The 142,810-nt window shown below is 34.8% G+C and overlaps 12 protein-coding genes and 4 long non-coding RNA genes across 32 annotated transcripts in view; 5 read left to right on the top strand and 11 right to left on the bottom strand.

The window, feature by feature from the left end:
• Positions 1-10,288: 10,288 nt before the first annotated feature.
• On the bottom strand, positions 10,289-12,354 carry LOC145898737 (uncharacterized). Its single transcript, XM_082987321.1, has 5 exons — positions 12,251-12,354; positions 12,037-12,141; positions 11,919-11,980; positions 11,550-11,721; positions 10,289-11,416 (listed from the first exon to the last, which is right to left on the bottom strand). The coding sequence occupies exons 1-5, from the start codon at positions 12,345-12,347 to the stop codon at positions 11,190-11,192; spliced, it is 663 nt and encodes a 220-aa protein (XP_082843447.1). The 5' UTR covers positions 12,348-12,354; the 3' UTR covers positions 10,289-11,189.
• A 2,674-nt stretch (positions 12,355-15,028) lies between these two features.
• LOC145899843 (uncharacterized) lies at positions 15,029-15,808 on the bottom strand. Its single transcript, XM_082988768.1, has 3 exons — positions 15,785-15,808; positions 15,541-15,712; positions 15,029-15,466 (listed from the first exon to the last, which is right to left on the bottom strand). The coding sequence occupies exons 1-3, from the start codon at positions 15,806-15,808 to the stop codon at positions 15,231-15,233; spliced, it is 432 nt and encodes a 143-aa protein (XP_082844894.1). The 3' UTR covers positions 15,029-15,230.
• Positions 15,809-15,900: 92 nt separating this feature from the next.
• LOC145898738 (uncharacterized) lies at positions 15,901-16,304 on the bottom strand. Its single transcript, XR_014402443.1, has 3 exons — positions 16,195-16,304; positions 16,026-16,130; positions 15,901-15,963 (listed from the first exon to the last, which is right to left on the bottom strand). It is a non-coding gene; the product is annotated as an uncharacterized LOC145898738 (long non-coding RNA).
• A 15-nt stretch (positions 16,305-16,319) lies between these two features.
• LOC145899844 (uncharacterized) lies at positions 16,320-17,788 on the bottom strand. The gene is made up of 4 exons (XM_082988769.1): positions 17,393-17,788; positions 17,048-17,248; positions 16,532-16,716; positions 16,320-16,364 (listed from the first exon to the last, which is right to left on the bottom strand). The coding sequence occupies exons 1-4, from the start codon at positions 17,607-17,609 to the stop codon at positions 16,320-16,322; spliced, it is 648 nt and encodes a 215-aa protein (XP_082844895.1). The 5' UTR covers positions 17,610-17,788.
• A 10,852-nt stretch (positions 17,789-28,640) lies between these two features.
• LOC145899639 (uncharacterized) lies at positions 28,641-29,439 on the bottom strand. The gene is made up of 3 exons (XR_014402496.1): positions 29,302-29,439; positions 28,978-29,107; positions 28,641-28,738 (listed from the first exon to the last, which is right to left on the bottom strand). It is a non-coding gene; the product is annotated as an uncharacterized LOC145899639 (long non-coding RNA).
• A 482-nt stretch (positions 29,440-29,921) lies between these two features.
• On the bottom strand, positions 29,922-33,019 carry LOC145899848 (uncharacterized). The gene is made up of 5 exons (XM_082988774.1): positions 32,924-33,019; positions 32,172-32,311; positions 31,895-31,953; positions 31,634-31,770; positions 29,922-30,169 (listed from the first exon to the last, which is right to left on the bottom strand). Exons 1-5 carry the CDS (start codon positions 32,979-32,981, stop codon positions 29,922-29,924), a joined length of 642 nt encoding a protein of 213 aa, XP_082844900.1. The 5' UTR covers positions 32,982-33,019.
• A 15,215-nt stretch (positions 33,020-48,234) lies between these two features.
• LOC145897616 (uncharacterized) lies at positions 48,235-54,857 on the top strand. 7 transcript variants are annotated; one of them, XM_082985981.1, is made up of 10 exons: positions 48,254-48,355; positions 48,414-48,495; positions 49,784-50,104; positions 50,548-50,712; positions 50,915-50,995; positions 51,317-51,385; positions 51,700-51,768; positions 52,290-52,496; positions 52,673-52,747; positions 52,866-54,852. In XM_082985981.1, the coding sequence occupies exons 2-10, from the start codon at positions 48,438-48,440 to the stop codon at positions 52,919-52,921; spliced, it is 1,101 nt and encodes a 366-aa protein (XP_082842107.1). In that variant the 5' UTR covers positions 48,254-48,355; positions 48,414-48,437; the 3' UTR covers positions 52,922-54,852. The 7 variants fall into 7 exon arrangements, with proteins under 7 accessions (XP_082842109.1, XP_082842110.1, XP_082842108.1 ...); XM_082985983.1 differs by having other exon boundaries at positions 48,235-48,534; positions 52,866-54,855; XM_082985984.1 differs by lacking the exon at positions 50,915-50,995 and having other exon boundaries at positions 48,235-48,495; positions 52,866-54,854.
• Positions 54,858-59,279: 4,422 nt separating this feature from the next.
• LOC145897765 (uncharacterized) lies at positions 59,280-65,808 on the bottom strand. 6 transcript variants are annotated; one of them, XM_082986197.1, is made up of 13 exons: positions 65,571-65,808; positions 64,554-64,874; positions 64,142-64,306; positions 63,599-63,793; positions 63,082-63,150; positions 62,700-62,768; positions 61,999-62,117; positions 61,706-61,782; positions 61,508-61,647; positions 60,874-61,035; positions 60,464-60,655; positions 60,210-60,288; positions 59,280-60,104 (listed from the first exon to the last, which is right to left on the bottom strand). In XM_082986197.1, the coding sequence occupies exons 1-13, from the start codon at positions 65,626-65,628 to the stop codon at positions 60,095-60,097; spliced, it is 1,656 nt and encodes a 551-aa protein (XP_082842323.1). In that variant the 5' UTR covers positions 65,629-65,808; the 3' UTR covers positions 59,280-60,094. The 6 variants fall into 6 exon arrangements, with proteins under 6 accessions (XP_082842323.1, XP_082842321.1, XP_082842320.1 ...); XM_082986195.1 differs by having other exon boundaries at positions 60,479-60,655; positions 63,560-63,793; XM_082986194.1 differs by having other exon boundaries at positions 63,560-63,793.
• A 4,075-nt stretch (positions 65,809-69,883) lies between these two features.
• LOC145898641 (uncharacterized) lies at positions 69,884-78,127 on the top strand. Of its 4 annotated transcripts, XM_082987175.1 has the most exons (19): positions 69,884-69,995; positions 70,067-70,207; positions 70,379-70,521; positions 71,154-71,215; positions 71,382-71,524; positions 73,683-73,877; positions 74,154-74,296; positions 74,561-74,690; positions 75,018-75,128; positions 75,182-75,249; positions 75,311-75,557; positions 75,959-76,141; positions 76,430-76,534; positions 76,589-76,717; positions 76,774-76,869; positions 76,939-77,040; positions 77,112-77,152; positions 77,276-77,296; positions 77,496-78,127. In XM_082987175.1, the coding sequence occupies exons 2-18, from the start codon at positions 70,147-70,149 to the stop codon at positions 77,285-77,287; spliced, it is 1,971 nt and encodes a 656-aa protein (XP_082843301.1). In that variant the 5' UTR covers positions 69,884-69,995; positions 70,067-70,146; the 3' UTR covers positions 77,288-77,296; positions 77,496-78,127. The 4 variants fall into 4 exon arrangements, with proteins under 4 accessions (XP_082843301.1, XP_082843302.1, XP_082843303.1 ...); XM_082987176.1 differs by having other exon boundaries at positions 69,888-70,207; positions 77,464-78,127; XM_082987177.1 differs by having other exon boundaries at positions 69,888-70,207; positions 76,592-76,717.
• A 9,421-nt stretch (positions 78,128-87,548) lies between these two features.
• On the top strand, positions 87,549-89,619 carry LOC145898832 (uncharacterized). Of its 2 annotated transcripts, XM_082987463.1 has the most exons (8): positions 87,549-87,823; positions 88,029-88,223; positions 88,296-88,423; positions 88,494-88,611; positions 88,769-88,873; positions 88,933-88,988; positions 89,092-89,323; positions 89,493-89,619. In XM_082987463.1, the coding sequence occupies exons 2-8, from the start codon at positions 88,070-88,072 to the stop codon at positions 89,498-89,500; spliced, it is 801 nt and encodes a 266-aa protein (XP_082843589.1). In that variant the 5' UTR covers positions 87,549-87,823; positions 88,029-88,069; the 3' UTR covers positions 89,501-89,619. The 2 variants fall into 2 exon arrangements, with proteins under 2 accessions (XP_082843589.1, XP_082843588.1); XM_082987462.1 differs by lacking the exon at positions 89,493-89,619 and having other exon boundaries at positions 89,092-89,381.
• LOC145899849 (uncharacterized) lies at positions 89,550-94,568 on the top strand. The gene is made up of 13 exons (XM_082988776.1): positions 89,550-89,657; positions 89,910-90,023; positions 90,429-90,504; positions 90,775-90,914; positions 91,280-91,344; positions 91,576-91,706; positions 92,013-92,207; positions 92,390-92,526; positions 93,021-93,150; positions 93,223-93,327; positions 93,390-93,457; positions 93,510-93,753; positions 93,889-94,568. Exons 1-13 carry the CDS (start codon positions 89,550-89,552, stop codon positions 94,023-94,025), a joined length of 1,650 nt encoding a protein of 549 aa, XP_082844902.1. The 3' UTR covers positions 94,026-94,568.
• A 3,830-nt stretch (positions 94,569-98,398) lies between these two features.
• Positions 98,399-103,261, top strand: LOC145899089 (uncharacterized). Its single transcript, XM_082987803.1, has 11 exons — positions 98,399-98,512; positions 98,631-98,767; positions 98,903-98,967; positions 99,943-100,073; positions 100,371-100,565; positions 100,988-101,130; positions 101,427-101,556; positions 101,635-101,736; positions 101,806-101,873; positions 101,930-102,185; positions 102,445-103,261. The coding sequence occupies exons 1-11, from the start codon at positions 98,458-98,460 to the stop codon at positions 102,570-102,572; spliced, it is 1,410 nt and encodes a 469-aa protein (XP_082843929.1). The 5' UTR covers positions 98,399-98,457; the 3' UTR covers positions 102,573-103,261.
• Positions 103,262-109,282: 6,021 nt separating this feature from the next.
• LOC145898525 (uncharacterized) lies at positions 109,283-116,371 on the bottom strand. 2 transcript variants are annotated; one of them, XM_082987017.1, is made up of 10 exons: positions 116,239-116,335; positions 116,037-116,127; positions 115,001-115,315; positions 114,505-114,672; positions 113,242-113,556; positions 112,760-112,927; positions 111,497-111,811; positions 110,968-111,132; positions 110,442-110,489; positions 109,283-110,213 (listed from the first exon to the last, which is right to left on the bottom strand). In XM_082987017.1, exons 3-10 carry the CDS (start codon positions 115,266-115,268, stop codon positions 110,143-110,145), a joined length of 1,518 nt encoding a protein of 505 aa, XP_082843143.1. In that variant the 5' UTR covers positions 115,269-115,315; positions 116,037-116,127; positions 116,239-116,335; the 3' UTR covers positions 109,283-110,142. The 2 variants fall into 2 exon arrangements, with proteins under 2 accessions (XP_082843143.1, XP_082843142.1); XM_082987016.1 differs by lacking the exon at positions 116,037-116,127 and having other exon boundaries at positions 116,239-116,371.
• Positions 116,372-121,163: 4,792 nt separating this feature from the next.
• Positions 121,164-126,244, bottom strand: LOC145899850 (uncharacterized). The gene is made up of 3 exons (XR_014402503.1): positions 126,083-126,244; positions 121,565-121,615; positions 121,164-121,234 (listed from the first exon to the last, which is right to left on the bottom strand). It is a non-coding gene; the product is annotated as an uncharacterized LOC145899850 (long non-coding RNA).
• Positions 126,245-132,474: 6,230 nt separating this feature from the next.
• On the bottom strand, positions 132,475-137,060 carry LOC145898568 (uncharacterized). Its single transcript, XM_082987072.1, has 5 exons — positions 136,972-137,060; positions 136,406-136,729; positions 136,159-136,326; positions 133,127-133,177; positions 132,475-132,792 (listed from the first exon to the last, which is right to left on the bottom strand). The coding sequence occupies exons 1-5, from the start codon at positions 137,042-137,044 to the stop codon at positions 132,722-132,724; spliced, it is 687 nt and encodes a 228-aa protein (XP_082843198.1). The 5' UTR covers positions 137,045-137,060; the 3' UTR covers positions 132,475-132,721.
• A 4,516-nt stretch (positions 137,061-141,576) lies between these two features.
• Positions 141,577-142,810, bottom strand: part of LOC145897452 (uncharacterized) — an 11,930-nt gene continuing 10,696 nt past the window's right edge. The window contains exons 3-4 of the long non-coding RNA XR_014402380.1: positions 142,623-142,673; positions 141,577-142,292 (exon numbers count right to left, since the gene is read on the bottom strand). This is a non-coding gene — a long non-coding RNA (uncharacterized LOC145897452). The remainder of the gene's footprint in view (positions 142,293-142,622; positions 142,674-142,810) is intronic.

Genomic DNA, 142,810 nt, shown 5'->3' on the forward strand with positions numbered 1-142,810 from the left:
GTTTCATCTAATTTTGCAAGTGTGTTAATATGCATATCCCCTCTGTCAGTTTGTGGTGTGTTTACATATTCAACTTCCCCTTCTTTTGCTTCTTTAATGTTTCCATCACCAATGCTTTGCTTCATTATTTCATTTCCATGGATGGCTTTCTCTTGTGTTGATTCTTTAGGTTTTCGTTTTTCTATCAAACAAGCATTATTTATGTAACCAATATATTAAACTAGATGAAAGTATCAAATTCTTTTCTTACAATCATAATCCCTTGTCTATGAGGGAAAGTGCTTACTTTTTACAGTTTTCTGGTGAAGCATTGCACACAAAACAACCAGAAGTATCAGTAAAACCACTCCAGCAATGGATACTCCAATTGTAACAGGAACATTTTCTTCATTGGTTACAATTATTGTAATAGTGGTTTGGTTTCTTTCAAAACCATTCAAAACTGAAAGATTATAAATCCCCCTTGGTTCCTGTGATATAAGAAATGTTTTTGTATCAAATCCTTCAAGTTACCCTAAAGAAATTAATTGTTTTTTATGTGTTTTATTGCTGTTAAATTCTACATTGTACATACATTAATTTGAAGTGTGTAATTTGGATGATGGGTTCCATTCCAATGCACTGTTTTGTTTATTCCTAAATGCAGTTAAAACAATTTTGGGAATATATACAAAAAGTCATAAATTATTTTGCATAACTAAAATGCCAACCTGATACATAGAGAACTGGGTTTAAGGGTGGTGGATTTGATGATATTTGAATTTCACAGGGTTTATCGGGTTGACAATTTGGATCACTTGTTAGGTAAGGTGCGTCTGTACAGTTATCAAATAAATATGATTTTAAGTTAAATAAACTTATAAACACTGCTTACAGAAAACATTTAGAATTTCCTTTTGGGACCATCCTTTATTTGGTCTCACTTCTGTGTATTTTGTAACAGCTTGACACTGAATTTCAAATCCGTCCATTTTCCGGCTAAGTTTAAGTGCAAAAGAATGATTCTGAAAAATTTTTAATGAAATTGATTTTAGTGAAAATTAAAATCAAAATGTTAATTGATTTATTAATGGATGAACTTGTATTATGTACCTGAAATTCGTATATTGAAACACAACATATTAATGACTTACATTAGAGGTTGTTTTCAATATCTTTCCATTTAATAACATTCTATACTGATTTGCAGTTGGATGCACTGTATGATCATAACGACAATTAATCAACAGAGTTGTTTCAACGTTTCCAGAAAAACTACCCAAAAGGACAACATTTGAAACTGAAATTTACACAATACATTAAAAAATACTTCATTTTTCAATAAATTTACATCAAAATAATCACCTCCCCAACATTCCAACCCATCTGCTCCAAACCATGTTGCATCATTTTGACAAGTTGTATCCCTGATACCAGGAGTTGAGTTGCTGTAAAACAACTCTTGTCCTGCTGGACATGTAAATTTACCTGTGACATTGTATGCGAATCCTAATGCATTAATACTTGGTCCAATGTCTGAATTGTATGCCGGACAATCTGTGTCAAATTTTTTTTGTAAAATACATCACAGGTGAACCCAGTCAAGTAGCATTACCTCGGACAGAAAAATTTCTGTACATAGATAAACCTGATGAAGCCCAAAAAAGAGTTGTAAAATTTTTTGTGATGTTGTGAAAAGTTATTTTGACAAATCTTATGTTGGTTTCATTGATATCCATATCCATGCAACTGTAATGTTTTCAAACAAATATTAATAAACACTTGTTTTCATACTAAAGGTACATGTAATTGTCATAGTCAGATATCTTTTAGAACAAACAGGCTTTAAACTGGTCAATGGTTTAACTTTCAAAACAATTAAACTTTTCTGGTGGTTAAATATTACCTTCGTGATATGCCGGGTAAATATTTATGACTATCCAAACACTCCAATGATAACTGAGAACTTAGAAATATACCCTAAGAAAACAAAATTACAAGTTCTTCCATTGTAGGTTGGTACAATACCACTGTAATCAATTTATATTTATAAAGTCACATTAGCATTTACTTTACTGCATCATACAGATGTTACATTAAATTTGTTTCAAAGTTTTATTTTATTTTTTCCACTTAAACAGCTGTATTTGGAATATCGAAAGTAGCATCCAATGCTAAAAAATATCAATATATATAAGGCTTGACTAGCATGATACCTGAATCAATAAGCAGGCAGATAGGGCCTACAAGCTATAGTGATTGACAACTCACCATATACTTACATGACTTTTTTTCAACTTATTCAGATATAGGATTGATATTTCTGATTTAGGTAAGAAAGCTGTAGTTTCAGCATAACCTCCAGTTACTTGGTTGGGTTGGGGAGATAATGTTATGTTAAATGGGAACCCTAAAAATTAAATTGCTTACAATGACAAATACAGCTTATAATTTTGACAGTACGGCAATTTTGCTTCTTAAAATGTAGTTCATATTCTATAAATGTTGTTATAATCTGCTTTAGCCAACATTTATAAATCACACAGTCAAATATCTAATTAAAATCTTAGATTCCCTGTAAGCATTTAAAGAGTAATCTTAAAAACTTACCTTCAGCTGCATACCATTTCACACAAAGCAAAGAAGCCAAAACTACGTTGCATTTAACTATCTTAAACATTTCCTAACTAAAAGTAAAGCACCTCAATGCAAAGCACAATCCCTTCCTAGTCTAAACTACGACGCAACTTAATCTGTGCACACAGCACATGTGCCTTTTCTTGGGAAGTTAGTCTGGCAACGACATGTTACGTCAAATACAAAAATTAGCAACATAGGATATAATTGTTTCGAATCAAAAACTTAGGTCTAACATCATTGTAATAAACCTAGATAAAATTTGGAAAAAAAACAAATTAAGTAACTCTAGGAATTATTGGTACTAGTTATCCAGGGTATCTACCTGTAGGGGAATTTATTTAGGTATTCCCAACAATTCCCACAGAAATATTTTCGGGTTGCACTACGATAAATCATGTTTATAAGAGCAAGCGAACAAAGTGCATTAAATATTAACTTTGGGTCGCTCTTGGAAGATTTTGATGTGTCAAAGCTTCATAAAACCAAATTATACAAAACCTCTCAAATAATAAAGGAATTTTGTGCTTAGGGTAAAATGATTGTGAGTGTTTGGTTGTAGATTTATATCATTATCCATGTTTTTTTGGTGGGTGCTCAAACATTTGTAAGATTGATTTGGAGGGTTCTACACGTGTAGTTATCGGGGCTTGTTTGCATGGATTTCGGACATCTTTCAACAGAATGTAATATATGCAAATAATTTGGTTTTAAATCACGGAAGATGTCTGATCCACTCATATCACGACCATAGGTTGGTGAAGGCCCAAAAAACTCGCCCATAAAGTCGTTAATATTAAACCTGTTCAGTATGTTCAACATACGGTCTTGTAACATACGTCACAGAAACCAGTGCTTGTATTGCGTAATGTTTTGCGCGCAGCTTTGCACATGTACTGCATAATCCCACAATGTGACCCAAATGATTGAGCCATTGAATATTCTCGAGTAAAGTGATTCATTCAACATCCTGTTTACCACATAAAATGTTCTCCTATGCTTATGTCACATCACACCTATGTTCTTGTAATATATTACTTCAAGCGCCTCATGATATCACGTGACATTATTGACCAATCAGCTCTCATGATGGAGAGCGTTAAAAAGCCCAGGTTAGACCGGTAAATTCATTCTAATTCATTCTATTTGATTCTATTTGCTGGCATCCTATCAACGTTGTATTGAAAGTTGTAATGTACCGTCGTAATGAAGAAGATAACAGAAATGAATACAATTATTCGGGAAGAGATCTTGGTTCTGGGTGCTTTATAGAACGGGGCAGAAGCAGGTTTAACCATCAAAGAGACTCAATAACCGCTCAGGCCATCGAGACCCTGTTAAATATCTCTGAGATCCTTAGAGTTATTTACAGTCTCGTGAGTGTTTTCCTTCGCATATAGAACTATGTTAAACATACCCAAAAAGGAAGTAATTGCAACGTATAGGTACTGCTCATAATATCAATTTACTTGCAAGGGTCAATGCTTACACTTTAAATTCTGCAAATACACGTTTGAAAACACAATCAGCAAATTATAGTCATTTTGCTTCAGTGCCGTCAAAATTGTTTGGTCTTTAACGAACACATTTACAAAGAATACAGTGGTTCTTTGGTAAAAACAAGTTGGGTTTCGGAAATCCAAACCTCTTGGCAATTTGATATCCTGACTACATGAAATCAGTTGCAATACAAATCTACATCAAAATATTGCTACAAACTAATTGCGAAACCAACGTAAGTCAGTTGGTGTTTTCAAAAACAGTCATCACCACAACTTTTGCGAACATATAAAAAATACACAGAGAAAATAAGAAGGTGTTAACAGATAGAAAACTTGTAATTCACAAAACAACAAAATGTTATCTTGACCAAAACAGTTAACATATTGGAAAGCTTTCACATTCTTGCTGAGCAAATTGGTATTTCATAAGTAGTTTCATCTAATTTTGCAAGTGTGTTAATATACATATCTCCATTGCCAGGTTGAGGTGTGTTTACATATTCAACTGCCCCTTCTTTTGCTTTTTTGATGTTTCCATCACCAATGCTTTGCTTCATTATTTCATTTCCATGGATTGCTTTTTCTTGTGTTGATTCTTTAAGTTTTTGCTTTTCTATCAAACAAGCATTATTTACGTAACCAATATATTAACCTAGATGAAAGTATTATAATTCATTTCTGATAATCATAATCCCTAGTGTATGAGGGAAAGTGCTCACTTTTTACAGTTTTCTGGTGAAGCATTGCACACAAAACAACCAAAAGTATCAGTAAAACCATTCCACCAATGGTTGCTCCAATTGTAACAGGAACATTTTCTTCATTGGTTACAATTATTGTAATAGTGGTTTGGTTTGTTTCAAAACCATTGGAAACAGAAAGTTTATAAACCCCTCTTGGTTCCTGTCATATAAACAATTTTTTTGTTGTTGTTTTAAAACTGTTAAATTCTACATTGTACATACATTAATTTGAACTGTGTAATTTGGATGATGGTTTCCATTCCAATGCAGTGTTTTGTTTATTCCTAAATGCAGTGAAAACAATTTTGGGAATATCAACAAAAAGTCATCAATTATTTTCTATCACTAAAATGCCAACCTGATACATAGAGAACTAGGTTTAAGGGTGGTGGATTTGATGATATTTGAATTTCACAGGGTTTATTGGGTTGACAAGTTGGATCACTTGTTAGGTAAGGTGCATCTGTGCAGTTACAAAATAAACATGTTTTGAGTTAAATGAACTTAAACTAATAAACACTGCTTACAGAAAACATTTAGAATTTCCTTTTGGGACCATCCTTTATTTGGTCTCACTTTTGTGTATTTTGTAACAGCTTGACACTGTATTTCGTATCCATTCATTTTCCGGCTAAGTTTCAGTGCAAAAGGCTGATTCTAAAATAATTTTCATAAAACTGTTGTTTAGAGACAATTAAAATTTAGTTTATTTAATGGGTGAACTTGTTTTAAATATCTTAATACTCATACATTAAGGCATAATGAAATGTTGACTCACTCCAGAAGTTGTATTCAATTTATTTCCATGTAACAAAATTCTATACTGATTTGCAATTGGATGTACTGTATGATCATAACGACAACCAATCATCACCGTTGTTCCAACTTTTCCAGAGAAAGTGCCCCAAAGTACAACATTTGAAACTGAAATTGACAAATTACAATAGAAAATTTTTAATTGTTCATTACCTTTGCTCAAAAAAATCACCTGACCAACATTCCAACCCATTAACTCCAAACCATGTTGCATCATTTTGACAAATTGTATGCCTGATACCAGTAGTTGAGTTGCTGTAAAACAACTCCTGTCCATCTGGACAAGCAAAAACCCCATGTGCTTTGTAGGTAAATTTACTTGCAAATATTACCAGACCGTTACTTGAAGTGTTTTGAGGGCAATCTGCGTCAAACATATTTTGTAACACACTTGTGGTTAACCCAGTTAAGAATAATGTTACCCCTGACAGTAAAATTTGTGTATATGGTTGAACCATGAGTAGACCAAACAATGAATGAAAAATTTTTTGTCATGTTGTAAAACGTTATCTTGACAAATCTTATGTTGGTTCCATTAATATCCATATGCAAGCATCTGTAATGTTTGAAAACAAATTAATAATGGTTTAATTTTTAGTACATTTAAACTTTTCTGGAAGTTAGGTATTACCTTCGTGACATGCTGGGTAAACTATCAACACTACTACCGCACAGTGATGTGTCCCATGAACTCAGAAATAATACCTAAAAACAAAATTAGAAATTCTTTTGTTTTAACCACGTTAAAAATCTCTGTATTCAGTTAATATTTTTATTGACACATTTGTGAAGGGTCGCAGTTGGTATGTCGAAAGATTTTGCAGGAATTGCATCACCGCGAACCCAACATCAAACCTGTCCAGAAAGTCCCAATGAGACAACATGCTGCCTGCAGGTCCTGTCAGAACAAAATGAGACCAAAAGCCATGATCTGAAAGACCGAAAACTATGATCTATTTGTTTGTGAAAAGAGTCGCAAATATATAGGGATACATCAAAGACGAGGCAGCAACAAAGATACAATTGTTGCGATTACGCGACAAAGGAGACTTAGAAGAAGTAACTCTAGTTGAAAGACGTAACGCTGTTGAAAGATAACTAGCGAAGGCGTCAGAAAGATGGGTGTAAATGTAAAAGAGTATAAAGCGGTTTCAAAAGACCAAGTTTAAAACAAAATATCAATAAACATTCAAAATTGCGAGAAGCCAAAATCCCTACATTTGCTTTACAACACCACAGAATTTCCAAAAATGTTTGTTCTAAAGTTTTGTTTTTTATTTCCAAGTAAACAGCAGCATTTTCACTAGCAAATGTAGTGTTTAAAGCTAGAATAAGTAAATATATATCTAACTTGCTAACATTACACATGAATCAGTAAGCAGGGGGATACAAGCAACAGTTATTGACAGCTCACCATATACTTACATGACTTGATAGCAACTTATTCAGATATAGTCCTGATGATTCTCGTTTAGGTAAGTAGGCTGTAGTTTCAGCATAACCTCCAGTTACTTGGATGGGTTGGGGAGATAATGTTATGTTAAATGGTAACCCTGAAAATTAAATGGCTTAAAATGACAAATTATTAGTCCATATTCTGTAGATGTTGTCATAATCTGCTTTTAGCAATATTTATAAAACACCCAATCAAAAATACAATGAAAATCTTAGATTCCCCGAAGGCATTTAAAGAGTAATCTCAAAAACTTACCTTCAACTGCATACCATTTCACACAAAGCAAAGAAGCCAAAACTACGTTACATTTAACGATGTGAAACATTTTCCTCAATGAAAGTAAAGCACCTCAATGCAAAGCACCTCAATGCAAAGCACAATCCCTTCCTAGTCTAAACTACGACGCAACTTAATCTGTGCACACAGCACATGTGCCTTTTCTTGGGAAGTTAGTCTGGCAACGACATGTTACGTCAATTACAAAAATTAGCAACATAGCATACAATTGTTTCGAATCAAAAACTTAGGTCTAACATCATTGTAATAAACCTTGATAAAATTTGGAAAAAAAAACAAATTAAGTAACTCTAGGAATTATTGGTACTACTTATCCAGGGTATCTACCTGTAGGGGAATTTATTTAGGTATTCCCAACAATTCCCACAGAAATATTTTCGGGTTGCACTACGATAAATCATGTTCACAAGAGCAAGCTAACAAAGTGCATTAAATATTAACTTTGGGTCGCTCTTGGAAGATTTTGATGTGTCAAAGCTACGCAAAACCAAATTATACAAAAACTCTTAAATATTAAAGGAATTTTGAGCTTAGGGTAAAATGATTGTGAGTGTTTGGTTGTAGTTTTATATCATTGTCCATGTTTTGTTGGTGGGTGCTCAAACATTTGTAAGATTGATTTGGAGGGTTCTACACGTGTAGTTAGCAGGGCTTGTTTGCATGGATTTCGGACATCTTTCAACAGAATGTAATATATGCAAATAATTTGGTTTTAAATCACGGAAGATGTCTGATCCACTCATATCACGACCTTAGGTTGGTGAAGGCCCAAAAAACTCGCCCATAAAGTCGTTAATATTACACCTGTTCAGTATGTTCAACATACGGTCTCGTGAGTGTTTTCCTTCGCATATAAAACTATGTTGAACATACCCAGAAAGGAAGTAATTGCAACGTATACTGCTCATAATATCAATTTACTTGCAAAGGTCAATGCGTACGCTTTAAATTCTGCAAATACACGTTTCAAAACATAATCAGCAAATTATAGTGATTTTGCTTCAGTGCCGTCAAATTTTTTCGTTTTTAACGAACACATTTACAAAGAATTGGTAAAAACAAGTTGGATTTCGGAAATCCAAATACTCTTGGCAATTTGATATCCTGACTACATGAAATCAGTTGCAATACAAAGCGCTGGCCTCTGTGACGTATGTTACACACGCAAAACATTACGCAATACAAGCACTGCTTTCTGTGACGTATGTTACACTACAAACTAATTGCGAAACCAACGTGAGTCAGTTGGTGTTTTCAAAAACAGTCATCACCACAACTTTGGTGAAGATATAAAAAAATACACAGAGAAAATAAAAAGATGTTAATAGAGAGAATAGTTGTAATTCACAAAACAACAAAATGTTATCTTGACCAAACTATAACAGTTAACATATTGAAAGGCTTTAACATTCTTCCTGAGCAAATTGGTATTTCATAAGTTGTTTCATCTACGTTTGCAAGTGTGTTAATATACATATGTCCATTGTCAGGTTGTGGCGTGTTTACATATTCAACTTCCCCTTCTTTTGCTTTTTTAATTTTTCCATCACCAATGCTTTGCTTCATTATTCCATTTCCATGGATGGCTTTTTCTTGTGTTGATTCTTTAGGTGTTTGCTTTTCTATCAAACAAGCATTGTTTACGTAACCAATATATTAACCTAGATGAATCCCTACTCTATGAGGGAAAGTGCTCACTTTTTGCAGTTTTCTGGTGAAGCATTGCACACAAAACAACCAGAAGTATCAGTAAGACCACTCCAGCAATGGATACTCCAATTGTAACAGTTTTAGCATAGCCTCCTCTCACTTGATAAGGGTGTGGCAATAATGTGATGTCAAATGTGAAGCCTTTATAATAATTTAATTTTGAACAATACAAGAAAAAAGCAAACATTTAACCAATTAATCCCAATTATGCAAGTTTGGTAAACAATTTATTGCCGTATTAATTGCTTAAACTTACTCACCTTCAACTTCGCACCACACAGTATATGCAAAAACAGACAAAACTACTCTACAATTAACATAGGAATACATTGCTCGTATATAAGACGGCCAATACAACTTGAGACTGAGGACGTGACCGGCCTAAACCCAACAAACCGTACACGCAACACATCCTACAACCACACGTTACGTCACCAAAACAGCAGCACAACATTCGACTGTTTAGAAAGAAGCATTTTGGTCTAACATCAACTAATCTATGTGAGTTCATATTTGTAAAAACGTACGTAATTTACTTTGCTTTGTTGCAACAAAACAAAGATATTTATTGGTAATGTACTTATCTCGGGTATCTACCTTTCGGGGCAGTCCCTTGTGTTTTCTCATGTTATCCTAGGGGGTGTGGGGATTTTTTATGTCCGGTTATATGCAGTGAAACACATTTTATTATATTGGAGGAAACGGGTTGGTGAATTCAAAGGGCCGTTGACAAGATTTTGTTCAAAGATGGGTTTTCGTTTATCACGCTCGCACACATATCTGTCCCTAACTTTAGCGGCTAAATTTGTTAATATTGCCTAGCATTGACTGATGGATTGTCATAGCCCCCCAGAAGAAAACTTTCGGTTCCACCCCAGGGCATCAATTAACCGAAAGTACTGTTTCGTTTTAATTTGCTATTAAAAATGAACTTCACTAAAACCCTTAAACACAGTTGTTTCACAACATCCAGGAAACATTTTTTATTTTCATAAGTTGTCGCAACTTACAAAAACCAGGGTATCAAAAACCAAACAAGTATTGACATCAGAACACGCGGACTGTTAACCGTTGGTTGTACTGTCAAAAGCTATGCGTACAAGATGCGAACTTAACGAAACAAATTTAATGGTTGCACTTGTCTCATTGATTTTATGTGTGGTTGAATGTTTGTTGCAATAGGCTACATAGCAAATCATGCAAAAACCTAATCAAACGAGATTACAGTACAGTATTAGGTAGGAGCCTTGCTGCTATACATTGCTATCAGTTAGTAACAGTTAGTATAGTTCATGCAAATTTACGAGTCTAACACAGGGAAGCGAAACGGTTGTCTATTTGCACTCATATCACGATCACAAATTGTGACGTCACAAGTAAAGATTACCGAACAAGGGTGTAAGTCCAGTATTATTTACATTTACAAAAAGTCCCCTCACAAAGCTCTGACAAGATTGCTATCACTTCCAGTTATTAAAAATAAAACTATAGGCCAACATAGCAATGATAAAACAATACACGTGCAGAAACTGACATGAAAATGTGTCAAAAACTTGCAAGAAACAGAAGCATCAAACTTCTAAACAGTGGTTGGTTATGTGACAAAAAGATATAAAAACAAAATGGAGTAACTATGGTATACAAATACAAGCATCGTTTAAACTAATTTTACAGTTGAAGTGTCTATTTCTATGTACAAGCCCAAGGTTGTCTTAACCCTTGTTTGAATAAAATAAAATTCTTTCCCCTACGTATTTCTTGCTAGGTGATTTGCTAAATACACGTAAGGTTTCAATGCAAAACACTTTCGATGTAGAAACTAGTATGCAAATAAGTACAACACACACTCGAAAGGCTTATTAAGGAATTCTATTAGAACTTGATATTACGACTATAATTCGTTTGTAGACATTGTAATAGATGATTCATAAGTGCAATTTATTTAAGCAAAAAGCAAGCAACAACTCAACAACAACATTTTCCAGAAAATTTTTGTACTTAACTAGAAGAGGTTACATAACCTTTATTATTGCAAATACAAATTAATATTTAATGAGTCACAGAGATTGGTATTTCATAAAATGTTTCCTCAGTTTTTGCATGCGTGTTCATATACATAGGAGCACTATCGGGTTTGGTTGTATCTGCATTTATGTTCATATATTCACTTGTATTGCATGGTTGATTCTTCATGAAGTTGGTGCCTGTGTCTTCATATTCTACTTTATCTCGTTGTAAATCGGATATTTTTATCGCTTGCTTTCCTTTGGTCTTGTCTGTGATAAAAGTTGGTGAGATAGATATTCTAACATCACAAATACATAACTGCTTTAGAATGTAAAACATTTAGATTTTTACATAATGCTGACAAAGTCACAAAAATTATTGAAACAAAACAGACTAGCTTACTTGTTTTTCGGGTAAAGACGAGAATAACCACAACTAACAGGGCAATCAAAAACATCCCTGCAGCAGGTATCCCAACTATCAATGGCAGATTAACTGTTTTGTTAACAGTTAATTGAAATACATTTATTCCAACTAAATTTGACACTTCAAGGTCATAAACTCCTGTAGGTTCCTAGAAGGTATAATTATTAAAGCGATTTTTTGCAATTAAACACATTATTATGTTACTAAACTTTTTTTCACCAGCATGGGAATAGATTGGGAAACATTAAAACCATTGATAATATGAGTGGGTAATATGGATTTCAAGTAACAGCAATAACTGTAGTGAAACCAAAGCAATAATTGTCATCAGTTTAGCCTACTTACATTCAATTGAATGCTGAGCATTTCATTATTTTGTTTTGTCCAAGTTAACTTCTTTTCCTTGTCTGCAACAATTATATTAAATTGACAAATTTTATAAAACAATATTAGAATAACAAACCTGGAAGTATTAATTTGACAAAGAGAGGAAGTGGATTTGCGGAAATGAGAATATTGCAAGGTTGGTTCATGTAACACTTAACATTGTTACTGAGATATGGAGCATCTGCAAAATTAGATCATTAACATAGGAACTACTTTCTAAAAGAATTATTAATCAAATATTTTAAACATTTGTTCAATTGGGATAAGAAAAGCAACAAATATATTCTTACATGTGACAATCAAGGTGTGATTTTGTGACCAACCCAAACTTGTATCTACTTGAGTATATTTGGAGTGAGCTCTGCAGGAAATTAATTGGTTGTTCATATCTGGTTGAAGGGTAAAGGTCACAGTTTGTTGTTGTTTCTGAAAATCAGAATTTTATTAATAAATTACTCAAAACATAAAATTACATGTATCAAAGCATTTGTTTGTTGATACATAAGTACCAAATCTTTGCTGTAATATAAAAAGGTGTTAAATTAGAAAAGTTGTTAACTTGCCTGATGCAAAATTAAGTTGTCTCCAATGAACAAGGTGTAATGTACAACAGGTGGGAAAACAGGTTCCACAGCTTTGCACTCAACAGTAACATTCGATGAAGAAGTTCCATAATATTCACCAGTCAAGGTAGTATTGAGGACTGAAAAAGTGTTAAAATGGCTGGGATTTTTTTTAAAAAGGTCACTTCCTAAAAGTGTTATAGATTAGTTTAAACAATATTAGTAGAGTATATACAGAATTGTTGGCAATTCTTTTCAGATAAACTGTGTCACGACTATACGAACTCATGTTAATCATAATTTTTTATTTTATTACAAACATAACTAAGTACAGAAAACTTTAAAACAAAAAAAATCATAAACTACCATTCCAACATTCAACACTAGATTCTCCACTCCATGTAGCATCATTAAGGCAAGTTGTAGTTTCATTAGCTTTCGTTCCATTGTTGTAATATAACTTTCCTCTGTCACATTTGTATACACCAGTTGCTCCGTAAGTAAAGTTTGTAGAAACAATTTGTGGTTTTTCAATTTGCGGCAAAAATTTCCTTGGACATTCTAATAAATCACATTTGTTTCAGGCAACTATATAAGTAGATTTATTTGCTCAAGATATTTTTCTTTTCTACTATAAATTTTGAATTATTTAAACTTTAAACCTACTTTTTCATTACTAGAAGAAGAATTGTAAGTACCTTTCACAACAAAGCTTGTTCTTAACAAGAATGGCTTATATGGAACACCTGGCTCATCATAGGCACAACCCAGTTCAAGACTCACATTAGACTTGAGTGGACTTAAAATGTTAAATACAGATTCCAAGGTTGTTTCATTAAATTTAAAACAGGTAAAAGAAAACTGAGTTGTGTTACGGGAATAACACTTTTTGTAAAATGAAGCATAGAAGGGGTGGACATCATTCCAGGTCCATGTACAAGTTGTACTTCCATTAAGAGATCTTGTAATTATTGCCTTCACTGGTGGTGGTAACCCACCGACAGCAACTAAGCTGTTGTTTTGTGGGTATGGAGAAATTATGTTGACAAAAGACTCTGGAATGTTGTTTGAAAATATCGAATGTCGTTACAATAAAAAATGAGAATGAAAGTTTTTATAGATCTTAATTATGATGTTCTTACCTGCAAAATAACGAAGGCATAATAAATAGAAAAACAACAGCCATGTAGCAACATGCCTTTCACTAAAGTCCCACGCAGAACTCATTGGATAAACTTTTTCACAACATTGAAAGTTTTTTCAATGGATTTTCAAAATTCCTCAAAAGTTAGGTCACAGTTTGTGCAGCAAAAGCCTCCTTGGTTTAACTTTAAAACTTTTACCCTGGTCTAGCGATTTGTGTACAGGAATGAAAAAGAAACAATTTAGAACTGAAATAAATGGTTGATCTTTTGCCAAAACTTTGCTGCTGAAAACTGGTTTAATCCCGAACATAGCACAAACTATGCGATTATGCTAAGAAGGTGTGACGCAACTCATGGACGCATGTTGCTGGGACGACTACACGTAAGTAAGCATTGCATGAATGATCTGTTTCTCCATTTGTCCGAAAACAAATTTAAACATTCAGAAACATGTTATGTTCTTAAACAACAATACATGCAAAATAGCCACAACTCTAGATTGCACGATGACAAGAATATTTATCATTTATTCAAAAACTATTTACTAAGCGAGTGCCGGGAATAAAATACATAACCAGGAAGGTAAGATTTGCTTGTTGGATGTGAAAGTATAAGGAATTTTACCTCATACAAATTCAAATTAACACAACAATCTACTGGAGACATATTATCAAGAAGTTAAAAACAAAACAGTATTCTCAAAATTTCATTATAACGTGACTAGAAACGTTGGACAAAAAAGGGTATCCACCTTTAGGGAAATTTCTCCTAGTTTCCGCATCAATTCTTGCATTAGAATTAATCACTTGCAAACACATGTTTTTGAGCGCAGACTTGCTCAGTTATGTGTAGCAAGTTTCATGGTGACACTTATTAAAATCTTATCAATGTTTTGTGTGAGTGGATATTTATACCAATGTAACATATTGTAAGCTTAAATACAAAATAATGGAAAAGGAAGCACAGTGTGATTACGTAAGTTCTTTGATAATATTTGGTTTCAGTTGCAACATTGGTAACAAGAGTGGAGGTTTAAAACGATCATAATGTGTTGTTATCACGGTTCATCTGCATCGCGACCAGACATCCCTCAACAGAAAGTAATATACGCAAATTTATGCGTTTAAAACAGGGGAAGTAGGCGGTTGTCCGTTTTAATCACATCACGATTACAAGTTGTGACGCCCCTAGATTTCCTACTTTGCATCCCCAAGTTGTGTCCTTCCTGAAAGTCCACAAACAAAGTTTTTCGACAAATTTTTTTTCTTGCAAAAACAAGCACATACATATGTGTCGCACAAATACAAAAAAAGGTTTTACGAAGAAATTCTTAAACTGCGAATGAGTTAAAAACGTGCAAAGAAACGAAGCATACGAGACAAACTTACAAAACAGTGGTTCAATGTTTAGGAATAGAATAGAGGAAGAAAGATAATGGAACGTAAAATCAAAATAACACTACAATAATACAAACATTCATGATATAAAGAGAATCAAAATTGCACTTCATGCAGAATATAATTTACAATGCAGTAGCTTTGTGCTTTCAATAAAATTAGGGTTCACGTTTTTTGTGTCATGCAAATTGGGGTTTCATAAACTGTGTCATCAGCGTTTCTGTGTGTGTTCATATACATAGGCGCATTACAAACTTTACTTGTATCTGCAAGTACGTTAACATATTCAGTTTTAATACAAGATTGATTCCTAGTGAAATCAACTGCATCTGTATCTTCATACACATTTTCATCTTGCTGCAAATCCTTAATTTCCATTATTTCTTTTTCTGTGGTGCTTCCTGAAGAACAATTTTTTTGTAAATTTATCTTTAAACACATTTGAACTTTTAAAACTGACCATAACAGTACTTACCACTTTTTCGGGTAAAGATGCCAATAAACACCACCAACAGAGCAGTCAAAACCATACCAGCAGCAGATAATCCAACTATAAATGGCAGATTGACTTTTTCATTTATCTTTAATTGAAATACATTTATTCCAACAGGATTTGCCACTTGAAGATCATAAACTCCTGCAGGTTCCTATACATTTTCAAAATATATTATACTTGGTTTGTAATCAGAACAAGTGAACACATTTCTACAACTTCATACTTTTACAATAGACAAACTGTCCATGAACATTCAATATAATATTACATTTGTCATACACAATCACATGACCTCAAAAGTCAATGATAAAAGGAGGACACAGTTCAATACCTTACTTACATTGATATGAATGCTGAATTTTTCACTATTTAATTTTGTCCAAGTTAGATTCTTTTTTTTCTCTGCAAAGTTGATCACACATTGGAAAGAATTTGACAAATTTTACTACACTGTTGCAACATACCTGAACGTATTAATTTGACAGCGCCAGGTAGTGGGTTTGCCGCAATGAGAAGAGTACAGGATTGTTTTGCGAAACACTTTACTTCACCGATAATATACGGAGCATCTAAATACTTGCCTTTATTATTTCTATTATCTTAAAAAACTAAGGTTTACAATTTTGTTCTTACATGTGACGATAAAGGTGTGGTTTTGGGACCAGCCCAAACTTGTATCTACTTGGGTATATTTTGAGTGAGCTCTGCAGGAAATTAATTGGTTGTTCATATCTGGTTGAAGGGTAAAGGTCACATGTTCATTTGGATTCTGACAATGCAAGTTGAAAGGTTAAGACAAAAACCTAAATGCAAAATTATTGGTGTTCATATAATAATTTTCTTTATGATATGTGTGGTAAATTCCCTTCACCCATTTGTCAAAAATGCTGTCATTTCCCCTTGAACCCTAAATCACTCTCAAGACATTGGAAAATTTTCTACTATTATTAAACATGATTGTATTATTTACATTGTCGACTTGTTTATCTCCAAGATGATACTTTTGCAAACTTGCCTGATGGATCACCAAGTGGTTTCCAATGAACAAAGTGTAGTTCACGACTGGTGGGAAAACAGGCTCCTCGACGTGACATTCAAATGTGATGTTCGCCGGTGCAATCCCATGATATTCACCAATTAGTACAGAATTTGAGCCTAAAATGAAGTAATTTGTATTCTTTTTGTAAACTGCTTCCGTATAAAATCCCAAATCTTAGCAAGAAGATCTTTGTTTTTACAGATATGTACATTTCCCCACTTAAATGTTTTGAAGATGTTTATCTATTCATAGAATATGTATTTATTACTACGTATATACCATTTACCAGGTTAACAGACATTGGGAAATCCACATCTGCAGGCTATTGTGGTTGTATTTAAAGATAAAATTATAAGTTAGTATTTTCTTTTAGTGAGCAATTTATGAATAATTTTCTTCAAATTGCATAAATCTGATTTTTATAAGGAATACAATTCCATGACATACCAATCCAACATTCAACACTACGTTCTCCACTCCATGTAGCATCATTGAGACAAGTTGTAGTTTCATTAGCTTTCGTTTCATTGTTGTAATATAACTGTCCTCTGTCACATTTATACACACCAGTTGCTTGGTAGGTAAAGTTTGTTGAAACAATTTTGGGTTTATCAATTTGTCTTGATTGTAAAAGTGTTCTTGGACATTCTGAAAAATGGGCATTTCAGCCAACAGTAGTTTTAAATATAAAGAGCTGCTGTAGGTAAAAAATTATTTTCACCACTGCCAGATTTAAAATGATTAAAACTTTGTACACATTTTTGTACATTTGTGAGGTGAAATTTTACTCACCTTTGACAAAAATATTTATATTAAACCTGAATGAATGAATGTAACGACTTGGCACCTCCATGTACGAACACAGCAGAAAGGGATTTGCAGTGGTGTTAAGTGGTGTTAGAATAGTAAATGTAGTTTCCAATGTAGTGTCGTTGATCTCATAGCATGTTGTAGTGAATTGAGTTATATTTTGAGAAATGCATTTGAAATCAATTGAATAATAAAACATAGCAGGGAAATTATTCCAATGCCATGCACAACTTGTAGTTCCATTTATTGGTTTGGTAATGATTGCTTTGATTGGAGGTGCATTTCCACCGATAGCAATCACGCTATTGTTCCTTGGAGATTTTACGTAGATGAAAGATTCTAAACAGTAGGTGGTTAATTTTAAGCAGAAATTATGGAAACTAATACATTAAAAATTAGGTCAACTGACTAAATTCACAAACAGTTGCATTAAGACAGGACAATAAGAAATTTATAGTGACTATCTTATGACTTTATGCTTTTAATAATGGCATACTGTGGTATCATAGCATGAGGTTGCCGTTTTACAAATGAATTTAAGCAAAAATATTGATGATTATTTCAACGTAAAATTTAGGTCCGCAAATTAGCCTGAGAGAACAAAGTTGGTTTAAAATATCCAAACAACAAAAAATATGTAAATAAATTAATATGTTAACATGTGGTAAAAAATTTATAGGTTTGCAGGCTTGGCAGCCCAGGCATCGCAGTCTAGCTGGACCAACCCTAATGATCGCGATACGATAGCTGTGATCACCAAGCAAGGTAAAAACAAATATTTAACTCACCTGCTGAATAACTAAAGATGAAAATACAGACAAATAACACCCAAGGATACCTTTGAACAAAGTACTGACCAGTATTCATTTAATTGTAAATAGTAATCACCCTAGTTGACAACAATGTGGTTGCACTGTAGAGTGCCAAATAAACTACTTCCTATGCAATGTTTCTCCGCAATTCAGGCCTTTAGACATATAAGTGTGTTAAGAGCAATAATGCAGAAGCCATGGGGATTTTAGCTAAAGTTACATCATCTAAAATCTGATATTAAAGACCACCATAAATGGTGTTTGCTGGAACAGGGCTTCTCAATTTTTTTTGTTCTGCCACCAAAGAAGTTGCTATTTAGTTTGGTGACTGGTTAATACCTAAAAAAAGAAAAGTTGTGTTTGCCTCTGCAAAAGCCAACATGTTGCATGACAATAAACTTTTATTTGGTAACCCCTAATTTAGATCCCACACAGCTAAAGACTACAAAGTTCAAAGCTTTGGCTTCTATACCCGGGATGTGCAATAGGATTTTTCTAACCAAGCAAATAACAGCTGACCAAGCAAATAACAGCTGAACGAATGCAAGAAAGAGGACCTAGCACAACTGAATTTGTTCTTTACTAGAGTGCCGGCACTATTTGCACTAAAGATTTCGACTGTTCGCTACATGTTGTGCATTGAGCTTGATGTGAATCAATCTAACATAATTATTTTGTTATTTTTTAGCATTGCTATAGCGCCCTCTAATCTCGCAAATGTCGAACACCACAGGGGAATTACCTAATTTGAATTCAATTTTGTGAACATTTAATTTTTTTATGATGGGGTGCGGCAACTGCTACATCAAAATCGTATTTCGGCTTAATTGTAATATTGTAAACTGTTGGTGTAGTAAGACTTCTACAATTTTAAATAGTTTTTATAGTGGCTTCAATTAAACACCAAACTAAAAAAAATGGTGACTTAAATAAGACCATGGGCTAGCCTACAGTATATTATTACGAACATCACGGCTGTTATTCAACACACATTCACCAGAACATAATTCGTGGAAGTTCATCATTGCAAATCGCAAAAGCACATTTAAACTCTTCTCCAAATAAGTCGATACTAAACGAAAAGCGCAAACGAAACAATTGTGAATAGCGTGCAACTGTGACAGCGAAGATGGTAAATACTTTTGCTCCCAGTGGAATACAAAGGAAGTATGCAGTGCCTGTTTTCCTTGCGCTGGTTCATTTCGTCTCGGTAGCATTTACTTTTGGAAACACCACCATTTCCATACAAACTTCACATATAAACCGTTAGACGACGCCCAGGAGACGTTTTTGATCTCTGTTGCCGACATCGAGTATTGCAGCACTGGAGTCCATCCTAGCTTATCCATGCTGCGTACATCAGACCGGAGTCATTAAATTTGATATATGGCATTTGATAATTGAACAGAAATTTTTATTTTTATTGCGCGTTAATTGTCTAAATTTAATTTTTCGCGGACTCAGTTCAACCAAAAGGAGTCTTTTTATATATTGGAATTTGTCATTAATATTTTTACACAGTAAAGCGTGACCAAAACACAACAGCTCTCGACCAAACCTATTTCAAGTTGTGGATCGTAGAATAAATTGGACTTCTAAAGCACTTTCAAAACGATTTCTCTATGGTTGAAATTATTTTAGTCTATGAATGAGAATTCAGCGAATTTCAATAGAAAAACACGTTCCTGTTCGGACTGGCTTGTGCTGATTCTTCCGTTGCGTCTACTTTCACCGGCACCAAAGATTGGAATCTATTAAAAGAATGTCGGACCAATATCGGATTTTGTTGGCGGTTGTAATACCTATTATTTAGCATTTCCTCAGCATTTTTAAACAAATATTTTACTTCCAACCTGCAATTTAAACATTGAATGGCGAAGCAAATGTAAAGGTACTGGTCAAATTACCGTTTTGACGCAGTAGAGCGATGCCATGTGTTAAGAATTCTTATATTAACGGAAAATTGTTTCAAGAAACAATCAAAGAAAAAATGTTTTGGTCTTGAAATAGATTGCAACTCGGCAGAAAGTCGTCACTGCGTATGACTCCGCACTGTGCGTAACTAAGTTTTTTTGGCTATAAATCTAGCCTTGTGGCTGGCAGGTATGAGGTAGCCTTGGGCACCTGCGTGTGTATAGACGTCTTAATGGAGGGTATATCACTGTGTTAGTTTGCATAATTTGGTTTATGCCAAATCCTTACTAATTAATTTCTTTTTGGATAGCGTAAACTGTTTACTTTTCTCTTGACTGCCTGTTGTTGCAGTCTGTCGTATGGTCATTCTAGTCTACTACTGCCCCTTGACAAATGTACTGCTTGCCTGCCTCGGCTGACATTAAGGCGAACTAAACAATTATAAATCAAGTCAACTGCTATTCACAGCTTGCTTGAGAAGTCGGCATTTGGATTACCTCGACTCCAAGTTCGGGGAGTTTCATACAGCCACGGTTGCCATTTGGGATCCCGATATATGTCACTGATACGTGATCGCAGCAAGGAATCGCTGCCTAAAAAAGGACTTTCTTAACTCGGTGTTAGTACCTATTTAGGAACCATGCAAAACAGAAAAAACAAATATTAAAGCAAAATTACAATATATACCAGGGAAACCCTTCCTATCCAGTTAATGTATGTCATGAGAAATGTAACAATAAAATATTTGATCTTTCATCCCTTAACACGGCCATCAAGCTCCAGGGAACATTAGCGCCAATGTGCATTTTCGAAACAACACATTGAAACTTTTTGCAGCATGACGGTTTAGACACCCTAAAGCTGAAATTCAATAATTAGTAAAAGCAAAAACGCAGTCCTAAATTAATTCAGTACCAACCGGTAGTTCAAAATTTTTTTTGTTGGCGAACATTTTTTATCCTCAACTTTAATGAAGGAAGAAGTTAATCTCAAAACCCTCTTTGTACCCTCAGTAAATGGTTATAACGCTATCACTAAGTTCTGCATCACTTAAGCTCGCACAATGTAAATCAAACTAATGTTATTTGACTTTCCACATTTCAAAGTTTGCGAAAAATTTTTCGAAGACTTGGCGATTCTTCTTGCGAACCGCTAACGTGAGTGGTTTTCAGTTAACTTCTGTTAAGTTGCACCCAACATTCTGGACGATCGAACAATTTGTAGAAATATTTATTTAAGCCGGAAAGCAGTTTCTTGTGGTAGATACATTTATAAACAGAAGACCAAATAATGTATTGCACCGCTGTAAACAAAATCTGATAAATTCGCACAGTGCTATCACCGCTCCACTCACGCAAAAGTACATAAAACTGTTCGAAAAGTGCTAGATTCGTATCGAAGCAAAAGTAAACTTAAGTCCTGTAAACCACATGAATGAATGTTTTCGTTTAAGTACATCATGTGTTCCTCAAGGTGTCGTTGTAGAGCATTTATGTTTCATGCCAGGATACAATTCAGAAGCTTTGTTCATTAAGCGTAAATATTAATTTCTCCAAACATAAAATAACCAGACACTATACTTTACCTACGATATGGCCACATTAAAATAGGAATTGCAATCCAATATACGATTTTTACAATGAGCATTGCTGACCAACAATAGTCCATTTAAAAAACTTCTCGGTTCAATACTGAAGTAAGTCTTAAAAAATGGCGGGAACTTAAGCAAAGAATTTTTTGAAATAAATAATGCAATTGGAGTATTGCTCTGCTTCTAAGATTGTGGATTTGTGTTTTCATACATTTATAATATACTTACAACGTATTGAGATGTGGTTAAGAATCACAGTAAACTTTATAACATTTCATCGGCACATTACTGTTTTGTGGAAATTAGCGTGTGGTCAATAGCTAATTGCACAGGGGAAACTTCAGACATATTTCTAATTTTATTGTGCAGCCACCAAAATGAACCATTAAAATAAGGCACTACCACCCACCTACCAACGAAAATTGCACACCATTACCTTGCAAATTCGCTGCAATATGTCAACCACCAGTCTATACAAAAAAAATGCGTAGCCCTGCAGACTTGTTGTATCTGGCAGCAAACACCAAGAAGGAACAAACACATAATATCTTTCTGTTTCACAACTCAAAATAAAAAACAAAGCAATATGGGGTTCATATTTTTCTGGCATACAGTAAGCAGCGTATATGTAACCTTGCTACGTGTAGGTACGAGAAATATGTTTACATGGGAAACGTTTAAATAGACTGAGTAGTGAAGCCTTATCCTCTTTTCCACTTGCCGTAAGCTCAAGCAAGTTTTGTGTTGGAATGCAGAGCGTTTGAATTGCAAATGAAGCGTTTTGATATTGGTTGATTTTAGTGTCTGAGCCAAACTATGTTTATTCGATAACTCAACCTTCCATTCCAACATGGCAAAGTTTATCATAACCACCCACTGTTCGAGAACAGACAAAACATACAGGTACAGACAACATGATCACGTGGGTTTGTTGTGCAAGCACAGATCCCGATCCGCAACCCGCCTTGAATAAAGATTACAGTGATATTTTTAAAAGTTCTAGTGTGGGCTTTATCCCACATTGATAAAATATATGGAGTCATATCCTTCGCGGAAGTTACTTCACCGAGCATCAATAGTTTATCTAAAGGCCTTTGTCACCAAATGGAATCCTTTGTTGTATGTTGTTTGAATGCTTGTTAAGTTTGAAGCTTGAACTTGTCCGATTTTTACTAAAAGAATTTAAATTAAGATCAAGAAAAAGCGTGATTGCTTGAGCCAAACATTTGTGAACATTTTAAATGCAGCTACGAGTAACATTAACCTTGTCTACGAGTGACATTGAAGTTCAAGTTAAACATACCAACTGTAAAAAAAATTTTCCCTGCGACAGTTACGAAAGCATGACGCCACGTGGTAATTAGTGGTAAAGTTTATAATAAAGATAAATTCAGGATTGTTTTACATATCGTTATAATGTTTTTTTACCTTGTTTGTTTTTTCTCTCTCTCAGTACCTGATCGCAGATCTTATCAAATTTCATGTGATTTGCTTTGTTGTGTCAACCGCAACAAAATCATTCGAGCGGCCCTACAGTTAAAACATTTACGTTGTAACACCGAAAAACGATTTCATGCAATGAGCGTCACTGACTAAAAATAATGCAATTTAAACCAAATACTTCAGACTACTAAAACATTGTTATTTAGTCATTTTAAAGTAACAGAAGATAACCAATCAAGATAATAGTTAATAGAGGCAATGGTAATGGTTGGAATTCACCACCATTTTGTCAATAGTCGTTAGATAGATTAAAGCGTGGAAACGTGCACATTGATCAAATGACGTGAATGTCTACAGTGATCCGTCTTAGGTTCATTACTCGAGATACTTCTCCTTTGAGAGATTTGACATGTGATACGTTCGGGTATTGGTTGATTTTACCGTCGAACCAAAACTCCAGTACCACCATAATCATCAAACCAACCGTGGCAAAGTTTATCATAGCCAACCATCAACAGATACAGACAAAACCTACAGGTTCAAACCACATGAACCCAAGTAAATTGTTTTGAGCTGATCAACAAAATGGAATTGAAGTATGGGAATATCCGATAGAACTATAAGCATTTGTAACTCAAATAAAGATTTATCTTAAATTATCTCCGCAAGATGTCATTGTGTCAACCCGTAAATCGATGAAATATGCGCATGGGCTGAACGACGTCACTACATCCTGTTTTCCGCATTAAGTAACGTGAACTCAAGTTACAGCTTGAAGGTTAGGCGTTGGAATAAATACATCAGCCTACACTCATTAATTTTTTGAGTATTTAAATTCAGTTAATTCTATGATTCCCAACCATGTACAGCAAGTATATCTTGTTTTTCCTTTTAACAATGACTATTTACTGACTAATGCAGTACCATTTAAGCAATGGGCGACATTTGCACATGTGGCATTCACCCGTTGATTTGTAATATTTTTTTTGAAACCTAAAGTTCTGAAACAGAGACAGCCTTTTTAGTGCCCCGTGACAGCCTACAAATTATTTAAAAATAGCTTATTCAATGTTAAATTAAATAAAACCTTTGTTGTTTGTGTGCGTCCTATACGATTTATGGTTTGGAAATGCCATTGAAGTTTTTATTTTTTTGACAAATTCCAACAAAAGTTTACATGTAAAGTTAAATGCTTGTATTGTAGCCAAGTGACAAACAAATGGTTTACGTTACCTGTGTTTATGCTAGTCGGGTAAACCGTTTGTACATAACGTTCACACCTTTCGCCGTATTGTCGGACGTATATGACAGGCGATTGTTACAGAAGGTCAAACTTTATGTGACGAAATTCCCCTTTCCAGCAAATTATTTGATTGATTTTGAGCTAATTGCATGTCCAATACAATGCTGTCGTCATTCATTTAAACATGGCAGAGTTTATCATAACCGACGTGTGTGGACAATCCATAGACACATAACCACCTGAGTTTGTTGAGCAAGCACAAACAACGTTGCAATTTATTCAATATTAATTTTGGATCAGGTGTTAAAATTCAGCACTATACGGAAATGGACAGCGCACGGCGAACTTCAAACCGCTTTAGCGCATGGTCGCCCCTGATAACACAAATATTGCTACACATGTTAAACACTTATCGATTTTGTTGCGTATCCTTTGGAAAACTTTGTATCTTTCGTATGGCTCTTTGGTCCTGTTATTTCTATTCAAAGCGGGCGGTTGGCAACATCGGTCAAGGCGCCCGACCCGTATCTAGGTAACACTTGTAGTGCTTTTACAAATACACACTATTGTAATCTTGATAACGATGGTTACATATTATCGTTTGACGCCTGTTTTGCGAAGATTTTATATAGGCTGCCATTTTTGATCGATCGCAACTAAATTCTATTCAGATCATTTCTTAAAAGTGAAATTTGTGATTTTTGTTGGCCACATTTTTTGTATCGCATTTAACTTTGCGTACGGTTTCCATATGCCAATATAAGTTTTTCGCTGGGCGGTAAATGAAGTTATCCTTGGTAGAGTTATTTCTGGAGCCACTGATAAGATGAACGGATGTGGGCACAGGACGTTGCCCACTATTTGTGAAGTTGTCACAATCGACATAAGATTGTCCTATTGTCGTTTCAGTAATGTGTCATTTATTTAAACGTCTGATACTAATATTGTCGCTCATCATTATTCATTTGTACTTCAAATAACAGCTACAATGAAGCTTGCCCTAAAAACTTTGCTGAAACAAAAACTGGTTGAATAATATTTTCTGATAGACATTGCTGCAGTTTTGCAACTCTTTCGCATTGTTGCTTTTTATTGATGAAAAATCATAGAATTCAAGTCTAGGATAACAACGGTTTCATACATTTAAACTTTGTAACCACAACATTAATCATAGCAGTTTAAAAGAAAACAAGATTTGAAGCATTATAGAAGGAAAACTGCACAACACTAACATGTTCTCTAGTTCAAACAAAATAGGCTATTTAAAAAACTGTATGACAAAGAATACATAAGTATGCAAAGCAATGCCATGATTCCGCTAAATTTATGTTTAGCTGACACAGTCTCCAGAATAAGTTTTCCCACAATAGAAAGCACAAACCACAGTAACTTTCAAGTGCATTAGCAAGGTAAACATGATTAAGTGCAAATGCAATCTGCATATATAGATACATGATTCTAACAAAAGGCAATCACATTCAGATACAAAGTAGGAGCTGTAACAATTTGCTAAAGAACTGGGACCATAAAACAAAGAAATATTAAAACAAGAACAGCTCATTTGCACAATCATTAACAAACATAGCACAACACATTGTTCTGAAAGAAGATTGTTGAAAAACTGATTTTGTTGGTTCCTGAAAACACCCACAAGTCAGTGAAGGTATTGCTAGCAAAGTAAGGTAACATAAATTGCACTGAAACAAAAGTTTAATAAAACAAATTTAGACATTTAACGCCTACACCACTTGTAAGAAAAACATGTTGTGGTAACAATTATGGCAGATTAAACAAAACAAAGAAACTTAAAATTGAAACATTGAGGTATTTTACTTACTAGATGTGTTTACTTGTCCTCCTACAAAACAGAACATGAAATTTACTTCAACTGAATGAATCACAATAATTCCATATGGATTTTGTGGCAAATTTATATCAGTACAAACAAAAAATTAATCCACATCTACCAAAAATAACTTACTTCCCTTCCATGAAGTTCAACTTCAGCATATGGATCATCATCTAAACAAAAAAAATACTTAAAAATGTTTACGACCTACAGGCATATTCAAATTTGTTAAACCTCCTAACCAGTGTCAGAGGTTGGATCTGGTGGTGGTTCTTTCTTTTTCTTTTTAGGTTTGCTCACAACAGCATAAGTTGCACCTCCACTTGATTCTCCATTCTTGTTGCCTGAGAATAATTTATTAAAGCGGACAGAAACACTCTTTCACATAAATAGGATAGATGGCACTGAACTAACCAGGATTTTTCACTTTCTTCACAACAACTGCATATTCATCACCCATGCTTGTGCTGGGTTGAGAAGCTGAATCCATTATGGAGTTGCTTTTCTTATTACTTGTTATTTTTGTTTTCTTGCCCTTGTTTTTCTTAGCTTTGTTCACTTCAGCATATGCTTCCTCAGGGGCATCGGGATTTTCAGGGGTATGAACATAAGCAACATTTACTTTCATTTCTTTGGTCTTGGCTTTGGCTACTGTTTGAATTTGAACATACATGAATTACTGAAATTAAACTAAAATGAGTTTACATTTTTTTGTTTTCTTAGTTTTGTCGACTTCAGCATATGTGACATCAGGTCGAGATGATGGACCGGCACCTTCATACAAAATGTTCACCTTTTCTTCTTTGAAACCTTTAAAAAAGCAAACAAAAACGACACTGCACACAGATGAGATTTTCCATGACATTTTTGGTGAAGCACCAAAAGGAAATTACAGCACTCAGTAGGACTGATAAACAAAATTTTAAATGCTTTAAACACATTTTTTACTAACCTTTTTTTACAGACCCATAAGCTTCTTCTATGGCATCAGGTGATGATGAAGATATGTAAGCAACATTCACTTTTACCTCCTTGGTAGTTGTTTTTTTATCATTTTTATCAACATTAACAGATTTGTTTCCATCAGTAACAGGTGAGGTTCCATACAATGGGTTCGCATGCTCTTCTTTCTCATCTGAAGAGAAAAAGTGTCAGACCGATGTTAAACCGGAAAATATGTATCAGATGGCATGCGGTGGATAAATAGCCATATGGCAAAAAAGATGGTTGCATATAAAAAATGGTTGACTGCATATCACTTTTATAATAAAGTTTTGTCAATGGGAATTGCCTTTTCTCTGTCGCAAACAGCAGTTAACAAAGAAAGCAGTGATGCATTGCGGTAGGGTTGAATGTGCAACTACCAGTTGTACATGTTTTGACCTTCTTAGTTATTTGGTGGTGATTATAATGAAAAGATATTATTGGAAAAACATTAAATTGTTCAAGAGAATGTTGCTAATCACAGAAGTATATCTTCATTTGTCATTTTATGTCAGGCCTGTCTCTTATTTATGCATTCAGTCAAAATAAGTTGCTTAATGCCCAGGGTGCAAAGTTTTAGCTAAGAAGGCTGTAAAAAAGGAATAGTATTAGCGAAAAGGCAATCACTTAGCTAAAAGGTTTGTGTAGTATGTGAAAAAGCAAAATAGTGAATGTATTAATGCTGATAACCTCCTAAACCTAAAGTTTGGAATTTATTAATAATAATGAGAGGACGCCAGTTTTTCCTATCTGGCATTAATAAAAAGGGACAGAAATAATTATCTTTTTAGTATGCCTGCATAATGTTAACCATAGGAGAATAATTTAAGTGTCATATACAATTTTACAGATTTTGAAAAAAAAAAACTAATACTAACTTCAAAACAAAACACCAAAATAATCTTACAAAATTGGATAAAGGAAACAATTTGAGCAACCTGTGTTGAAAATGTGATGCTTGAAAAAGCACACAACCAATACAGAGATTAGAACAATTAAAGTAGTTCCACCAATGGAGATCCCAATTAGAAAGGTTGTGTTGGATTTTAATGTTTCTTGGTTTGTGGTTGTTACAGGTTCTTGATTAAGAGTTGTTTGTGATTCAACAAACAAAAAAGTAAAATTTGATGTTCCAATGGAATTCTTTACAACAAGTGTGTACACATCACCTGGGGTAAGTGATACCTGCAAAATTATTTTTATGTAAGTGAGACCTTGACAAATATTCAAATGCTGTATTTAATTCACTTACCTGAGGGGTGAAAGTGTAGTTGCAGTTTTTGTCCTTGCTGCTTTCATGTACATTTATAGGTATATTTTCTGTAGTTTTAAGTTACAAAGATATAATGTTGCAAATTGTTAAAATATCATGAGAACATACCAGATGTATATAATGTAGCATTGGATGGGGCAGGGTTAGATGTTATGGTAATTCTACAATGATTAGAACATTTCCACATAGGTTTTCCATAACTACTCCAAAATGGTTTAACTAAAACATAACCAATGCATTAAACGTACAACACTTTGTGATATTACTCCTACACTAAAATATATCACAGAATTGAAAAACTAATAGATATCTTAAACAACAGAAAAATAAATCATATCCGTGGTTTGAAGATGTAATTTACAACTATTCTAACATCAGCTTTTCATTAGTATTTGTATAATTTAGTAGAAGCAAACCTACAAAAATTTACTTTTTAGTAACAAATAAATTATACTTACATGTTACATTAAGGGTTTTTAGTTTGGACCATCCACTTTTGGGTCTGATTTTAGTATAATTTGTGATTACTTGACATCGAATTTGTTTTCCATTCATTTCACGGTTTAGCTTCAGTTCATACGTTTGGTTCTAAAATTTAGGTACATTGCTTGCGAAATCACTTTTTGTTTGCCACAGTCTAATGCCAAGGTGACTTATAGACATTAAATAGTATTAGATTAATGCAGAAAAAATTGGATTCAATTATCAATGAGAAACAATCTTAATGTATTACCTATGAAGTAGAAATTTCAACACTGAACAAAGACAAATATTAAACTTACAGTTGAATGTGAAACATTATTGCCATTAAGTTGAAACTTGTAGCAGATTACTTCTGGGTATAATGATTCGTTATAGGAACAGAGGACAACCAAATTAGTTCCAACTTTACCTGATAAGTTACTTAGAATTGACACATTTGGTGCTGCAACAACAAAAAACACAACATTTTTGGCCAAAATTACACAATACATATTTAACATGTTTGCATTTGAAAAACGGATTTAGTTTTCTAAAAAAAATATTTCTGTAATAAAAGGTCATTTAGCCTAGTGCAAACCTCTCCTCAAATCTAGTGAGGTGAAAAAAAGCTGCTAACAAAGGTATTATTAGGAAACGCTGATGGAAACAAAGTATTTGTCAATCATTATAACAGATAAACACTTTCTTATTTATTGCTGTTAATATGATTACTTTCTACTCCAAACCAGGCTTCCTAAAATCAATTAGTAAGTCATAGTACAACATGTGCAAATCTTACCACAGATATGAACTATGTTTTTGTTCTAGCCAAAGTTCAACTGCCTTTTTTGTGAAAGGCGTAACAGTCATCTATCAATAGCAAACTGTAAATCAGGTGCATTCTTCACTGTTTTTATCATGCTAGAACACTGGTACAAGTTTATGTAAACATATTTTCAGTTCCCATTATGTAATCAATTCTGTCAATATCACCTCCCCAGCATTCCAACCCGTCTGCTCCAAACCATGTTGCATCATTTTGACAAATTGTTTCCCTGATACCAGGAGTTGAGTTGCTGTAAAACAACTCTTGTCCATTTGGACATTTAAACTGACCTTCTGTTCCAGAAGTATCGTTTTTTGCAACAACTTCAGGTAGATGTTCTCCATTTGCATTTAAAGAGCAGCCTGAAAAAGAATTTGTTTGTATTGTATATCCTAACCAATAGCAGTGAAAGAACAGAACATTAGAACATGTATGTTTTTGGCAATTATAAGACTAATTTTGAAGTTGGCCACATTGTTACTGTGTCCACATTATGTCAGATTTCAAAATAAATAAAAGAAAGATAAAGAAAGGGTCACAAGCTGTATTAAAATCATGAAAAGGGATCTATGAACCAAAAAAGTTGAGAAAACACTGCCTCCATTCCTGAATTCTCAAACAGCATCCCACCACACACATTCACTAATAAAAACTTACAAAAATGTTACTGTAAAATTGTAAATATGAGAATATAATACACAAGCTACTGCATGTTACAACTATGATTATCACTGTAATAGACTTGTTACTGTATACCTCTATTAATTTTTATCATAAAAAGTAAGTGGCTATACTTTTGTGATTTTATGTACTGCTAAAAATTCTTAAAACAATTTTTTTCTCTTGAATTAAATTTAAATATTAAGTTATACAGTATTTCTCAAGCTCTTTGTTAATCTAAAATGTTTCCAAACCAACAAAAAGTAATACCATGTTACTTGAATGTAAAAAGAACGCAGTAATGTTTTATGCAAAGTGGTTGATCCTCCCAGGCTGCAAAGCCTGTAAACCTAACGATCTCTATACAATAGCTGTGATTCCCTGATAAGGAACTGGAGAGTGGAGTGATCCTGCCAATCATGCGATTGCATGAAACAGTACTGTATAGTCTAATTATAGTGGTAGAGATCCCCTTTATTCGATGGTTGTCTGACAAGTTGTGCGCTTGCACACCAGTCTACCTTGGCCACAATGTACCCTGTGAAACCACTGAGCTCTGTATCTCTGCGCTGGGCCTGGTTCGCCCAGGGTCATAAGTTCCAACCTTCCAGGGAGCTTCATTTTTCAAAGATATGAATTGTCAGGAAAAAGTGGCTGATCCAGCTAGGCTGCAAAGCCTGTAAACCTAATATGTAGTGAAATGTTGTTTTTGAGCAAAAACTTATAATAAAATACTCTTCTATTTAAATCGTATTATTTCCGACCTGAAACCCAAACAAATTAGAAAATTGCTCACAGAAAATTTCTAAAAACTGGTTTACTTCCCATATATTTCATCCCTTTAATCAGGAAACCTTAATGTCTGAACTCCAACACATAAACTTTCAAATAAAGGTAATTAAAAAACATCTATTGAACCAACAATTGTTGACTATGTGCTTTGCAGCAGTAGCAATTACTACGTGACAACATGTGATCTTGCTAGTTCTCCAACATAAGTCTAAATATTTTGTTTCCCTTGAAGCCCAACTTTCTGCTGTGACCTACTGATATGTGCTAAAGAATTGGTCTTTTTTTATTTTGATAACCTGAATACTTCGCTAGACTGACATTTCAAGATATAATCAAATTAACGAGGTGGGGTTGTATATGTTTTTGGAGATTACCTGTAATGTTCAAGCAAGTTGTCAACAAAACAACGTCATGTACAAATAAAACACAGTGGTTTGAATGTACTTCGTAAAAAGTTATAGCAACAAATACTTGGCTGTTATTCTGTAATACAGGATCACTACAGTTAAACCTGTAAAACAAATTCAATTATTATTTGAAATATTAATTTACTTCATTTACCTAAAACCAACAAATAACATTACATCATACTTATTAACGAAAATTTACAGAACATAAATATTTAAAGATGTTACCTTGGTATATTTAATGAATCTGAGCATTCATTCAACGATGGACGATAATTCCAAAGCAACTAACAAATAAAAAAGTTTAAGCAAGTCCAGTGTATGCTCACAATTTTTTTGCAATGAAATAACAACAAATGTATGTCAAAGGGGGAAAAGGACTGCTCTTAATTCATGTCAAATCACCTCTTAGTTAGATCAAGTCATATAATAAATAGATTTAGAAGTTACTTTCTTGTAGATCAAGATGTCCAAAATGTTTATTACAAATTATGAAGGTACTTACATGGCTTCTCTCATATACATCCAAAAATAAAGACAAGGCTATTGTTTCGTTAGGTTTTGAAGCAGTAGCAGTGTAAACTATATCTGCCCCTCTTGCTTGCTTGGGTTGTGGTAACACAGTCACAATTGGTGATTGGGGTGCTAAACAAAAGCCACTGTATTTTTTTTGTCAAAATCATCGTGAAAAAAAAACAGAAATTTTTTTTAAAGTTGACCAAAAACCGCATCGTGCTTGCATTAGCCATTGTTTTCAAACAGGGAGAATTGTTACTGAACACTTGGCATTGTTACTAAACATGTTGCATTGTTACGAAACAAGTGTGATTTTTCGTCAGTCGAAGGACAAAATGTATTTTTTAGTGGTCATGTTGTTGTAATGACAAGCGGTTTCTTTGTGTGTAAAGTAAATTAGTTTAGTTGTTATACAAATTCACACAAAAAATTTGACACCCCCCTTTAAAATACCCTGGATACGCCTATGACTGTAACCATTTATTAACCACACCAATTTCGATTAATGTCTCATCTGCAAATAGTGTTAAGTGGAATAAGGAGGCGTAAGTCATTGACACGAAAAAAAGTGTTTCTTAAGGTGGTCCCTGGAATGCCTTACTTCATTGTAAGAATTGTAACCACAGTGTTTTATTAAACATTTCTTTCACTACATCTGTATAAACTAGTTTCTAGTTGATGTTAAACAAACATATAACTAACCTATGTTTTGTGCAGCCTACTTAAAATTTTACAAGTTACCTGTAGGATGATAAAAAACTGCTAACAGATTCCAAACCAGAAAAAACGTAAATCTCATGATATCATTGAAGGCAAATCAAACCTGAAAAGTTACAAATAACTAAAAATTATTTGACCCAAATATTTCTTTGTTTTTCTATGGCTACAATGCTAACTGGCATTTGATTCAACAAGAAAATCCACTAGACTACTTGAAAATTGCCTTACAGCTGCTTCCTGGCTAAAAACTACGACAATATGTTCGGACTGCGCACCTCTATCTTAATGTGCAGATACCTTGTCCAAACAGTGCAACAGCACAACCAGGGCGTCGATTTTTTTCTGCGTGTCGAACATCTTGAGAAAAATTGTCGTGCGTGTCGAATAGTAAAAATATCGTATCTGGTAACTAACGCATGAGAACGACCAGGCTTATTTCGATTACAGGATTCTTGTACTTACATAAGTTTAGAATACACGTTGAAATAACGACAAAACAATTGAAAACCTTGCATGTTGTAGAGGCTGCTATGTCTCTTTGAAGGTCCGATTAAACGAAAAATGGTACTTGTTTCGTCACAATGCTCCATGTTTGGTAACAATGGTTAGTTTTGGGTTTTAGGAGCTTATTCGCTGAACGTTAATGCAAGTGCTGGCCGTTTTTTGCATGGATTTTGTCCAAAAATTTATTGCGGTTGCGTTTATTTAGGCATCTAAAAAGACATATTTATTTGGGGTGGGGATCCCAAGCGATGATGCCATTGAGTTTTCAACACTCGTAACCGTTCAGTTAAAAGCTGTTGTTTGATAGAGACTCGTAATACAAATTTCTCAGCAAATATTTGTTTGCGGTTTAAACTTAAACGACTTATATTGGCACCAATGTAGAAGATAATGAGGAATTGTAATTTATTGCTTTTAATTGTTTAACCAACATTCGTTCATAACGCACGTCACTCTTTAAGTCACGATACTCGTGCGTTATTAATCTGATAAGCCCGCTCTCGCACCTAAGAGAAATTAATCTTGGTCAGCTTCGCAAACCGGAATTTTCCGCTGACCAAAGCCTCACGATTCTTTGTTATCTACGTTTGTTTTATGACATTTTTACTCGGTCAACACGTGGTACTGCATACCGGTAACTTAAAATTTATTCACTCTGCCCGTGCCGAATAAATCGACACCCTGAGCACAACCTTGCATCGTTGAAAGAATAAAGGTATGTGGCAAAATTAATGCAAGCATAAGTAGAGCCAAGGGAGGGGTGATTAAAGCACAGCAAGATCTAACAAAATTTGTGGTAGCTGTCGATTGGCCCTGTTTCTGTATTTTCCATGAGTATCATGGTTCCGATATCGCGTCATCAATGGGTCTGACGTCACAGTGCTACAGTTAAAGTTATTTACTAAAACGTGTGTAACGCTGCGGTAAATCATTTTGTGGTAAAACCTTTACGTTTAGGCAAAGCAGAAATTGTCAAAGAATAAAAATACCAAGCACCAAAAATTTACGCTCAGGTGAAGAAAAACATCTTTAATTAACGGCAAAGGAATAAAAGAACATTTCAGGCATTTATTTTATATGCTGCGATTTTCCCCACTAACAAGACAGTGAACGCGCACATCGATGCAAATTAGCTGTTAGACTCTCGTTGCCGTTAACTCCAGATGTTTTTCTTCTCCGAAACATTTTCTCCTAAACTTTATTTTTGGTGCTCGGCATTTTTATTCTTTGACAATTTCTGCTTTGCCTAAACGTAAAATGATTTGCAACAGCACAACACGCGTGTTTTTGGAGAACTCTTATCTAAACCAATGCATTTTCCGACGAACTTTACCAGGAAGATTGTGACGTCAGACCCAGTGATGACGCAAAGTCGGAACTTTGAATAGGAGTTTTGCCCCCTGTCCTGCGTTAAGGGATGCTGGTTAGGCGATATGAGCGTGCTTTGGGGAGTTACGCGGTTTTTAAGTAGAGCAGTTTATCGGCGGTGGACGATGTTGAAACTCTGATTGAAAAAATGAGGCAGTTGTCTGTAAAACGGATCATAAGAAATTTCTTCATATGTGATTTCATTTTAGTCTCCCACTTTTCGACACACACACACACACACACACACACACACACACACACACACACACACACACACGGCTAAAAATTATTTGCAAAGCAAATACCTTAGCTGCACCCTGACGGAAATCATTTTAACTTTTAAAATAATAATAATGTGGGTTAGCCGTGTGGTAAAAAGTACACTGTGGCAGATCAAGTTATGCACGCATGTTTCCCCGACATAATTCCTCACTCAACGGAACGAAGGATGCCAGAGGACTGTACAAGTTCTACCGGAAAGCCTAACTACATCTGCAGCTTTCGTTCCGTGTATTGAGGTTGTGTGTTGAATTAAGAAAAATGCGTACGCAATTTTTTTTTTATTTTAATAATCTGACCTTTCGGAACAATTAAAAGTAACTTTTATGGACCGACCCGTCCCCGTCCCTGTCCTGAATAAAAATTGAACGCCATACTCAATTGTCAATTAAAGGGCTCCTAAGTTATGACTTTAATCATAACTTTAAATCAAGTAAAGGCGGCGTTTCTACTTGAGAATAAAGAGTGGCGGGGTTCTCCATTCTATCCTCAGTATAATTTACCCCTGTAGAGAAGTATTTTTCAACCTTTTTGAGCCACGGAACACAATTTTTATCAAAATAATCTTGCGGAACGCCAAATTGTTGGAAGTGGTGCGGCATTGTACTTAACCAGCAACAGGCCCGCGCAATTACATTTTTATTGTTACAAAACGAATCTTATTGTTACACAACGAATCTTATTGTTACACAACATTGGAACATTGTTGATAGTGGATGATTACTTTCATAAAAAAGTGATTTTCGACCCGTGTTCCACGGAACATCAGTCAGACTATTAAATTTTTTGCGGAACACCTGATGATCTTTCACGGAGCACTTGTGTTCCGCGAAACACCGGTTGAAAATCACGGCTGTAGTGATCCGAAGTAAGTGTTAATGTTAGTTATTGTTCTAACTAAAAGGTCGCAAAGGCAGTCCGTGGCAAATGTGTTTTTGATAGTCATAGGAGTCGGAGTGTTTTCTTTTTGCAAACGTGACGTCCCTGCAAAAGTTGGTGACCCCGACGTGATGCACCCCATCCAAATGTTAAAAAACTTTTGCAGAAAACAGCGCTACATACTGGACACGATATCGTTACCGGTCTGTCATTATATGCACGTATATGAATGATCTGAGCTTGAGTGTTTGTTAACTGGCTTTGCTGTAAGTTCTCATTCATCCAGCTGACATCTCACCGGTTCTATAAGTATGCAATTGTGCAATAGACCAATAATGATGTTTGGCGCATTAGTTTATTTGAATATTGTGTTCTTGTCAAGCACAGTTACCAAGATTTGTGTGGGTAAGTTTATGTGTTTCATCGAAATTCTTTGATCGCTTTGCTTCTTTTGTGATTTTATTTTGGAAATGTAACGGTTAGTGATATGGTATGGCAGCTAGATTAGAAAAATTTTGCAATTAAAGCCAGGGATGGTGATTTGTCATATGTTGATTGTTAGAGCTACGCCTACAGTGCACTAAATCACTGCAAAAAAACTTTAGTATTTACTGAAAATGTGGAAAAACATGAAAAACTTTATTTTGTATTACTGTCGTATGTTCAATGCAAAAAATATGACAAAGTTTTTAACCTGACCCATCGAAATGTTTGAGCATGTTTTAAGTTATTGACTTGGATTCTACTATTTTTTCCATGTATTATCTATTTTGGTTTGTTGATGTTACTTGTCACTTCACAAAATACTAAAGCACATGAGTGTAGAATTTTTTGAGTAGAATAGCTCAGTTGTTTTTAATGGCACTTAAAAAAAGTGAGGTTTCAAAACAGCTATAATCATATTATAAACTCATAAAACACAATTTTCTATAAGGTTGTACATTTGGGGTTCACAAATCATAATTTTGTGGAGTAACAGCATATACATACTAACCATTTGCAAAGATATTGTGCTTTCATTCAACAACATGAATTGGCTACAAACATTTTGTGAAATTTGGTAAATATATGATGTAATGTTATTTGTTGGTTTTAAGTAAATGAAGTCTTTGGGTTTTTCAATTTGGCCTTTTAATTATTTTTGTCTCACACATTTAGTTGTTAGATGGCAGTCAATTTGGTATATACTTAACTTTTAGAATGTAGGACTTTCGAATAATAATTGAATTTGTTTTACAGGTTAACCTGTAGATCTGTATTGCGAAACAGCCAAGTATTTGTTGCTATAACTCTTTACGAAGTATATTCAAACCACTGTTTTTTATTTTTAAAAAAAGATGGTAATGTGTTGGAAACTTGCTTAAACGTTACAGGTAATATGCAAAATAATATATACAACCCCACCTCGTTAATTTGGTTGTATCTTTAAATGTCAGTGAACTAAAGTATTCAGGTTATCAAAATTAAAAAAAGGCCAATTCTTTAGTACATATCAGAAGGTTACAGCAGAAAGTTAGGCTTCAAGGGAAACAAAATATTTAGTACAAACATTGAAGAAATATCAAAACCACATGTTGTCATGTAATAATTGCTTCTGCTACAATTTGTGTACGTAGTCAACAGTTGTTGGTACAAATAGATGCTTTTTATTACCTCTGTTTAAAAGTTGTTGTGTTGGAAGTCAGACATTGAGGTTTCTTGAATAAAGGGATGAAAGGTATGGGAAGAAACCAGTTTTTAGAAGTGAGCAATTTGTCAGTTTGTTTGGGTTTACATCAACAAGGTCGGAAATCATACAATTTACATGGAAACGTACTTTGTTATCAATTTTTGCTCATAAACAACATTTCGTTGTTAAATAAGTTCACAGGCTTCAAAGCCCAGGCATGTCAGAGCGAGAAAAAATCAAGCTCCCAGTGAATTTTGAACTCATGGCGCTGGTGCTAACTAGCCTCAACGTTCTACCAACTGAACTACGGGAGCTCAGTGGTTTCAAATCCTAGTACCATCAAATAACAAATCTATCACAGTAGAAATAGTTGTAACAAGCAGTAGCTTGTGTATTATATTCTCATATTTTCAATTTTACAGTAACATTTTTGTAAGTTTTTATTAGTGAATGTTGTGTGGTGGGATGCTGTTTGAGAATCCATGATTTGGGGCGGTGTTTTCTTACCTTTTTTTATCATGGACTAGGTTCATGATTTAATAACTGTTGATATTGTTTTGTAGTATTTTCAATGCTGATTACGTGGAAAATATGATGTGACATAATATTGGGGGTCAGAGATAAAACAGGTTCACAAAATTTGGTCTGTAGCCAAAAACGTTTGAAAAACCTTGGATTAGGATATAGAATACAAACAAATTGTTTTTTAGACTGCTCCTTAAATGCAAATGGAAAACATCTACCTGAAGTTGTTGGAAAAAATGCTTCTTTTGGAGCAAAAAAACAATTTAAATGCCCAGCAGGACAGGAGTTGTTTTACAGCAACTCAACTCCTGGTATCAGGGATACAATTTGCCAAAATGATGCAACATGGTTTGGAGCAGACGGCTTGGATAACTGTAAGTTTAATTCTTGTCTGTGTTTAGTTTTGAAATTTCTACTTCGTAGGTAATAAATGTCTACATTAAGATTGTTTCTCATAGATAATTGAATCCAATTTGTTCTACATTAATCTAATACTATTTAATGTATATAAGTCACCTTGGCATTAGACTGTGACAAACAAAAAGTGATTTCGCAAGCAATGTACCTAAATTTTAGAACCAAACGTATGAACTGAAGCTAAACCGTGAAATGAATGGAAAACAAATTCGATGTCAAGTAATCACAAATTGTACTAAAATCAGACTAAAAACCCTTAATGTAACATGTAAGTATAATTTATTTGTTACTAAAAAGTAAATTTTTGTGTTATCTATGAGAAACAATCTTAATGTAGACATTTATTACCTACGAAGTAAAAATTTCAAAACTAAACACAGACAAGAATTAAACTTACAGTTGAATGTGAAACATTATTGCCATTGAGTTGAAACTTGTAGCCGATTGCTTCTGGGTATAATGGTTCTGTTGTATTCTTCAATCACAAACAGTTCAAGTGTATTGATACAAAACGGTGCGCAGGTTTTATAGGCAAAGCCAACACGCAAATAACGCCAGGAACGCAATTATTAGCCACTGAGGTGCGCAGTACATCCACAGGCGTGAGTCGCATTGCCAGACACGCTGATTACACGGCGAATCTAAAGCGCCGTTTTGTTGGGTCAACTTTAGGACACATAATGATGTAATTACACAACACCTCCCCGCCAATATTGGGTTATGGAACAACGCAAAATGACACTATTAACCATAAAATTTGGGAGGCTTCGGACGCCGTTTCGAGCGCCGGGGTAAACTCTCCCCGTGTGACAACTCCTGCGCCGCAGGTGAATGAGTATTGTCAGGACTAACGATAGTCTCAGGGGTGACCGTGTCGCGCGTATCGGCACGACCGGACTCTTCATCATCGGATGCATCGCGTGATGTTGGGTGATCTGCTGGTTCATCTCCTGGCTCGTCATCTTGTGATGATGCATATCTGGGTCGAAGTTGGTCAATATGTCGTCTCCATATCGGACCTCGGGGAATAACTTTAACCCGAACACTTCGACTTCCGCAACGTTTGATGACCAGTGCGGGAACCCATCGTGGGTCTTTGTCATGCCGTGGTCCGTAATACAGTGCATAGCAAGGATCACCGACGTTGTATGTCCTGTTAACGCGTGTAGTGGAAACACCGTGTTTAACTCCTTGCAACTGCTTTTTCTGGACATCATGTACTGGAGAAGGCATCATGGTGTCAATCTTTGTTCGTATTTGCCTTCCGTTTAAAAGTTCACTTGGGGAGTATCCGCTACTGTTTGGTATACGGCGGTATTGCATGAGAAAAGTTCTCAATGCGTTCATGGGCGGCTCAGAAGACTTTCGTAATGCCTTCTTGAAAGTTTGCACCAAGCGCTCCGCTGCCCCATTGGTCGCAGGATGATAAGGTGCGCCTGTAAGGTGAACAATCCCCCTTTCTCTGCAGTAGTTTCGGAACTCCTCCGATGTAAACGATGGTGCATTGTCGGACACTATTGAGTGTGGATATCCGAAATGCGCGAAATCTTGGTCGAGAAGATCCATTGTTAATTGCTTTAGCGGTGATTGCTTGAGTACGGTGAATGCATGGATACTTCGTATAAGCATCAATTACAACCAACCAGTTGTAACCCATAAAATTTATGGCATGGTCGACATGAATTCGACTCCATGGCTTCTCGGGTAGTATCCATGCATTGGCTGCTTCAATACTGGAAATGCAATTCAGTTTCTCAATTCTTTTAACGCCATGGGACGAGCGCTGTCGAATCTTTTTGCGGCAAACGGATTCCAAGTGTCCAGTTAGGTGACAAAAATGACAGGTTGCATTCTTGAAACGACATTCGGAAGCCTGACGCGAAGTCTTGCCACATCGATAACATTTCCTCCCTTCAGGTAATTGCACCGTCCTCGAATCCAATTTACGTTTCTCCCACGGCTTAGCTGTAGCACGTACCTTGAACACCGAAGTCGATGGCTGCGTCCCGTAAACAGTTTCTTTAGCCACTTTGGCAGCATCTTCGGTTTCAACCGCAATGTCAATCGCACGAGCAAAACTCAATTCGTCATCCTTTGTCCTAAACAGAGCTTTTAAAACCGCCTCGTTTTCAATTGAACAGATAAAACGAGTGCGTAAAGCTTCATCCAATGGATCTGTGATGGATGCAAAGTCGCAAGTTGCTGCGCTTTGTCGAATGCGAACAGCGAGCTCTTGAATGTTTCTCCCGGCTTGCGCTTCATGTCAGTCCAAAACTTGAACCTTTCGCGGACTATGAAACGTTTGGGGTCAAACTGAAACTTCATATGTTGGACGATTTCTTCTAACGTGAGCTCATTGATGTCTCTTGGTGGCGATTCCTGTGCAGCCAAATTGAAAAGCATCTTGTACACCGTTGAAGATTGATTCGTCAAAAATACCTTTGCCAGTCGATCGTCAGGTACCAAATGAGCTTTGGCAAACGTGCAAAACCGGGACCAGTAGTCAACCCACAGCTCTGAAGTCGAATCAAAAGGCAAAAAATTTGGCGTATTTAGGTGAGTTACCGTTGATGCCGTTCCTTCCGTCGATCCTTCACTCGAGCGAGGCTTCCCCAGAATTGCTATCATCGCCTCCATTTGTTCTTGGTGTCGACGTTCTTGTTCTTCAAGTTGACGTTCTTGAACTTCACGTTGACGCTCTTGGGCTTTAAGTTGACGTTGCATCATCTCCACAAGCTTCTCCATGACCAGAAATCCCATCCTCGTCGCCAAATAACTGTTGTATTCTTCAGTCACAAACAGTTCAAGTGTATTGATACAAAACGGTGCGCAGGTTTTATAGGCAAAGCCAACACGCAAATAACGCCAGGAACGCAATTATTAGCCACTGAGGTGCGCAGTACATCCACAGGCGTGAGTCGCATTGCCAGACACGCTGATTACACGGCGAATCTAAAGCGCCGTTTTGTTGGGTCAACTTTAGGACACATAATGATGTAATTACACAACAGGTTCTTCATAGGAACAGTTGACAACCAAATTAGTTCCAGCTTGACCTGGTAAGTTGCTTAGAAGTGATACATTTGGTGCTGCAACAACAAAAAACACCATGGGGATGTTTTGAATGGCCAAAACTACACAACATAAATTCATTAATTATACTTGCAAACAAAGCATTTCAAAAAAGGAGTTGGTTTTCTATTTAGAAATTATTGCTATGGAAGGTCATTTCGCCTGGTGCAAAAGTATTATTAGGAAATGCTCATGGAAACAAAATATTTGTCTATCATAACAACATATCAACACTTGCTTATTTATTGCTGTCGATATGATTTTTGCGTTTCCAAGCCAGATTTCCTAAAACCAATTAGTAAAGTGCTCAAGCACAAGCAACTTAATGTCATCATGGACTTGAATTATGTTATTAGTTGCACATCTGAACAAGTTCAACTGTCTAGTTTTATTAAGGTAAACAGTTATCTCATAACAATAAGCTCTATCTGATGAAATATTGATGCTTTCTAACCAAGATTGAGTATATTCTAAACCATTTTTATCAAGTTAAACCGAGTTACAGGTTTATAAAAACATTTATGTTGTAATAAATTACTATCTATGTCACCTGACCAACATTCCAAGCCGTCTGCTCCAAACCATGTTGCATCATTTTGGCAAATTGTATCCCTGATACCAGGAGTTGCGATGCTGTAAAACAACTCCTGTCCTGCTGGGCATTTAAATTGTTTTTTTGCTCCAAAAGAAGCATTTTTTCCAACAACTTCAGGTAGATGTTTTCCATTTGCATTTAAGGAGCAGTCTAAAAAACAATTTGTTTGTATTCTATATCCTAATCCAAGGTTTTTCAAACGTTTTTGGCTACAGACCAAATTTTGTGAACCTGTTTTATCTCTGACCCCCAATATTATGTCACATCATATTTTCCACGTAATCAGCATTGAAAATACTACAAAACAATATCAACAGTAACAAATCATTTTTATTAAACTAACGACAATAATGGGAAGAATGGGATTGCTTTTTTATATTTTGATAGCTTCTCAAAGCTATTTGCGACAGGCAAACACCTTAGTCCGAGTCCACAGATAGTCTGGACCTGTATTTAGTTTCCATGCAAGTATGAGCAAAAAATGCCTTTTCACAAATGCAGGTGGTGGAAAAAGGTTATAACATTTTGGCCATTTGTGCAAGCGATGGATATTAATTCGCAACGTTTGATTGATTGAAACTGATCAATGTTCGATCTAATGTGAGTTTTCCAAATTAATCGAATTATCGACTGGCTATTGCGTTTCAGAAATTTATCCATGATCTACTTAGTGCAAAGCTCAACAACTCGGCACTCAATTTAGTTTGGTTCAACCACAAATAACCAGCAAACAGCAAATGCAACCGTAACCTCATTAGAACTTCACCTTCGATAAGTGTGAATTCTTCCATCATAAACGCGTAGTATAAGAAACAATTCTAAACAACTTTGAAATGGTAAGATTACAAAGATAGTGAACCATTGTGAAGTAATTGTACAATGTACGTATTGTAAAGTTTACGAAACCACTCCAGTTATGATCACTGCAGACATTACTGCTTGTACCACTTGGTTACTTTTTATATATGTTTACGGACCCCTGCACAGTTGTTGCGGACTGCGTTTTAAGAACCCTTTTTCTAACCAATAGCAGTGAAGGAACAGAAGATGATTTTGGCAATTATAAGACTAATTTTGTTAAGAATACTACTAATATTAAAGTTGGCCACATTCTTACAGAGTTTACATTACAATAAATTTTCAAAATAAAGTTTTTAAAGAGACAAATAAGGGGGTCACAAGTTTTATTAAATCATGAACCTAGTCCATGATAAAAAAAGGTAAGAAAACACCGCCCCAAATCATGGATTCTCAAACAGCATCCCACCACACACATTCACTAATAAAAACATAAAAAAACGATACTGTAAAATTGAAAATATAGCACACAAGCCACTGCTTGTTACAACTATTTCTACTGTGATAGATTTGTTATTTGATGGTACTAGGATGTGAAACCACTGAGCTCCCAAAGCTCAGTTGGTAGAACGTTGAGGCTAGTTAGCACCAGCGCCATGAGTTCAAAATTCACTGGGAGCTTGATTTTTTCTCACTCTGACATGCCTGGGCTTTGAAGCCTGTGAACTTATTTAACAACGAAATGTTGTTTATTAGCAAAAATTGATAACAAAGTACGTTTCCATATAAATTGTATGATTTCCGACCTTGTTGATGTAAACCCAAACAAACTGACAAATTGCTCACTTCTAAAAACTGGTTTCTTCCCATACCTTTCATCCCTTTACTCAAGAAACCTCAATGTCTGACTTCCAACACAACAACTTTTAAACAGAGGTAATAAAAAGCATCTATTTGTACCAACAACTGTTGACTACGTACACAAATTGTAGCAGAAGCAATTATTACATGACAACATGTGGTTTTGATATTTCTTCAATGTTTGTACTAAATATTTTTTCTGATATGTACTAAAGAATTGGCCTTTTTTTAATTTTGATAACCTGAATACTTTAGTTCACTGACATTTAAAGATACAACCAAATTAACGAGGTGGGGTTGTATATATTATTTTGCAGATTACCTGTAACGTTTAAGCAAGTTTCCAACACATTACCATCTTTTTTTAAAAATAAAAAACAGTGGTTTGAATGTACTTCGTAAAGAGTTATAGCAACAAATACTTGGCTGTTATTCCGCAATACAGATCTACAGGTTAACCTGTAAAACAAATTCAATTATTATTCGAAAGTCCTACATTCTAAAAGTTAAGTATATACCAAATTGACTGCCATCTAACAACTAAATGTGTGAGACAAAAATAATTAAAAGGCCAAATTGAAAAACCCAAAGACTTCATTTACTTAAAACCAACAAATAACATTACATCATATATTTACCAAATTTCACAAAACATGAGTATTCAAATCAAAGATGTTACCTTGACATACTAAATAAATCAGAGCATCCCTTCTCATTTTGACCATGATTCCAAACCAACTAACAAATAAAAAAGTTTAAGCAAGTCCAGTGCATGCACACATTTTGCATTTTTGGGCACAGAAATAACAACAAATGTATTTCAAAAGGAGAAAATGACTGTACATAATTAATGTCAAATTACCTTCATGTTAGATCATATAATGAATATATTTCGAAGTTTAGAAGTTACTTTCTTTTAGATGAAGATGTCCAAAATATTAATCACAAATTACAAAGATACTTACATGCTTCCTTTTACGAAAATCCAAAAATAAAGACAAGGCTGTATTTGTCTGTAGGTTTGAAACATTAACAGTAGCAGTAAAATTTATATTTGACCCCTTTGCTTGCTTGGGTTGTGGAAGTATAGTAATATTTGGTGTTTGGGGTGCACTGTCACCTTTAACATAACTTTTATGTACAAATAATATTTACATGTTTGTAGCCAATTCATGTTGTTGAATGAAAGCACAATATCTTTGCAAATGGTTAGTATGTATATGCTGTTACTCCACAAAATTATGATTTGTGAACCCCAAATGTACAACCTTATAGAAAATTGTGTTTTATGAGTTTATAATATGATTATAGCTGTTTTGAAACTTCACTTTTTTTAAGTGCCATTAAAAACAACTGAGCTATTCTACTCAAAAAATTCTACACTCATGTGCTTTAGTATTTTGTGAAGTGACAAGTAACATCAACAAAACAAAAAAGATAATACATGGAAAAAATAGTAGAATCCAAGTCAATAACTTAAAACATGCTCAAACATTTCGATGGGTCAGGTTAAAAACTTTGTCACATTTTTTGCATCGAACATACAACAGTAATACAAAATAAAGTTTTTCATGTTTTTCCACATTTTCAGTAAATACTAAAGTTTTTTTGCAGTGATTTTGTGCACTGTAGGCGTAGCTCTAACAATCAACATATGACAAATCACCATCCCTGGCTTTAATTGTAAAATTTTTCTAATCTAGCTGCCATACCATATCACTAACCGTTACATTTCCAAAATAAAATCACAAAAGAAGCAAAGCGATCAAAGAATTTCGATGAAAAACATAAACTTACCCACACAAATCTTGGTAACTGTGCTTGACAAGAACACAATATTCAAATAAACTAATGCGCCAAACATCATTATTGGTCTATTGCACAATCGCATACTTATAGAACCGATGAGATGTCAGCTGGATGAATGAGAACTTACAGCAAAGCCAGTTAACAAACACTCAAGCTCAGATCATTCATATACGTGCATATAATGACAGACCGGTAACGATATCGTGTCCAGTATGTAGCGCTGTTTTCTGCAAAAGTTTTTTAACATTTGGTTGGGGTGCATCACGTCGGGGTCACCAACTTTTGCAGGGACGTCAGGGTGCAGCTAAGGTATTTGCTTTGCAAATAATTTTTAGCCGTGTGTATATGTCGAAAAGTGGGAGACTAAAATGAAATCACATATGAAGAAATTTCTTATGATCCGTTTTACAGACAACTGCCTCATTTTTTCAATCAGAGTTTCAATATCGTCCACCGCCGATAAACTGCTCTACTTAAAATCCGCGTAACTCTCCAAAGCACGCTCATATCGCCTAACCAGCATCCCTTTACGCAGGACAGAGTTTTGTGAGCAAAACTTCTATTCAAGGTTCCGACTTCGCGTCATTACTGGGTCTGACGTCCCAATCTTCCAGGTAATGTTCGGCGGAAAATGCATTGGTTTAGATAAGAGTTCTCCAAAAACACGCGTGTCGTGCTGTTGCAAATCATTTTGGGGGAAAATTTTACGTTTAGGCAAGGCAGAAATTGTCAAAGTATAAAAATACCAAGCACCAAAAATAAAGTTTAGTTGAAAATGTTTAGGAGAAGAAAATCATCTGGAGTTAACCGCAATGAGCGTCTAACAGCTGCATTGTATTGATGTGCGCTTTTATTGTCTTGTTAGTGGGGAAAATCGCAGCATATAAAATAAAAGACTGAAATGTTCTTTTATTCCTTTGCCGATAATTAAAGATGTTTTTCTTCGCCTTGGCGTATTTTTTTGTTTTGGTACTTGAATTCTTCGTCAATTCTGCTTTGCCTTGTAACATACGTCACAGAAACCAGTACTTGTATTGCGTTATGTTTTGCGCGCAGCTTTGTACAAGTATTGCATAATCCCATAATGTGACCCAAATGATTTAGCCATCAAACATTCTCGAGTAAAGTGATTCATTCAACATCCTGTTTGCCACATAAAATGTTCTCCTATGTCATATCACACATATGTTCTTGTATTATATTACTTCAAGCGCTTCAAGATATCACGTGACATTATTGACCAATCAGCTCTCAGTATGGAGAGCTTTAAAGCCCAGTTTAGACCGGTAAATTCATTCTATTTGATTCCATTCGATTCTACTTGTTTCATCGTATTACTGTTACACTGCTATTATTACTGAGACTCTACAAGCTATTCGCCGGCTTGGGATTTATTCCCACAGCCCGATAATAAACTGTTTATTTGGATACAACGGTTTGCTGGTGAGGTTCAAACCTTACAGCCTAAACGTAAAATTTTCACCACAAAATGATTTATCGCAGCATTACACACATTTTAGTAAATAACTTTACCTGCAGCATTGTGACGTTACACCCATCGATGACGCGATGTCGGAACCCATGGAAAATACCAATGGACAAAAAAAATACAGAATTTTTGATCTTGCCGTGCTTTAATCACCCCTCCCTTGGCTCTACTTGTGCTTTTAAGTTACCGGTATACAGTACCACGTGTTGACCGAGTAAAAATGTCATAAAACAAACGTAGATAACAAAGAATCGTGAGGCTTTGGTCAGCGGAAATTCCGGTTTGCGAAGCTGACCAAGATTAATTTCTCTTAGGTGCGAGAGCGGGCTTATCAGATTAACAACGCACGAGTATCGTGACTTAAAGAGTGACGTGCGTTATGAACGAATGTGGTTAAACAATTAAAAGCAATAAATTACAATTCTTCATTATCTTCTACATTGGTGCCAGTCGTTTAAGTCGTTTAATTTCAGAACGCAAACAATTTTTGGGGATAAATTTGTATTACTAGTCTCTATCAAACAACAGCTTTTAACTGAACGGTTACGAGTGTTGAAAACTCCATGGCATCATCGCTTGGGATCCCCACCCAAAATAAATATGTCTTTTTAGATGCCTAAATAAACGCAACCGCAATAAATTTTTGGACAAAATCCATGCAAAAAACGGCCAGCACTTGCATTAACGTTCAGCGAATAAGCTCGTTAAAACCAAAACTAACCATTGTTACCAAACATGGAGCATTGTTACGAAACAAGTACCATTTTTCGTTTAATCGGCCCTTAAAAGAGACATGGCAGCCTCTACAACATGCAAGGTTTTCAATTGTTTTGTCGTTATTTCAACGTGTATTCTAAACTTATGCAAGTACAAGAATCCTGTTATCGAAATAAGCCTGGCCGTTCTCATGCATTAGTTACCAGATACGACATTTTTACTATTCGACACGCACGACAATTTTTCTCAAGATGTTCGACACGCAGAAAAAAATCGACGCCCTGGTTGTGCTGTTGCACTGTTTGGACAAGGTATCTGCACATTAAGATAGAGGTGCTCAGTCCGAACATATTGTCGTAGTTTTTAGCCAGGAAGTAGCTGTAAGGCAATTTTCAAGTAGTCTAGTGGATTTTCTTGTTGAATCAAATGCCAGTTAGCATTGTAGCCATAGAAAAACAAAGAAATATTTGGGTTAAATAATTTTTAGTCATTTGTAACTTTTGGTTTCGATTAAAACGCAACTTTTCAGGTTTGATTTTCCTTCAATGATATCATGAGATTTACGTTTTTTCTGGTTTGGAATCTGTTTACAGTTATTTATCATCCCACAGGTAACATGTAAAACTTTAAGTAGGCTGCACAAAACATAGGTTAGTTATTTGTTTGTTTACCATCATCTAGAAACTAGTTTATACATACAGATGTAGTGAAAGAAATGTTTATTAAAACATTGTGGTTACAATTCTTACAATGAAATGAGGCATTCCAGGGACCGCCTTAAAAAACACTTTTTTCGTGTCAATGATTTACGCCTCCTTATTCCACGTAACACTATTTGGGACATTAATCGAAATTGGTGTGGTTAGTAAATGGTTACAGTCATAGGCGTATCCAGGGTATTTTAAAGGGGGGTGTCAAATTTTTTGTGTGAATTTCCCGATTTTATGGCGTAAACTCAGGTAAATTGTGGTCAGGAATCGAAAAAATACGAACCACAATGAAACACTCGATGCGAGTTTTTGCGGTAGTGCTTGTGCCGTAGTTTCATTATTACAACTTTCAAAGAAAGGTTCGAATATATTTGTAACCAAAAGGGATCAAATGTGCGCTACGTTATGAAGAAAGCATACAAATAAGCAGTAGCCTTGTATTCATCTTTGTACCTATGCGAGCGCTAACAGTTGTTTTCAACATGCGTAATATTGGCAACGTGTTTAACAACTAAACTAATTGTCTTTCACGCAAATAAACCGCTTGCCATTAAAACAAGGTGACCGATAAAAAAAGACGTTTCGTCCTTACACTAATGAATAAATGACACTTGTTTCGTAACAATGCAACATGTTTGGTAGCAATGGCGAATGCAAGCACAAAGCGCGGTTTTTAGGTCACTTTGAAGAACATTTATTTCTGGTTTTCACGAGGATTTTAACAAAAAAAACAGTGGCATTTGTTTAGCTGAGAAAACAAACGAAAATATTTCACACAAAGGTGGGTGTCCAGACCCGTCGGACCCCCCCCCCCCCCTCCCATAGATATGCCCATGGTCACAGTCAAATAACCTTGCAGTTAATTGCAAAACTTCATGCTCTTCCAAACATTAAAAGATACTTCCACACCCAAACCTGTCAGCTACAGGGCTGAAATTCTTAAGTCTATGAACAAAACAACTACTTGGAAAATTTGATTAAAAATATAGTTTTAAGGAAAGAACTTAATGCATATGAACAACAAATTTAAAAATAAAATGACATGGGCAACTATTAAACCTTAAGGATTGGCGTGAAAAACATAATTTGTTTTTGAAAAGATATTTGGGAAATATATTGTATTCACATTTTCGTAAGATTATGAAAAGTTTATATTACTTTCCAACTCCATTATATTTTGTTTTGCCAGATGCACAATTGATGATTAACATATCACATGGACTTGATGACAATCACACTGTTTCAATAAACTTTCATCCAGATTTCTTTTTAACTTTACCCCATGATTATGTCACATGTGGTTGGCGAAAAAATTCAGAACCCATAAACAACTTTTATAATTTGGGATGCTTTGCAAGTTCCACACTTTCACCCAATAATATAACTTGTAATGAAAATGCTTCAACAATAGAAACTAACTTTTCTCCATCTGTAACCACTACAAGGCATGACATTGATTTCATTTGTGATGGAACTCGAAGAGCCCCTACAAGACAACTCATTGGAATGTGTAAGCACTTTAAGTTGTTTTTCTATGCTAAACAGTAACATATTTATTAAGCAGAAAAACATGGGCACACAAAATGTTTTTGTTGCTCACGTACTTATGCCAAAAAATTACCCACCAGATTGCCTTTCTTCAACTGGTAGTATATCATAAAATATTATTCCTAAGTGCTGTTTTATGAGACATAAGAATACAACATTAACTTCTATGGCAATTAACATAAAATGTAGAATTTCTTTCCAAGAGTAAACGATCATCAGTATAGGATAATGCCAAACAGTCATGAGTTTGGAAAGCACAGTACCACTTTTGAGCTGAAAACAATGTATATACTGCATTTTTAATGCAGATTTTGGGCAAAACAATTTGAAATTAAGTTGGCAGTGTAAAAAATTAGATTGTATGCAACGACATTACATTTTGTGCATTTTACGTTTTTAACTCAGATTGCCAGAATGTTTCATTTGAGGGGGTAAAGCAAGATGTTCCACCGGGTATAGGCTACTTGGGTGGCCACACTTTCACATGCATGATAGGATATGTAGGAGAAGCTCAATATGCTGAATGTCAATTTAATGCACAATGGAACTTAACATCTTTTTGCAGTCGAGGTACGTTTATCTGTTCATTCAATTGATTTCATTGAAGAAGACATTCCACAGTGTGTCATGTGCACATAGACCACAATTAACATCCTTATGTTTCATCAACAGATTTTATACAGTTGGAAATAGGACACATGTATTTTTAAACCACTATCTATCCTATATGCATCACACTTCTTAAAGTAAATTACTACAAATATGTACATAGAAACAACATTGGTAACCAATGATGCCACCTTCACATCTATTTCCACCAACAGAATAGCCACAACTGTTGCTATAAATAACGGTACAAACTTATTATTAAGTGCAACAAAACCCATCTTATGTTTAAAACATGCTATGTTATGGCCAAAGGATTAATTTTTTCAAATATCTTTGTATTTGTTCTGTCCAATGCTTTTGCATGTTTTGTCCTTTACATTCTACATAAAGAAAAATTTGCATTTAACTATTGTACAAAAAAGCATGAAAAATAATTTCTTATAATTATCTTACTAAATAGAGTGTGCCTGTTTTTTTTGTTTTTTTTTACTTTCAATGCATGGCAATGCTGCTTAGCTTTTGTACATTGTGTTTATAATTTGATCATTGATAATTTTTGTTGTAGTGACAACGCCAAATCCAACCACTGCAAAAATAACTTCACTTCCAACCACTGACACAGCTACTACCAATGGTAAACAAAAGCATGCAACTATAGAATTAGTTGTTGTGAATAGTTAAAATTGATTTTGTTCTGTACTAACAGTGACATGGTTGCAAGGTTGTCTGAATTTCATAAAACCTTTCTATAGATTAAATGACAAAACTATTTAGTCAACGGAAACACTAAATTGTGGTTAACAACGCCACGCTTAAGTTTGAGTCTTTATTCAAAAATTTTTGGGGAGAGCAGTTTGCAATCTTTAAACACTGAACTAATTACAAATGTGTTTATTGTTTTTCCTGTCATGTATTGGCCAAGTACATTTTAGCACCCTTTTGTTTCAGTGGTCAATATGAATACAACTACCCCAAGTATAACAGCACAATCAAACACCAGCACAACTTACTCATACGGTAGAAGCATGTTGGCATGGATTTTGTCATTTTTTTATTCTTTGCATAAGAATATTTGACTCTAAGATTAGTTTCGTTGTGCAGCGCAAAAAAATAGTTAAAAAACTACATGCTATTTCGGCACTGAGAAACCACAGACTATTGCGACAATATACTGGAAATGATTTTTTTGTCCTTGTCTCGTGTTTGGTAACAATGGCAAACGTAAGCATGACAATCTAATGCACTTGACGACAGATTTCTTACAAAGCGAATTACTTTACCGACATTCCTGTTTTTATTTACAGCTTTAATTTCCACTCGTACCAAATGTGTATGAGCCTTTCTATATAAGACTTTAAAAAAGTAAATATAAGTGTTTTTAGCACCTTTTAATAATTTTTTCAACCATAGTTATATCTAGTAGAACACAATGCTGTAAAAATTGGTATAATCTTGATAATAATATGCAAATAAGAAATATCTACTGCTTTCAATGTTCATGAAGAAATGAAATGATGTATGTTGATTTTTGTTTTTAGACCCTGGTGGTAATTTTCATCCTGGAGGAGTTGCTGGTATTGTATTTGTTTGTGTGGCATTTATTGTCTTCATAATTATCCTAATTTGTGTTTGGATAAAACATCCTGATGAATCTTGTACCTGGAAACTACGTGGAGTGTTTTGTTGCATTCTGTGCTGTTCTGATAGAGAGTGCTGCTGCATTCTGTGCTGTTCTGGAAGAAAAAGTACTAAAAACTTTTTTGTTTACCTGTTTTCAAAACTTGCTTATTTCAAATAACAAACCTAATTTGGAAACTGAATCATTTGACTCCGATTTTCTGGCAAAGCTTTTCGACAAGTTTTGAATGTACATTTTTTACTTATTCAAGTGTAATTATTGTGTGAAACTCCTATCATGCAGGGCAAAAAAACAACAGAAACGTTTCACCAGAAAACAGTCAAAATGATGAAGATCACCAGCATGAAACATGCATGGGTAGGTGGGAGCAGTTTATGTTCACTGCTTAAATTTCTAAATCACAATGAATTTTAAGCTGTATAAAATGAATGATATTCGTTTATAGTGTGTATTATATTTGATGTTTTTGATGCAGAAAAGAGTAAGGAGAAGAAGGAATCTGGACCTGAGTCCAAACCTTTGGAGGGCTAACTCATAGGGCAGATATGTTTTAAAATATTTGTGTTTTTTGCTTATTATTGTTTGTAGGATACAAATGACTGTATTAAACCCACTTTAGTGCTTTTTATTGTAAATAGTGATTTGTGGACTTTCATTTTTACACTGTTATTTGTTTTACTCCTATGTAATAGGTTTTTGTATGTCATAATGTTTGCTTTTTATCTTCGACTCTTTTTATGTCCACTGAAACATTTAATGATTCAAAAATCTTTATTCTATTGTTTAGTATTTTACTTTATGATGAGGTAACATATATGCAAATGACTGAAACCAAACATAGTTTTGCAATCTCGTTGCACATTTATATTGCAGAAAAAAAACAATATCAAGTTTGTTTGTGAAGCAATGTATAAATGAATGTGATTCTGTTAAATTGTTTTACATTTTAGTGTGGTGTTGGTTCGTTTGCTTACCATGATAGCGCAAGTTATAACGTGTTGTTGGCTTGGCACGTAGGGTAACGCTTTCGACATGACTTGACGGTTGTGTTTGAAGGCGTCTACGCGAGACCTGGCAGTTAGCCGTCCTTTGTGCGATACTTTTCAGTTCTACGCGATAGTAATCATTCAAAAAGGGTTTCCTGTGACTAAACTAAGCGCCAAAATCTCATATTGCCGTTGAATTTTGTAGTAGGAGCTTGCTTTCGTGTTTGTAAATGCAAGTAACATATAATGATTTGGGGAAAACCACGTCGCATATGATGTATTTAGCGCACGATTAAATCTGGATAAATTTATCGCGGATAAAACGTTGCGCGTATGCAAAGCAAAGGTTTGCTTCCACATACGTCCAAATATATTTCAATGCTTCAGGATGCGCGTTTAGTAGACACCGACTGATACGCAGGTGTCCGCAGCCTCGTCATAGCCGCCAGCAGCCTCGCTTCCTAGCAAAAAAATAACTCACGGACACTGAGGCTTCAAGCGTAGCGGAAGTTGCTTGAACTAACGGCTAGGTGTTGTGCCGCGCTGGTACAAACACCTTTGTATTTCCATCTAAGCTTGGAGCCACGCAAACTGGATCTGACCCATAATCGCATTCACAGTTCATGTTTTTATAAGATTTTGTTCACTGGGTGTTTTGTCAAGCCCAACAGTAAATTCCGTTCCCCATCAAGTTGACGATGTCGTCACGCTTAATGCTTCATCATGGCCTGTTGAGTTCGGTGTTCGTTTCGTATTTGTAGCTCAACAAAAAATGTAACGAATACAAAAAGATTTACGCACGTTTTAATCTTACCATCCATAACCAGGACACCAATAACAAAAAGATAAACAAAGGGCCACTTTTAGGCGAATGAAAGGTTAATAATAGAGTCACACGACCATATTTGGATTTGGACATTCGATATGCTGTAGTTCAAAATGCAATTTCCAATAAAAATACTCAATGGAACATCCTAAATAAATATTGGCCTATACCATCGCTGGATAACGAAACCGTTAGTTATTTTGACGCCACTTGAATAGATTCCAATTTCAGTCGATGGATTGAATGTGATATCATAGACAAAACCCATAAACAGCTCAAGGTAACGGAGAATATACGTAAGACGTGTTCGCTGTTATATATTTCATATGCGTATGTGTATTGGAAGGCTCATACAATTTCAACACATTCACAAGACCTTAACATACAGAAAGCATCGGAAATTTTTGACTGGGACAAAGCAACCCTTTTTAAACAGCGGGAAACTTTACTTCGGTAGTATTCGTTTGGAAACTTATTTAAAATCCCTTTCATATTCAGACAATACTGGATAGGAACAAAAAACAGGTTTTCCCCTGGAATTGTTGTGGTGTGGTCACGGTTCATTGTTGAACGCGACTGCGCCTTTCAAATTTGTGGTACCACGACAATGGGTATTGGTTACATCTTTGGAAAAGCCCACCAAGCCAAGAATGGCGCAACGCTCAATGTTTTCGCTACGCTTTGTTTGTTTTGTTGCAATGATGCGTAACCGTTTCAAATACGCTGGAAACGCGAAGATCAGTGTTTCCAATACAAAACTGGAACGATGTTGTCCTTTCAAAGATGAAGAATGCAACTAGATCCCCCCCCCCCCCCCCCTTATTTTTTTTGAGTTTCTACTAAAAGGTCTCATTTCTTGCAGTTGTGAATTTGGCAGGAACCTGTTTTTAAACAACTAGTTCGGTGCCGGGTTAAACATAAGGCAAATAAGTCACCTGCCATAGGGCTTAGCCATCTAAACAACTCTATGACGTAAATTTTCCGTGTTCCTCATGGTTTTTACCCATGTATGTGCCAGCCGCAATTCATGTCTATTTTCAAGCCATTTTTGTTACAATTTGTTGAGGGCCAGCAAAGCTTTAATCCAGCACTGGACTGGTTTATGAGTTTATTGCTTGTGGACAAGTTATGATGCAGCAGTCACTTCTACGGTGGTGAATCTGACGTGAGGGTTATTTGCATAATTTGTAACTTATATGCATGATTGATGCGGCACCTTAAATTTCCGGCAAAACGGTCAACAGTTTGAAGTCCCGTGATTAATTCCACTGCCTTGAACCTGCGACGCCGTGATCATTTCACTGTGGAATGACTGGCAATATTAAGCAGGCAAATTTGAAATATTGTTGACAAATTTCCAGCATAGAAAAGGTTTTTCAGCTATGCTTTAATCGGACTAAAATTGCGTATAAAATTGGTATCAATGTCGAATCTTTGATTTGTCGGTGCCATCACAGTATACTAAGCTGGATAGGATAGACACCAATGCCGCAATGTTTCAAGTAGTTGTGGCGATGTCCAAATATGCGAAATGTGGTTTCTCGGGCGACGTCTAACGGCGCAAATACATTTATTTCATCGTCTGTCTTTAATTGGGCAATGCATAGCAACTTTACTTGCCTTTTGTTGAATTATTTGTTATTTGAATGACAAAATACTATTGAATGTACCAGAAACGTATTATATGCCCCATGAACAAATCCGATTGTCCCGTTATCCAGAGAAGTTTTTCAAATGTTAATTTCCACAAAAAAATAACGCGAAAATGCGATTGTGTTTTTGACAATAAGTTTCCGTACCATATTAAAAAACTTTAATACCCACAAAATTAAATTCCAATCGGGTAATTTCCTACACAAAAATCATGGAATATGCATATTCTCATGTTAGATTGAGTCAAATAATGCACAAATAACACTAACGATCGAACCCATTATAGTGGAAAAGTGTTTCCATGCCTCCAAATATATGCTGGTGAGTTTTCATTGAAAAACAAAACAACACAAACTCCAACACTGTAACGTATGCCTCAGTATAGGGTGTGTGTGGGTTAGGCATAGAGTTCCTAGAAAAACCTCACTCTGGAGATTAGGGTCCTTGACCTTCAAAGGCAGGAGCCTTGGGGCTGGAATTTGGCAATCTCCTTTCTTCTGGTTTCCAACTAATCATTCTTCCAATTTGTATATACAATTTTGTTCTTACCAAGTGCCAATATTAAGAAACAAGGCAGGGAATATTAACTTCAATCTTTTTCACATAAGAAGTTTACGTGGCAACCGATAAAAAAAAGAATGCCAGTCACAGCACCTGCAAAAGCGAACATTACCACTTAACAAATTATTGTCTTTTCACAAATTATCCCCTACCCCGGTTCTTGCGGTGGACCGAGGCAGGCAAGCCGTGCACTTGTCAAGCGATAGTAGTAGACTAGAATGACCAACTGCAACACAGGTATACGCTGGCACATGAGCTAGCATTTAACCGTTTACATGGGAAAAACAGGATTTATAATTCAGCTTGATAATTATAAGATCGTTGCATATTCTCCTCGCTGAGTATTAAACAGACACAATATAAGTGTTCGGCGAAGTCTGGGCCAAGAAAACACAACCAATCTCATGAAAACATGAACATACGTTTCAGGGAAGATTGATTGAAAAAAATACACTTTGATGTACATACGGAAATACAAACACAAGAAAAGACCAATTAAATCAAATCATGTTTAGGAACATAACTGACGGTTTTGTAAATCTTTAATATGAACAGAATAGCCCATACAATCGAAACGTTTACATGAAGTTTTCCAGGACTGTATGGGCTATTCTGTACATATTAAAAATCATGTTTATTTTGCGCAAAAAAGACAATTACGTAGATGAACGATACACAATAGAATTAAAATGCCATGGATACCGATAAAACCATCAGGAGTGTATGTGACTCGTTTTGTAGAAGGTTGTGTTAACTTATATTTCCATAACTTCTATGAAAAACGGGGCATTCAGATATGTTCACGGGATATATATTATGTTTCCAAAACATTCAACATTATTTGGGTTATCTAAATACCAAATAATTCTACAAAAGAGTAGTTTTGGGCTGTGTAGCATAACAACCAAACAAGAGGGTAAATGCTATTTTTTGATAATGGCAAGTAAAGTCAACTGTGGTAAAAGTTACGCAATGCTCAATTCAAGACAGACGACGGATTAAATGTATTTTAGCCGTTGGACGTCGCCCGAGAGTCTACATTTTACATATATGGACATCGCCACAAATGCATGAAACATTGCCGCATTAGTGTCTATCCGATTCAGCTCCATACACACAGACAAATCAAAAGTTCGATGTTGATTTGTTGACATTTTTTAATTCGATGTTGGCTGTTTTTTATACGCACTAGACAAGGCAGTGTATACATGTTTGGGGATTGCATTGCCGATTGTTTTGCAAACCGAGTTTCCACAGTGGCAAGTGTATTATATTTTCACATTGCGTAATACCTCAGACCGACAAGGTAATGTTTGTGCAGCGAAGCGTGGGTTGCTCTTTGCAGCCATGTTGCATTTATAGACACCCGCGCTTCGGTGGGTTGCATTCACCCACTCGACCCAAACCAAATTGCATAGGCTACAGTATGTAAGCACACTGCCAGAAAACGTCACATCAATTCCATAGTTTTTTTTTGCGGGATGAAGTTACGAACAAACATACTTTTACAGATTAGCAAAGTAATATGATTTGTTACTGAGATTTATGTTGAAATTTTATGTGCATTCCCATACACAAACGCATATGAAGTATGCAATAGCGAACACATCTTACATCCTTTTCCCGTTGCCTTGAGCTGTTTATGGGTTTTGTCTATGATATCACATTCAATCCATCGACTGAAATTGGAATTTATTCGTCGTCAAAATAACTAACGGTTTTGTTATCCAGCGATGTTGTAGGCCAATATTTATTTAGGATGTTCCATTGAGTATTTTTATTGGAAATTGCAATTTGAACTACAGCATATCGAATGTCCAAATCCAAATATGGTCGTGTGACTCTATTATTAACCTTTAATTAGCCCAAAAGTGGCCCCTATTTCTTTATTTATCTTTTTGTTATTGATTTGCTGGTTATGGATGGTAAGATTAAAACGTGCAATCAAAAAATCTTTCAAGGCAAATTTAAAGACAACTCAAACTTGAATCTTCAATTTGCAGCGTTTAATCAGCGAGAGTGTGTTTTGTTGTTGTTTTTTTTTAAAGATTTTTATTTGCTTTTTCATATTTTGCAAATAAAATTCCAGTCAATAGCTGCACAGCTTCATAGGTGCAGAGTTGGATAACTAACGGGAAATGCACTAATCATACCACTACAGTGACAATTCCACTGGTAGCTGTGGCATTTTTTGTATTCGTTACAGTTTTTGTTGAGCTACAAATACGAAACGAACACCGAACTCCACAAGCCATGATGAAGCATTAAGCGTGACGACATCGTCTACTTGATTGGAAACGGAATTTACTGTTGGGCTTGACAGAACATCTAGTGAAGTGTTATTTCAGCATTACAAAAAACATCGGCACAAAACAAAATTAAAACATGAACTGTGAATGCGATTATGGGCCAGATCCAGTTTGCGTGGCTCCAAGTTTAGATGGAAATACAAAGGTGTTTATACCAGCGCGGCACAACACCTAGCCGTTAGTTCAAGCAACTTCCGCTACGCTTGAAGCCTCAGTGCCTGTGAGTTATTTTTTGCAAGGAAACGAGGCTGCTGGCGGCTATGACGAGGCTGCGGACACCTGCGTATCAGTCGGTGTCTACTAAACGCGCATCCTGAAGCATTGAAATATATTTGGACGTATCTAGAAGCAAACCTTTGCTTTGCAAACGTACAACGTTTTATCCGCGATAAATTTATCCAGATTTTTGCACTATTATTTAATCCTTTAGTACTAAATACATCATATGCAATGTTGTTTTTCCCAATCATTATATGTTCAAAAGCAAAACATGGATCTATTGTCCTGAAGCAACGCAAAATAACAACTTTAGCCACCATGCTATTAAACATCAATGTTTTCTCAGGAAGTTTAATTTGCAACCGTGTCCGTTAATTTGCACATACATTCACAATAGCAAGCTCCAATTACAAAATTCAACAAAGTCATGTCAAAGCGTTAGCCTACGTGCCAATGCCAAGCCAACAACACGTTATAGCTTGCGCTATCATGGTAAGCAAACGAACCAACACCACACTAAAATGTAAAACAATTTAACAGAATCACATTCATTTATACATTGCTTCACAAACAAACTTGATATTGTTTTTTTTCTGCAATATAAATGTACAAGGGGATTGCAAAACTATGTTTGGTTTCAGTCATTTGCATATATGTTACCTCATCATAAAGTAAAATACTAAACAATAGAATAAAGATTTTTGAATCATTGAATGTTTCAGTGGACATAAAAACAAGTCGAAGATAAAAAGCAAACATTATGACATACAAAAACCTATTACATAGGAGTACAAATAACAGTGTAAAAATGAAAGTCCATAAATCACTATTTACAATAAAAAGCACTAAAGTGCTTGTGATACCAAGTTTGAAGTAAAGCAGATCAAAATAATAAAAACACATTTTTAAATGTGTAGATGCATATGAGGAGTGGTCAAAAAAGATAGAAGTGCATGGAATATAGTTTTTAAACTAGTTTTAATACAGAAACACCATTGTTTATCACAAGACGATACCAAATGGGTTTAATACAGTCATTTGTATCCTACAAACAATAATAAGCAAAAAATACACAAATATTTTAAAACATATCTGCCCTATGAGTTAGCCCTCCAAAGGGTTGGACTCAGGTCCAGATTCCTTCTTCTCCTTACTCTTTTCTGCATCAAATATAATAAACACTATAAACGAATATCATTCATTTTATACAGCTTAAAATTCATTGTGATTTAGGAATTTAAGCAGTGAACATAAACTGCTCCCACCTATCCATGCATGTTTCATACTGGTGATCTTTATCATTTTGACTGTTTTCTGGTGAAACTTTTCTGTTGTTTTTTTGCCCTGCATGATAGGAGTTTCACACATTAATTACACTTGAATAAGCAAAAAATGTACAATCAAAACTTGTCGAAAAGCTTTGCCAGAAAATCGGAGTCAAATGATTCAGTTTCCAAATTAGGTTTGGTATTTGAAATAAGCAAGTTTGAAAACAGGTAAGCAAAAAAGTTTTTAGTACTTTTTCTTTCAGAACAGCACTCTCTATCAGAACAGCACAGAATGCAACAAAACACTCCACGTAGTTTCCAGGTACAAGATTCATCAGGATGTTTTTTCCAAACACAAATTAGGATAATTATGAAGACAATAAATGCCACACAAACAAATACAATACCAGCAACTCCTCCAGGGTGAAGATTACCATCGGGATCTAAAACATTGAAAAAGCTGTAGATATTTCTAATTGCATAAGATATTTCTGATATGCAATAATATCAAGATTTATTTTCCATTAATTAGTATATAAATTATACCAATTTTACACCAATGTGTGTTAGTACGTTAGTACATGAAAGGAATTGGAAATAATTAACACCACAACTCGATCGTAAATTCTTATTTATAATTACACCGAAATGTAACTTTTACTTGGAATACAAGTGTTTAAGTTCCATGAAGCATCTTTCTGGCAAATTCCAATTTGATCTGTTCCATGATATCCTGACATACAACCAAAAATTTGTGCGGCATTGTATCCAAAATTAATCTGAAGTGGTTGTACTCCCACTGGAAGGTCCTCATCCCCACAATCTAAGAAAAAAAATTGTGTTCCTATTGGCAAACAATTAACGATAGCATATTTAAAAAAAAACAATATTAAGGTGCAAAAACTTTTAAGTTTAAGGAGCTTAATAATTCAAACAAGAAAGCCAGGTTGCAGCTCATTCTCAAAATGCACTGATGATGGTCGTAGTAGTGTTCGAAACGTTTGCACATAATTTATAGCAGCATATATTTAAAATGTTTTAAGAGTTCTTTGGGTTGCAAATAACCGGTGTGACTTGGTTACAATGTGGTAATGTTTGGAGCTGCCACATATACTAATTCAGTGCAATACCTGAATGATAATTTACTGTGTATTTCGATTCAGAAAACACTGATCTATTTACAATGAGTGGTCACTGATAAGGTTGCTTTGCATTTAGACAAAACGGTAAAACCACTTATTTGGACACGAAAAATGTACTTAACTACTAACCCTATCTGCAAGTTTGGTACTTACATTTGACAATAATTACAACAGAAGGACCTGGATCAGATACACATGAACCACTTATGTTTATGAATGTAAGGCCAATTGTACTCAGCACCGGAGTGGTTACATTGGTTGTCAAAACTCCATTTGTTACAAGGGATGGACAGCTGTAAATATTTAAGCAAAACGTGGCAAATAGCAACTGGGATGCAAATTATTATTGACCTGAAGTTTGTTGTAATTGTTGATGTACAAGTAACACTGCCTGTTGCATAATCATAACCGACATTCAACAAAAGCGTCTGAAAAGGCAGCATTTAGTTTTGGACTTTTGCATTGTATAATGTTATTACAAACACAATTAAACAACAAATCATGTTTGAATGTAAATGTCTCACCAAAACTTTTACACATATTTTGAACATATATAAAACGACAAGACTTTAAACGAAAAATATAAAAAGCTAGTGTATACCTTTCAAAAACAAAAACAATTGTTTATTTTTTATGAAACTTACACCATTGAAGAGCCAGGAAAAGAAACAATTTCCAGTGATGTTAACTGTTGCACATGCTTCTACAGTGGAATTGACTGACTGTGTTGATAGAGTATTTGGAAAAAAATTTAGAAAACGAGCTGCATGTAAAAAAACAAAACAAAAGGTTACAATTGTTTTAGGTGAAAAACTTTAAGGGTATTCAACACTTTTTTAATCATTTCCTGTTTGTTATTATTAAGAAAATATAGAAAAACTTGAATAAAATCAAGTACAGCTGTTTATGCAGGATTGTTTGTACCAAATTTTTAGCTCCGCAAATAACTGTTTGAATGTAGGATTACATCAGCTTTTGTACATGCAAACCATGCATCAATCTGGTTTTCAGCGCTACATCTGATGTAAAACCTATCTATCCTCACCATTTTTTGTACAATGCAAAAATGCCAAATCTACTGTTTTGCAAAAATTTAGCCTGTTCTCAACAAACAAAAAATAATTTGGCATAAGTTACAATTGTTGCACATGCTTGTTATAGGATGACAATACAAGATTATTCACTGACATGTTATCACTGTGTTCAATATATAAAAAAATACTGAAAAAATTGTCATTTTGGAAATAAAATATTATTTTGCATTTTTGACCGCCAGCTACAATGAGTTAAATATTCCCATGCAAAGAATATAAAAATGACAAAATCCATGCCGACATGCTTCTACCGTATGAGTAAGTTGTGCTGGTGTTTGACTGTGCTGTTATACTTGGGGTAGTTGTATTCATATTGTCCACTGAAACAAAAGGGTGCTAAAATGTACTTGGCCAATACATGACAAGAAAAACAATAAACACATTTGTAATTAGTTCAGTGTTTAAAGATTGCAAAGCGCTCTCCCCAAAAAATTTTGAATAAAGACTCAAACTTTAGTGTGGTGTTGTTAACCAGAATTTAGTATTTCAGTCAAATAAATAATTTTGTCATTTCATCTGTAGAAAGGTTTTATGAAATTCAGACAACCTTGCAACCATGTCACTGTTAGTACAGAACAACTTTATTTGAACTATTCACAACAACTAATTCTATAGTTGCATGCTTTTGTTTACCATTGGTAGTAGCTGTGTCAGTGGTTGGAGGTGAAGTTATTTTTGCAGTCGTTGGATTTGGCGTTGTCACTACAACAAAAATCACTAATGATCATTTGATCATTTATAATTTTATAAACACAATATACAAAAAAGCAGCATTGCCATGCATTGAAAGTAAAAAAAAACCAGGCACATCCTATTTAGTAAGATAATTTTCATTGTTTAAAGAACTTATTTTTGCATGCTTTTGTTTGCGACAGTAAAACACAAATTTTTCTTTACATGCAAGAAATGACAAAACATGTAAAAGCATTGGACAGAGCAAATGCAGATTTGGAAATTATTATTACTTGGCTATAGCAAAGCATGTTTCAAACTTAAGATGAGTCAAAGATTGCTTGTGTTATATTGTAGGGATGAATGACTATGGGTCAGAGCATTTGTATTTAAAGCTTTTCTGTGTACATTACACAGCCAGTTAATGCTTACAGAATACCTGTTGCCGAGATAACAGCAACCTCAGCTGATGTGATACCTAATGTAGTGGGTGAAGCTGTGTTTGGACTGATCATAGTGTTTGTGCCAACAGCCATATCTGTTGTACTTAATAATAAGCTTGTACCAGTAGTAGCTAATCTGTTGGTGGAAATAGATTTGAAGGTGGCATCAATGGTTACCAATGTTGTTCCCATGTACATATTTGTAGTAGTAAGTGGTAGGGCTGTTGTAACTGTAAATTGGGTGTTTTTATTTTTTGATAATTATTGGCATTTTCCCCCAGTTAAAAAAGCAAAACAATATTGTGGTATATGGGCTACTGCACCTAAGAAAGGAAACTTGTTACTTTATTACCAATATTACAACAGAAGCCAAACATTGCTGTCACCCACATTGCTGCTATGAAATGTGATGTATATAGGACAAATAGTGTTTTTTTCAAAATACACAATGTATATTTATGACTGTATAATGAAACATCTGTTGATTACATGTAAGTATTTCATTAGTAGTTTGTGCACATGACACACTGTAGAATGTCTTTTTCAGTGAAAAGAATTAAACGAATCGATAAACCTACCTCGACTGCAAAAAGATGTTAAGTTCCATTGTGCATCAAATTGACATTCAGCATATTGAGCTTCTCCTACATATCCTATCATGCATGTGAAAGTGTGGCCACCCAAGTAGTCTATACCCAGTGGAACATCTTGCTTTACCCCCTCAAATGAAACATTCTGGCAATCTGAGTTAAAAAAAATAAAATGTTTTATTAGCACAAAATGTAGTGTTGTTGCATAAAATATAGTGTAATTTGGCGCAGCAAATGAAGAACATGGATACTAAACTTACTGATTATGTTTCAGAAACCTGTTTTGAGGGCATTTTTTTGGAAAAAGCATGTGTGTCACATACACATTTTGTGTGCCTGTGGATTTCTTTCCACCTCATCTGTTACTGTTTAACGTAGAAAAACAACTTAAAGTACTTACACATTCCAATGAGTTGTCTTGTAGGGGCTCTTCGAGTTCCATCACAAATGAAATCAATGTCATGCCTTGCAGTGGTTACAGATGGAGAAAAGTTAGTTTCTATTGTTGAAGCATTTTCATTACAAGTTATATTATTGGGTGAAAGTGTGGAACTTGCAAAGCATCCCAAATTATAAAAGTTGTTTATGGGTTCTGAATTTTTTCGCCAACCACATGTGACATAATCATGGGGTAAAGTTAAAAAGAAATCTGGATAAAAGTTTATTGAAACAGTGTGATTGTCATCAAGTCCAAGTGATATGTTAATCATCAATTGTGCATCTGGCAAAACAAAATAATAAAGGTGTTGGAAAGTATAATAAACTTTTCATAATCTTACAAAAATGTGAATACAATGATCTGTATATTTCCCAAATATCTTTTCAAAAACAAATCATGTTTTTGGATAAAAATTTAATTGAAATAAAATTATTTTTATCAGTTTCAGAAATGTGCAAAATTAACAAAAGTAACAACCATGTTTGATTGTAAAAACTGATAGCAAGAATTTTTATTTTATAAATGCATTTGAAAAATAAATATAAAAAATAAACTGGCATTCACCCGATCCTTATGGTTTAATAGTTGCCCATGTCATTTTATTTTTTACATTTGTTGTTCATATGCATTAAGTTCTTTCCTTTAAAATTATATTTTAATCAAATTTAGTAGTTTTTTTTGTAGACTTAAGAATTTTGGCCCTGCAGCTGACAGGTTTGGGTGTGGAAGTGGCCTTTGCTGTTTAAAAGAGCATGAAAGGTGGAATAAGGAGGCTCAAGTTAAATCATTGGCACGAAAAAAAAGGTCCTAAAGGTGGTCCCTGGAATGCCTCATTTCATTGTAGGAATTGTAACCACAGTGCTGTAATCAACATTTCTTTCACTACATCTGTATGTATAAACTAGTTTATAGATAATGGTAAACAAACAAATAACTAACCTATGTTTTGTGCAGCCTACTTAAAGTTTTACATGTTACCTGTGGGATGATAAATAACTGTAAACAGATTCCAAACCAGAAAAAACGTAAATCTCATGATGTCATTGAAGGCAAATTAAACCTGAAAAGTTGCGTTTTAATCGAAACCAAAAGTTACAAATGACTAAAAATTATTTAACCCAAATATTTCTTTGTTTTTCTATGGCTACAATGCTAACTGGCATTTGATTCAACAAGAAAATCCACTAGACTACTTGAAAATTGCCTTGCAGCTGCTTCCTTGCTAAAAACTACGACAATATGTTCGGACTGCGCACCTCTGTCATTGTGTGGAAATACCATGACCAAACAGTGCAACAGCACAACCTTGCGTCGTTAAAAAGAATAAAGGTATGTGGCAAAATGTTGCAAACAAAGTAGGACCAAGTGAGGGGAAATTAAAGCACGACCTAAAAAAATTGGTAGCGGGATATTGAGCCTATTTCGGTATCAATGTCATGATTCCGTCGCAACGATGCAGATAAAGATTGGCTGAAAATGCACTGGTTTAGATAGAAGATACTTAAAAAACGCGTGTAGCGTTGCGGTGAAATCTTTTTTTGGAAAACTGTTGCGTTTAGTTAGGCAAAGCAGAAACTGTCGAAGAATACATTTATCAAGCACCAAAAAAGAAAATTTCCGATTGGGCAAAGAAAAACGTCTTGATTTAACGGCAACCAGCGCGCCTGGCAGCAACTTGGCTGTTGTGTGCATTTTTACTGCGGCGAATAAGTCTTGATCGCATGGAAACAGTAGACGGGCACTATAGCTGATATTTTATGCTTTGTGTTAGTGCGTACAACTAAGTATTTCGTAAATTTTGAAATCTTGCAGAACTTTTAAAAGTGACCTAGAGAAATAGAAGAACACGTTTGTAATTTGATTTTGAGCATTTTGTTTCATGTGCTTTTTTTCATGCGATTTTCCCCACTAACAAGACAGTAAACGCGCACATCAATGCAGAATAGCTGTCAGACGCACAAGTTGCGGTTAACTCCAAACTTATTTCTTCGCCTAAGCGTATATTTTCGTTTTGGGTGCTTGGTACTTATATTCTCAAACAGTTTCTGTCTCACCTAAACATAATTTTTTTCCCACGAAAGGATTTAGGGCTGCGTTACCAAGTGTAACTACGGTAACACATTCTGTGTACATCTTGATGCTTCCGTTTCAATACTCTTCAACATCGTTATTCCAAACAAAGGAGAAAAAAAGACGGACGAAAACCTGCAGGTTTATTAATTCCAGACAATGCACAAATAGCATTCCACACAAGTTGCCACAACGCTCTTAAAGGTACGATTAAATAGTAGGCCTACCAATATCACCAGAACGGAAATAAAATTTTCTTATACATGACTACAAAATGCAATTAAAAGATTTGAAATTAGGATGGCGGTAGACATCCAAATCATCCATTGAACTTGACCCAACTTACACAATTGACGACATGCAATTAAAATTGCCAACTTCAAATAACCTTGCAGAGCATTGTGAAAATAGGTTCCAATTTTCACCAATATCACGAAAACGGATATAAATGCTATAAAAAAAATGCAATTAAATGAGAATCAGATTAAAATAAAATGGTCAGGATGCATGTGCGCGAACACACGTCTCTGTAAGCACATATTCACGTGAAGGGTCGCGAAATGAAGGTTTTTAAGAAGCTTTTATCGCCGAAGACCCAACATGAACACCGATGGTCTAATTCTGTTGGATTAAAGTTCTGTCGGAGACCAAAACCAAAATCTGGACTGTTCTGCGAGACCACATAAAACCATGAAGCATGAATCCACATGTTAGGATCTAGGAGACAAAATGTTGTAACCAATGAGAAGGCATTGTAATTTAAGTTAGACCGAACGTTAGGATCTGTAAGACCATTTCAAAACTTATTACAGTGAAAAGAAATGTTTGCAAACTTAGAAGCCAAGTCAGATTTCTTATTTGATTTTAGTTTTGTTTATGGACAGTATGCGGGGCTATTTGCTGACTTTTGGCTCTCCTATTAATTGCATATTGAGAGTGTAGCATCTCGTATTGATCGTTAAAAATTCCTTGTAGTAACCGCATTTTGTTTAAAGTCACCGCCTATTTATTCAAACCGTCAGACTGTCGCCACATTGTCGCCAAACCCCGTTGCATGTATTGTGTATCGTTTTCTCGTCCCTTTTACTTCCCTTTTGTTTTATAATCAACGAACTCGTACCTGCACACTAGTGATGCGATGGAATTCCAAGTGGTACGCGAGAACCTTTTTGCAAATTTAAGAAATCGTAAGTGCCGATAAAAAAGTGTCAGTGCCTTGTCTGGACGCAGTAATAGTGCGCTGTGACATCATGACTTAATTTAGGGGCATTTTTAACTAAGAAGTAGAAGTTTATTGTGTGAAAGAGAGTGGCAAGTGGGTTTAAAAAGCAATGTAGTGCATTGTTTACCATTCATTTAAAAAGACCCAAGCGATTCTGTTTGACAACTCAACTGTTCAAGACCCAAGCGATTCTGTTTGACAACTCAACTGTTTTTTCTGCATGACGTCTGTTCAAGTTGTTGCCATCTTTAATAAAAAAATTGTTATTCTGAAATGGTGTCAGATATATAAGGAATTTTCAGAAAAAAAACGCATCTGTAAAGTGGTGACCCCGACTTGATTTTCTGCAAAGAACTGAAATCGTGAGTACTTTCTGTCTTGTCTATTGAAGAACTCTAAACTGAAGAAGCATTCTTACGATAAATCTACGCTAAAAGCTAATTCTTATCTTTGCACCTTCATGGTAAACTTAAGGATAATAATCTTGACTTCTTGAGACTTCTAGGACAATGAAAGATAACAAGAATCAGTATCAAAATAATCGAAATTCAATCCTTCTCGACGATAGAGCCTTTTTTCTTTGGCTTTTGTTTTTCTAACCGAATTTCGAGGTTGGATGAACACCGTTTGACATTTTCAATTCAATCAAGTCTTCATACATTTGATGGTGACATATTGTTTGGTTGACAACGATATTCTATATCCCTTGATGATTCTGCGAACACGAATTCTACGGACACTTTGTTTGCTGGTTCTCTTCTCTGGAGGAAATTCTTGGACTGCACCAACGTTGCTGTATTTGCCTTTAAAGTTCAAACCTTGTTAGTTTATTGAGAAACTTTTATCGTTTTTGCCTAAAATGAAACAAACAACTACTACCCCAGCTTATTTAGCGCCTGGTTTGCAAGTCAATAGGGACGATTTTCAGCCCACTATATATAATCAAGATGGGGAAACTTTTCTTAGGTCGCCGGGTTTGTCATCTTCTCACATGCTCCTAAACTGCGTTTGCCTGACAAAGACAAGTTGCCGCCGAACATTCGATTGATTCTTGCTACTGATTATGATTTGGATTTGAATACTCTTGCTGTTAAAGCTGATGCCATGTGGTCTGTAAGTTCTTCTAATCAGCTTGTTTCGCGTGCTGAAGAGGAAAAACAAAATTTATTTCTCAAATGCTTATTAATGACCATCGTCATCGAAAAATAGAAAAAAAGATTAGTGAATTGTTTTCTCAGCCGAAATCTTTTCCCACACATTCTTATAAACCGCAATATTCTGGTTATAAACCGCGATTTTTTTGCAATCAAATGTATCGCCCGAGGCGTGATCATGACCAATCTTGGGTTAACTCTGCTCGAAGAAATTGGAATGGCTATGATAATCGCTTTCGAAATCTTTTTCACCTGCAACCAGACATTTTTATGGTCATAATAGTGGAAGTCAAAACATCTGTTATTACCACTCGCATTATGGTTTTAATGCTCGGTCTTGTATTCAGCCTTGTTCCTTTCCAAATTCCTTTAATGGTCCAAAAAACTAAGGCCGGCCTCCTCAAGGTGGGGTTGGAGAGGCCATAGGTTTTCTCTTATGACCCACGTTTAAATTTATCTTTTTTGGTGGATTCTGGTTCGGATGTATCGTGTGGTTAAGCGTTGCTTTCAACACCTTATTTCGTGGCATTTCTGGCAGTCGTCTTAAAATTTTTGAATAACGCAATTGAAAGTAAATTTTGGTCAAAATCGTTATTATTCTTGGAAGTTTTATGTTGCTGATATTGACCAACACATAATTGGAAGTGATTTTCTGAAATATTTTGATTTTCTTGTTGATGTCAAAGGAAGACGCTTGATAAATAATTTTAGATGTTTTCGCGCAACAGATATAGACAGGAAGGCTTGCGTGATTACCATGATGTTCATTAAATGCGCAATTTTTATTCCAAATCAAGAGCAGGATTTGCTTTATAATTTTTTTCGTTTTTTTATAGGTCTGTGAAGAAATTTGTTTATTTTCTGCTGTGAACAGTTTGAACTGGTTTATGACAACCGTAATTCAATCTGATGCAAAAAAAATTTTTGATGAATGTTAGTTGTACCTTGTGAAATATGGTAATTAGCATAATTATTTTTCTGCCAGAATCAGAGTGGTCTCCGAGATCAGCTGCACTCGTGTCTCTTAGATTGGATTATTTATACAATCATTGTTGCTTTGGTCATTCCATGGTTTCTTTCATTGGTAACTTACACCAAACAGACGGAAATGTTAAGTTCGTTGAGGCTTATGATTTTTGTGTTTTTGTCGGATCTCAAGGTTTGCGCCGGTAAGTTTTGGCAAGATCATGTAGGCTAGCTATGTTGTGTTATTTTAAAGTGTTTGTGACTTGTGGAAAAGGGTAAATTTAACGTTTTTTTGCAAACAACTTGGACGTTAACAAAAATGCTTGTCAGCATGCAGATATTGTTTTAAGTACTTCTATGTTATCTGTTATGAGGTATGAGGAACGTGTCTCAAATACCTATTTTGACTCTGTTTCCACAATCCAAGCAAGCAAGTGGAGCAAGTGTAAATTTCAGTACTACCATTTTCAGTGAAGATATTGTGTCTGTATATCTAAATGAAATTAAAATAACCCATGTGAGTACCTTAAAGATGCAAAAAAACATAAGCCTTTTAGACAACTGCATATCAAACATTATACAAAGGTCTTTAATGTAGTATAAATGTCTTTATAATAAAATTTGTTGTTTTTGCCATTTACAGCAGAAAGTAAGATCTTTCAGGGTTCGAATTAGCGGTAAAAAAACGTATCGCAAAAACGTTACAACCTAAATTCCAATACTTCAATTTTACTTCGTACGCGATTGTGCACTGCGCTGAAAACCTGCTGTTTTAAACTCGTTAACCCAATATTTGTTTCGTTATACATCGCCATCTTTGCATTGACTTGCGCAATAGAGGCTTGACAAAATACGAGGATTGAAAGAAAATAGTCGGTAAAGTTGCCAAGAAACGTTAACAACGTTGTTTGCATCAGCGCTTGTTGCGTGTACGAATGAATAGATAAAGAAGGATGCGGCGCCTTATGATCTGCTGCGTGTTGCATCGCAATAATCTCAAAAACGTGTCGCAACAACTCCAAAAACGGTTCGCAATCTGTGAATTGCGAACTTCTAATTCGAACCCTGTCTTTTCCTGGCTTTTCTTTGCAAATAAACAAAATATATTTTTTTTAAAAAGTTTTGTTGCAAATTGTTTTCTTTGTCCAGTTGCTTTGGAACCATCAACCCAGGATGTCTTCTTGTTTGTCAGCATCAATGCATTTATCAAGGTAACATACTTTCGCTTGCATCTTAATTGTACTTTTTGTTTGCAGGAGATATTTTAAAAAAAAGAAGTAGGTATCAGCAGGCTTTTAAACATCATTTTTGTTGTAATGTGGTTTTTAGTTGTGGCTAATTGCGTTCAATTTTTTAAAATAAATGTATTTTTTGCAGTTTTTCTTGCATTCGTGGGAAAGTGGAAAATGGCAGCCAAATCCATATTACTTTGACTTTTCACAAAGTACTTTCAAACTATTCAATGGTTCTACTAGTATTCAATAATATTGAAAAAAAATCAATACACTTCAATGTTACAGGTGCTCAATTTGTAAACAAATTGTTGGGCAGTGGCGGATCTAGAAAAAATATGAGGGGGGTGTTCGGTTTCGGTACTTAATTAATGAAGCGTTAGATGCGGTTACAATTTTTTCGGACATTTACCACAAAAATTTAGCTTTAAGAAACAAGTAGCACATTACAATAATTAAGAGAAATATCGAACAACTTCTGCGAAACTAAAAACTTTTTATTTGTGCATGGGCGCTTGTCCAGTTTAACGAAAAACGCAAAAACAAACCCTATATTACGTAACAATGCGATTTCATCTGTATCCTCGACGAATATAATTGCGGTGGAATCGTTTTTAAACTGAGTTTATTAAAAACAAATCTGTGATGGTCTAGGTCGTGGCACCACCACATTGATTTTTCAGCGGTAGATAAATTTTTGCTAAATATAGTGAAAACAGACGAAATACAGAATACTCGTTTAGCTACATATATTTTGGTGCAATCTTGCCAAGCAATTATTACTGCTACAGCGTGCAGCTTCTGTATAGAAATAATAGCAGAAATGAATAAATTTATGAGCTCCCGCTTTCGAAAACGGTATTGTTAACGGGTTATTGACCACGGACTGACAAACAAAGAAACCAAGGAGACGATCACTTGACCCTATTGTTTGTTCCTGCGTAGCTGGAAATTAACCGTAGGCCTACTTTCACACCCCACAAAACAATGTGCCAAAATGATAAGGGTTTTGTTTTGACACCTTCCCCCCCACCTCCTTCATATCCGCCACTGAATAGGCTTAATTTAAAGTTACAGAAACTGACTATTACGGTCACTTTAGTAAGTAACTGACTAATTTTTAGGTACCACTAATCAAGAAAAACGCACTAATTAACCAAAAACCAAATGACATTGTTGGTACAGCTTTTCCAACCTTATTATGTATTCAAATTGCTAAAAAGTCTTGAGTTGACAACAGTTGAAACTAGCTATCCTTTTGATAGATTGGAGAAGCTTTACAAACATTGTTGAATTATAATAACCACCAAACAAACATATATTTTATTATATCACTAAAATTATTATGTTGTGCTTTGTTGCTGTATCATAAGTAGGGTTACCATTTAATCAAAAAAAAGTATATACAGTCATGGGCGTATCCATGGGGTAACAAACGCCACTGTATTTTTTTTGTCAAAATCCGCGTGTAAACCAAAAATTCTCTTTGACGTTGACCTAAAAACCGCATCAGGCTTGCATTCGCCATTGTTTCCAAACAGGGAGCATTGTTACCAAACATGTTGCATTGTTACGAAACAAGTGTTATTTTTCGTAAGTTTAAGGACGAAATGTCGTTTTTTAGTGGTCACGTTGTTGTAATAGCAAGTGGTTTTCTTGTGTGTAAAGTCATTTAGTTTAGTTGTCAAATACGCTGCCAATACTGCGCATGTTGAAAACAACTGTTAGCGCTCGCATAGGTGCAAAGACGAATATTAGGCCACTGCTATCAAGAGGTGGTTTATTAGAAAATGTCTTTCACTGCACCATACAACCAAGTACTTGTATTTTATAAATAAATAAGAAATGTGTTCTTTTAACAAGCAAGATTTTTAGAAATAAGCACATTTTCATTCATTAAGACACTACTTGTTAAAATAAGCACAAATTTTAGAAAGCATTGGTATGGCAAACTTCATTAAAAAAAGTGGTTAAAGATTTGCATATTTGACAATAAAAGACAGTTGGCCCTTTATCAAATAAACTCAAACCCCAATTAATTTGGAATGGACAAAAGTAAATTACATGTCTACTTAACAGGGCAAATGTGCTGTAAGTTTAAAAAGCAATGGCACAATTGAAATAAAATTAAAAGTATATTTAACCTTTCCTTTGCTTTTTGCAAATTTACCAAGTAAGGTCACTATGAGACAAGAATACTTCACGACGAGTTAAAGAGATTTTATGTCACCCACTGTGTTTCTTACTGAATTACATGCATACTATTTTTTGGTGGACTGAAGCAAAGTAATATAAATTGAAACCACATATTAAAGTCTTTCAAAAATGGTAGCAGTATTATTGCTAAACATTACATAAAAACAACTTGCTGAAAATTACATATATTTTGTATATTTGTGTAAATGTTTCTTATTTTCAAAACTCTAATTTATGCCTGTTATTGTAGAATGCCGCCTAAATCTAACTGGAATTTTTTTACCCACAATTGATGCAAATAGTACTTCATATGGAGCACCTGGTAAATTTAAATGTCCAGCAGGACAGAAGTTATTTTACAGCAACTCAACTCCTGGTATCAGTGATACAATTTGTCAAAATGATGCAACATGGTTTGGAACTGACTATATTCAGTGTTGGTCAGGTAGTATATGTACCACATAAAACAGTCTAGTGATACGCAGTTATCAAGAATAAACTTGCATTTGTCCTGTGGTGCAGTATACAAATAAATGGCCATTGCTTTACCAACTGACATTAAAAAGTCTGCCCTGGCATGGCAAAGTGTACATGACCACTGTTAACACAAAAATTAATATGTTGCATTACATGATTTTTTATTGTATGCTGCTAAATCTTTACATACAGTTTTTGTGACAAATTTAATCTTTTGGTTGTAAAAAATCTGTATTTTTTACAGCTCCTGATGCCATACTTAAGAGCAGTTTATCAGGACAAGTTGGAACTGATTTACTTGTTAACTGTTCATATAAGAAACCTTTTTATCCAAGACCAATTAGATACATGTTTAAAGTTGCTGGTATTACTGTTTCAAATACTGCTGTAGGTTAATGCTTGGCTATATTTTATTTGTATTATAAAATATATTCTCTCTATCTCAGAATGAGATACTTATTCTCAGAATTATTTGTATTTACATGGAAGTAAATGTATAAATGTTATTTTATAATTGCAATATTTTCTGGTTGCGTGAACTTTATTTTTAAAGTTTGTGCTATACATCAATGTAATCATCACATTATTGTTAATTATTATCTTTGCATGGAACATAATAAAATATTAAATAAAAAAAGGATTTTGTTTTAGAACCAAACATATAAACTGAAGCTAAACCGTGAAATGAATGGAAAACAAATTGAATGTCAAGTAATTACAAATTATACTAAATTCAGACCAAACAGTGGATGGTCCCAACTAGCAACCCTTAATGTAACATGTAAGTATAATTAGTGAGTTCTGAAACTATTGTTTTTGTTAACATATCCAATAAATGGTAGTAATATGCTTATCTCAGAATAGCAGTAACTTGTACCATTGAAATGTAGGTATTGTTTATCATGTCTGCTGTTTTTGAATATTGATAGTTAATTTGACAACACTTTTGGCTCAATCATTTGGCACAGTGTTTATTTTAGGCAAACAAGCACTTGGTGAATGATATTGAAACTAATCTAGTTCTAATATCAAATAAAATATTTGTGTTAGATTATTCAAATCTGTTGGAATAAATTAGAAATATTGCCTCAAACAAAAATTCTTTCAGTTGCACCAGTTTGGAATAATTTTGGATCATCTTTATGGAAATGTTATAAGCCTTGTAAAATTACCATACAATCTAATCCACCACTATCCAATGCTACCTTGTACACATCAGGTATTTTTCCTGTTTTTTCTTTGAAATATCCTATTTGTATTGTCAAACTACAGAAAGAAAACCTTTGAATGTATCAGCAAGTTCCAAGTACAACAACAACCACTATAACATTACCCCTCGGGCAAGTTATCTGATAATCCAATGTGATTTCTTGGTAATGATTATAAATTTTAAAAGTCTAGGTCCCATTAACTCCCAATGCTGAGTACACACTTGTGGTAAAGAATTCCATTGGAACATCAAATTTGACATTTATGTTTGTTGAATCACAAACAACTGCTGGTCAAAAACCACCAACAACCACAAACCTAGCATTACCGAAAGCAAACACAAACTTTTTAATTGGGATCTCTGTTGGTGGAACTACCATACTTCTTCTAGCTACAGCATTGGTCCTGCATCACTTAAAGCACCACTTTTCCAAATCAGGTCGCAGAGTTGATTTCAATTGGGAGTTTCACTAGGTTTACAACAGTGGTTCATAACCTTTTCTGTCCCCTTTTATGATTTTTTATAGTATTTAATTTGTCCATCCTGACAAACGTTTTGTAAATTTTAATAAGAAGGCTGTTCCTATCCATTTACGACCCTCCTAGCATCTTTCCTCCAGGAACTACTGATTTACAAGAAAGTCTAGTTTTACTCTTGAAAATCTTGCCTTTACCTTTTTGTTCTTTTTTCCAATGACAGGTGGGCAGAAGTTGCAGTAAATTAAAACAGTTGTGATCAACTCCTCAACAAATTTAAATGCCATGTGGCATTTTTTTGCCAGACCAGCTCAGATACGTGTCTTCCGGTTTGATGTCTCGTAGTTACTTTTTCTCTCTTAGATAAAAAAGAAGAGCATACAAACCAATTGTGTGGCACATCGCCTGTTATTGATGGACACAATGGTGTGAATGTTGATAAAAATGAGAAAAAAACAGCAACCAAGGAAGTGAAAGTAAATGTTGCTTACATATCTTCATCATCACCTGATGCTATTGAAGAAGCTTATGGGTCTGTAAAAAAAGGTTTGTAATGTTGGTGTAATTTGATGGTACAGCTATTCAGGTGGTACATTGAGGTTTGTACAAGTTGTTAGAAAATAAGAAACAGCACAGAGTTAGATAATGACAATTGATTATTTGATGTCCAATTGTCCAAAAATAATAGTATAATTGCAACATTTCAGATTGTTTTATATGAAAAATTAATTGACCGTAAGTTTCCAGTTTATCATTCCTGTTGTGAACAGTGATCCTTTTTCTGTTTTGCAAAACCAATCCATGTAGAAAAAATTTCATGTTTACTCTTCACAGGTTTCAAAGAAGAAAAGTTAAACATTTTGTATGAAGCTGCCGGTCCATCATCTCGACCTGATGTCACATATGCTGAAGTGGACAAAACTAAGAAAACAAAAAAATGTAAACTCATGTTAGTTTAATTTCAGTAATTCATGTAAGTTCAAATTCATACAGTAGCCAAGGCCAAAGAAATGAAAGTAAATGTTGCTTATGTTCCAACCCCTGAAAACCCTGATGCCCCTGAGGAAGCTTATGCTGAAGTGATCAAAGCCAAGAAAAACAAGGGCAAGAACACAAAAACAAGTAATATTAATGAAAAGTGGGAATATTTCCTGTTTACTGCACATTTTTTCATGTAGATAAGAAAAGCAACTCCATATTGGATCCAGCTTCTCAACCCGGCACAAGCAAGAGTGATGAATATGCAGTTGTTGTGAAGGAAGTAAAAAATCCTGGTTAGTTAAGTGCAATTTTTCCTGTTTATTTGAAAGAGTGTTTCTGTCCTCTTAGTAAATTATTCTCAGACAACAAGATTGGAGAATCAAGTGGAGGTGCAACTTATGCTGTCGTGAGCAAACCTAAAAAGAAAAAAAAAGAACCACCACCAGATCCAACCTCTGACACTGGTAGGAGGTTTAACAAATTTAAATATACCTGTAGATTGTAAACATTTTGAAGTATTTCTTTTTTTTATTAGATGATGATCCATATGCTGAAGTTGAACTTCATGGAAGGGAAGTAAGTTATTTTTGGTAGTTGTGGATTAATTTTTTGTTTGTACTGATATAAATTTGCCACAAAATTCATTTGGAATTATTGTGATTCATTCAGTTGAAGTAAATTTTATGTTCTGTTTTGTAGGAGGACAAGTAAACACATCTAGTAAGTAAAATACCTCAATGTTTTAATTTTAAGTTTCTTTGTTTTGTTTAATCTGCCATAATTGTTACCACAACATGTTTTTCTTACAAGTGGTGCATGTATTAATGTGTAAATTTGTTTTAATAAACTTTTGTTTCAGTGCAATTTATGTTACCTTACTTTGCTAGCAATACCTTCACTGACTTGTGGGTGTTTTCAGGAACCAACAAAATCAGTTTTTCAACAATCTTCTTTCAGAACAATGTGTTGTTCCAGTTGTTTAGACTTTCTGATTAGGCCAAGAATTGAGCTGCACAATGCTATGTTTGTTAATGATTGTGCAATTAACCTGTTCTTGTATTAATATTTCTTTGTTTTATGGACATAGTTCTGTGACAAATTGTTACAGCTCCTACTTTGTATCTGAGTGTGAAGAACTTCACTGTTGAGTTATTGCTTTTTGTTAGAATCGTGTATTTATATATGCAGATTGCATTTGCACTTAATCATGTTTACCTTGCTAATGCACTTGAAAGTTACTGTGGTTTGTGCTTTCTATTGTGGGAAAACTTTACACAATATTCTGGGGACTGTGCCTGCTAAACATAAATTTAGTGCAATCATGGCATTGCTTTGCATACTTATGTGTTATTTGTCATACAGTTTTTTAAATAGCCTATTTTGTTTGAACTAAAAAATCAGCTAGTGTTGTGCAGTTTTCCTTCTATAATGCTTCAAATCTTGTTTTCTTTTAAACTGCTATGATTAATGAAGTGCTTACAAAGTTTAAATGTATGGAACCGTTGTTATCCTAGGCTTGAATTCTATGATTTTTCATCAATAAAAAACAAACATGCGAAAGAGTTGCAAAACTGTAGCAATGTCTATCAGAAAATATTATTCAACCAGTTTTTGTTTCAGCAAAGTTTTTAGGGCAAGCTTCATTGTAACTGTTATTTGAAGTACAAATGAATAATGATGAGCGACAATATTCTAAAGTCACATTATTATCAGACGTTTAAATAAATGCCACATTACTGAAACGACAATAGGTCTTATGTCGATTGTGACAACTTCCCAAGTGGTGGGCAACGTCCTGTGCCCACATCCGTTCATTCTATCAATGGCTCCAGGAAACTCTACCAAGGATAACTTCATTTACCGCAGAGCGCAAAACTTATACTGACATATGGAAACCGTACGCAAAGATAGATGCGATACAAGAAATGTGGCCAATAAAATCACAAATTTCCCTTTTAACAAATGATCTGAATAGAATTTAGTTGCGATCGACAAAAAATTGCAGCCTACATAAAATCTCCGCAAAACAGGAGTCAAACGATAGTAGGCTACGTAACCATCGTTATTAAGATTAAAATAGTCAATTTTAAATAGGTGTATTTGCAAAAGCACTACAAGTGTTACCCAGATACGGGTCGATGTGTTCATAATGTGTAGCAAACATTTGTGTCATCAGGGGCGACCATGCGCTAAAACGGTTTGAATTTCGCCGTACGCTGTCCATTTCCGTATAATGCTGAATTTTAACACTAGATCCAAAATTATTATTGGATAAATTGTGGGTGCTTGCTCAACAAACCCACGTGGTTATGTGCCTATGGATGGTCCACACACGTCGGTTATGATAAACTCTGCCATGTTTAAATGACCGATGACGGCAGTGTATTGGACATGCATTTAGCTAAAAAACGAGACTTTTATCAGTTAAAGTTTGACTCTTTCAAACAATCCTGGCTCTTTACGACCGACAATACGGTACAAGATGCGAACGTTATTTACAAACGGTTTACCCCATGTCAGAATGTCGAATGTTTCCAAGAGGCATTAGGGCTCATTTTTCTCAGAACTAGTTTAAACACTGGTAAACTGTGACGTAAGCTCCACCATAGGCATTTAATATCTTATGCATACTTCTCTCGGCATTTGTCAATAAAACAAAAGTTTTCGCATTTCCAAAGCATGCACAATAAGTTTCAACTTTTGAAATCGTGTGGTTATAAATCAGCTTTATTGGATGCCATAGGTCGCACACAAAGGTTTCATTTAATTTAACAAAGAAGAATTTAACGATATCAACAGGAAGGAAAATGACGATTGATGTTGCGACACAACACGCTGTGCTAGGTCACAGACCCATATTCCGTCCAAACTATTTGTTGCGAAAAAGAAAAATTAACATAACCCACAGATGCCTTATTTATACAGATGCCACAAGCAATGAGCCAATAGTGATCAACGAGCTGAAGACAGTTGGGCACAATGTTAAGCCATCAGGTCTCAATAATGCAGAAATCTGGTCACAAATCACAAGATGTTGTGCGTTTTCGGTCTTGGCAAAAACTTACATACCCCGAAATTAATAACTGTTACGCATATCTTTAACAACCTGCAATTTTTTTTTACCATTGGAAACAATTATTTATGAGTTTTAACTTATATACGTTGTGTTTGTGATATTTGCCACGTTTAATTGGATGATAATAGCGGTTTTGGAAAACATAGTTTTCGCTTTAATGGTAAAATTAACCAGCGGCCAAACGCGTCACTCGTGACCCCTTTGTATTCCAACGCCAAACTTTCTTAAGAAGCTGTAACCTGAGTTCACGTACGCGGCGCAGAGCAGGATGCAGTGACGTCGTTAGGCCCATGTGCATATTTCAGTTATTAACTGGCTAATTGATCCCAGTGCTACGAAGGTTGCTTAGATTGTTTCGGTTTCAGATTTGTCAACAAAATCCTTTCCACAGTGTTTGGCATTGCTTGTTTCATGTCACCATCACTTTGGGTAATGTTGCCAACCGCCGGATGTTATGGCGTTGCAACATGGCAACTATTAAAACATATTGCGGAGACTATGCTGCAGTATATTTAACCTTAATCTTTATTTGAGTTAAAATGCTTCCTTAAGTCATTTTGTGGGACAGCTTACAACAACGCTAAAATACTACTCCAACGTGACATTATCTGGCATTTACCTTTAGAGCTCCAATTTTGGCAAGTTACGTTCACACATATTGCAGTAAACGTATGGAACGATTATCATTTGGAGGTAATTGCTTGAAAGAAAACCAGTTAACATGCGCGACATTCCTAGAAAACAAGCAGTCCAATACCAGAAAAAGCCGTGTTTGGTTTTCATTGTAGAGTAAAGCCAAAGGCGGAATGTGGGTATATTTGTGTCTACACAACAAACCTACGTTGTTACGGGATTTGCGCCTGAAGGTTTTGTCTGTAACTGTTGGTGGGTGGCTATGATAAACTTTGGCACGGTTGGATTGATAATTATGATAGTGTTAGAGTTTTGGTTCGACGGTAAAATCAACCAATACCACATGCCAAACCTCTCTAAGGAGAAGTATCTGGAGTATCTAACTTAGGACGGATCACCGGAGACAGTGACGTCATTTGATCTACGTGCACCTTTCCATGCTTTAATCTATCTAACGACTATATGACAAACTGGTGTTGAATTCAAACCATTAACATTGCCTATAGGAACTATTATCTTGCTTGGTTAAATTAACTTACTCTAAGATCGCTAAACAACAATATTTACGTGGTCTGAAATATTTTGGTTTAAATTGCGTTACTTTTGGTCAGTATAAACGCTCATTGCATGAAGTCGTTTTTCAGTGTTATAATGTAAATCTTCAAATATCCATATTAAATTCTTACATGCAAACAATAAGTTTAAACATAGTATTTGGTTATTATGTTTGGGGTAATTAGCTTTGGACACGTAAATTGATTTACGTAAATTGACAAAAGTCTGCTCGAAATGCAATTAATTAGGAAACCACGCACTCACATAGCTCCGCAACGACACCTTGCGTACGTATTGCATCAAAATGTTCAAAAATATTATGTACCTCTTGAAAGGGACATTTATTCGGAAGTAAAATTTATTTTTAAGCCATTTCGTGAAGTTCGATATTTACAAGAGACGATTCTAGGCTCTTGAAATATATTAAGAGTCGCATACAGCGAAATTCAATTGTGACCGTACATTGCAACGAGCTCCTTATCCAGACACAGTTAATTAGACGACATTGCATACAGAAGTTATTTGATCAGGGCCGTGAAATATTGACAACATGTAAAAGATTCCTGTATTTGCCTCGTTTCGTCACTGGTGTGGGAAAAAAATAAGTTTAAAAGTTGACCTGCTTTATTTTAAATGAGCAAAGTAATCATTGCCACTTGTAGCTAAATTTAAAATGTTTGGACTAAGTGATGTTTACAGTTTCGCCGACGAAACGGGCATAGAATAAGTTGGTTCCATGCAACAGAAACGCTTTTCCCAGATCCTTATGGCAATGCTTTGAGGTCAAAGTGGCCACATATAAGCCATAAACTTGACAAGAATTCCTACAACATGCAAGAAAGGATTCCATTTGGTTGAAATGGTCATAAGAAAACTATTGATGTCCGTTGAGGTAACTTCCGCGGAGGATATGACTCCATATATTTTATCAATGTGGAATAATACCCACCCTGGAACTTTTAAAAATATCACTGTAATCTTTATTTAGGGCTGGTTGCAGAGTGGGATCTGTGCTTGCACAACAAACCCACGTGATCATGTGGCCTGTAGCTGTAGGTTTTGTCTGTTCTCGAACTGTGGGTGGTTATGATAAACTCTGCCATGTTGGAATGGAAAGTTGAGTTATCGGATAAACGTATTTGGCTCAAACACTAAAATCAAAAATAAAAAAATAAAAAAGGCGACGTTCATTTTCGTTCTGTCTTTATACGTGCTGTTGCATGGTTGACTTATTACAACAAATCTGCAAGATGATGTGCAATTTTTGTCGGTATGTGGGTGATAGAGCCATGTTTTAATGGATAATGATGGTGGAGGCACAATAAAATTAATAGTATGCCCAAAGTTTTCGGCAGTGCTATTAGCAGTCAGCCACACGATAGCTTCCGCAAAATCATAATTTCCTGACCGAATATTGAAAAAGTTCACCATGATATTTCCTAATATTCCAATTCGTTGTAAAGTAGATAGCATTACAACCGTATGATAACACACGTACATCACGTTATAGACAGTAACCTTATCATGTGATACTTAAATCTTAGGGAGGTAATACTCCGATTTCAGCAATAAATAAAGTTAGAAGCTCCGCAAATATATTATTACAAACTGCTTGAAAATTTCTTTCTAATTAGACAGTAAATTTTGATCAATATTAGGATGAACAAGGTATTCATTTTGTATATGGTTGGGAGTCATTGCTGAAATTAACTGAATTTCGATATCCCGAAATTCATGAGTGGAACGCATTTGTTTAACCACCCACGATCGTTGTTTACCATTGCAACACTTATTTATGAATGGAAGTTCTAACTTAAATATACGTTGTGTTTGTGATATTTGCAAAGTTTAATTAGATGATAATGGCGGTATCGGAAAGCACAGTTTTCGCTTTGGTGGGAAAATCAACTAAGAACCAATCGCGTCACTCGCTATTCCTTTGCCTTCCAACGCCAAACCTTCTCAAGAAGCTGTAACCTGAGTTCAAGTAACTCGGAAAGCGCAGAGCAGGATGCTGTGACGTCGTTTAGCCCATGTGCATATTTCATCGATTAACTGGGTAAATTGATCACGGTGCTACGCAGATTGCTTAGATTGTTTCGGGTTCAGATTTGTCAACAAAATCCTTTTCCCAGTGTTTGGTATCTAACTAAAGACGGATCACAGGAGACAGTGATGTCGTTTAATCTATGTGCACGTTTCCACGCTTTAATCTATCTAACGACTATATGACAAAATGGTGTTGAATTCAAACCATTAACATTGCCTATAGGAACTATTATCTTGCTTAGTTTCTTCTGTTACTATAAGATTGCTAAACAACATTATTTTAGTACTATGAAATATTTTGGTTGAAATTGCGTTACTTTTGGTCAGTGACGCTTATTGCATCAAACCGTTTTTCAGTGTTACCATCTAAATCTTCAAATATCCATATTAAATTCTTACATGCAAACAATAAGTTTAGACATGGTATTTGGTTATTATGTTTAGGGTGATTAGCTTTGGACACGTAAATTAATTTACGTAAATTGACATGAGTCTGCTCCAATGATTTCGTCGCGTTTGAAACAACGAATTAGGAAACGACGCACACGCATAGCTCCGCAACGACACCTTGCGTATGTATTGTATCAAAACGTTCAAACAGCAAATTTCAATTGTGACCGTACATTGCAATCATGCTCTTCATCCAGACACAGTTAATTACATAATATCACATACAGACGTTATTTGATGAGGGACATGATGACATTGCGACAATATGTAAAAGATTCCTGTATTTGCCTCGTATCGAAACTGGCGTGAGGAAAAATAAGTTTAAAAGTTGACCTGCTTTATTTTAAATGAACAAAGTAATCATTGCCACTTGTAGCTAAATTTAAAATGTTTGGACTAAGTGATGTTTACAGTTTCGCCGACGAAACGGGCATAGAATAAGTTGGTGCCATGCAACAGAAACGCTTTTCCGAAGTCCTTATGGCAATGCTTTGAGGTCAAAGTGGCCACGTGTAAGCCATAAACTTGACAAGAATTCCTACAACATGCAAGAAAGGATTCCATTTGGTTGAAATGGTCATAAGAAAACTATTGATGTCCGTTGAGGTAACTTCCGCGGAGGATATGACTCCATATATTTTATTAGTGTGGGATAAAGCCTACACTGGAACTTTTAAAAATATCACTGTAATCTTTATTTAAGGCTGGTTGCAGAGTGGGATCTGTGCTTGCACAACAAACCCACGTGGTCATGTTGCCTGTACCTGTAGGTTTTGTCTGTTCTCGAACTGTGGGTGGTTATGATAAACTCTGCCATGTTGGAATGGAAGGTTGAGTTATCGGATAAACGGAGTTTGGCTCAGACACTAAAACCATCCAATATCCAAATGCTTTACTTGCAATTCAAACGCCCTGCATTTCAATACAAAACTTTCCCAAGGGTCAGTAACTGGGACTTACGGTAAATGGAAAACAGGATGCAGCTTTGTCATTCAGTCAAGATAATCGATTTACATGTGCCCAAATTTATCTCGAGTATGTCGAGACCCAACACCATGTTATAACATATAGGTTATGACAGAAAAACATGACCACCAGTCCGATTTCAAGTTCGTATAAAATAACACAACAAAATGTATGATATCATGTGTTTGTGTTTCGTCTGGGTAGGTTTATTAGCAGATTATGTTTTATTCCAACACACCTGCAAGATGGTCGGTAGGTGGATTTCCACAAATTAATTATTTTCTGATCAAATATTGTAAAGTTGACAATGACCCGTCTCCACATTCCAATCCGTTGCAAGTTTTTTAGACCCATGCGATAAACACAAATCTGTGATGTTAGAAGCAGTAATCTGATCACGTCACGCTTGGTTTATTACGGATTAAATAATAAATAAAGTTTAAAGCTCCGTAACGACACCTTGCGGACATTACGATGTTCCATTTGTTCAAGTAATTCTTTACGTAATTAGGATGTGAGCCCGCATATTATAAAGACTTACTTTAGTATTAAACAGGAAATTAGGCTGTTTAACAGGTCTATTATTAGATATGCTCGTTGTAAAAATCGTATTTCGGATTGCAATTTCTATTTTTATGTGGTCATACGCAAATATTAAGCAAAGTTAGGACATGGCAATTGGTTATTATGTGTTTGGGGGAAATTAATGCTTGAAAAAGACTCCTGAATCGTATCCTGGCATAAAACATTACGGCAAACTGGAAAGACTTCACAACGACACCTTGCGGGAACATACATGTTGTGATTGGAGGAAAACATTCACTCATGTCGTTCACACGAAATAAAAATTAAATTAATTTGTGCTTGATACGAATCAAACACTTTTCTAACAGTTTTTTGACGTTGGCGACATGCAAAACGAATCACCAGGCCTTCCAAGCCTTTTTGCAAACTCCCAAATGTGGCAAATAACATTTGATCTACCTTGTAAGAGCTCAAGTAATGCAGAACTAAGTGACAGCGTCATAACCATTTACTAAGGATACAAAGAGGGTTTTGCGATTAACTTTTTTCCATTGTTAAAGTTGAGGAAAATTAAATGATCGCTAATGTTTGTAATTATTGGTTGGTACGGAATTAATTAAAGATTGGTGATAAATGCCACTCTTGCGTAAAACTGAAATTAACTTTCTTTGGAAAATCACCTTAAGATTTGAGACACACTTTGACATGAACATATATGTTCATACACAAAAGGAAATATGGCATCAAGATTGTCCACGAAGAAAACCTGCAATTCTCTCAAACAAACTCTACATTAAACGGATTTTTATTGAGATTTTTCAATGAGGATTGCTTTTATTCTGCTTTTATTCTGTTTTTAGCACAGAAACTGACGATGCCTGTTATGGTGAAATTAATATTTCTCGTAAATTCAAATAGAATATCGACCTGACGCTGATCGTAAATCACTCTTTGTGAGTTATTTGGATACCTGACAAGATAGGACAGATCCAGGGCGTCGATTTTTTTATTGCGTGTCGAACATCTTGAGAAAAATTGCCGTGCGTGTCGAATAGCAAAAATGTTGTATCTGGTAACTAACGCAGGGGAACGACCAGGCTTATTTCGATTACAGGATTCTTGTACTTGCATAAGTTTGGAATACATGTTGAAATACCGACAAAACAATTAAAAACCTTGCATGTTGTAGGCTGCTATGTCACTTTTAAGGTCCGATTGAATGAAAAATGGTACTTGTTTCGTAACAATGCCACGTGTTTAGTAACAATGCTCCATGTTTGGTAACAATGGTTAGTTTTAGGTTTAACGCGCTTATTCACTGAACGTTAAAGCAAGTGTTGACTGGTTTTTGCATGGATTTTGTCCAAAAATTTATTGCGGTTGCGTTTATTTAGCAATCTAAACAGACAAATTTAATCATGCCGCCCGTGTCAAACAATGGCGTCGCGTGTCGAAAACTTAGAATGGCAAAAAAGGCATAAATCGACACCCTGGAGATCTGTCGGGACCACCTAGCAAACATGCTGTGGTCTTGTAGTACAAATGCACAACGCGAGTACATTTGCTTTAATCTTACAAGATAAACAACATTTTAATACCCTGCTTTTCTCAGATGCTTTAGTGTTGATTGGAACAACAAACCAAAACTTTGGTCTGGTCTGAATTCAGATACCGGACCTTTGTCCAGTTTGAACGTAAAAGTTTTTAACAAACGTACAATAAAAGGAACTTTTATGCAGGGGAAGTCGCGGGCATCGCACAAACTATTGTTGACAGGACATTGCGGGTCTGCACTTGCCACACAAAGATTTATTTTGTAGAGAGTTGTGACATGATATTTTGTATCAGGTAAAGTATTAAAACTAGTTATTAAAACCAGTAAATTGCACTAATTCGAACCATACATAAGTGAGATAGACTATAAGTTCATTTCCAAAAAGTAAGGAAAATTGAGAGAAATAAACTTGCGTTTTTTATTTTGTATGTGCTAATTAATTGATGTTGCCTTTCAACTTGGTTGTTGTGTCTAAGCGGTCATGTAAATATCGCAGTTAAAATATTTATGTAATGCTCTTATTTGTGTGGTGCTCAATGCAAACGGTTAAATAGAAACCAAATCCCAAGATCGTGCCCTGTATTTCTATTCAAGTAAGTTTTGCTGGCGGATAATGCCCTGTTTGTTCTTGCTATCATCTGTTACAACACTTTTAACAAGCTATAAATTAACCAGTGCTTAACGTCAATTTAACGGTTGTATGAGTACAGCTACTTCTCCTTTCGCTATGACGAGTTGAGGCATGTTTTGGCGTTTAATTTTTTTTAGATGACAACAGGAAGGTATAGCATGCCACCCCCACTCTACTGCACTTTTGCACAGAGAAGTATTTGTGCAACAACTACCGATGCACACTTGTCTATATTGTAATTTTCATTGAACAAATTGTGGTAGCTTCAAGCTTGTTACATCGCCTAAAATGAGCATATATTTTGTTTTAATGTTCATGATACCTAGCTTCAAAGTTACTCTTTCGAGTGGTAAGTTTGCGTTTAATTTTAATAAAATCTGTCGTTATGTCGCAGTGTAGTACATATTTCTGTGAATAATAAGGTGTAGCCTATTTTAAGTGTAAGACTTTGTAAGACTGTAGTTTGGAAGTAAATAGTACTTAATGTTGTTTTTCAGATGTCATTGGTCAAGTAGTTACACTGGGAAGCTCTACACAATCATATATTGTGGTGGCAGTGATTTCTATGTGAAGCTTGGATTACTTGAATTTGTGACCTATTTTAAAAATGGGCAGTGCGTTATATCAGCAGGAAGAAACTCTTCTGAAGCTTATTTTACATGTCAGTCAGAAAACTCAGAGAAATGTTTAGCTGTAACATTGTATGTTACCAAAAACCTTGACAAGGCAAATAATTATTCTTTAATTTATGGAAATATCTTAACGACTGATGACCCGACATTTTTATCAAAATTCTCAACATACAAGGTAGTGTATTAGATTGTTGTTATCTTGTATACCATTTACATTTATGTTATTTCAAGTCAAATAAATTACTGAAAAAGACAAGGTCTTCGCAATCATTTACTTTCCCCTTAGTTTAGTCTGAATGTTCAACAAGGCCCTTCACATTAAAAAAGTATTAAAAGTTAATCTAATTTCAGCTGATAAACATTGTTTTTTGTGCTTACAGGTTGTAATTTAACAGTGAATACAAATGTTCAAGTGAAAAGCATGAGTCAACCTATTTATAATGTGGAAGGCCAATTCTACTGCAATAATCATGGAATGTTGTTTTACTCTAATGGAACTGAGTTAAAAAATAACAACACCAAATGTATGAAACATTCTACTTGGCAAGGAGCATTTGGGCTATATTGTTGGTCAGGTAATTTTAAGTTGCTTCAAAATTTTTATTTACCGTCAATTTCAAGTCATTCCCCTATAATTCTTTTTCCAGTACAACTTCTTTTAAATATAAGTGCAACTATTTATGAAGGAAATTCAACCATGTTTATTTGCTCACTTATATCACTAATGAAACCCACAACAAATGTTTCAAAGTTGTACTACATAGGTGATAAACTTGTAAGCATGGTGTTATCAATTATTGATGAAACAATATTTTACATTTAACATGTTTCAACAATTTGTTAAGCTACCAAGTCCTTATGTAAAATTCAAGCACCATCAACACAATTTGAATGTTTACTGCATTATAAATTTGTCCACTGGATCAAAAATTCGCTCTGCAATGAAAACTCTCAACATTCTATGTAAGTTAACAAATTGCAGCAGCTACAAGTACTTGGAAAAACAGCTGTGGGGATCTGTAGTAAAGATTAATGTTGTTTATTTTCTAGACAATAACTTACACTTTCCAACAGCTGATATCTGTATCATTATTGTCTGTATTTATTTATATGTCTTCAGATCAACCAATTTTAAATGCAAGACTAAAGTGCTTTTGCAAAATGGTTTGTTCAATTTACTTTCAATCAAACCCTAAACCATTTCAAGTTCACCTTTTTAAACAAGGTTAATTACTGCATTTAATATTTCTTATCTTTTTTAAAGCTTTTATTATCATATTTCAGAAAGTGAACCAGTAGATGTAACCAACAACATAACAAGATCCAGTATTAAGTTACAGGTATTTGCCCTCTCTGTTTTTTTCCATAACAATTAGTCTTAGTCTTTTTACAAAAGCACAATTTTTATACATTACTAAAATTTTGTTTTAAATTTATATCAAGAACCTGAGTTGCAATGTTACATACACTTTGGAAGTAACAAATTCAGTAAAAGCAACCAATTTCACCTTTTTTGTCTATGGAACTCAAAATAAATCTGCTAGTGACTCTAATATGCAAAACGATGTTCACGAAAAACCCTATGTAATAATAATAACTGTCATCTTGGGAATTGCCATATTCCTTGTGGCATCAGTGGTTGGATATCATTTGAAATGCAGCCATAACAAAAAGGGTCAGTATAAATATATTTTTTTTCAAAACGTTTGTATAACAAAACATTGTCAATAAAATACAACCTCGTAGTGCTACATTGCATAAGTTGCAATGTAGCAGAACTTATTTTTTAATTGCACAATATATCAAATCATAAAGGTTTCATGAGAAACTTTCTTTTTTCACAGCACATTAATTCTTTCGAAAAAAGTTTTTGTAATGCAAAACTATTCTGTTTAGAAAGAATGAATGCTGAAAGAACTGTGCATGATGATGCAGTTGTTTATGTGAATACAACAGTGCATGAACATACACCAGTGTATGAAAATATGTCTGTGTATGAAAATTTCAATGTAAAATAGCTTTCTGTATTTTTTATATTGCACATGCCATTTGTCAAATTTAAAATGTAAAAAAGGATGGAAATGACAGAAATTTTTTTTATTGTATATGTGTATATTTTATTTGACAACCTGACTGACAATAACAGCTTTGCTATGTCTCTCATAATGTGGAAAAAATAAACATTAATGGCCAAATATATAACACACCATATTTGTTTACTTATAACAAGCAATACAACTGAACATTGTAAATTTTAATAGAAATATTATGCCATAAAAGAAAACATGTCACAGGAACAGCTACAAGAAATCAAACCAGTTATCTTCATGAAACACATTTGTTTCTCAGTTCTTATCTATGGATTGTATTTCCTGGTGCTGTTGTACCTTACACCTACGTATTGCAGTTTAGAGTACAGGTAGTAGCTGTTGTTATAGATGGTTTTGTGAAAAGATTATTGCTTTTAACTTATTATCAGGATGTAGTTTTATGTGTCTTTGCATAAACATGAAAGGATTATGATAGTTAGATCAGCTATCACTATGGTGACTTTCGTGAAATTTAAACACTAAACTTTGATTTCACAAAAGTCAACATTATGCTGTAACCACATATTTTTATTACACTCAACCTGAGGTTAAGCTCTCTGGAAGAAATATTTCTATCCTGGTATATACATTCGTAACTTAAAATATAAATTTTGTGTGCAAGTAATTTTGTGACATATCCTTTGTCGAAAATGCTATCCATGCATTTTCAAAAATGTCACTCAATTGTAGATGCTAAACAATCACAAAACCTTGATTTTACAAATAATTTTAAGTGTGGTTGTTTCCTTTTTTGGTGTATGTGCAGGTATGTACTAAATAAAAACATTGTATCATCTGTCTGTAAAAAAAACAGCCTTAAATGTCTTTTAAACTTCTATGTTTCCAGTAATTTTATAACTTTATTTGTCATAAAAAACGTTGTTTCTTAAAACTTCAGATAACATAAAACAGACCATAGAAGTAAATCTCGATGAAGTTTTTCTTGCAAAAAAATGCACCTTCTCCAAACTAATAAATCCCATTTGTATGATGGTGATGATAAATCCTATTTGTTTCACATTAAATATGTTTACAGACAAACTATTAAATGTTACCATCACTCCACAACCTAATCAAGTGAGAGGTGGAAATGCTACTGTTACAAGTCTTGTTTCTAAAGCACTGGTAGATGGAAATGGAGCTTTAATGTATTTCAACCAACAAAATAGAAATAATGTAAGTTTAAATGCTGTAAAAACAGACAGATATTTTATTATTCTCATTACATTTTTTGTACACTATCAACAGAAGTAATCTAGGTACACATAATCAATTGATAAATTCTCTTTTATTTTTAAGCTATTTAAATATATAGAGATACCGTAATATTACACGCATTTGACAATAGTTTCACCTTTTAAAGCTAAATGTTAGGTGTCTTTTTTGTACACTTAACTACTATGCACATAAACAATATGTTTACCAACTTAGGACAAAACGTTTTGAGATAAATGTGTGTTTGTATTTGTTGAAAATAAAATTAAAAAAACAGTTGTATCACTACTGACTTTAGGCAAATCTTTGTGGTTTTGTTTGTTTAGTTATTGGCCTATGTAGGATCAAAAATAGGATGTATGAACAGCAGATTGACATCTGTTTTGAGAAGGTAGGAATTGTTAATGTGATTATCTTCACAAGTTTACTTCATTATCCATGTATTGAGTGATAAAAAGTTAAAAATCTTTGTTACAAAAGTTGTACAGGTGGACTTTGCATCTATTTTTCCTAAAAATTTTATTATCTATTCATCTATACAATTACATTACTGATGGACCTTTAAGTCATATATCTCCATTTAAGGTGAGATGAATGTCCTTATTACTATTCTTTTCTCCAGGTGTCATTCACCAGTACTACAAGATGGCAAGTACGTTGTTGTTGTGGAGTTTTACAATATTTCATTAAACCACTCAATGGTTATTTGGAATGTTATTGGCAAACCAATAACAACAGTCTTTAGTGTCAAAGGTAAATACAATGGAGCTTTGGTAGGTGGTGAAATTTGTTGTTTGTACTGATGTTAAGTCTGTGGTGGATTCACATAGCTTTAAATTAAATGCAGCAGGCCTGTGACCATTGGCTGGTTAGCAAGTTTTTGCACATTATAATTTTTTGGGATACATAACATGTCTATTTGTGTGAATATTAACATACAGCATTTATCCAAACTAACTAACAAGCATTTCATTATTGAGTTGGGAAAATTAGGTTGTTGCTTCATACCAACAGAAAAAACTACTAAAATGTCATCATTTCCTGTTTGTTGCTTTCCAGATTGTCCGTTTGACTCCTACACAAATCATTCACCTATAGTAGTTGCTACTGATTATACATACAAGTCACCAGGTAAATTTACATGTCCAGCAGGCCAAGAGTTGTTTTACAGCAACTCAACCCCTGGTATCAGGGATACTACTTGTCAAAATGATGCAAAATGGTTTGGAGCAGAAGGACTTGAATGCTGGGGAGGTAACTAATAAAATATTCCATACAGATATTAACCTCTACTTTAATCTTCTACATTATATTAGTTTTGCAGCCATTGTAAAACTTCTTTAAACAATTTTTGATCGGTTTTATTACGGAAGTATCATGTGTAGCAAATTCTGAATGTTTCTATGTGTCAGTGACCAGCAATAATGTTTGTGCAGCTCCAAATACAACACTTACTGGAAACCTTTTGGGAGTAGTTGGAAACCATATCACTGTTACCTGTGGTTATGAACATCCATTATATCCAATTGTGCAAAGTTTTGTTTTTGAAATTAATGGAACTGCGATTCTCCATGTAACTATTGGTTTGGATGTTGCACCTATGTGCCAAATAATAACCTAACACTGGGTATTAACAATAGTAATTAACCATTGATAAGGAAATCCTATTTGACTGGCTCGTTTGACATAGGCCACACATGAGTTCTAACTGTTCCTGACCTGACTTCAATTGCAAACCTGATATAAAGTTACTTTGTATCAATGTCCATGTTACTTAAACATTTTACGGAAATGTAACATTAGGTTGTGTGTTATAATATTTTTTATGTGCAATGTACATCCGTTTACATCGCATCATTACTGCTTTATAACTTTGGTGCCAACCCAAAATCTTTTTAATACCTTTGCAAATATAAATACGTGTATTGTATTATTTGTGATCCATAATTCTAGTTTGCATATTTCTTTATTTTGCTCATACACGTTTCACTGTAAAATGATCTCTATTCCAATACCTTTGCAACCAAAATAGCCTTTTTTTCCAATTTTGTTATCAATGTTTTGCAGAGGAAAATGCTTGTGCTCAACCTAACTTATGAAAGGAACTTTAATACAATTCGATGTCAAGTGGTTACAAAGTACACAAAGTTACGAACAAACAAAGGATGGTCTCCAATCAAAATACTTAATGTAATGTGTAAGTATTTTTATTTATTTTTTGAAGCGTGGCAAAAGTTAAAAATACTTCTTGTTATAAATCCTCTAAAAGTTAAACCATTTTGGAACCACCAAAATCCATTCATGTGTAACCATCCCTGTTTATTGGAATTCCAATCCAATCCTTCTCCTTATGGTGCAAAGCTCTATACACCAGGTGTGTTTACTACAACTACACCTCTTATAAAAGTAGGCTTTAATGCATTTGTACATCCACAGGAAAAAAACACTTAAATGTAATAAATTATTTGAACCTCAACAATGGACAATTTAATTTTATCCCAAAGGTTAGTAGATGTAATGTTTTGTTGTGGACTTTAGTAACAATATAGTTTTCAGGATGCCCTTCTTAATGGCGTGTACACACTTGAAGTGAAGAATTCTGTTGGAACAACCAATTTTACATTTAAAATTGCCAAAGAGGAAACAATTACCAGTCCACTACCACCACCAGCAACTACACAAGCATCAACAACAAAATGTCTATCACTCGTAATAGGGATCGCACTTGGTGAAGCCACTCTACTCATTGTATTAAATGTGTTGCTTGTGATCTATTTCAAACGTCGTCTTGGCAATTCAGGTTGTGTTGTTTGTTCATATTTTGGGAATATGTTTGTACGAATATTTTTTCTTGGTACTTATTTTGGTCTTAGGCCTAATTTTTTTTATGGAAAACTCAAATACAAGAGAGCATCAAGTTTTTGTTTATATGCAGATATAAAAACAACAGAAGACAATCCAGTGTATGTTAATGTCCATGTTGAAAAAAAGGATGATTTTCAAGTAAATGCTCAAATATCTTCATCATCACCTGAAGCCATAAAGTCGGAATATGAAAATGTGTGTTGGTGAAAGAGATTAAGTAACAGACTGTATTTTGGCAACAATTCTTTATTTTATTGTTTGTTCCTTTTGCATGACTTTACCACTAAAATATAGTTGAACTACACGTTTTTCGAATTTGTAAAAGTTTTAAATTTCGACACTAGAAAATATTGAATAAATTCCTCAAACTTGCGCACTGCCACCTTATTTGGCCGAAATGCACTTTGTATTGAATTTAGTGGAACTCATTGTTTTTCATTTATACTTGTGCTGAATGTTAGATCTTATTTAATCCTTGCTGTGCTTTCTATGAGACTGAGTCTGTGGTTCAGTTATAACATTGCCTTCCTTTGTTTGTGTTTCGTATTTTTTCTTTCAGTTAACGTTTAAATTTAAGAGGAAATACCGTTCTTTCAGACTAACAACCGACCTATTGCTCTTGCAATATTATTACTGCTACTTTGATTTTTTAACAATTTTCAAAGAAAACTATGCATATTGGTATTGTTTTGAGAGTGGCTTGAAAGCATTGTCGTGTAAGGTTTGGACCTCCCCAGCAAACCGTTTTATCCGAATAAACAGTTTATTATCAGGCTATGGCAGTGTTTCTCAAACTTTTTCCGATCACGTACCGCTCATTTGTTTTTTAATACACTGGGTACCACCGTATTACTATACCATATCTGTTATGACATAACACCAATGAATAACAATTTAGCCAATATCACCAGTTGCTTGGTTTTCTTTATTGTGCATTTGTGACGCAATAGTATCAACGTGAATTGTTGCACAGTTGAATACACGATGTCAGAATTACTTCAACAGTGCAACAATTTCACGTTGATACTACAAATGCACAATAAAGAAAATCGACATCATGTATTTGCAGCGGTTTTGGCTTCTGCAAAGTCCGGCAAATTGTATAGAGTAGACTAAATCGCGTACCACTTGAAAAGCTCTCGCGTACCACAGTTTGAGAACCACTGGGCTATGGGAATAAATCCCAAGCCGGCGAATAGCTTGTAGAGTCTCAGTAATAATAGCAGTGTAACAGTAATACGAAAGAACAAGTAGAATCGAATGGAATCAAATAGAATGAATTTACCGGTCTAAACTGGGCTTTTTAATACTGTGATACTTTATCTCTATACTGAGAGCTGATTGGTCAATAATGTCACGTGATATCACGAACCGCTCGAAGTAATATAATACAAGAACATAGTTGTGATGTGACCTAAGCATAGGAGAACATTTTATGTGGCAAACAGGATGTTGAATGAATCACTTTACTCGAGAATATTCGATGGCTAAATCATTTGGGTCACATTATGGGATTATGCAGTGCACGTGCAAAGCTGCACGCAAAACATTACGCAATACAAGCACTGGTTTCTGTGACGTATGTTACAGTCGAATGGTCTTATGCATATTTAAAAGTTAATTGTTTGTGAATTTAATCACATCACATAGTTTGAGTAGTTTTTATACGTTGAACTTCTAAAATAATATCATATTTAACGTCGTTTCTTGGTGTTGGTTGTGTGCTATACCATTGCCCTGAGGAAGTCTTGTTTGATAGCAGGCGAAACGTCGGTAGAAACAAGTTATGTTTTATTGTGACAGAAGGACAGATTATTAAATTAAAATATTTAAAGTCATCTACTGGCCACCGCTTCCCAAGGTGTGGATTATCTATATTGTTGCAGGTGTCAGCGCTGTTTTGTGTGACTTATTATTGTTCTTATTACCAATCTATAACAGGAAATCTATAATAAGAAGTCACACGAAAAATATTTTTACAAAGTAATTAAAAAACATTGGGATCAGTATATTTGTAATCCGGTAGAAGTTTAAAGAAGTTGCAATGTTCATTATTATAAATTAATTAGCACAGATTTAGGAAATGTGTTATTATGTTGCCTTCCATCTTTGACGTTTTCGCTTGTTTAAATTCGACACTGTGTTTAATAAGTTTGAAGTAAAATTTAAGGTCAAATGTTAAAATGGAAGGAATGTTGAACTAGTTCTTTATTTGTATCAAACTTTTGAACAATATTGAAAAACTGACATTCGAAGTTTAGTCGAGATTTTACGTAAGTTTGTAGGCCTACAGCGCTTTGCATTAAAGATGCTTAAAAAATCAAAATGTTATTGATAAAGGTATGGTTAACAATTTCCAAAAACACGTACCGTGATGTTTAGTTGAAAGTGTAACATACGTCACAGAAATCAGTGCTTGTTTTTTGTAATGTTTGTGTGCAGCATTGCACAGGTATTTCATAATTCATTTCGTTGGCAGCATTGCACAAGCATTTGCAAGCCCGTAACCAAACGTATCAAATATTTCGCAAGCTTCAACTCAAATTCAACGATTTGCTGGTGAGAACGGGGCAGAATTAATCGAAGAGGCTCAATTCGCGCTCAGGCCATCGAGAAACTGTTAAATATCTCTGAGACCCTTGTAGTTATTTACAAAAGCGAGTTGTTCATAGCATTTTAAACTTATAGCTATTTAGCTCATGGCGACAAAGGGCGCCTTGACCATATGTTAAAAAATATAGCGTTGCATTTCCAATATAGAAGAAAGTGTAATGCAACTAATTTAGATGCTTTAAATACATATGGGACAAATTTAATAAAAAAGGTACTAATGTTTATAAAATTGTGGTTGATAAGGGTGTGGTGTCCGCGTCACATTTTAGAATAGTTACGCTCGTAGATTATGTGTTTACTGTTTTACCTAATTACTTTGACCTATCATCAACAGATTTTGCATTTAAAGCTTATTCTAAATAGAAAAAAATAAACAATAACAATTGGTGCACCAAAGCATACATCCAAACATTTTTCTTGTAATATTAATTTTGAAAAGAAGAAAGTAGGCAGACACTTATTTTCAAATTTCATTTTCGTCAATAAACAAGCCTAAAAATTTTTAATTTTTTATTTCTCCAAAACAAACGAAGAAACGGACATCTTAGTTTAGTTTCCTTTAGACGCCTCCATAGTATTTTTGGGTCTTTTACAGAGCATTCGAAATAGTCATTGTCAGTCATGGCGCCCTCATACCAAAAAGAAATCTTGATCGGGATTCGTGACAGGGATATTCTGTGTTTGAAAACCGATGTGGTCAAAAGTATGCTGGACAAGACATAATCGACAAGGTACTATTTAATGCATTGATTCAAAAAATTAAAAATACCAACGATGTTAGGACAAATATATCAATATTTGTCATAAATCGGCCATAACTATTTTTAGTCATTTTTATGTCGTTGATAAAAAAAACTTTCATAAAATTTCATAAAAAAAAACTTTCCAACCATACCAAACTTGCGTAATTTTCTCAGCGGACTGTATGCCTGCTAACCGAGTAATAATCATAACCGTAATAAAAAATACCTTTTTCGCTCATAACATTTTCCCAAACTTCGGGAAAAAACCTTTCTAACGACACCAAGCTTAAGGTTTATAAAGTTGAAACATAATTTCTGAAACTACATGCCATTCTATACAACTTGTGCAAATCGCAGAAATCCATTGAGAAACGGCAAAGTTATGGACGTCTGAAGTTTTCTAGACTGAAAAAAAAATTTTATCGACTAGCGTCTCTTTGGTCCCAAGGCCCACGTATCTCAAGTGGGCCAGAGCCAAAGCTGTGAACAGTTTAACGCTGTAGGGCGTTATACACAACGTTTGCAGAAAATATAACACTGCCGTATACCTGACTCTTCACAAAAAACTACTATCGAACCCAAAGTCAATCGATCAGTTAAATACATAATTGACTATCGACGAGGACTAATAATGAAACGCTACAAACCACGCGTACAAATGGTTCAATTCTTAAAGTCTTTTTCTCTCCCTCTAAAGTCTGTCTTTAGTCTTTTTAGTATTGTTACAGTATTTACTAAAAAACACAACTTAATAATTTGCAAACATGACGTCGACACTATAACGGCATGTTTTTTTTTAATTCTTGTTACTTATTCGTAAATGTCTAGCGTATAGTGCGGAATCGTATGTCTTAATGTTTTGGTTTTGTTGTAAACAGTAACTTATGTCACTTGGGAATCCTAGTTAACTAAAATCGCCAGCTAACAAAACTTTGAACGCAGATAACTCGACCATCTTATAGGCTGACTAAGTTCTTGATGTTCTGAAAACACTTTAAGTCACCACCGAAATAAGTTTCGTAATTTAAATATAATCCACATTCCACAGACATATATGACAGTGCATGGAACTTCACTTTGTTACATCAAAATGATGTAATGTTGTGTGTGATGTCACATATCGCCATCTATATGATTATGTAATTTGGGGATTCCCTGATATTTAAGCAGGTACTTACGATTGTGCACTGGACCCAAATCATCACATTTATTACTAGCTTTTATGATGGATTAACTTTCTGTTTCGTAACTGTATTGAATGAATACACGTATTAAACAAAACTATGCTTGGAATAATTGTGCACTGTATTATTATTTCCTTCTTAGGTTCATGTGCAGGTAATCTTTTTTAAAAGAAATATTTTGTATATGTTGCTGCTTAATGCACTTTTTTGCAGATTAAATGTTTAGTGATAACTTTAAAATACTTGTATACCTAAAAGCTTTATGTTTGCAGGCCAGATTGTAAATGTTACCATCACTCCTCGACCCAATCAAGTAAGAGGTGGAAATGCTACTGTTACAAGTCTTGTTTTAAAGAATGTGACTAGGCCTGGACCTGCCATGTTTTTTAATGAATTTAGTAAGACTCACGTAAGTTAATGGCGAAACAAAAATAATCTAATGAGTTCAACATAACAATGTGGTTGTCACTTTGCATTGCAAACAGATTTTTACACTAAAATATTCAGACAGGTCTTTCTTTACTTGTTTTAATTTTTTGTGTAGTTATTGGCTTATGAACATTTAAGACTACAATGTCGGAACAACACATTGATGTCTATTTCATGGAGGTAAGGGCTTTGTTTTGCTTAAAAAATAGCGAGACACGAACAAATTCATACTGTAGAAAAACCATACAAGTGTAATATATGTGATAAAGCTTTTGGCCAAAAAGACATTTTAGAATCTGCAGTAGTGTGTATCTTTTTGAGTGCAACATATGTGATAAAACTTTCACCTTCTTAAGTGCTTAAACTGTAAAAAACAAAGGCTTGCCGCCAAACTGCAAGTCCTAGGGGTGGTACAAACAGCCCTGGGGGACCTCAATAAACAGTCATGAGACATCTAATTCTGAATGCATTTTGTAGAGGAGGGTTAGTGACTTTACTTTGTTGCAAATGGAGGATACCTTCTGTGATTTTTTTTTTCACAAAACAAACCTACATTTTTTGGGTCGGGACTAACAGAAAATCACAAATTGACCATGCTGTGATTCATCTTTCCACAAAATCCACCTCAATATGTTGGTAGTTTTACAGTTACATGTTCAACAGCACCCTCTGCCAATTTACTGCCTGACTAATGACCCTGAAAACCATAGTAAAACTACCCAAAACAAGCTGAAAATCGCCCCGGCAACAGCCTGTTCATCTGCCTCCATTTATCTAAAACACTGGCATCCATACATGACCCATTCCATTGTTACACACAATGAAATTCTTTTCCATAGAACTACAGAGATGCAGCCTTTAAACTAGATTCTGTACACATTTTTAATCTATATTTACATAACTTAGGCAATAAAACCTGGAAGTTTATACCACAGGAAAAGCACAATAAGACAAAATTTCACCATGCAAAACCTAAAACAAAAAGTTTTGTATGTACCAACAAGTACATTTTACAGTTGTTTTGTATTAGCACCATCGGTAAACATAAATACTTGCTTAATGTTATTAATTTTTTATTGAAACTTATATTTTAACTCTCACTATTTGATACAATATGTAAACCAGACTTAAAAAAACGTTTTCCTGTATTTTCAGTTGCCATTTACTTCTACTCCAAGATGGGAAGTATGTTGTTATTGTGGAATTTTACAATATTTCATTTGACCACTCAATGATTATTTGGTATGTTGATGGAGAGCTAATCCGAACAAACTTCAGTATTAAAGGTAAATTACTTAGTTATATTGGTATTTTTGCAGCTTTCGTAGGGTTGTGACAATATTCCTTATCTGGACCATTGTTTGTATGTTGTATGTCGGTAATAATTTTTTAAGGATCATATATTAAAAAGGGTGCAGAAAACATGCATGAAACTAGGTATAAGGTAGCTGAATATTCAAAGCGAATTTAAGTGTGCTTTGTTAAAATGCTACCCACATTTTTAATGCAAGAGGGGCACCTAATTAATTCTGTGCCATTTAAAGGGGTACTGAATGACATTATTTGTTTAATGATTTTGGTAGACTGCCCATCAGACTCAAAAACAAAGATTGTACCTGTAGTGAATGCGATTGATTACACATACAAGTCACAAGGTCAGTTTCAATGTCCAGCAGGACAAGAGTTGTTTTACAGCAACTCAACTCCTGGTATCAAGGATACAATTTGTCAAAATGATGCAACATGGTTTGGAGCTGATGGGTTGGAATGTTGGGCAGGTAATAGCATCTAATAATAAACAATTTCATAAACCAACTAAAATACTGCTCTTCTAGCAAACTTTGTTATATTGACCTTCATCAGGAGGTATGAAGTGTAAATCAAGCAATTTCCTTATCATCTTTTCACAACTTTGTTAATGTGCCACAACATTGTCCACATTGCTTGTTTTACATTCCATACCTCCTGATGAAGGCTGCTGAATAACAGCCGAAACGTCAATAAAATAAAGTTTGCCAGAAGAGCAGTACTCAGCAAAAAAAACATGCCTTCCAGCTTCAGTAACAATTTATTCAATTAAAATAATATTTGAATTTTTATGTGGCAGTCATAAACATTTCTTGATACCTTCTTCCACTTATTGTGAGAAACAAATTATGTGCGTTTATTGTGTTTGTATTCAGCGCTTATGTTTATGCAGCTCCAAACACAACGCTTATGGGAAACTTTGCTGGAACTGATGGAAGTATTGCAACTTTCAACTGTGCATATGAACAACCAATATATCCAACAGTGCAAAGTTTTCTTTTTGAAATTAATGGAACCAGGATTTACATTGCAACTGTATGTGATTTAGGATATTTGTTTGTTATTAGTTTTATTCATCTTGATTGTGTAGTTAACATACTCTTTTGATTTTGGTACACCATGTCATTTACAAAATGGAATATTTAACATTTTCAAAACTCCTCATATGGACAAAATTTTATTTTTATATGTGAAAACCTAATCAAACTTGTTGCAGACAATAAAAGTCATACGATAGTCTTATTACTTTAATGAACTTTTGCAGCTTAAATGATTATTTTGAAACCTAGATTTTGTTGCAATTAATAATTTATTTGCCAATGTTGTTGCAGACATCAATTATCCAGCTTACTCTTTATCATGAAATGAACCAAAATACAATTCGATGCCAAGTAGCTACAAATTACACTAAGTTACGACCAAACAAAGGATGGTCTCCATTTAAAACACTTAATGTTATATGTAAGTTTAATTTTTGTTTGGTGTGTTAAGAAAAATCATAAATTGCGTTTAATCACCTTTTATAAACCTTTTATTAAGATAAACCATTTTGGAAACAATTTCCTTTTAAGTGTAATCTTCCATGTTCACTGACATTCAAATCCAATCCTGCTCCAAATATTGCAAAGCTCTACACACCAGGTATATTCGGTACTTTCACTTCTAATTTTTGTTTAAAGTTCCCCTTATTCTTTTTTTTTATATCCACAGATGGCAAAGACTTCAATGTAACAGAGAGTTTAAAATCAAAAATTGGACAATACAGCTTCATCCTAAACGTACATGAATGAGATGTTTAATGTTACAAAATATAGTCAAAACATCTTGTTTTCAGGAAAGTCTTTTTAACACTGTTTACACACTTGAAGTGGTGAATTCTGTTGGAGCAACTAATTTCACATTCATAGTTGTGGAGCAAACTACACAACCTATTGCTACCACAGATGCAAAATCACCAGCAACTATTTTACCAACACCAACAACAGATAGTCTATCACTTATAATAGGGATCGCAGTTGGTGAAGCCGCTCTGTTTATTGTATTAACTGTGTTGCTTGTCCAATACTTCAGACGTCGACTTGTCAATTTAGGTTTGTTATATTTATGTGTAAGTTGTTTCTGTTCAGTAAAATCACAAGCACTTTGGGTTTTAAGATCTGGGAATACATGTACACAAATACCTTTTAATTTCATCAGCCATTAGTAATTTTTTGTTTGTATTGTTTCAATGAAAATAACTGACAACATGTTTCAATGTTTACACTGTGTAATTTTTTATTTTTATAGCCAACGTATTCTTTATTGTCAAGCAACTAATATGCATTTTTTCTGCCTTTCTTTTATCTGTAGATAAGAAAGAAACAGAAAACAATCCAGTGTATGAAAATATCCAGGATGAAAACCAGGATAGAAATAAAAGTCACATACCTCCATCAACACCTCAACCAATCAAGTCAGAATATGAAAATGTGACTTAAATTTGTTGCAGTGAAATTGTAAACCAGTATTTTAATGCTTTCTTTATCCAGTTCCAATGCACTTAAATTTTTGTAAAACTTAGTAAAACTCAATGCTTATTGCATATTTTCAAAAATATTTTAAACTGTTACTGCATGTAGGCCTGCTACGATCATACCAACAGTTTTAAAGTTCAAGAGACAATCTATTAAGTGACCTCTTCTTTTTTACTGTCTAGTTGGATGCTTTATTCTGAATGTGGAAATCATTTTTTCTTTAAATATAAACACACAACATAAGTATTGTTGAACTTGTAATTTAAACAGATGTTTGAATTTATGTTTTTTGGGGAGTGAGAGTTTATGACATCACAATTGGCAATTGTAAGTCTGGTGAATTGATAACCTTTATGGTTTTATCGCTGCCCATGCCATTTTATTTCTTTTGTGTATTGTTCAACTGCATAGTTGTTGTTTTTTTTGTGCAAAAATGCACAAGGTTTGATGAATTCAAACTCACAGTTGATAAGTGATTTCAACACGTTGAACTGCTGAAATAATAACACATTTTACGCCTTCTGCAATGACTTCCCATGGCGTGGGTTTCTTCCCATATCTGCCCACATCCGTTTATGTTGGTTGCGGGCGCCTGTGGCTTTTCCTTTGTGTGATTCTTAACCTTTTGCGTAGTATGAACACTTCTTAAAATCACCAACCACTTTGTCACAGGTTTAATAAATTGTTTTTTAAACCACATCCAAATGATTTAGCAAACGCCCGTAGAAACATATATCAATATGCTGAGTAAGAATCACTGGTTAATGGTATTGTTTTTTTTATTGCATAAAGCATCTCATTCGTGGCTGGGTATTGAATGCGTTTAATAGTATGTTTCCAACAATATACAACAAATACAAGCATGCAGCGTACAAATAGGATTCCTCAATCGCTGCTTTGCTGAAGCTAAAGTCTGTTTGCGTGTTCTTGCTGATATAGACTACTGAGTTAAAAGCTCCGTGAACAGACTTCTTTATTAATGGAAACACACGATTGCAATTACCAGGTGGCTTAAGTTTAACTTGTTTCAAGCGCGTTTAACACGTGACTGAATTGCAGCGAATTTAACTATATAAAGAACATGCGAACGTTTACAGCGCGATGGCAAGAATAACGACAGGGCCGAGAGAATACGAGCGACTGAGAGTAGGCAAGACAAGCCTAGACTGGGCTGTTGAAGCATTACGAAAATGGGCGTTTTATAACAAAGTGTCAGAAAAAATGTGTTGTCCAGCAGGATGCCAGAAAGCCTGTGGGAGCTCCGGCAGGAAAGCTTAACACCGTCTGCAGTCTTCGGTCCGTATGTGTTCCAAATGTGTAAAGAATTAAGTAGGGAAACATGCGTGTTGCTACACATGTCCCTTCCTTGTGAAGATTGATAGTTTCTATCCGATATCCAATATCGTCTTGACCTTTGGCTGTTGCGAAGTGGGTTGCATTGAATTCGGTGATTTGTGGTGGTTATCGGCCGCATTATCGTCTTGGTTTTGCTGTCACGGTGATTCTTTTTTTTTTTCTGTGTACAAAAGAAAATCAGCAGTAAAATGCTCAAACAATTTAAAATATCAAGCGTTTATGGAAATTGCGTGCTGCATGACAAATAAAACGGTTATTAAAAACTAAAGTGAACCACAAATTCCATCGCATTGGAGCGTGCGCAACCAATGCTTACATTTTCTCTTGGGCCGTCAAAAAGCATAGGCAACGACCCGCATGCGACTTAATATGCGCGTACAAAAAAAATAAAAGGGCTCAGCTGGATGGCCGTCAAAAAGTAAATTGGCTCATCTCGTGTAAAGAAATCATCTGTACTCATTCAGGTACATGTATGAAAAAAGAGCCGGCCTTGCGATAGCAATATGCAACAACAAAAACTAGGAATAACCAATTATCCTCAAAGCCACTTTTTGGAATAATGCCAAGTTTTAAGACACGTCACACTTAATACTTCCAAACTGGAGGTGATCTTCCTAAAGATAATGGACTTACAAGAGTTAGGCGTCCTCTCGTCAAATTTACGCTACAAGAAATATCAAAAGTAGACGAGGACTAAGTTTGTGGCACTAATAGTTAAAAAGAAACATGTTTTGGGATATGACAGCAACAAAGACCATAAAACGTTAAAAGTGGTAGTTTAGTTTAGGATAAATTCATGTCACAAAAATATGGGCCAAAACTTAAAATCATACGTGAGTTAGGTTAATCAGCAGTTTCATGCTTCAACCAGCCATAACAACCCTAGCTAAAATAGTGCAAGGATTTCTCGTAATTGAACGTCAGTCGTGCTTGACTAAATGCCATTGGCATAGAAGTCATGTCGTCAAGACCAGGGAAGGTCTAAGGTATTCCGACATAATGACTGTAAATTGTAAATCTGTGACCTTGCTACACGAAAGACGTCAGGTCCCTTAACTGCGCCGCGCCTCTGCTGCTGTGCATATAGAGGACTTTCTAAGCAGACAAAATGTTTAGGCTAGGGTCCACAATTCACCATTAAGTAACGTCAAACACGTATGCCAATAAAACTAACGTTTTAGTTACATGAGTTACTTCAACTAAAGAACCCCTTTCTTGAAACAAAAAGAATATAACACACACATACATACATACTGACATAACCATATAGGATAGGCGTTTTACTTGCATATAGTATACTTAGCATAGTATAGTTTCACAGACAAAACATGCTTTAAGAGCAGTTTGGCTTTAAACGTAGTGACTTGTTAAAATTGCGTTAAAACTTATATATTAAAATTACAGTACCGGGTTATAATTGATGCTAGTTATTGCGTCCACATCTTTTCTCGCGTCCGTCATGGTAATGGAGAACCATCATCTACCATTCGCCACGAAATTCACACCTAAACAAGTAAAATTTCGTGAGAATCACAAAGTACAATGCAATAGAATATTACCAAAACTAAACGGAACAAACCAACCTGGTAAGAGCAATTGTGATCACGTCGGGCAAGGTCACCAGTGCAGCGTACAAGTAGGATTCCCAGTCGCTGCTTTGCTGAAGCTAAAGTCTGTTTGCGTGTTCTTGCTGATATAGACTACTGAATTAAAAGCTCCGTGAACAGACTTCTTTATTAATGGAAACACACGATTGCAATTACCAGGTGGCTTAAGTTTAACTTGTTTCAAGCGCGTTTAACACGTGACTGAATTGCAGCGAATTTAACTATATAAAGAACATGAGAGTAGGCAAGACAAGCCTAGACTGGGCTGTTGAAGCATTACGAAAATGGGCGTTTTATAACAAAGTGTCAGAAAAAATGTGTTGTCCAGCAGGATGCCAGAAAGCCTGTGGGAGCTCCGGCAGGAAAGCTTAACACCGTCTGCAGTCTTCGGTCCGTATGTGTTCCAAATGTGTAAAGAATTAAGTAGGGAAACATGCGTGTTGCTACAAGCATCAGTTGGTGTGAAGCACTTTTCCTCTACAACTTCCAGTCAACTTGACCCATTCACAAAGGATTCAGTTTAAGTTCACTTTCATGTGTTTGTCCGTCGCATTGGGCATTGGGTTGTAAAAGCGAAAATTTAATAATAATGTAGTCGGTGGTAAGAACTAATGTACTAACTCCAACAAAAAAATGTTCAACTAATTTTTTTCATTGTGAAATGGCAGTATGCGTTAGGAATAGTAAATGAAATGAAAAATGTCTGATGGAGCATAACAAACTAGTGCACTAAAGCGGTAATTTGCAAGTGTTGTTGTTTTTTCTGGTAAGTTGTTGCATCCCTTCACAAAAAAACTAGACGTTTGCATTATAAAATCAATTTTGGGAATTTACCCAACATATTCTGGCGGTGGAGGGCGCACGAACGATACAAAAAATTACAAACTGGCACCAGATTTAAAAAAAACGGGTTTGAACGGGTTTGTGACGAATCCGGGAGCATTAAAAATGATAAATAAATCCCAGGCGTAAAACCTTATAATTTAATTGCCGTTTTTAACAACCATGTTACAAGTTTGGGTATAAGCTGCAGACAGATGGCCACCGTTTCGACCTGAAAGGTCTCATCAGTGCAGCTGGTGTGACTATAAGACGACTTTGCTGACCAAACGGCCAAGCAAAGACTTCCACTTTGTGGTGACTATACAATCACCGTCATCTGTTGGGCACCGAACTAGGTGCAACCTTACGAAGAAAACAAGATGGAAACACTGCGGCCAAGCGAAGTTCAACCAATAGTGCCGTCATGTTACAAGTTTGTTGAAACAAGACAATGAACTGTACGAAATAATTTTCCAACACAGGGATTCATGAGAGGTTTCTCGTTCGTTAAACCTCCGAGCTCACAAAACGAGGCGTTTACGTACGGGAATGCGTCACTTTTGAGGAAAAAAACCTTTGCGTCGCCTGTAGTAGGCTACTATGTTTCTGATTACGAGTTGCGTGTTTTGCCATAACTTGCACATATAAGGTCTTGAATTTAACCAACTCTTTGATACATTTCTTGTTTGTATTTCATAATTTAGGTAAGTTTACGATAACACGAGTCCGAAAACACAAACAAAATTATTGCTTCGGTTTTAAGCTAAGTTGTTACGGAAATGTCGAACACTTCACTGATCAATCTCATCTTGATTGTTTTAAAATTTTAAATAAATTACAATGCGAGTTATTGGAATTATTCTCATACCGGACTTTGGGTGACAAAATATCGATTGTTTCCCTTGCAAGTTAGAACTTTCGTGTTCGTTCGGACGAAAAACATGCGAGTTATGAAATGGTCACTGGAAAGTGCACAAGTAAGCGTCTGAAAGAACACAGTTGGTATATTTACTTGAACGTTGTAAGAAACAACAAATATTGCAAAATGGACACCAATATTTTCGCGGTAGTTTTGGTGTAAGTTACATAGATCGGTTTTACTATGCTGAGAAATCAATGCAACCGCAAAAAAGCTGTTCGACGACAGCAACCGCCTCGATTGTGTTGGACATTTTGATAAATTTCATCGTTTCAAAATTTAAATGATTGGAAACATACCAACGATTAAATGCGGAGGAATAATTACAGAATATGCTGCCATATTGCAATTTTAGACAAAAATGAGTTTAGCGAATGGTCTGAGATCCTCGTTAGTTAGCGAGAATTGTTCAGCGAGAACGCGGATTGTGTTACCAAAAGTTGCGTTAGCGAGGTTTTGCGTCAAAAGCGACCTCGCTAAAGTGGTGAGGTGTGCTCATTATGCCGCCTCGGATAGGCGTCTTGATGGAGTTGGCGACAAAATATTAGACGCATTAGAAATTATAAAAATTTTAGCTGTCAAAAAATAGTTATGGCGGTAATAGGTTTGGAAGCAATCTTGTGAATGAACATTTTTGTCGTCTAAACGTAACTTCCCTCTTCCCTCTTGTGTTATTGTAATGTACAAAGAGCTTGTAATGTGAATAAGGCAAGTACATAATTGGCTTCTATTTCCATATTGGGTTGCCGACTTCTTGTTTGCTTTTGTTACGGCCTATATACAAAATAAACCGCAAGCACTTCATACGCAACTTTTAAGTGTATCTGTTATTTTATTTTTAATGAAAAAGAGTGAAAAATATGCATTCATTAATTAGATGCATAAATGACAGAAGTTACTCTCAACTGTAAGTTCGGTCACCAATGTTTCAGAAACTAACCTGTTCAGCAAACTTGTAAAGTTCATCTGGAGAAAAAATTTGTGTCCCCCAGCAAACTTAGCGTGAGACATAAAAAATATTTCCTGTGGATGCAAAAATATCTCGCATAAATTTAGGTTATTCACGAAAAAATTACTTGCAAATGGTTGGAAGTTGGTTGATATAATTTATAACATGTAGGATTGGTTGACGTATGTGGATGTGAATTGGAAATAAGGCAGGATATAAAAATCACGCACCGCCCTGATCATGTTGCAAGTAGTCGGTAGGTTTCCTATCATTTTCCATGGCGCAATATCAGATTGCACCTACAGGTAAAAATCCGTGGCAAGAATTGACGTGTTACGAGAAGTGCTATTTTGGTCACAGAAACTGCAAAAATAATTTAAGAAACGATACGCTGTATCTTTTCTTGTCCGTTGCACACATAAACGTAACTTTATATTTAAATATTCGCGTTTTTTCACATACTTTGGTGCCAACAACCAATATCGAAACAACAGCTGAGCAACCGCCTGAATAGTTTGTTAAAGGTTTGTGACAATTATTTCTACTTGCACAGTAGTAAACTGATAATTTACATGAAAAATACTGACCACTGCAGCAACACGCATCATCGTATTAAATAGGTAGTAACACTGCTAAATAACAAAACGTAATATGATCAAAAACCGCCCTCGTGATTGTGCACGGGTTACAATCAAATGACGAAAAATCACAGCAGAACCGTCCGGCAATGAAACCGAAATCTGCAAAGAGCACCGTGCAAACGATTTGGTTAAAAAATTCACGAACAACAAGAAAAACGCTACCCTCGTTGTTGGAAGAATAATGATCAATGGCATTAGCTCTTAGGTAATGTTGATGGTGCGCACACGTAGGAGCATGGTGAAGTACAAGCTTTTCACTGCATGAAATTATACTAATATTGATATTTATTGCACAGCATTATGCTGAAGTCTGAACAACACAATCTTCCTTTGTCAAGAACCACAAGTTTATTGATATGATTTTATTTTAATATCTCCACAAAAATCAATCAAGGCACAAACATGTTTCGTTAAATCTTTTCGTAAAAAGTTTGTGTATTATATAATACTGAAATCTAAAACGGTTGCCGATAAATAACATCACTGATATTTATTTGGATCAAATATTTGTGCTGTTAAACAAGTGCTGATAACCTTGGACTTTGACATTTATAATATCAGTTGTAAATTAGGGCAGCCTTTTAAAAATTTTATTTGTAAATAAATACTATATGGGTAGAGTGATGGCGGTTGTAGTTTTGCAATCAAAATAAAATTTTGTCGGAGGTTAAAAAGGGGATGGAAAGGCAGAGCACAGTTAAAAGGAGGCATATCTCACTACCTATTGCTTGTTCAGTAGTAATTTATCAATGTCTTCAGACAGTCAAGTACCATAGGACTGTCATACAGTTTCTTACTATGAGGTAAGTTAATAAAACACAATGAAATTGCAACACACATTCCTGGAAAACCAACAAATACAAAATACTTGATCAAATCAACAACAGAAATATTGCAGCAGTTATAAATATATGCCTAAAACATCACATATATACATGTTGAAAATAAACACATTGTACATAACACTGCATTTATCAAACTAATATTTCAGGCTTACTGCATACTGCGATCAATTTGTGTAGGTACTATAGGAGTTTGTGTGTAAGGAACTACATTTAGAAATGTTTACGGGATAAGATATCGATAAGAAATTTTCATGAGAATTCACATTTAAACTAAAGGCACGACACAAGCAGCATTACGAAGTATGATTGGAGAAAATTTGTGCTCAGTTGTGGTGTTTTGATTGTTGGAGTAAAATTATTTAACGGTAAAAGAAAAGTGCTGTTGTATGAAAAACTCACACTTGATTGCAAACAACATAAACGAAAAACATGGCAAGTGGTGTGGAATTCCAGAAAGTGCCCAAAGCTGAAAAATACACAGTGATTAGTCTGTTAAGTTCAGTGCAAAGTTTAATTTTTGAGAGGGGGACAGCCTTCTATTTAATTTACCACACATAGTCCCTGATTCAGGAACAGTCTGCATATTCGAATATTTTTTACTTCAGTGAATATTAAAACTCTTAACACTTTGGTACCAATTAAATCGTAGAGTGGGTTTGTATGCTACTAATATACATGCATTACATGTAGTTACCTGTTTCTCCACCATTAGTAGTTGATGATGCAACTGGTGTGGTTGTAACTAAAACCAATAAATTAACAATACCATCATGTAACACTTGTGCAAGCTAATTATCCAGATTAACATCCACACCATGCAATATTAATGCTATGGACACAAAGACATACAATACATTAAAGTTTACAAATAGAAAACACTTCTGGATTTAAAATTGCCGGTATCATATTCTTAGTCATTCTAAACTTTTTTTAGGTAAAACACAATCACATAAAAAAAACAATCCGTCATAAAATGTGTCCTTTTACACAAAAAGTTCGTTTTCTGGCAAAAAAAAAAAAAATTTTATATCTTTCTCCACATTATATATTCAAGGTCAAAAATGCCATCCACTGGTACAAAAAGACACTTTTGTTTTGTGTTGTTGTTGAAATGTAACCATTTAACTAAAACATCCATAAACATAGTTTGGGCTTGCCGCTAGAAGGTATACATTTAAATAAACATTGTAAGATAGATGTTTACAATTGTGAAAATGCACCTGCAGCACAAGGCTCCACACTCCATGTTGCATTTGCAGTACAGGTAGCCACACTTGTTCTCTCAAAATTTGGTCCTTGACATGAAAGCACACAAGTTGTATTGTAATCTGCCATTGCAGGAGCATCCTGATTTGTGGTCACTGATTGAGAAATGTTTCCACAATCTTTAAAAAAAAACAAATATGTTTTATTTTACACACAGATAAAATATAAAAGCCAGACAAAATATTTTGATCTTTTCGCTTACTATTTGTTCTATAACAAAAATTCTTCAGTTAATTTCATAAAGTTAATTGGATAGTTAATAAAATAGTGTAACTACTCAGAATTAAACAATATGGACCAGTCTCTTTATACTCAGAACTATGAGAAAACCCGCGAGTTGTGTTCCTAGTGTAACTAATTGTTGTACTTTGTGGGACATTGACTATTTGCATAAACATGGCGTTTGACACTTGCAAGGTTGTAATTTTCATTTTGGGAAGCCCTGATTTAAATTAGCATGCAATATATTATCAAGTCACTTACACACTACTGACAGAAAAAAGCTGTCTACAAAATCAGTCACAGAGATACCAATTGTGAGATTGGAAGGTATGGCAACAAGGGGGGGTGTATAAGTTGAAGTCACAATTCCAGACTTCAAAGAACACGTTATGTTATTGAGTGCTGCTGCTGCATTATGACAACCAAAGTCGTAAAAGGAAAATTGAACGGAATTCCTTATCCACGAGGCCTTGACAATGTCTCTTGTAGAAAATGTTACAGAAAATACCACAGGGTAGTTGACGGACATGGTTCCCTGATTCTGTAATCCACCTGATGCTTGGATTGTTGGTGGATCTGTAATAACACATTATATTCATATATGAAAATAAAGCAAAGGTTTAATATAGAAGAAATGGAATGTTATGTGAAAATTTAAGGATTTGTTGAAATATTGGGCGCATTATACCTGATTTAATTGCCACATATTTGATAGTAGTGGTGAAGTATCACTAACATTGGGTACAAGGTATATTTCATTCATCAGTATTATTTATAGTTATTGTGGAAGTGTCCATAACAAACCTACTGCCAGAGGGAACAATAACGTTTACCACAACCTTGGTTGAACTTTTGACAACACTCGCAGTACTGACAGCTGTAAAAGGCAGACACTTAAAACATGTCATGATTTTTACTCACAACATTTTAATACCAGATGGTCGAAAATCTTTTAATTAAATCAAAATTCGTATTTCAATAATATTCTGAGAAAAGCAAGTAATAATACACACTTTCCTATCAAACAACATGGAACACAGGTTATTGGAGACAATAATGTCTCAACACAACTGGATCAAAGAAAATCTAGATACCTTACGTTTTACTGTTTAAATTACAGTTATATGTCATTGGAAACCTGCAACTTTTTCAAATTCGAATCATAATACCTGTAAAAATTTTACCCAGTAATGTCTCATTCTGTTTACAAAGCATAAATCAGTGATAAGTTAACAACACAATTTGATATTTGAATGAAAAACTTTGTGTGTCACCGATTGGCTTTGACACAATTGGATGAAAAAAAATAATAAAAATCAACACAATCACCTTTAATCCCACATTTATCCAACAAACAACAATGGTTACATACTTACAGCATTAATAACCCCAGTACATTTTCCGGGAAATATACAAAAATTTTTGAATTGGAAACCTATTGTATGAGTTCACCACTTTAGTAGATTAGCAAAGCAAGGGTTGACTACAAACAAAATATTTTCGTTAAAAAAAGGAAAAATGCACCTGCAGCACAAGTTGGCTCCACACTCCATGCTGCACTGGCAGTACAGGTAGCCATAGTTGTTCCATTATAATTAAGTCCTTGACATGAAAGCACATGAGTTGTATTGTAATCTGCCATAACAGGAGCATCCTGATTTGTGGTAACTGATTGAGAAATATTTCCACAATCTTTAAAAAAAGAAAATTATTTTACATATTTCACAGAAGAAATCGAGATAAAATATTTAAATCTTTCTTACAAAAAACCCTCACAAATCCTTTTGTTTCTTTCGAAATAATATTCAAGTATTTTATTGGAACAATTAATTGGTAATAAATGACAGTTTATTGGGTAGTTGTTAAAATAGTGTAACTAATAGTTGTACTTTGTGGGACATTGACTATTCGCATAAATGTGGCGTTTGACCCTTGCAAGGTTGCAATCCTCATTTTGGGAAGCCCTGATTTAAATTAACATACAATAATTTATCAAAAGCACTTACACACTACTGACAGAAAAAAACTGTCTGTAAAATCAGTCACAGAGATACCAATTGTAAGATTGGAAGGTATGGCAACAAGGGGGGGTGTATAAGTTGAAGTCACAATTCCAGACTTCAAAGAACACGTTATGTTATTGAGTGCTGCTGCTGCATTATGACAACCAAAGTCGTAAAAGGAAAATTGAACGGAATTCCTTATCCACGAGGCCTTGACAATGTCTCTTGTAGAAAATGTTACAGAAAATACCACAGGGTAGTTGACAGACATGGTTCCCTGATTCTGTAATCCACCTGATGCTTGGATTGTTGGTGGATCTGAAATAACACATTATATTCATATATGAAAACAAAGTGAGGGTTTAATACAGAAGAAATAGAATGTTATGTGAAAATTTAAGGATTTGTTGAAATATTGGGCGCATTATACCTGGTTTAATTGCCACATATTTGATAGTAGTGGTGATGTATCACTAACATTGGGTACAAGGTATATTTCATTCATCAGTATTATTTATAGTTATTGTGGAAGTGTCCATAACAAACCTACTGCCAGAGGGAACAATAACGTTTACTACAACCTTGGTTGAACTTTTGACAACACTCACAGTACTGACGGCGGGAAAAAGCAGACACTTAAAACATGTCATAATTTTTACTCACAACATTTTAATACCAGATGGTCGAATATCTTTTAATTAAATCAAAATTCATATTTTAATAATATTCTGAGAAAAGCAAGCAATAATACACACTTTCCTATCAAACAAGATGGGACACAGGTTATTGGAGACAATAATGTCTCAACACAACTGGATCAAAGAAAATCTAGATACCTTATGATTTACTGTTTAACTTACAGCTATATGTCATTGGAAACCTGTAACTTTTTGCAAATTCGAATCATAATACCTGTAAAAATTTTACCCACTAATGTCTCATTCTGTTTACAAAGCACAAATCAGTGATAAGTTAACAACACAATTTGATATTTGAATGAAAAACTTTGTGTGTCACCGATTGGCTTTAACACAATTGGATTAAAAAAAATAATAAAAAATCAACACAATCACTTGTAATCTCAAATTTATCCAACAAACAACAATGGTTACATACTTACAGCATTAATAATCCCAATACATTTTCCGGGATACATACAAAATTATTTTGAAAAAGAAACCAAACACAGTTTACCACTTTAGTAGATTAGCAAAGCAAGGGTTGACGACAAACAAAATATTTTCGTTAAAAAAAGGAAAAATGCACCTGCAGCACAAGTTGGCTCCACACTCCATGCTGCACTGGCAGTACAGGTAGCCATAGTTGTTCCATTATAATTAAGTCCTTGACATGAAAGCACATAAGTTGTATTGTAATCTGCCATTGCAGGAGCATCCTGATTTGTGGTCACTGATTGAGAAATATTTCCACAATCTTTAAAAAAAGAAAATTATGGTTTATTTTACATATTTCACAGAAGAAATCCAGATAAAATATTTAAATCTTTCTTATAAAAATCCCCCACAAACCCTCATGTTTCTTTGGAAATAATAATTTGGAAAATAAGTATTTTATTGGAACAATTAATTGGTAATAAATGACAGTTTATTGGGTAGTTGTAAAAATAGTGTAACTAATAGTTGTACTTTGTGGGACATTGACTATTTGCATAAATGTGGCGTTTGACCCTTGCAAGGTCGCAACCCCCATTTTGGGAAGCCCTGATTTAAATTAGCATGCAATATATTATCAAGTCACTTACACACTACTGACAGAAAAAAGCTGTCTGCAAAATCAGTCACAGAGATACCAATTGTAAGATTGGAAGGTATGGCCACAAGGGGGGGTGTATAAGTTGAAGTCACAATTCCAGACTTTAACGAACATGTTATGTTGTTGATTGCTGCTGCTGCATTATGACAACCAAAGTCGTAAAAGGAAAATTGAACGGAATTCCTTATCCACGAGGCCTTGACAATGTCTCTTGTAGAAAATGTTACAGAAAATACCACAGGGTAGTTGACAGACATGGTTCCGTGTTTCTGTAATCCACCTGATGCTTGGATTGTTTGTGCATCTGAAATAACACATTAAATGCATATAAATATACCAGAGTGCAAAGTTTGTTTTTTTGCAAGGAGGATTTTGTTTCCGCGATCGTTAATTGCATCCATGGACGATCGCAACGTTTTGTATGTTAATGCATTAGCTCGATAATATTGCGTAAATTATCAGTAAATTTTTGCAATAGTGCGCCCACAACATTTTTCCTGTCTGGTATATATATATACACTGGCGTAGAGTACAGGGGTGCAGGGGTGCCGCGCACCCCCGACCTTTTCCAAATTTAATCACACAATCGTATCGCGGCCTTTTCGGCTTTCGCCAGTTTAAACCGCAGCAAAAATGAAGGCGCATTTCTTTTCTGATTACACTCATAAAGGTACTTAGCACGCGGTTTTATTTGCATCATATTCGCGATCTACAATTATGCAACACAAGCGAAATTACGTTGGTGACGAACGTGAAAAAGGAAGATTTTATCGCTTGTATAGAAAAATCGACTTTATCGCGAAAACCACGTTTCGTCCAGTTTTTTCGGCCAAAAAAGTTGTGTGGACGACGCTATAACTTTACATTTGGTGTACAAACGACCTTTTGATGTTTGTATTTTTTTGCCGCACCCCCCTGTTGATGTACAAAACTCTACGCCTATGTATATATATGTGAAATGGCAAAATATGTAGGTTGATTATTGAAAGTGCTGAAGAACAGCTAATCTTAACAACTCCTCACACCTCATTTGGAAAAGTCCCATGAAACAATGTGGGAAAAAAATATCTACGTCCATGCAGAGAAGTTTGAGATGAAGTAGACCCCGCCAGTCAACTACATAGTTTACATAAATTAGTAGTACCAACAGCCTTAATGTCAAAAACCCTAACAGGCTTTGGTATACAATGGGTATTTTGGGTCTATTGAGAAATCAAAAGAACTTACCTATTTTTGGTTTATGCAATGTTGCATGCAATCCAATAAAAAAACAAAAAACATTTGTTCTAAGGAACATTGTTACTGCAGGTTCTTTTATCCTTTTACACAGCAACAAACAAAAACTATTTTCGTTCTGGCAGTTCTTCGCAAAAAGCGTTCTGCATGAAGGATGACAATTTCACAAGAAGATTCTGCAGAAATATATGTGTTTGTTTCGAGTTTAAATCACAACAAGCCTGATAATTCAAACAAAAATTCCTTTTCGAAGGCTAATACACACACAATTATCTCTGCAAATCCCAGATTTTTGATTACATTGACCTAGAATATGAGCGATTTTTCGTGTTTTCCTAGGGGTCTCGTCACATTTAACCACGTGCCAAAACACCCTCCGCCCCCTATAATTTTCGTATAATGTTTGTATCTATAAGGAATCTAGTGTATCTATAAGAAAATCTATCACCGGAAAAGTAATTAAAATCAGATTTAAAAAAAATTAAGTATTTCGGAACGCGGTTTAATGCAACGTGACCTCCCTACCAAAACACGTGAAATTGTGCGTTTTTTAAATCATGCTGATGGAAAATCTGGGATTTGCTGCGAGTAATTTGCGTGTGTTCACCGTCCATGTTGATTTTTGTTTTAATGATGAGACGTACTGTGATGAAAACACAGAACAAACACATATGTATAAACTTTCTTGTGAAATCGTGATCATTATAGCGAAACGGTATTTCTGACAAACAATTTGGATTCTGCCAGAATGACAATAGTGAATGAATAAGTGTTTAGTGTAGGTCTAGTTTCGGCACCACACCTAGTATCTCAGCTATCACACACACTACAAACCAGAAACAACTTTTGAATGACACCTTACGGGTTACCATGCCAAACATGATGTCATCACCTATCACATGACGAAATCTACAAGAGTATTACTCTCTATACGCGCTACGCCTGTCAACGAACTTAAATGACATACTCTGTAAGGAACAACACCCACAAAACTAACATGTCATTTTATAAAAATTTACTGATGAAAATAGTGAAGGTACAAAATTGAAACGTTTTTTATTAAGTACAAACCTTTTGCAACTATGATTTTGTTTAATAAGGAAATATTGGACAAATCTTGGAAGAGGTTATGGCTTTGGGGCGTTTGCAATCGTACGGGGGGCGCTGGAGACCAAATGGGCGATTGGGGGGCGCTATGAAATAAATGATCGATTGGTGGGCGCTTGATGACAGGGCAAATTTTCTCTTATAGCGTAGGTCAAGTGTTTCCCAACCGGTGGTACGTGTACCACTAGTAATACGCGACCGCATTCCAGGTGGTACGTGAGTACCTTTCCGTTATTTGCGGGTATAATTCGAATTAAAAAAATCGTAACTGATTTCTTTTCGATAGTTTATCCCCTAGGTTACTTTGTATACTCAATTAGGTGGTACGCGTCGAAATTGTTTTACCTCCAAGTGGTACGCAACCACAGAAACGTTGGGAATCACTGGCTCAAATGATTCAGTCCAATCTTTGTTTTATTTATGTTTCTTCAAAAAGGGCTTTTCTCGTGTGCTGAACTAAAAGTTATTGATTCTGACGTCACAACGAATTTTATGTGTGTCACAATGTGTCACTAATCAACGCTAAATAGACGCTATTCGAAAATGAGGATTTTCGGTGGCATGGTTTACTTGTTTTAACTAGAGTTTGGTATTGAAATATTAGAAATCAAAGGAAATTGGTGTCATTCCGCCAATTTAACCCATCGCATTAATTGACAAGCAACAAATACATTCGTTATGTTTGTTGTCTGTTCTGTTGGGCGTTGTTAAGGACCAAGGTGTTTTGGGGGGCGGTGCAGAAAAAAAGTTTGAGAAACACTGTTCTAAACTAACTAAACTTTTCATATGAAAGTATAGGTACTGATAAAACTTTTTAGTTTTCTTATTATTTTGTTTAAGTGTTTATTGTGTGTGTAACTATATGTGTGTTCTTACCACTACTGCTTGTGTGCAAATTTACAGGAACCAACTTCATGTCGTGAAAATCGCAAATAATCGTTGGAGAAACAAATATAATCTTGGTCCTATTGTTTTATTGTTTGGGGCGTGGATAAAGCAACCAAGCCGTTCAGAATTTTTACTTTCTGTTGGTTAAAAACTCGTTGGGTTATCGCGGTTTATTTAATGATTACCGGAGATAGGAAACAATAGTGCGTGACGTCGCGTAATCGACCAGCGTACTTAATCATACCCTACTGTCCATGTTGTGACTGAAGCTCGTAAGTACTGGTAATTGTGTACACGGTTGCAATTTATGATCCTCCTCTTGCGTGTATCGTGCGTAGCATTTCCCAGTCTGTGCATGCGCGTTCATAAATTGCATCACCAGCATACCGTAATCTTCGTAAGTTGCAATTGATGCGTTCAATGCATCCTCGGTTTTGCATTTATCAACAGTCACTCTTCCTTCAACAGTTACAAGCAAATGGTGATGTAGTGCTGGCTTCTGTCGCTTGCATACATGGAGACTGACGTCGTTTAAACCTCCATCTCTTTAATTTTAAGCAAAAAAATTTCTGGAAAGTCAACAACAAATGTAAGAAACTTATCAAAACAACAAAAAGAAACTTTTCAAAACAATAAAGTTTTTATTCTATCAGTATAGAGTTTGTTTTATAAGAGTTTTACTTTGGTCTAAATTACCCACGAAAGAATTCTGTGACATGTGAAATGCTAGATGGCACATAAGAAACAACACTAATGCAATAATTAGCAAGCGTTGTTGTTCCCAGCAAGTTGTTGCATCCCTTCTAAAAAAAATTATGCCTTTTTAAAACAAAATCTAAGTTAGGGGAATTTCCCTAAAGTATTCTGGCGATAAATGGCGCTAGAACAATACAAAGAAACACTAAACTAATATTGGGATAAAACCGTTGGTGGGATTCAGCCGGTTCGCACCGGTTCTGTAGAACCCTCTTACGAAAATTTATGAGATCAGCGAACCGGTTACCATTACTGGTTACTGTCAATTTGACTTTTTGTAACAGAACCCGCTGAAAAATATGACTTTTGTGACAGAACCGGCTGACAAAAAAATTGAATCCCACCGCTGGATAAAACCCAATCGGGAATATTGTTCGAATGGCGGTGAAGCAAGATAACAACAAGACAGGAACTACAGAATAAACTGGGCGAGTTCTTTTTTGAATGTGCTTAGGATGCGTACCTTTGGGTAAAGTCATAATACTCAAATTATGCTCCAAACACTTGGAAACGAAATTTCGTTTCAAGAAATAAAAAGTGTTCCGGACCGTAACATAGGAAATTTTACTTGTCTCTGTTTATTTCACTTCAAATAAAAGGGTTGCAAGATGTACGTCTATTAATAATTGGATGCATAAATGACAGTTATTCACAGCTGTAAGGTTCGTAGAAATAAATTAGAATATGTTTAAATTGGTTTATTTGCATATAATTAGACATTGTAACGGTGATACATCTACACGCATCAACCAACCCTACGTGTTATGTATCACCGTAACAACGTCCTACTATATGTAAATAAACCAATTTAATCACGTTCCTGAATAAGGAGATACTTTTGCGAATTTCCTAGGGTTGGTTGACGCTTGCGTGTTGATGTTTATAGGAAATGAGCCGGGACATAATCACACATGCTGTCCCGATCATATTTCAAGTTGTTGATATGTTTCCTATATTACACAACGTGGGATACCAGACGCACGGGCAACACGAAAAACAATATTCTCGCTGTTGGGAAAATAATGATCAATGGCAATAGCTCTTAGGTAATGTTGATGATGCGCACACTTGGGGCATGGTTAAGTACACGATTTTCATTGCATGAAAAAATACTAACTTTGATTTTTATTGCACAGCATTATGCTGAAGTCTGAACAGCTTAACACCACACTTGTCAAGACCCACAAGTTTATTGATCTAATTTTATTCTAGTATCACCACAAAAATCATCCCAAGCACAAACATGTTTCGCAACATCAAGTTTGTATATTCCATAATATTGGAGTCTAATACAGTGACCCAGAACATAAAAAAATATAGAACTAAAATGTATAACCAACTCCACAACACAATAAATTACAATAATGTGGAACATAAAAATCAGTGATATTTTTTTGATCAAATGTTGGAGCTGCTACATGATCCCAGATAACCTTGGAGCTGTATATTAGGGCAGCATTTTAAAAATTATATTTCTACAACATAATACTATATGTGTACAGTAATGGTGGTTGTAGTTTTGTAATTAAAATAAAATTTTGTTTGAGTTTTAAAATGGGATAGAATGTCAGGGTACAGTTATAAGAACGCACATATAACATATTTTAATACCCATTGCTTACAAACACTAATCTACAAATATTTTTTGACCGTAAACGACCAAAAGTCCATCACAGTTTTTCACTATGAGGGAAATTAATAAAACACAATGAATTTCGCATCATACATTTCAGTCCTGGAAAACAACAATCACAAGTTGATCAAATCAACAATAAATAAATATTGCAGAAGTTATAAATAAATGCTTCAACACATTTTTAAATTCACGCACATTGCACATAAGAATGAATTCTTTAAACCAATATTTCAGGTTTGCTGCATATTTTGATATGATTGTATAGTACTATGGAAAGTTTTATGTGAAAATAACTACATTTAGAAAATATTCAGGGCATGTTTTTAAAAATATTCACACTGAGCATTTTCATGAGAATTCACATTTAAATTAAAGGCATGCAAACACATGACACAAGCAGTACTTTTCTGTATAGTTGTTGAAATATTCTTGGAGGAAATTTATACTCAGATGTTAAATTTCAATTGTTTAAGTAAAATTATGTGTAACGCTATGACTTTGACAAGGAAGAGTGCTGTTGTATGGAAATTTATATGTGATTGCAAACAACAGAAAGGAAGAACATGACAAGTGGTGTGCCATTCCAGGAAGTGAACAAAGCTGAAAAATATAGGTTGAAATTAAGTGATTTGTCTATTAAATTTTGCTATGTTTAGTTTAAAAGGAAGTGCGTTTTTCCTTTTATTTTACCCCTAATAGTCCCTGATTCTGGAATAGTTGTATTGTCTACACATACGTATATTTATCAAATTAAGGTTACAACTCTTAACATCAGTAATAAATGTATTTGTACACAGGGTAAAGTTCATTTTTGAACATGTGTACAAACTTAAAAAATTTGGGATTTAGCTGTTTTGATTCAGATTCTTTGCAATTAAAACATACAGTGGGTTTGTATGCTACCAATATACATGCATTACATGTATTTACCTGTTGTTCCACCATTACTTGTTGTTGCTGTTGCTGTTGGACTGGTTGTAACTAAATCAAAATATTAAAACTCAATAATCTTGCAACATCATCATTTAACACTTATGCAAGCTAATTATGCAGATTGACATCCACACCATGCAATATAAATGCTTTACAACACAAAGACAGACAATATGACAAAGTTTACCAACAGGAAAACTCCTGGTCGTATTAAAAATCATTTTTGAATAACTAAAAAAAAAATTACAATGTGTATCATTGACAACAAAATTCCATGTTTCTTTTAGTTTTGAAACAAAAACAATAAAAACTGACTCAGTAAATCATAAAAAGCTTTCAAAATTGTTCTTATCTAAACTTAAAAAACATGATCTTTACACCAAAAGTTTGATCTGACGGATTACCAAAAACTTTACAACTCTACATTATAGAACTTCCTGAATATCATCCATGGGAACAATGAGCCACTTTTAATGTTGTGTTGTAATGGTCAAATACAACGAAAGACTAAATAGCTTATGGGGTATGAAGCCAAAAGTTTTAGATTCTCCCAGACATGTTTAGTTGTGACTTATAACCAATTGCCGATTTAAAATCACCACAAATAGATAGGAGTCATTATTGTGAATAGAAAGTGTGCTTATATTATATATTACTGAAAATCAAATCAAATTGATCGACACAAATTTTTACAAAACGACTCACAGATAAAATTTCATTTAGGTCTGATTGCTATGATAGAATAAGCACAGCTGCATCACTAATCAATAAATGTGCAACAATAAACCGTACATAACATTAACTATCACCTTCTTCTGCCATTCTAAGTATAGGTTGTCTTGTACTACTGCCACTACTACTATTGTCTGAAGTACTCCTGGCTGCCATACCACTGGTAGCTGCAACATAAACTCATCTCAAAATCCAATAAAACATGGAATGTAAATAATATCACAAAAATTATACAGCTCATCTAATAATTTGTTCTGGTAACATCAACATTTTTTACTGCTATGTTTACTTGTAGTACAATTTTATTTCAAGCAAAATGTGCATATTCAGAATGCATGGAGACACCTTTATAACCATATGAATATGAATACATTTGTTAAATTTCTTTTTCAACAACATACAGCGCTCATAAAACAGAAAAATACTACAAGTGATTAAACAAATGAAGACTTGATGTAAGCCATCATAACATTTCTGTAATACTAGTGTATTTACCAACAGGACATTGCATTATGCCAGTACTGAAACTACAAATAATACCAAACATCACCTTTCTCTGTTAAACTGAACACAGCTTGCTCTAAACTAATACTGATCTCTGTAGTACTTCTTTTTGTCATGACTGAACTAGCTGCAAAACATAATACAGGAAATTTGAACAGGACTTTTTTGCCTCTAGATGCACAAATATTATGTCACATGCAAGGAATTCATCACTGAATCAAAGTCCAACTGTACCTAATGCAGTAGAAGGAGATTGTGTTGTAGAACTGCCTGAGGTGCTCATGGTCATTGTGGTTACTAGAAAAAATTCATGGCAATGTTTAAACAAAAAATTCTAGTTCTGACTGACATGCCTCATGCAAATGGTGATATTTGAAAAACAAGGGATAGAAGACAAAGAACAAGTGTACAGAGCGAGAGGTTTTGCCTTACGACTCAAACATGCTTTACATCAGCAGTTTCCAATATGGCACAGCAAATTTAGTCCAAAATACAGATTATTTAAGCACTACAAAATTATTTAAAATGCGATTTTTTTCCAACCAACAACAGGCAAATTAACCCATTTTTCACCAAAAAACACAAATATTCCTAAAGTGACATTACACTCAATGTTAGAAATTTGTGACCTCATTCAGGGAATAAACTCATGCTAAATAAAACTTGTTGCCCATGTCAAATAGGTAGCACTGCATATATCAAAAAAGAGTTACATTTCATGGATTTAACAACTACTATCAGTTTCTCAGACAAGCAGCATGTCAATGACTGTTAGTAAACCTGACACTTTCTGGCAATTTTAGAATCCTAGATAAAATCAGGGATGAACATACACAAGAAATAAATTATTTACAGCCAAGGAAATGTAGGTTATGTGGAAAGGATTTTTTTAAGCACGATATGTATAATACCTGGTTCTGTTACTTCACCAGTATTAATTACCATCACATTTGGGGGTCACTCTGATTCACGGTACTGGCATTGCACACTTGAAACATTTAGTTAAACTTACTAAGTACATAACAAGTGATGGGCTACATAAACATATATATAACAGATATCTAAAATACACTTAACTTAGCACAATTGCGTAATACTTCCCTGCATCTCACATAAATACAACTAAAAAGCAAGTCAAACAGCAAACTAGTTGATTTAAAACAATAAAATCAGCAACAATTCCGCTATGGTTTGGTGTAAACAAAACAAAAAAAAACCCTCTCACTTGACCACTATTTGGTTTAACAAAACATTTCTGGCAACACAAATTAGGCATGGCCGACAGATAACATATACTTGCCCATTGCATTTAAATAACTAACTACAATAATGATCTTATGCAGGTTTACTGATTAAAATTCCGACTACAAATGTTGCTTAAATTAGGTGATGATCATGTTGGTTGCAGGACTAATTACAAGATGACTTCAGTAAATAACTTATTTCATCCATTTTTCCATAACATTGGTCTTGTCAAAGCAACTTTTCCCAAGTTTTTTTCTGTGTTGATTCAATTTGTATGGTCTAGCATAGTGGTTCCAAAAAATTATTTAGGCATAGTTGTGCATCTTTACTGTTTAAAATTTTTAACTGAAAGCATTGCGGGTATGGTATGCAGTAAATTATTCACTGAAAAAAACATTTGCGTCAAGATTTTTAACAGAAGCCCATACAATAATCAGAGAATACTATTGAAAATACACATTGTTTACATCATTAGTGAACCATTCATTGACATGTCTTATGTTTCCTAGTAAGTGGAGTTAGGTGGCCCATTGTAAAGTTTTGTTAAGTTACTTCTTTTTACCAAGACAAAGTAAAACAAAATTATGACATTTTGGTTAACTGCCTGGTCAAAGTATATGTATTGCTTACAAGCAACATTACTTTTGTGGGTAACATTGGCTTTGTGGGTGTATGTCAGCTTTGAAATTCCTTTGGATTATGTTTGTATTAAAAAGTACTGTGAATTAGGGATGTGCCAAATGGACAAAGATTTGGGTTCACGTGAATCCAAATAAATATAACCATTATTCGTGCGAACCCGAATATATTTGTATGTAAGTGTGATGTTAATAATAGTTGGTCGTTTGCATCACATGCACAAATATGTTGCTTAACCAACTATTTTTTTGCTATCACATGATAGCAAGTGGTCGCTACCACTAGTTTAGGAAAAATGATACTTTGATTTGACACAATGTAATAAAGCCGTTATGTCATGATTGACCAAATATGATGTTGAACAACACAGGACTATTGTTTTTTTGTTTTCAAATGCGCTTCTGTATTTTGGTGACGAAAACCTGTGCTACGAGCAGCACCCAGAAATATAATACGATGTTAGACCACTAGGATTTTGCTATAAAACAGTATTTTAGTCACTTTTTGTTCATTTGTGGTGATAAACCAAAAGCAAAAACGACTACACCAGTTCTTGTGGCATTATAAGCAGTGTGCTACGATTATGGGTCATGTGAAAAAGACAAAAGACTTGGTGGTTGTATCACACAACCATATTATGCTTAAATAAGTATTTGCATGTGAATCTGGTGCAATATTCGGGTTTATACGAATATGAAATCTGTTCTGATATTCGGCGAATCTTCGGGTTCACCTTGGCACATTCCTACTGTGAATGTTGTTTAATTGACACAGAACATACACTTAGATATGCCAACAGGTTATTTACAACTTTATTTCATTTGTCATATAGTGGCCTTTAATGATTGTGCTGCATGCGGTATCCAGTAAAAGTAAAAAATTTCCTGGGAAACCAAAAACTGAAATAATAGTGCTCCAAATTGTGCCAAAATATGACAATTCATTTTGCATTTTTATGAACAAAAAATTAATGCAAAAGATGCATGGCTGGTACAACCGCACTTGTCTCTCAAACTTTAAATATATATTATCAATTAAACCTGATATCAGAAGTCAAATAGCAGCTCTGACAACTATATGCTGAACTACCCATGTTTTATCACAGAATCAGGGTCATTTACTACCCATGTTTTATCACAGAATCAGGGTCAAGATACAGCATATAGCAGAAATTAAAATAATCATTTTGTCAGAACCCCAAAATAACCCAGCAAAAATTTTGTTAGGCCATATATTCTTCACTTTATAAAAACTAGTTGGCATTAATATTCGTCAGAAGTAATCATAATAATACAGCTTCATAGCATCTCAAGCCTGTTCTCATGTGTTACTACATTTACCAGATTTAAGAACATACAATTAAAATAATTGTTTCAAGTTTTTGCATATTGATACCTGCTAAGCAAGTTGGTTGTGGACTCCATGTGGCATCTGGTTGACAAGAAGAATTTACACTTGCACCTTGATAGTTCGACATACATGAGAACTGGTGCATGCTGTTGTAAACCTGGTTTGCAGGAACATCCATGTTGACCCCACTTGAATTAGTAAGGTTTCCACAATCTTAAAAATACGCAATTATGATTGTGGGATGTTGTTTAGTGGATGGTAGTGAATCAAAACACATTTTCACAAATGCCCACTGATTTAAGGATAAATTTTGAACATGTTTATTTTGGTTGCAAATATGTAAACTTACATGTTGCTGACAAAAAACTTGTTGTAACACCACCGTCAAAAACAATTTGTACTGTATGATTGCTTGGGCTTGTAAATGGAGGTGGTGAATAAACTGAAGTTACAGTGGTGCCGACTATATTGCATGTTATGTATGTTGAAACATTTTGGCATTTGCCAAGAAAGAAAAAGTTCATATTTCCTTGATGATTTACATTCCATGAACAGGAATTAATTGTTGTTGTTTGAAACTCAGTGGTAAATATTGGTGGGTAATTAATTGCTATGTTTCCATCATGTAGTCCAGCCTTTTCTTGAAATGGAACTTGGGCATCTAAAATAAATTACATTCTAAGTCAAAGATAAATGAAACTCATTTATATTAAAATATTTTGTTCGCTTTCACAAAACACTATCATGTTCTACAAAATTTAATGTGGGTCTACATTATATTGTGATTGACTTAATAACTCTTCGTCTGCTTGTACTTACATTTTTGCGGTAGCACCATAAAAAGGTTTATTTCAATTCCCTTGAATAAAAGTTAATATCTGGACTGATCTAAAGGTATTACCAGATTTGTGAAGTAGGCATATCAGAATACATCTCCAAAAAACACTGTATTCAATCATTTTCTTCATATCCATATGGATCTTGTGTACTTTCAGCATCACACCTAATATTTATGAACAAAGAAAAGCTAGATAACAAACAAAATATCGCCAGTTAACAAAACTTTGAACGCAGCAGGTTACGGCAGGACTAAATGAAGAAGCTCTATCTACTTTCCTTAGATGTCCTTGTCCATTTCCATAAGCTCTATCGGGCTTGACTAAAATCCTGACTGCTTGACCTCAGCACCAGTGTTTCCAAAAATTCAGGGAAAATAGCCATGCAATCCGTGCGTTGCATTTGCCTGACTTTCGTGAATGTGTGTTGGAATTGCCTGACTTTCGTGAATGTGAATTGGAATTGCCTGACTTTCGTGATTGTGTGTTGGATTCGCAGAACAATCTCATCTTCAGACTTTCTATATTTCTTTCAAGGGTCCAAGTAACAGCGCAAAATACTCCCAATCACACAAAAGCTGCGCAATTCCCGTGCCCATACTAAAACGAAAGTCATGCATTTAAAATACAAACATATGCAAGCCAGGCAATTGCAACGCACATTCACGAAAGTCAGGCAATTGCAACACATAATCACGAAAGCCAGGCAATGAGGCGACTTTCCCTAAAAATAGTTTTGGAAACACTGCTGTTGAAGTCAGGTAAGTCAGGTATGTCAGGGGAGTCAGACAGTCAGGCAGTCAGGCAGTCAGAATTTTAGTCAAACCGGCTCTATCTACGTTACTTAGAGGATCTTGGACTCATTGTTGCCAGGTTAATTTTCTAAAACCGCCCAACGCCTAGTCAAAACTAGCCCAAACAAGAAATTTCTGAAACAAGCCCAAAACCAGCCTAATTTTACTCTGACTCAGCTGGAATTCGGCAACTGTTTGTGAATTGTCGCACTCGGTAGATTTAACCTACCGCGGTTACGTTTTTTAACATTTGGTTGTGACCATGGCGCCACCTATTACGTTCTCTTTAATTGCAAGGAGAATAAATACATAGCAAAAACGTTACAATATTCGATGCATTTGGGACAAAGATAATTTAAACCAACAACTTTAAAAAACCGCAATCAATCAATACATGTCAATTTGCAACGACAAAATCTCGTACATGTGTATTCCTTAGTTTCGTCGTACCCGTGCGTAAAGCGATCAAACGTGGAAGCTGTAAGCACAGAATTATGACAACAAAATTTTACACGCCACGAAAAACCTGTTGCCTGCATTGTTTCCTCAAGCAATCCTTAGTTAATTGGTTTGCTGTTTTTTTTAAGTTCTTTTGCAAAAGTAACATTTTCCCGGCACCATTGCTGTTTTGCAAAAACGACTCCAGTTGCATTGTTCAAGTTTCTTTCGCACCAGAGACTACAAAGTAGAGACTGAACACTGCGTTTTTTGTTAAGATTGGTTCCGCTTGAATGCACCTGGTAACTTCGCGGCAGTTTCACTGAGTAGTCGTCTTTGGTCCAACTCAACCACGCGTGTTTCCTTGAACGCATTATACTCCTTGCGCCGTACGATTGTTTCGTTTGTTAGTTACAGTGTTACCAACCATGTTGCATGTTATGTATATTGAAACATTTTGGCAAGTATCAACTAAGAAAAAGTTCAAATTTCCTTCATTATTTATATTCAATGAACAGGAGAAAACTACTGTTGTTTGAAACGTTATGCTAAAAGTTGGTGGGTAGTTAATTGCTATGTTTCCACCATCTACCAGTCCAGCCTGTTCTTGAAATTGGACTTGGGCACCTAAACACAAATTACATCAAAGACAAAATAAAACTTAAAAAAAAACGGTTTGTTTATTTTCACACAACACTACATCATATTTTACAAATTTTGATGTGGCCCTGCATTATGCTGTTAGTGACTTAATCATTAACACTTCTTTGGATGCTTGTAGTTCTACTAACATTTTTGTGGTGGGACTTTAAACATAGTTTATTTCAATTCCATCAAACAAAAGTAAATTTCTGGAATGATCTATAGGTCTTACCAGATTCGTGCAGTTGGTATATCAGAAAACATCCCAAAACAGACACTAATTTTAAATATTCTTTTCATTTTTAAGTGGGTCTGGTTTACTTTTTACACTACACGTAATATCTCAGTTATCCCGAGAATTACAAATCTGAAACTTTACACAAATGTTAAATGACACCAGTGTTGCCAGGTAAAATGTTCGGATCTAGTGTACTATTGTACGTACCTATCTTCTAAAAATCGGGGAAACCCCCAATTACGTCACAATGAAGGTGGGGTCAAGTTATGACGTCAAACTAAAAATTACGTCACTGTGACGTCACTAACCGAAGATATGCAACACTAGACCCCAAAAAACATTTGTCCTAAGGAACATTGTTACTGCAGGTCCTTTTATCCTTTTACACAGCTACAAACAAAAACTATTTTCAAATCCCAGATTTTTGATTACATTGACCTAGAATATAAGCGATTTTTCGTGTTTTTCTAGGGGTCTCGTCACATTTAACCACGTGCCAAAACACCTTCCGCCCCCTATAATTTCGTATAATCTTTGTATCTATAAGGAATCTAGTGTTGATCAACGTAAAAGTAATTAAAATCAGATTTTTAAAAAATTAAGTATTTCGGCATGCGGTTTAATGCAAGGTGACCTCCCTACCAAAACACGTGAAATTGTGCGTTTTTAAATCATGCTGATGGAAAATCTGGGATTTGCTGCGAGTAATTTGCTTGTGTTCACCGTCCAGATAGATTTTTGTTTTAATGATGAGACGTACTGTGATGAAAATACAGAACAAACACATATGTATAAACTTTCTTGTGAAATCGTGATCATTATTGCGAAACGCTATTTCTGATAAACCATTTGGATTCTGCCAGAATGACAATAGTGAATGAAGTGTTTAGTGTAGGTCTAGTTTCAGCACTACACCTAGTATCTCAGCTATCACACACACTACAAATCAGAAACAACTTTTGAATGACACGAGTTACCATGCCAAACATGATGTCATCACCTATCACATGACGAAATCTGCAAGAGTTTTGCTCTCCATACGCGCTACGCCTGTCAACGAACTTAAATGACATATTCCGTAAGGTACAACACCCACAAAACTAACATGTAATTTTATAAAAATTTACTGATGAAAATAGTGAAGGTAGAAAATTTAAACGTTTTTTATTAAGTACAAAACTTTTGCAACTATGATCTTGTTTCATATGGAAATATTGGACAAATCTTGGAAGAGGTTATGGCTTTGCGTAGTTTTGTGCCTTTTTTATACATTTTGCTCTCTAAACTAGCTAAACTTTTCATATGAAATCGTAGGTACTGATAAAAGTTTTTTATTTTTCTCATTATTTTGTTTAAGTGTTTATTGTGTGTGTAACTATATGTGCGTTCTTACCACTACTGTTTGTGTGCAAAGTTACAGGAACCAACTTCATGTCATGAAAATCGCAAAATAATCGAGACTTTCCTTGAGATTATGATTGACGGGAAAGGGAAACATTGGTGCGTGACGTCGCTTAATCGACCAGCGTACTTAATCATACCCATATGTCCATGTTGTGACTGAAGCTCGTGAAGCAATATACCATACGATTTATACAGCGTTTAAACCTGCATGCAAGTACTGTTAATTGTGTACACGGTTACAATTTATGATTCTCTTCTTGAGTGTATCGTGCATAGCATTCCCCAGTCTGTGCATGCGCGTTCATAAATTGCATCACCAGCATACCGTAATCTGCGTAAGTTGCAATTGATGCGTTCAATGCATCCTCGGTTTTGCATCGATGAACAGTCACTCTTCCTCCAACAGTTACAAGCAAATGGTGATGTAGTGCTAGCTTCTGTCGCTTGCGAGACTGAAGCCGTTGAAAACTTTAATCTCTTTAATTTTATGGGAGAAAGTTTCTTGAAAGTCGACAACAAATGTACAAAACTTATCAAAACAACAAAAAGAAACTTTTCAAAACAATAAAAAAAATTACTAACAATAATACCGTCATTCTGTTATTGTAGAGTCTGTTGAATAAGAATTTTATTTTGGTTTAAACTACCCACAATATGAATTCTGTGAAATAAAAAAATGTAAGATGGAGTATAAAAAAACAACACTTTTGTTGTTTCCAAGTTGTTGCATCCCATCTAAAAAAAGCTATACATTTTTGAAATAAAATTTATTTCAGGGAAATTTTCCTATTTCCACCCGATAAAGGGCGCTAGAACAATTCATAGAAATATTAAACTATATTGGGATAAAACCCAAGATGCAAGATGTGCGTTTATCAAAAATTAGATGCATAAATGACAGTTATTCACAGCTGTAAGATTCTTAGAAGTAAATTATGAACATGTTTAAATTGGTTTATTTGCATATAATTAGACATTGTAACGGTGATACATCTACACGCGTCAACCAACCCTACGTGTTATGTGACAAAGTCCTACTATATGTAAATAAACCAATTTAATCACGTTCCTGAATAACGAGATACTATTGCGAATTCTTAGGGTTGGATGACGCTTGTTGATGTTAACAGGCAATAAGGCGGGATATAATCAACACATGCTGTCCCGATCATATTTCAAGTTGTTGATATGTTTCCTATATTACACAACGTGGGATACCAGACGCACGGGCAACACGAAAACCGATATTCTCGCTGTTGGGAAAATAATGATTAATGGCAATTGCACAGCATTATGCTGAAGCCTAAACAGCCTAACACCACACTTGTCAAGACCCACAAGTTTATTGATATAATTTTATTTTAATATCACCACAAAAATCATCCAAAGCACAAACATGTTTTGCAAAATCAAGTTTGTATATTCCATAATACTGGAGTCTAATACAGTGACCCAGAACATTAAAAATATAGAACTAAATGTATAAACAACTCCACAACACAATAAATTACAATAATGTGGAACATAAACATCAGTGATATTTTTTTGATCAAATATTGAAGCTGCTACATGATCCCAGATAACTTAGGACTTGATATAATATCAGCTGTATATTAGGGCAGCATTTTAAAAATTCCATTTCCACAACTTAATACTATATGTGTACAGTAATGGTGGTTGTAGTTTTGTAATTAAAATAAAATTTTGTTTGAGTTTAAAAAAAGGATAGAATGTCAGGGTACAGTTACAAGAACGCACATATAACATATCTTAATACCCATTGCTTACAAACACTAATCTAAAAATATTTTTTGACCATAAACCACCAAAAGTCCATCACAGTTTCTCACTATGAGGTAAGTAAATAAAACACAATGAAATTCGCAAAATACATTTCACTCCTGGAAAACCAACAATCACAAGTTGATCAAATCAACAATAAATAAATATTGCAGAAGTTATAAATAAATGCTTAAAAACATTTTTAAAATCACACACATTGCACATAACAATGAATTTTTTAAACCAATATTTCAGGTTTGCTGCATACTTTGATATAATTGTATAGTACTATGGAAAGTTTTGTGTGAAAATAACTACATTTAGAAAATATTCAGGGCGTGTTTTTAAAAATATTGACACTGAGCATTTTCATGAGAATTCACATTTAAATTAAAGGTATGCAAACACATGACACAATCAGTACTTTTCTGCATACTTGTTGAAATTTTCTTGGAGGAAATTTATACTCAGATGTTAAATTTCAATTGTTTAATTAAAATTATGTGTAACGCTATGACTTTGACAAAGAAGAGTGCTGTTGTATGGAAATTTATATGTGATTGCAAACAACAGAAAGGAAAAACATGACAAGTGGTGTGCCATTCCAGGAAGTGTCCAAAGCTGAAAATATAGGTTGAAATTAAGTGATTTGTCTATTAAGTTTTGCTATGTTTAGTTTAAAAGGAAGTGCATTTTTCCTTTTATTTTACCTCTAATAATCCCTGATTCTGGAATAGTTGTATTGTCTACATATACGTATATATATCAAATGAAGGTTACAACTTTTAACATCAGTAATAAATGTATTTATACACAGGGTAAAGTTCATTTTTGAACTTTTGGGATTTAGCTGTTTTGAAATTTTGGGATTTAGCTGTTTTGATTCAGATTCTTTGCAATTAAAACATACAGTGGGTTTGTATGCTACAAACATACATGCATTACATGTATTTACCTGTTGTTCCACCATTACTTGTTGTTGCTGTTGCTATTGGAGTGGTTGTAACTAAATCAAAATATTAAAACTCTTGCAACATCATCATTTAACACTTGTGCAAGCTAATTATGCAGATTGACATCCACACCATGCAATATAAATGCTTTACAACACAAAGACAGACAATATGACAAAGTTTACCAACAGGAAAACTCCTGGTCGTATTGAAATCCATTTTTGAATAACTTAAAAAAATATTACAATGTGTATCATTGACAACAAAATTCCATGTTTCTTTTAGTTTCAAAACAAAAACAATAAAAACTGACTCGGTAAATCATAAAAAGCTTTCAAAATTTTTCTTGTCTAAACTTAAAAAACATGATCTTTACACCAAATGTTTGATCTGACGGATTACCAAAAACTTTACAACTCTACATTATAGAATTTCCTGAATATCATCCATGGGAACAATAAGCCACTTTTGATGTTGTGTTGTAATGGTCAAATACAACGAAAGACTAAATAGCTTATGGGGTATGAAGCCAAAAGTTTTAGATTCTCCCAGACATGTTTAGTTGTGACTTATAACCAATTGCTGATTTGAAATCACCACAAATAGATAGGAGTCATTATTGTATTTATATAAATTACTGAAAATCAAATCAAATTGATCGACACAAATTTTCACAAAACGACTCACAGATAAAATTTCATTTAGGTCTCATTGCTATGATAGAATAAGCACAGCTGCATCACTAATCAATAAATGTGCAACAAAAAACTGTACATAACATTAACTATCACCTTCTTCTGCCATTCTAAGTATAGGTTGTCTTGTACTACTGCCACTACTACTATTGTCTGTAGTACTCCTGGCTGCCATACCACTGGTAGCTGCAACATGAATTCATCTCAAAATCCAATAAAACATGGAATGTAAATAAAATCACAAAAATTATACAGCTCATCTAATAATTTGTTCTGGTAACATCAACATTTTTTACTGCTATGTTTACTGGTTGTACAATTTTATGTCAAGCAAAATATGCATATTCAGAATGCATGGAGACACCTTTATAACCATATGAATACATTCGTTAAATTTCTTTTTCAACAACATACAGCGCTCATAAAACAGAAAAATATTACAAGTGATTAATCAAATGAAGACTTTGATGTAAGCCATCATGACATTTCTGTGAGTGTACATACCAACAGGACACTGCATTATGCCAGTACTGAAACTACAAATAATACCAAACGTCATGACTGAACTAGCTGCAAAACATAATACAGGAAATTTGAACAGGACTTTTTTGTCTCTAGATGCACAAATATTATGCCACATGTAAGGAATTCATTACTGAATCAAAGTCCAACTGTACCTAATGCAGTGGAAGGAGATTGTGTTGCAGAACTGCCTGAGGTGCTCATGGTCATTGTGGTTACTGGAAAAAAATCATGGCAATGTTTAAACAAAAAATTCTAGTTCTGACTGACATGCCTCATGCAAATGGTGATTTTTGAAAAACAAGGACAAAGAACAAGTTACAGAGCAAGAAGTTTAGCCTTACGACTCAAACATGCTTTACATCAGCAGTTTCCAATATTGCACAGCAAATTTAGTCCAAAATACAGATTATTTAAGCACTACAAAATTATTTAAAATGTGATTTTTTCCAACCAACAACAGGCAAATTAAACCATTTTTCACCAAAAAACACAAATATTCCTAAAATGACATTACACTCAATGTTAGAAATTTGTGACCTCATTCAGGGAATAAACTCATGCTAAAGAAAACTTCTTGCCCATGTCCAATAGGTAGCACTGCATATATCAAAAAAGAGTTACATTTCATGGATTTAACAACTACTATCAGACAAGCAGCATGTCAAGGACTGTTAGTAAAGCTGACACTTTCTGGCAATTTTAGAATCCTAGATTAAAACAGGGATGAACATACACAAGAAATAAAGTATTTACAGCCAAGGAAATGTAGGTTAATGTCACATCACTTATGTGGAATGGAATTTTTTAAGCATGATATGCATAATACCTGGTTGTGTTACTTCACCAGTATTAATTACCATCGGTAATGTATCAACGGCATTGGTACTAAATATATTGTTAATATATTGTCATTGTTAAACTGTCTATGGAAGTACTACTATCAGATGAAACCAATGTGTCTGCAACAGACATGGTGGTTGATCCCACAACACTGGAAGTTGTAGCAACTGTAAATAGGAATAATATTCCATAAAAAAACACATGAAGACTTACAAACTTCCTTGAGGCTACAATAAAAAAAAACCTATCAATATCTCTACTTAACCTACATTCAATGTCACTCGAACCATGCTTGAGAAAACAAAAATTATTTGCTCTTTATTACAACTTCAAAACAACAGGCTCTGCAAGATCCTTCAAAACTTGTTTACAAGATTTGGTTTAACTTTTAACAGTTATATTACTGATAGCTGTAAAAGGCATAAAGTTTCAAAAGGAAGTCTTTTAAAACTGTCTTCACAACTTTTAAATGTCAAAAGTCAATACTGTAATGTAAAAATTACAAAAGTCCACAAACAATACAAAGTGTCATGCATTGGCAGAAGTATAAACACCTCAGTTGAATGTATTTCAAGGTCTGGAAATGACACCTTACAAAATTATAGATGTCTTTTTTTCAAGTGCTTGCAATTGCAACTAGAAAACATACCAACTTGTGTTTGCTATTACATATTTTCCAAATTTTGCCTGGGATAAGTGACACCAGTTGGATATAAATCACATACTGCCAGTATTTTATGTATGACTGGGGTGGCCAACAAAAAATACAATAACAAAAACGATACTCTCAAACATTTCTTTAAACAATGTAAATGTTTTCTTAAAATGTTTTGATTATTTATCAAAAACTACGATGGTTTAAACTTTGATGTGACTTAATTTTTTTATTTTCTGCCCCCAAAACACACAAAAGTGAGCAGGAAATTCAGAGTGCTTTTTATAAATTATCATATATTAGCAAACACAATAAGTACCTTGTACACATGTTGTCGCCATACTCCATATAGCATTTGCTTCACAGGTGGCTGTGCTGGTTCCCTCATATTTTGGGGCTTTACATTGGAACATATGAGTTGTATTGAAATCTGCCATGGCAGGGACATCTTGGTTTACTTTATCCAGTTGAGTACTGTTTCCACAATCTTTTTGAACAAAGAGGAAATTTTTTTTAATCTCCCGCAACAGTTACCCATTAGATCAAGCAATCAAAAATGCACTTACAAATTACTGACAGACCAAAACTGTCAACAAAACTAGCTGATTCAACACCAATTGCTAAATTGGAAGGTGCAGTAACAAGTGCTGGTGAATATGTTGATGTAACTATATTAGTTCCTGGATCCAAAAAGCATGTCATGTTGTTGGGAATTAGTACTGCAGTCTGACAGGTTCGAGCGAAAAAAGTTGCTATAAAAACTGAATCTCTGTACCATCCAGCCGCTGTAGTGTTAAGCGAGGAAAAGGATATAGTGAAAGTTGCTGGATAGTTAACAGACATGGTTCCTGAAGGTTGTAGTTCACCCGATGCCTGAATTTTTTGTGCATCTGTGAAAATTTTTTTATAATGAACTAATTAAATGGCAAGACTATTGAAATCGTCTGTTAGAAAGTTAATAGAAACATTATTATGTTACAATACTTTGTAGTGGGCAATGTATACACACATACACTATGTGTAAAATCAGTTCTATAAGTTTTCAACAGTTTAAAGATTTTTTTAATGATGCTACAATAAAATATGACTGCATATAAATGCAGAAGTAGTTTACTTTAACGGACAGACCAACCTGTTATTGCTGTATAAAACGTGACATATACTCCAACACAATACAAAAACAAACTTGCTTTCTTTACCAACATTTTTACTGGATTTTTGCGCACCCTATTGCAAGAACATACATGCTTGGTTAATCCGGCTGGTGTACTTAGTACTTTTAGGATTACACCTTATATCTCAACTACACACCTATACCTTCTGGGTCTGGTGTATCTAGGTCTGGTGTACTTTTAGCACCACACCTAATATCTCAGCCATCCCTATCACTACAAACCTGAAACTTTACACGAATGTTAAATGACATCTTACGAGTTACCATGCCAAAAATGACGTCATCAACTATGAAAATAGCATACTCCGTAAGGTACAACACCCACAAAACAAAAGTGTTGTTTGATGAAAATTTAAAAGTCTCACAAGTAACCTGCATTGCGTCGTGTGACTATTACTGATTGATTAAATGCCTTCTTAAGCAAACACGCCAAAGTAGACCGTAGTTATTACGAAAAAAACACAACAAACAACATGTACTCTTTTCACCACGGCAAATTGTCAGGATCATATAGCAAAAACCACTGGTCCAATAGAGTCCATTGTGGCATCATCAGAAAGGTATAACCCTCTACTTTACACCAAAGTTAAGTTTGAAGATATATTTCGATTGTGTGACACCTAGTGAGATTTGAAACAAGAACGATTTACGAAACATGAGGTGACGTCATAAGCAAATCGCTAATCGAATCGAAACTTGCATCGATCGAAAGACATGTCCTTTGTGACAAACCAAATTCTAGCTTGCAGCAACCTTCACTTTTGAGTTAGGACCCCATCAAAGACCGCCACCTAATTCGCTCGTATACACGCAAAAAGGCCGAAACCGAGCATGTGTACTTTTAGCACCACATGTTCGATGGGTTGTAGCGTCAAAAGTAGAGACCCCATAGGGTCGGTTGATGCATCGTGTGGAAGGTCTAATCCTTCTACCTTACCATCCACCGAAATTTAAGTACCCACTGTGTTTGTGCGACACCTAGTATCGCCTAAAACGAGAACGATTTATCCAACATTGTTTACTTTTATCCAACGTTGTTTACTTTTATCCAACATTGTTTACTTTTATCCAACATTGTTTCGAACATTAATACACTGTCACAAATCGGCCATAACTACTTTACGAGCCGCGGCTACGATCATTTATACGTCGTTGGAAACTACATTAAAAACCCTTTCTAATTATACCAAACTTGTGTAATTTCCTTATCGGAATGTACGCCTACGCCTTCATAAACGTCATAATAAAATTACAATTGATGCAGCGACCGAGCAGTTTAGAAATTTTTACGTTCCTTGAGATGATGATTACCGGAAATAGGAAACAATAGTGCGTGACGTCGCGCAATGAACCGGCGTACTTAATCATACCCTTGTGTCCGTGTCATGACTAAACCTCGCAATTTACCACATGATTTATACACTGTTTATACCTGTATGGAAGTACTGTTAAGTGTGTACACGGTTACAATTTATGATTCTCCTCTTGCGTGTATCGTGCGTAGCATTTCCCAGTCTGTGCATGCGCGTTTATAAATTGCATCACCAGCATACCGTAACCTTCGTAAGTTGCAATTGATGCGCTCAATGCATCCTCGGTTATGCATTTATGAACATTCACTCTACCTTCAACAGTCACAAGCAAATGGTGACGTTGTGCTAGCTTCTGTCGCTTGCATACATGGAGACTGGCGTCGTTTAAACCTCTGTCTCTTTAATTTTATGCGAAAAAATTTCTGGAAAGTCAATAACAAATGTAGGAAACTTATCAAAACAACAAAAAGAAACTTTTCAAAACAATAAAGTTTTTATTCTATCAGTATAGAGTCTGTTTTATAAGAGTTCTACTTTCGTCTAAATTACCCACGATATGAATTCTGTGAAATGTGAAATGCTAGATGGCACATAAGAAACAACACTAATGTAATAATTATCAAGCGTTGTTGTTTCTAGTAAGTTGTTGCATCCCTTCTAAAAAAAACTATGCCTTTTTAAAACAAAATCTTAGTTAGGGGAAGTATTTTGGCGATAAATGGCGCTAGAAAAATACAAAGAAACAATAAACTAATATTGGAATAAAACCGTTGGTGGAATTCAGCCGGTTCGCACCGGTTCTGTGTAGAACCGTCTTACGAAATTTTATGAGATCAGCGAACCGGTTAGAATTACTGATTACTGCCAATATGACTTTTTGTAACAGAACCCGCTGAAAAATATGACTTTTGTGATAGAACCGGCTGACAAAAACTTTGAATCCCACCGCTGGATAAAACCCAATCGGGAATATTGTTCGAATGGCGGTGAAGATAACAACAAGACAAGAACTACAGAATAAACTGGGCGAGTGCTTTTTGAATGTGCTTAGGATGCGTACCATAGGATAACGCTGAGTTCAAATCCTTATGTGATCAAAAACATTGGCGATTGACATCAATAAACATTCAAGGTACGTTAGAAATCATAGAAAAAAACTTAAGCAGCTAATATTTATGGGCGGTTGTAGCGAACACAGTGTATATTAATATGAAAATTGTAATATTGGAACTGTTTATGTTTGTGACCGGGTTCCCACGTACAAAGGTCAAACTAAACGTGGTACAATAATAATTACAGACCTTTAAACAACGACCGCCCTGCCTCTAAAACAATAAACGACTATAAAATGCCGTAACCTGTTGGTCCGCCCTGACATGCCTAGCGGGCACTTGTGACTTGTGTTCATGCTTTATATGGGCCACATTGGCTTGCATGATTATTCCATTTCTACTTGTGGTTTCATTTGGACTGCTGCGTACGTTTCAGCCATCTTAATACAAGATTGTTCACCTGATTGGTGTCGGATTTCGGAGTTTACAGAAGAACACGCATTAAAACGCAACATTGGTTCCACTTTGACGTGATCTTGTTATTTCAACACCTGGAGGTATCAAAAACCGTGAGTACAAAATCGTTCCTTATCTATTGAAGACAAATCTCACGAATTCAACAACCGAGGCAATAATTATACCTCTTGCAACAACTATTATCTTGAAGACGGCGATAACTCTTGAGCCGATAAACTCTTTGCAATATCGTTTTGAAACGTACGGCAGCAGTCCAAATGAAACCACAAGTAGAAATGGAATAATCATGCAAGCCAATGTGGCCCATATAAAGCATGAACACAAGTCACAAGTGTTCGCTAGGCATGTCAGGGCGGACCAACAGGTGACGGCACTTTATAGTCCTTTATTGTTTTAGAGCCAGGGCGGTCGTTGTTTAAAGGTCTGTAATTATTACTCTACCACATTTAGTTTGACCTTTGTACGTGGGAACCCGGTCACAAATATAAACAGTTCCAATATTACAATTTTCATATTAATATACACTGTGTTCGCTACACGGTAATATGTTCGGAAGCAATCTTGTGAAGATGATTTTTTCGTCAAAATGTATTGCCTTTTGCCACTAGTGTTATTGTAATGCATATGTTGAGTAATGTGAATAAGGTGAGCACATAATAACCTTGTAATTACCCTAAAAGCGCCGATGACTTCCTGTTTGCTTGTGTTACCGGCGTATATGTAAATAACCTCAAATACTTCAATGGAAATGTTACTTGTCTCTGTTTATTTCACTTCAAATAAAAGGGTTGCAAGATGTGCGACTATTAATAATTGGATGCATAAATGATAGTTATTCACAGCTGTAAGGTTCGTAGAAATAAATTATGAACATGTTTAAATTGGTTTATTTGCATTTAATTAGACATTGTAACGGTGATACATCCTCACGCGCCAACCAACCCTACGTGGTATGTATCACCGTAACAACGTCCTACTATATGCAAATAAACCAATTTAATCACGTTCCTGAATAAGAAGATGCTTTTGCGAATTTCCTAGGGTTGGTTGACGCTTGCGTGTTGATGTTAATAGGAAATGAGTCGGGACATAATCATACATGCTGCCCCGATCATATTTCAAGTTGTTGATATGTTTCCTATATTACACAACGTGGGATACCAGACGCACGGGCAACACGAAAAACGATATTCTCGTTGCTGTAAAAATCATGATTAATGGCATTAGCTCTTAGGTAATGTTGATGATGCGCACACTTGGGGGCATGGTTGAGTACAAGATTTTCATTGTATGGGAATATACTAACTTTGATTTTTATTGCACAGCATTATGCTGAAGCCTAAACAGCCTAACACCACACTTGTCAAGACCCACAAGTTTATTGATATAATTTTATTTTAATATCACCACAAAAATCATCCAAAGCACAAACATGTTTTGCAAAATCAAGTTTGTATATTCCTGAATATTGGAGTCTAGTACAGTGACCCAGAACATAAAAAAATATAGAACTAAAATGTATAACCAACTATATAAAAAAAATGTAAGTACAATAATGTGGAACATAAACATCAGTGATATTTTTTTGATCAAATATTGGAGCTGCTAGATGATCCCAGATAACCTTGGACTTGATATAATATCAGCTGTATATTAGGGCAGCATTTTAAAAATTCCATTTCCACAACTTAATACTATATGTGTACAGTAATGGTGGTTGTAGTTTTGTAATTAAAATAAATTTTGTGTGAGTTTAAAAATGGGATAGAATGTCAGGGTACAGTTACAAGAGCAAACATGTAACGTATTTTAATGCCCATTGCTTACAAACACTAATCTACAAATATTTTTTTACCATAAACCACCAAAAGTCCATCACAGTTTCTCACTATGAGGGAAGTCAATAAGACACAATGAAATTCACAACATACATTTCAGTCCTGGAAAACCAACAATCACAAGTTGCTTGATCAAATCAACAATAAATAAATAAATATTGCAGAAGTTATAAATATATGCTCAAAAACATTTATGAAATCACACACATTGCACATAACACTGCATTTTTCAAACCAATATTTTTAACTTGCTGCATATTTTGATATACTTGTATAGTACTTTGGAAAGTGAAAGTAACTACATTTAGAAAATATTCAGGGCGTGTTTTTAAAAATATTGATACTAAGCATTGTCATAAGAATTTAAATTAAAGGCATGCAAACACATGGCACAAGCCGTAATTTTCTGCATACTTGTTGAAATTTTCTTGAAGGAAATTTATACTCAGATGTTAAATTTCAATTGTTTATTTAAAATTATGTGTAACGCTATGACTTTGACAAAGAAGAGTGCTGTTGTATGGAAATTTATATGTGATTGCAAACAACAGAAAGGAAAAACATGACAAGTGGTGTGCCATTCCAGGAAGTGCCCAAAGCTGAAAAATATAGGTTGAAATTAAGTGATTTGTCTATTAAGTTTTGCTATGTTTAGTTTAAAAGGAAGTGCATTTTTCCTTTTATTTTACCTCTAATAATCCCTGATTCTGGAATAGTTGTATTGTCTACATATACGTATATATATCAAATGAAGGTTACAACTTTTAACATCAGTAATAAATGTATTTGTACACAGGGTAAAGTTCATTTTTGAACATGTGTACAAACTCAAAAACGTTGGGATTTAGCTGTTTTGATTCAGATTCTTTGCAATTAAAACATACAGTGGGTTTGTATGCTACCAATATACATGCATTACATGTATTTACCTGTTGTTCCACCATTACTTGTTGTTGCTGTTGCTATTGGAGTGGTTGTAACTTAAACAAAATAATAAAACTTAATAATCTTCCAACATCATCATTTAACACTTGTGCAAGCTAATTATGCAGATTGACATCCACAACATGCAATATTATTGCTTTACAACACAAAGACAGACAATATGACAAAGTTT

This window comes from Ascidia mentula, chromosome 4, assembly GCF_947561715.1.
Source record: "Ascidia mentula chromosome 4, kaAscMent1.1, whole genome shotgun sequence".
NCBI classification, from domain to species: domain Eukaryota; kingdom Metazoa; phylum Chordata; class Ascidiacea; order Phlebobranchia; family Ascidiidae; genus Ascidia; species Ascidia mentula.

Coding starts and splice junctions, on each gene's coding strand:
- LOC145899848 (XM_082988774.1), bottom strand. CDS start 32,981: ATGAGATTTACGTTTTTTCTGGTTTGGAATCTGTTAGCAGTTTTTTAT. Junction 31,954..32,171: donor ATGTATATGAGAGAAGCCAT/GTAAGTACCTTC, acceptor TTTATTTGTTAG/TTGCTTTGGAATTATCGTCC. Junction 30,170..31,633: donor AACTTGCTTGAACATTACAG/GTAATCTCCAAA, acceptor ATTCTTTTTCAG/GCTGCTCTTTAAATGCAAAT.
- LOC145898832 (XM_082987462.1), top strand. CDS start 88,070: ATGAGTCAACCTATTTATAATGTGGAAGGCCAATTCTACTGCAATAAT. Junction 88,612..88,768: donor GAAAACTCTCAACATTCTAT/GTAAGTTAACAA, acceptor ATATGTCTTCAG/ATCAACCAATTTTAAATGCA. Junction 88,874..88,932: donor AGTTCACCTTTTTAAACAAG/GTTAATTACTGC, acceptor ATCATATTTCAG/AAAGTGAACCAGTAGATGTA.
- LOC145899843 (XM_082988768.1), bottom strand. CDS start 15,808: ATGGACAGTTTGTCTATTGTAAAA. Junction 15,713..15,784: donor ACAGTTTGTCTATTGTAAAA/GTATGAAGTTGT, acceptor GAAAATGTATAG/GAACCTGCAGGAGTTTATGA. Junction 15,467..15,540: donor CATCTTTACCCGAAAAAGTG/GTAAGTACTGTT, acceptor ATTGTTCTTCAG/GAAGCACCACAGAAAAAGAA.
- LOC145897616 (XM_082985981.1), top strand. CDS start 48,438: ATGAGATTTACGTTTTTTCTGGTTTGGAATCTGTTTACAGTTATTTAT. Junction 50,713..50,914: donor AACATCTTTTTGCAGTCGAG/GTACGTTTATCT, acceptor ATATGTACATAG/AAACAACATTGGTAACCAAT. Junction 52,497..52,672: donor GTGCTGTTCTGGAAGAAAAA/GTACTAAAAACT, acceptor CCTATCATGCAG/GGCAAAAAAACAACAGAAAC.
- LOC145899844 (XM_082988769.1), bottom strand. CDS start 17,609: ATGTTTTATTATTCAATTGATTTCAAATGCATTTCTCAAAATATAACT. Junction 17,249..17,392: donor TATAAATATTTTTGTCAAAG/GTGAGTAAAATT, acceptor CCCATTTTTCAG/AATGTCCAAGAACACTTTTA. Junction 16,365..16,531: donor GAGATAAACAAGTCGACAAT/GTAAATAATACA, acceptor TTTTGCATTTAG/GTTTTTGTCTTAACCTTTCA.
- LOC145897765 (XM_082986194.1), bottom strand. CDS start 65,628: ATGAGATTTACGTTTTTTCTGGTTTGGAATCTGTTTACAGTTATTTAT. Junction 63,794..64,141: donor AACATCTTTTTGCAGTCGAG/GTAGGTTTATCG, acceptor CCCAATTTACAG/TTACAACAGCCCTACCACTT. Junction 63,151..63,559: donor TGCTGTTATCTCGGCAACAG/GTATTCTGTAAG, acceptor TTTTTGTTGTAG/TGACAACGCCAAATCCAACG.
- LOC145899089 (XM_082987803.1), top strand. CDS start 98,458: ATGCTTGGAATAATTGTGCACTGTATTATTATTTCCTTCTTAGGTTCA. Junction 101,737..101,805: donor TGCAAAGCTCTACACACCAG/GTATATTCGGTA, acceptor TTATATCCACAG/ATGGCAAAGACTTCAATGTA. Junction 102,186..102,444: donor ACGTCGACTTGTCAATTTAG/GTTTGTTATATT, acceptor TTTTATCTGTAG/ATAAGAAAGAAACAGAAAAC.
- LOC145898525 (XM_082987016.1), bottom strand. CDS start 116,308: ATGTTCCTTAGAACAAATGTTTTTTGTTTTTTTATTGGATTGCATGCA. Junction 111,133..111,496: donor CTTTTTTCTGTCAGTAGTGT/GTAAGTGACTTG, acceptor TTTTTTTTAAAG/ATTGTGGAAACATTTCTCAA. Junction 110,490..110,967: donor TGTGGAGCCTTGTGCTGCAG/GTGCATTTTCAC, acceptor TATTGGTTTTAG/TTACAACCACACCAGTTGCA.
- LOC145899849 (XM_082988776.1), top strand. CDS start 89,550: ATGAATGCTGAAAGAACTGTGCATGATGATGCAGTTGTTTATGTGAAT. Junction 89,658..89,909: donor CTGTGTATGAAAATTTCAAT/GTAAAATAGCTT, acceptor AAATTTTAATAG/AAATATTATGCCATAAAAGA. Junction 91,345..91,575: donor TTGACATCTGTTTTGAGAAG/GTAGGAATTGTT, acceptor TCTTTTCTCCAG/GTGTCATTCACCAGTACTAC.
- LOC145898737 (XM_082987321.1), bottom strand. CDS start 12,347: ATGAACAACCAATTAATTTCCTGCAGAGCTCACTCCAAATATACTCAA. Junction 11,981..12,036: donor TGTCAAATTAATACTTCCAG/GTTTGTTATTCT, acceptor TAATTGTTGCAG/ACAAGGAAAAGAAGTTAACT. Junction 11,417..11,549: donor CGTCTTTACCCGAAAAACAA/GTAAGCTAGTCT, acceptor CTTTTATCACAG/ACAAGACCAAAGGAAAGCAA.
- LOC145898641 (XM_082987175.1), top strand. CDS start 70,147: ATGTTAAGTTCGTTGAGGCTTATGATTTTTGTGTTTTTGTCGGATCTC. Junction 76,142..76,429: donor TTATGGGTCTGTAAAAAAAG/GTTTGTAATGTT, acceptor TACTCTTCACAG/GTTTCAAAGAAGAAAAGTTA. Junction 76,718..76,773: donor GGGCAAGAACACAAAAACAA/GTAATATTAATG, acceptor TTTTTCATGTAG/ATAAGAAAAGCAACTCCATA.
- LOC145898568 (XM_082987072.1), bottom strand. CDS start 137,044: ATGTTGGTAAAGAAAGCAAGTTTGTTTTTGTATTGTGTTGGAGTATAT. Junction 136,730..136,971: donor GTTTTATACAGCAATAACAG/GTTGGTCTGTCC, acceptor AAATTTTCACAG/ATGCACAAAAAATTCAGGCA. Junction 132,793..133,126: donor AAGTAATGGTGGAACAACAG/GTAAATACATGT, acceptor CTATATTTTCAG/CTTTGGACACTTCCTGGAAT.